This window comes from Taudactylus pleione, unplaced genomic scaffold, assembly GCF_031769625.1.
Source record: "Taudactylus pleione unplaced genomic scaffold, aTauple2 ptg000010l, whole genome shotgun sequence".
Classification (NCBI taxonomy): domain Eukaryota; kingdom Metazoa; phylum Chordata; class Amphibia; order Anura; family Myobatrachidae; genus Taudactylus; species Taudactylus pleione.
In genome coordinates, this window is record NW_028284413.1 from 1,657,105 (window position 1) to 1,801,283 (window position 144,179).

Genomic DNA, 144,179 nt, shown 5'->3' on the forward strand with positions numbered 1-144,179 from the left:
ATATTACATTTTCTTTGGGGTTGCTTGCCCTTTGAATCCTCTGGTTTTGACCCCCTGCAGGAGGGAGTCCTTTTGGTCATTGAAACTTTGGGGCGACGGGTGATGTCCCTAAAGGGACTGATTGATGTTCTTGTGAATCCTCTGAGTCCGGCTGAGCGAATTCGCTGTCACTATTAGAAGATATTGCTGTTCCTTTGTTCTCTTCCCGATGTTTTTTCCAGTTTGACCTAAATTTGTAAATCCTAGGACCTTGAGGACCAGATGTGCCCCCCATTAACCACTTATAGACCTTGTTTTCCTCACAGTCAACTTTAACAATTGACTGTTTGTTCCTCTTAAACTTCACAAGTTCTTTGCGATAATTGTTGATTTGAATTTGTAATTTCAGCATCCAGTCCTGAGTCTGATCCTCACGTAAAGTGGGTATATGTTCCAATTCAAATGTATCGATTTTCTCTCTGGTTGTTTTGAGCTCTTGTCCCACTTATTCTACCACCAATAAAATCAAGTAATACTACACTTGTTAAGGATGCCTATTCATTTTTGACAAAATTCTGGGTTATAACGACCCAGTGTAGGGATATTCCTAATTCTGAAACCCCGGGGTATCATTTTATCCCGGTGATAATTGGAAAGAGAAATCCCATGCATCAGGAAATCTATTTCCTTCTTTTTTAATTTTAATAGAGACTGATATATAATTACATTTCTATATCTATTCAGTCTAAACATATAACAAATTTTTTTGCACATGAGTAGTGAAATACATACAGTTTCTGGTGGTTACTCGGTTCTGTCTGATTACTTTTTTCACTCACATTTGTTATTTCAGAGCCGGTTCCATAAGCGCTCTGCAACATCACTTGGTTGTCATGGACACGGGGTTGCCCGGACAACATGACGCCGGGAGGATCACACGTCATCTCCTGCTGCACAGGAAGTACCTGGTGCGGGGCTGGATGCAACGGAACCGGTGCCTCTTTCCACACGAGCGGTTTCTTCACTCCTTCCCACATCCTTTAAAAGGTAAGACACTTTATTCACTTGTTTTCACTCACCTTGACAAAGGGGCAACGGGCTCCGAAATGTTGGATTCATGCTGTGACATCTGTTAAATACACTTGTTTGATTTTTGCAAAACCCTGAGTGCCGCTGTTCTTTTCGTTGATTTTATATATATATATATATATATATTTATATGTGTATTTATATATAGTTATAGTGTGTATATGGCAGGGTAATTAATAAATGTCCCTATCTGCCTGGTCTTGAGTGCAGCACGGCTGCTGTTTGCTGCTGATGGATGGAGGAGGGCTTGGGAGGCTAGCAGAGTTTCTGCTGGGGCATGCCGCGGTAGGAATGATGGATCACCTGGGAGGGCAAGGGTGGCGGGTCCCCGGTGAGTTACTCTGTCTGTAGACAGTGTGCACACACACCCTCTCATACCGCGTGCAGGGCCGGCTGGCTGCCGCATACAACACAGCACCAACAGCCACGCAGTGCTCCTCTGGGAGTGCTGAACGGGTGATTACTTCAGGCAAAGGGGCCCGTCCACGGGCCCCTTGGGTCCCGCTGGGCCCTAGGCGAGTGCCTGGAATGCCTAGCAGGAAATCCGGCCCTGGTTAGGAGAGCCCAGGACTATAGTGAGGGTGGTATTTTTGCTGCCCCAGCCTCCTGTGGATGTTGTGTCATGCGTGTGTATGCTTCCCAGAACTGCAATGGATGATGCAACTGACTGTCTTTCCAGCTACTAGAGACTGTCCACTGTCTCTCTTAGGTGAACATAAGGATATGTATTAGTGGAGAAATGTTTATTTGGCAGTGCTTGTTACTAGGAGTGTAGGGGAGAGAGGGGACATCTCAAAAACGGGGTATTTAAATTAGAGATGTGTGTTGACCCCTGTGTTTTGGTTTTGGTTCTAGTTCATCTTTGTTTGGTTTTGCCAAAACCACTCTCAAGTGTTTTGGCTTTGGATCTGGAATTTTTTTAATTTATTTATAAAAAACAGCTGTATTTTGGGCCTATTTTTGTACCTACAGTATTATTAACATCAATAGCATTAAATTCCAATCATATTCTGTCAATTTTGACCACCTCACAGCTCACAATATTGTTTTCACCAATATTGGCCAAAGGCTGCAGCAAGCTGACTGGCTAAACTAAATGACAAAGCAACGACACAAACACATAACAGTTTAAAAGAATATAGCACATCAAGTAAACATAGTGGCACTCCAGTGGCAGAAAGGATGTCAGTTTAATATAAAACTATACAATGTTATAGAATGTTTTCATTAATCAAAAACTAGATCAGAGACCCAAGGCCAGTATAGGGAAATGGTGGTAGAGAATTTGATAGTATTTATGGTACATTAATATAACTGTGCAGACCGAGACATTGGTATTTATATTATGTTGAGACTTCTACTAGTTTACATGTTGTATTTTATTCATTAAGGTTCTTATGAATCACATTTTTAAAGTGCATGTTGATTTCTGAATAATTTTATGCTCACTTCCGGGAGATTTATTATTAGTTTGAAATTGGTACAGTATATGTGTAATATTATATTTTTATGGTATTGATGAGTAATTTTTGTGCAATTAGGCACCACCTGTGCTTCTATAATCCTTATGTTTATCTTTAGAGGATAGGCAGTCCTCTTTCAGGCTAGGCTGCTCCTTTGCACTCTTAGGGGTATATTTACTAAAGGGATAGTTTTTATAAATGGAGATGTTGCCCATAGCAACCAATCAGATTTGAGCTATTATCTTCTAGAAGGTGCTAGATAAATATTAAGTAGAATCTGATTGGTTTCTATGTGCAGCGTCTCCACTTTTAAAAGTGATTAGAACCAGGAATTTCTTTTTTTGTTGAATGCCAAAAATGCCCAGAAATTTTACTGGTCATAGACAGCATGTCCAGCACGCACCTATAATTTTTTTTTTAATTCTGAGCCACCAAGTTTACAAGTTTATTGTGTGCTCAAAACATGGTACGTGTTCAAATTCACCAAGATGTAATGGTTGTCTAATGTTATTTGCCTTATCGGAAATGACTTGTCCTGAGGAGAGTCTTAGGCTATACTATTTTGCTATTACATCCCTGAATTTTTCCAACAGATTCACACTGGTATGCCTCTTAGTGAAGTCAGTGATACAGAGAGTAGCCTTCATGTAAATGAGCTGGCATTTTGTGTTAGATTCTGCTGCTGCTAAAGGCGATACACCCACCCAGTGGGCTGTCACAGTCATGTATTCTTTAGTTTGACCAGTACCGCTTGCCCACATATCTTTAGTAAAGTGGCTACTTGATACAACTGCATTTTTCTAGGCCAAGAATAAGGGTTTTTTTTAACTTCCCAGTACAGGCAAGGAATTGCTGTTGTAGTGGAATTGGTATGAGATCCCGACGGCCGCATGGCCGGGAGTTTGAATCCCGGCAGCAGCAGCCTGACAAAACAGCAGAGCCCGGCAGCGGAAGCCCGACAGTGCTGGAAATCCCGATCGTCTTAAGGTAATTATCTACTAACCTAACCTAACCCCCCTAACCCTAACCCTCCTTAGGGGTGCCTAACCTCCCCCCCTGTGCCTAACCCTAATCCCCCTCTAAGTGCCTAACCCTAACCCACCCCTTCCCCACTGCCTAAACCTAAGTCCCCCGGGGGGTGCCTAATCCTAACCCTCCCTCCTCCTAGCCTAACCCTAACCCTCCCGGGGGGGTGCCTAACCCTAAGTCCACCCCGGGAGCCCTAAACCTAATCCTTCCCCACGCGTCTGTCCGCTGGCAGCGCCCAGCATCCCTTCGATCGGGATACCGAGCGCCGGTCTCCCGGCATCGGAAAAATGACAGGTGTCTAGATTTAGATACCTGTCATTTAACCCTCGCTGGGACAATGCAGTCGGGAAGTTGGCTGTCGGGCTTACGTCAGCGTGCTACCCAATTGCATCCCGTTGTAGTAAAATGGAATTGAGATGGAATTTGGTAGCGGGGACACAGGACCTTAACTAACTGTAAAACCAGATGTACTGATAGTGCATATTGGTTGCTGACTTAATTCTACCATAGCTGTAATGACTTCAGTGATTGGCTGTGCTCAGTATAAATCCAGCCTGATGGCTGGTTTCATACTTGCTTCCTCTTGGAAATAATTGTTTCAAATCAATTGTTGCTTGAAACTACAAGTCTTCTTGGTCCCTTTCTGGGAAGAAGATTTACCCCCAGCAGCAGCAGCCCTAGCATGCAAAGATTCTTCTTGGGAATATTGTATAGGGGATGTGTCAGATAGCTTTTGTAAATTGGATAAAAGGACTACTCTGATTATTAAGTTTTTAGAGATTGGTGATGAAGGTGTTGGCAATGGAAATTGCATGTGCTGGGATCTATCCACGTTGCTGCTGGCTGAAGCTGGTCTGCATGTTATTATTTTACAGGATTTTTAAGATTTTCCCAAATAATTTGCATGAACTTGCTGCAAATGATGTAACAGAGAGGAGGTTTTTAGATGCTTAATGTTCCTACCTCTATTGTCAGGATTTGGGAAAAATTAATTCCTCACAAAATTGGTGGCTTTTTTGGTCTTATGACCAGGTATGAAATATGGCTGCCTTCTTATCACTGGCAAGAACTGCTGCTCTTGATGGCTGATTTACTTTGACACAAACAACATCCTCCTCCTGAATTTTATCAGCTTCTTCTTGTCCAACATATTCATCATTAACATCCACATTAGCATCAGATACACAAATATCCCCTTCAGTCTGTTGCACTTCCACAGTAACAGCCTCAATCTCTATGTCACCATCATTGCTTTTACTGCTACTCATCCTCATATTTGCCAAGGGTGCAGAAATTGTGGAAACAGGTTTCTCTAGGATTACAGTGTTAGAATTGTGAGACTCACATATAGAACTCATGGACACCCTTAGGCTTTCCTGATGGATTTGTGAAGTTTGTGAACACATTGGCCCTCATTCAGAGCCGTACGCTCTGAGCAGAGCGCACGCTCTGAATGAGGGCCGGGCTCCATTTTCATGGAGCATCCTCCTGGACGCTCGTATAGCTGTGGGTCACCACCCACAGGCTATACGAGCGTGCTTTTTGATGGCCGCGATGGTCGAGACCATCGCGACCATCGAAATTGCGAGCCGGAGCCTGCGGTTGAGGTTTTCAACCGCAAGCTCCGGAGTGATTTTGGCTCTATCAGAGCCAAAATCACTCCCACTGACATCACTAGTGATGTCAGTGGGCCGGCTTCTGACGGGAGGCGTTCCCGTGGGAACGCCCCTGTCAGGGAGGCATGCCCCCGGCACGCCCACCAAAGGGGGCGTGCTGTCAATCAACATTGACAGCACGCCCCCTTTGATCGGACACAACGAGCGAAGGACTTTCCTTCGCTCGTCGCGTCAGGCACATGCGCACGACGGAGCTCCCTCCATCGTGCGCATGCTCAGTGCATAGCATCGACCCACTTGCGAGCGGACAGCCGCTCGCGAGTGGGTCTGAATCAGGCCCATAGTTTGTTCTTCATCTTTAGTATTCTTTTTGTGCCCTGATTTGCCACTTTTAAAATGATACCTCCTAGATGCGAGAAGGTGTTGCATGTGAGTTTACAGAAGATCCCATGACTGTGTTTGGCCCCAGCTTCTGCAATTGGCATTCTGGGCCATGAAAGAGCAATCGCAGGATCACCACTCTGAAAAGGAAGAAAATGGTCTGAGCCTTTACTTTGCACTGCATGTGGTTTATGGTGTGTAGCCAATTTTACATTTTTTGGCAGTAAATTATTCCTTTAATGGTTAATGGTGTTTTTTCTTCAACATTGTTAAAAATAGTTTAGCTTTCAGGTGTCCTTTCTTAAACCTTATTTCCCCTTGACCACCTTTAGTAGATGTTGCAGTACTATGACTGATAGCAGTCACAGCACTAGTATTGAGTTGCTGCTCTCTCTTCTATCAACTGATCCATTATTGGTTTTTAAAAGCCTAGAAATGATTGAGAATAGTTTTGGGAGCAGATGATGAGGGAGACCTCTGCACACACTGTTGCTTACACTGAAAGGAAAACACACAATGCAATTCTTTTTGCAATCATTTATTTTTTACACAAACACTGGCAATTGTTTTCATGCACATGAACAGGTCTCCTTTGTGACAATTGTTTTGGGGTGCAGATGATAGGGGAGTTCACCACACACACCATAGCTTACACTAGAAGGAAAATACACTGTGCATATTTTTGCTATATATTTTTTTACATAGACACTGGCAATTGTTTTCACACACTAGGAGGAACAGGTATGCTTTGTGAGATTTGTTTTGGGGTACAGATTATGGGTGGATATCATCACACACAATAATAATATACACTTTGTCACTTGTCTAAAGACAAACTTCTTGAATGTGAAATATACAATATTATTTTTAAATTCAATTAGAAAAGACTACAGTATTTTGTTTTAGACAACAGGAAATTTTCTTTATGCAATTTTTAACAGGAAAATAAACTCAAAACAAATAGATCTTCTTAGGGTGCAGCACCTTCAGACACAGTAGAGTATTTTTGGACAGATAAACAGTATAGTATACTGCAGTGATAGATGTTTTTGTGCAATCCAAAACACCTGAGATCTGATGCTGGTAAGATGATATTTTGCCTAGTTTTGGGGTCCAAGCTTATCGGGAAGATCCGAGCCAGGACTTTGAGCAACTTGTAACCCCTATGTTTAGGTGTGTTCAGTTTCTAGGGAACTGAGACACACATCTTGAAGAGCCAAAAAGTGCAATATATCACTGATCTAGTGGATATATGTGCCTCATAATACTTATGCTCAGCAGATATCTAAAGAAGCAACAATGGAGTCAGAAGCCAGGAGTTACAGACATAGCCAAAATTACCTGTGCAATGAAATAACAGATAAAAATATTAGTAAAATCACATATTGTTCTGTAGCTTTAAAGTATAATAAAGAACTACAGGTAACTTACAAAGCAGCCATCCCTCTTTGTTCTGTCTATAATTTAGCATAGAGGGATGACTTTCTGACTATAAAACATTGTGACATGAATCAGTATAGCCAGCTACAACACTCTTTTTTGCTTTGATTCAAACACTACCTACACATTAATTGAACAGGTATGGTGCCTATTGGTGTATATGTTGTCTCTATTCTTAGGTGGTCTCAGCCCAATAAGTGTGCAGTTTATAGCTTCTTGGATATTAGGCATGCTTGCAAGACCAGAAAGCTACCCATAGTTCATGACACTGTGACTCCTGGCTGGGGAAGCAGATAGAGGAACAACAGCAACTCAGCCATGAAGCGGAAGACCATATAAAATCACAGCACAATGTCAACGACTGCTAGGGCACATGGTGCATAAAAGTCACCAATGCTCTGCTGATGCCATAGCTGAAGAGGTCAAAACTTCCACTGACATTAATGTAACCACAAAAACTGTGCAGCGGGAGCTTAATGGAATGGGTTTCCATGGCCGAGCAGCTGCATGCAAGTCTCACATCATCACCAAGTCCAATGCCAAGTGTTGGGTGGAGTGGTGTAAAGCACACCGACACTGGACTGTGGAGCAGTGTAAACATGTTCTGTGTGTGTAATTATGAATCATGCTTCTCTGTTTGGGAGTCAGATGGGTGAATCTGAATTTTGTGTATGCCTGGAAAATGTTAGCTGTCAGACTGCATTGTGCCAATTGTGAAGTTTGGTGGAGGAGGGATAATGGTATGGGGCTGGTTTTCAGGGATTGGCATAGGCCCCTTATCTCCAGTGAAGGGCAATCTTAATGATTCAGGATACCAAGACATTTTGGACAATGCTATGCTTCCAACTTTGTGGCAACAGTTTGGGGAATGCCCATTTTTATTCCAACATGACTGTGCCGCACTGCACAATGCAAGGACTGTAAAGGCATGGTTTGAGGAGTTTTTTGTGAAGTAACTTGACTGGCCCACACAAAGCCCTGCCCTCAACCCCTTCGAGCACCTTTGGGATGAATGGGAATGGAGATTGCGAGCCATGCCTTCTCGTCCAACGTCAGTGCCTGACCTAAAAAATGCTCTACAGAATGAATGGGTACAAATTCCCACAGAAACACTACAAAATCTTGTGGAAAGCCTTCCAAGAAGAATGGAGCTGTAATAGCTGCAAAAGGTGGACCAACTCTATATTAAAGTATACGTATTTGAATACAATGTCATTAAAGTCCCTGTTGGTGTAATGAATTAATATATATATATATATATATATATATATATAATGTGGAGACCCCCTTATAATCCTGCATTTGCCCCTGTGCTTGAAGCAATGAATGTTGAGGGACAGTTTAATAGAATGAGGGTGAGCATTCCATAGTCATGGAGCAGCATGGTAGAAGTTTTGGAGGTGGTTATCAGTAGAGATGTGAGGCAATGATCACTGCCCAACTGAAGACATCACAACTTACTATATTTGGGCAATTATTTTATAAGTCACTTTTTATACAGTTATTATTATAGTAGTTTATACATATATTAATACTGTTTATGCATTGTAATTGAATTACATTCTGTAACATACATATGCTTTATTCTTTATCTTTAAACAACATTGTATAACATTTACAGTACAGTACAGTATGACAATTTGCATTGTCAACCAATGATATAAATAACAGCATTAGGAGTCACATAGAGGAAGCAGATGCATGAGAATTAAGCATGAATATACTGTATTGTACATACCATTCAAGGTATAAATAGGAGCTGGAGTAATGTAGAAAAAGAGCATTCTAAAGTATGTATATTTTTATGTATAGTTGCTAATAAATAGAGATGGCCAAATAATTTAGAATCAGTCAATGCTCTCCCAAGATCTGTCTTGTCCATAAGAATCTGTCCAATCACATAAACATGAAACACAAAGAAGCCAGTGTCACATGCTGGACCCAAGGCACCACTGATATCTGAAATCCACTCCCATCCTCTCAAATTACACTAACTTTCTCACCACCTTTAGGAGAATCTTTGACAAACTCAAGTGAACAATTTCCTCTGCATCTGAAATTCTTTGACTCTGACAAAGTTCACATACTGTGGCCCAATATGTAGTTCAATTTTGGCTTCTGGAATCTGAGTTCTAAGGTAACAACAAAGCATTTGTCTTTTGGCATTGTCTTTCTGACAAAATAAAAAATGAATTAGCTGCCTCTGAACTTTCTACTAACCTGGTCAGGCTCATCTCCTTGTGTAAATGGGTAAATCTGCGCTTCAGAAAAAGGGATCTGGAAAGGAATAGAGTAAAAAGTCACAAGGTCCATCTAACTTCAAGTTTCCAACCTCCATCAACCAGCACTGGAGAACCCATGCCACTTGAAGACAGTGATCAGGGCTTCTGGGACAAGTTGTGCCTTTACTGTACCAGCTATGATCACCTGTTCATTTTTTGCTCTAAGAGGTTGGGAAACCCACACTCCTTGCACTTCCTCTAAACATAATTGTGTTATTCCAATTACCCCTAAATATACTAAGGGGTCTGTAGATCTGCCTAGTCTGATCAACTCTGGAGCAGCAACCAATTTAATTGCAGCCACTTTGGCTAGCAAGCTAGCACTACACCTAACAGCCATTCATACTCCAGTGTACATCATTGCGGTGGATGGAAGTTGAATACCTGGGGGCATTATTCTACAATAAACTTTGCCAGTGAACCTCTCGTTTGGTGCACTTCACTCCAAGAGCATTTATTTTCTTGTTATTCCAATGGCCACCAGTCAACTCTTCCTTGGTTTACCATTGGTCCATTTGCATAATCCATGTGGACTCTCTTTGTTTTGGACATTATCTTAAACCAGATCTTCAACTTTGATCCGCTACTACATTCAAGAAACCATTAATCAATTGATGTATTTACTAAACAAGTTTCTGGACTGTTACCTCCTCATCTGTTTGGGATTTCCCAATTGAATCAATCCCATGTAAAACACATCCCAGAGGCAGAGTTTACCCTCTCTCTCTTCTGGAATATCAGTCAATGGCTGAATATATCAAAGATAAACTTAATTTAGATACAGTAATTTAGGGCTGGATTCTTCTTCATGAAAAAGAAAGAGGGGTCTCATCATTGTATAGACTACCATGGACTGAACAACACAACAAGTAAGAATTGGTACACTCTACCTTTAGTTTCTGAACTGTTCAACCATGTTGAAGGGGCAAGCATGCTTGACAAGCTATTTCTCAATCCTAATCCATCTGGGGGATGAGTGGAAAACAGACTTCAACACACAGGCACTAAGAATATCTCATAATGCCCTTTGGTCTTTATAATGCCCCAGCCATTTTCAAAATCTTTGTCAATGAGATCTTTTGGGATTTGCTATACAAGTCTATACTGATTTACCTTACCAACATCCTCATATTGTCTAAAGACCTGTACTCCCATCGCAAACATGTCAAGAAAGTGTTCATCTGGTTAAGATGAAACAAATTATTTTGTAAACTGGAGAAAGCCTCTTCAAGGTCAACACTATACTCTTCCAAAGTTACATCATCTTAGGGACTGGACTTCAAATGGACTCAGAAAAGCTTCAAGCCTTTATCACCAACCCACCACTCTCAAAGCTCTACATTTATTGGGGTTCGTAAATTATCATTGCAAGTTTATTCAAGGATATTCCACTGTGGTCTCTCCCATCACAAGCCTTACCAAGAAGGGTGCTAGTCCTGAGAATTGGTCAGTAAGTGTCAAAATTGCTTTTCAACCATTAAATAAAACATTCATCTCTGATCCCATCCTAAAACAACCCAACATTTCTTTGCTACCATTCTACCTGGAGTTAGACACATCAGCTGCAGGACTGTGATCTGTTTTTTTCCCAAAGAGCTTTGATAGCAAGCTTCTTCTCTAAGAAATTCCATCCCACTAAAATAAATTATTCCATTGGTGACAAAGAATTATAAATAAAATTGGCCTTGGATTAGTGGAGGTACTGAAAAATGGGATCTGATCTCTACTGACCACTAGAATTTCCTATATCTGAAATGAGTACAACATATGTACTCCTGCCTAGCTCATTTGTCACTCATATTTTCCAGCTTCAACCTTTACATTTCCATTCACCTGGGTCACAAGAACAGTAAGATGGATGCCCTTTCTTATTCCATGGAATAATATAAGGAAGTTAATACTTGAGAAATGACCCATTATTTATCCTGAATGCACAGCTACCATCACCCGAATCTCCACTCCACCACAGAGAATACTTAACAAATTCCATAAAAGTTTGAAAAACTGGATATCTGAAATTATTGTTGGCCTACTGTCAGGTTGCAGCCTAGAATTGGCCATTACTCACCACAGTGCCAGCTTCCCCTGATCCCTCAGGTGGACAGACATCAGGTGCAGTGGTGAGTGACAAGCTGAGCATTATACTTAGAGCCATGTGGACACTCATGAGCTGCTCTGTGCCTTGGTTGCGGCGGTTGCCGTCATGAATGCAGTCATGATAGTTCACATCAATTGACTACCCTTTACCCGATGGTAACATGGTGGTAGTCAGCTGATGCTGTCCACCAATGATCTGCTACCTTAGGGTATAAAGCCAGTCTCCGGACAGAAGGCAGTTGTTGCTACATTGTGTATACTTGCTGTTACCTCGTTCCAGGTTCCTTGAATCTCAAGTACCAACTCCTTGTGCAACAGTGCATCCGATCCTTTTGCCTGTGTGCGTGACAAGTGCCAACTCCTTGTGCAACAGTGCGTCCGAACATCCTGCCTGTGTACGATACAAGTGCCAACTCTTTGTGCAACAGTGCTTCCAAACATCTTGCCTGTGTGTGATACAAGTACCACCTCCTGGCAGAACATTGCGTCATGCACCCCTTTCCAGTGTACAGTTATAAGTGCCACTCCTTGGCACAACAGTGTGTCAAAGCACTTGCCTACATACTGTCAAAGCCGGATAATCAGCTGAGACAGAATCTACTTACAATCGGAATCTGCGCGAAGCCATCTCACGAATGGCGACAAGACTCCATCTTAGAAATAGATCACACAACGCCATTTTGTCAAAACCACAGAGTAACAATCTTCCCCAAACACATACCTACAGTGTTTAACATACATAAAAAATGACTTATTAGCATTAGAACACTTTTTAGTAATCCTTCCAGAAATCATGCCCTGATGTACACAAAGCCCATTCTGGGGACAACCTTGATACCATAACAAACACAGTATACTAGGAAAACAACTAACAATACACCAGAAACTGTGGGTGTTTTTGCATGTAAATGGAGAGACTCCACATGTGGACAGGTGTAGCTGTGGCAATTGCAATATGGCCCAGACACTTGAATTAAATCTGCTCTTTTTCAGACAGGCTGGCACCAACACGGATGGGGGTCTCCACCCTGTTTGAGAGTAAAGCTCACTGCCCATAACACATTTGCATTGCAGTTTGAAAATGTTAGTAAGAAATGAGATATTATATATATATATATATATATATATATATATATATATATATGTATATTAAATCCATCATAAATAGAATCTAATGCATAAACACCGCACATTATGCACAGTTGCGTTGCTAACATGACGCACATTAGCGAATGCACAATATCCTAGATGCGAATGCTGTTTATTGGCTGCATGCGTGCACATCTGCCCCAAATCACATAAACCTAACTAGCGTCTTTTCCCAAACCCCTAATACTTACATAATGCACACTCACATAAAAGGTTCCATAGCTTTAAAGTATAAGATCCAAGTTTTATTCATTTATTACAAATGCTGTGAAATAAAAACTATTTTGGTATCTAAGGTTTAATACATGATAAGTAAGCCGTGTTTGGTATTATACTGATCTGCACATTCTCAACAGCTTCCCGGTATCATCGGTGTGAAGATCGCAACATGCATTCTCAACTTATGGACTGTAGAGATATAAAGCACCAAAATGTATTTTGTGAAACCAACAGCCTAGATTTGCATGCACGGGGAATAGAGTAGGCAACAAGCTGTTAGAGGCTGTTCTGTGTCCATTTGAACTAACCTGTTAAATGCCCTGCACCCGCACTGGGAACCAATGGGATTAGCAACAAACCCCTCTTTTGTGTTGTCTGTTTCTGTGAGGGTATAAATGTGTGTGTTGTGACCCCAATCTGGAGTCTTCTTGCTGATTGTTGATTGACGGAGGTTTCTTGCTGATGCCGGTATCTGGTCCAGAGTGCGTGCGTATGTATAACTGTATCTTGGGTCTGTATAATTCTTTGCACTAAATTGTACTTAGATCACAGCATGTAACTGACTGTACATTACCTGAATAATACTTTGTGCTTTGGAATCCCATGTTCAAGGTCTAAAGTCTTTACTTAACTCTATGACTGTGTATGCAAATAGCATCAATTTTAGAGGTTTATAGGCAAGGTTTAGAAGGTATAGGTAGGTGCGTATAGAGGTTGAAATCCAGTATCCTTAATACCAGTACAAGTACCAGTTTCCTGTGCAAAGGTACTTCTTTTAGAAGTATATTTCTTGGGCCATTGTTATATAGTCTGTATTCCCAAGGTATCAGACACCTGTACAAAGGGCCGTGACTTACCTGCTCGGTGCACATTAAACACATATCCTGCTTGGAGGGCTCACTGGTGAACACCTTCCAGCTGGTTAGCCTCCACGCCTTTGGACAGGTCTTGCCAACATTTGATATTCGTGGATGAGGAGATCATATATACAGGCCCCACACCTCCAACTTCTCTCTACTCCTGGGACCTCAGCTTCCATCCCCTCAGTAGGAGATTTCCCTAAACCAAACATGACAGTTTGCACAGGCCCAATGGAAGCTAAGGAGTCCCAGGCAGCAGGGGCATTACAAGATCTTGCCATTCGCATGGACAATCAGGAGGCAGCGCAACACCAGGTAGGTCAATACCTACACAAGCTTTCTGGACAGCTGCTGTCAATTCAGGCAACACTAGCCATGCTCCCTCCACCTCCCACGGTGTTGGCACCACCTATTCCACCAACCCAGTCTTCGGTTTCTGGTGGCACTAAGCCCTGTCTTCAGATCACAGGAAAGTTTTGATGGGAATCCTCAATGGTGTCAAGGATTTATCAACCAGTATGAGATCCAATTTGAATGTCTACCACAGAAATTCCCCATGCCTAGATCGAAGGTGGTATTTATTATTTCTTTGTTGTCTGGAACAGCTTTGGACTGGGTTTCTCCACTATGGGAATGAGCAGAATTACTATTTTCCAACTACGAGACTTTTATTTCCTCTTTCAAGATAATTTTTTATGAGCCTGGTCACACGGCTTCTGCTTCTTCTGACCTGCAACGAGTTTTTCAAGGAACCCATACTGTTGGGCAATATGTGGCAATATCTTTTGTGAGTTAAAGTGGAACAAGAAAGCTATAAATGCAGCTTTTCTCCATGGGCTCTGTGAGAAGATGAAGGATGAACTTGCCTCTCGCGACCTTCCGGAGTCATTTGCTGAAGTATTCTCTCTTTGTATTAAAATTGACTTACATCACCGGGAGCATATGGCTAGTAGAAGTTGATGGGATCACTTCCAAAATCAACCATCTCAAGCTGTTTGTTCTTCTTCTTCCACCTTCAGTCGCGAAGAGCCAATGCAGATCAACAGATCTCGATTATCTTCTGCTGAACGAATGCACCAGTTCTAGAAAAAACTTTGCCTTTATTGTGCCACTCCAGATAATGTTCTAAGGAATTGTCCTCTCCTTCTGGGAAATGCAAGACCCCAACTGGTTCTGGGAGCATCCAGTTGGGGGTATTGATTAAGCCGTCCCATGTCATGGATAGTTATTTAACAGTGATACTTTCCTACAAGGAGAAGACAAGATAATTAAAGGCCTTAGTAGATTCCGGAGCAGAGGGAAAATTTATTTCTGAAGCTTTGGCTTTCTCCTTGGATATACCTATTACTCCCCTTTCAACTAAGTTGGATCTCTCTGGTGTGGTAGTCAGCATTATTCTGGGTGATACAATTTAATTTGTTACCCAGTCAGTGTCTCTTCAGGTGGGCTGCCTTCACCAGGAAGTATTGGAACTCCTGGTCCTTCCCAGGACTTCCCATGAATTAGTTCTGGGATTACCCTGGCTCAGGAAATGCAATCCTACATTGGACTGGTCTACGATGCAAGTTCTTGGAGTCAAAAATGTTTTCACCAGTGTCTGTCTTGATTTGTACCTGTATGTGCCCACCCACTTTCCACGAGTTCTTCTCCAGTTTCTAAGCAAAAGAAAGTCCTTCCTGACCCTCATTTTCCAGATGCATACCGGGATTTTGCTGATGTGTTTAATGAGCAGTCTGCAGATAGATTACCTCCTCACCACCCCTGGCATTGTAACATCGATCTTGTGCCAGGGAAAATGCCTCCTAGATGTCAAGTTTATCCTCTTTCTGTGCCTGAGACTGCAGGCCTGAGACTGCAGCTATGGCTGAATACATTAAGGATAATATTTCCAAGGGATTCATTAGACCTTCATCCTCTCCTGCAGGAGAGTGTTTTTTCTTTGTTGAAAAGAAGGACGGAGGACTCAGACGTTGCATAGATTATAGGGGGCTCAATGCAATCACCGTTAAAAACTGGTACCCTTTGCCCCTCATCTCGGAACTCTTCAATAAAAGGCGTGGAGCCCATATATTTACTAAACTGGATCTCAGCGGGGCCTACAATTTGATTCGCATTAAATCCGGTGATGAGTGGAAGACCACGTTCAACATGCGTGATGGGCATTTTGAATACTTGGTGATGCCGTTCGGGTTAAGTAATGCTCCAGCAATCTTCCAGGGATATATCAATGAGATTTTCAGAGATGTTCTTTATAAACTTGTGGTAGTATATCTGGACAATATATTTATTTTTTCTGAAAAATTACAGTCTCATCGACTTCATGTCAAAAACGTTCTGTCCCACCTTCGAGATCACAGTCTGTATGGGAAAATATTGAAGTGTATTTTAGTGAAGTCCTCTGTGCCATTTCTGGGACACATCATTTCTGGATCCGCAGAAGTTAAAAGCAATTCAAGAGTGGCCCCAGACTACTTCTTTGAAGGCCATTCAGCTATTCCTAGGCTTCTCTAATTACTATAGAAGGTTTATTTTGGATTTCTCCATGGTAGTAGTGCCTATCACGGCTATTATGAAAAAAGGTTCCAATCCTCCCCATTGGGCTCCCACAGTTATAGCAGCTTTACAGAAACTTAAGACTTCCTTTACTTATGTTTTTTTCTCTCATAAATTCTCTCCGGTAGAGAAAAATTATGCTATTGGAGATCAGGAACTGTTGGCTATGTGCCTAGCCTTGGAGGAATGGAGACATCTGTTGTAAGGTGCAAAGTTTCCAATCACTATCATCACCGACCACAAAAATCTTGTCTACCTTCAGATGGCTCATTGCCTTAAGGCCAGACAAGCTTGCTGGTTCCTTTTCTTTGCCCGGTTTACCTTCAAACTACAATTCCGCCATGGGATCTTGAACAAAAAGGCGGATGCCCTATCTCGATCCTTTATGTCCCCTCTGGAGAAGAGATTCAACCGCAGGCCCAGACAATACTGGATCCTCTTGTTTTGGCTCCCACTCAAGTTATATCCTCTCTTCCTGGCAAGATTTTCGTAGCTCCTCAATTACAAGAAAAGTTGTTGACTTGGGCCCATGCCTCTCTTTTTACCAGTCACTTGGGGATCATCAAAACATTCAAATTCTTGCAATGACTTGTGGCCCACTATGCAGGAAGATGGCCGTAACTTCATTGTATCTTGTGCCAAATGTGCCCAGCATAAGTCCAATCATAAAATAGTCCTCTATGTCCGCTGCCTGTGCCAAATGCTCCTTGGACCTATCTCTCAATGGACTTAATTTCCAAATTGTCATCTTCTAAGGGATACAATACTATTTTTGTAGTGGTTGACCGGTTTTCAAAAATGTCCCAATTCATTCCTTTAACTGGACTTCCTTCCGCTCCTCAGTTGGCAAAAGTGTTTATCCAGGAGAACTTCAGACTTCATGGTTTACCTAAATAAATCATATCTGACCATGGGGTACAATTTGTGGCACAATTCTGGAGAGCTCTCTGTGCTTCTAGTGGGATTAAATTAAAGTTTTCGGCAGCCTACCAACCTCCAACCAATGGCCAGACTGAGAGGGTGAACTAGGAACTGGAGACTTTTGTTAGACTCTTCGTCTCTTCCTCTCAAGATGACTGGGTCCATTTATTGCCTTGGTCCGAGATTGACCACAATTTCAGGTACCACTCCTCATCAAATTCCACTCCATTCTTCACTGTGTATGTTAGACACCCTCAAGTGCGCGATTTTCAAGACTTGCCTCCCATGGAAGTTCCTGCCATTACCAACTTGGTTGATTCTTTTTCAGATTTATGGAAGGATGTTCATTGTTCTTTAAAAAGACCTCCTACAACTACAAGAAGTTTGCAGACAGGAAACGTCTTGCCATTCCCCTCCTGAGAGTTGGGGGCAAGGTATTGCTATTTTCCAAGAATATTCGCCTTAAAGTACCAAGTATGAAGTTATCACCATGCTTCATTGTACCTTATCGTTTTCTTAAGGTAATCAATCCTGTAGTTTACAAGTTGGAACTTCCTCCACAATTAAGAATTTCTAATACTTTGAATGTTTCTTTGCTATGTCTTTTGGTATTTAAAAATGTCAACAGTCTCCTCCTAAGACTCCTCAAGTTCTGACTCATCGGGGAGTTGAGTTTGAGGTAGAGAAAATCATGGATTCTTGACATCGGTTTAATGACCTGCAATACTTTATTGATTGGAAGGGATATGGACCAGACGGATGGGTGTGGATCAAGGTGTCTGATGTCCATGCTCCTCAACTTGTACGAGCCTTTCACTGATGATTTCTTGAGAAGCCTTGTGGGTGTCTGGAGTCCACCCTGAAAGAGGGGATTACTGTCAGGTTGTTGCTTTGGATTGGCCATTACTCACCACAGTGCTGGCTTTTTCCCTGATCCCCCGGGTGGTCAGATGTCAGGTGCGGTATGAGTGACGCACTGAGCATTATACTTAGAGCCATGTGACACCCATGAGCTGCGCTGTGCCTTGGTTGCTGCAGTTGCCATCATGGACGCAGCCATGACAGTTCACATCACTTTTACTACCCTTTACCCAATGGTAGCATGGTGGTGGTCAGCTGCACTGTCCACCAATGATCTGCTACCTTAGGGTATTAAACCAGTCTCTGGACAGAAGGAAGTTGCCTGTGCAACATTGTCACTACCTTGTGTATACTTGCTGTTAGCTTGTTCCAGGTTCCCTACGTGATTTCCTCAAGTCTCAAGTGCCAACTCCTTGTGTAACAGTGTGTCTGATCATCTTGTCTATGGGCGATACAAGTGCCAACTCCTTGTGCAACAGTTCCTCGGAATATCTTGCCTGTGTGCTATACAAGTGTCAACTCCTTATGCAACAGTGCGTCCGAACATCTTGCCTGTGTGCAATACAAGTACCACCTCCTGGCACAACATTGCGTCAAGTACCCCTTTCCAGTGTACAGTTACAAGTGCCACTCCTTGGCACAACAATGCGTCAAAGTACTTGCCTACCTACTAGTAAAAGTACCAGTTTCCTGTGCAAAGGTACTTCTTTTAGAAGTACTGTATATCTCTTGGGCCATTGTTATATTGTTTCTATTCCCACGGTATCAGACACCTGTCTAAAGGGCCACAACCTACCTGCTGGGTGCAGTTTAAACCTATATCCTGCTTGGAGGGGTTACTGGTAAACACCTCCCATCTGGTTAGACTCTGTGCCTTTGGACAGGTCTAGCCAATGTTTGATATTCGTGGATGAGGAGATCATATGTACAGGCCCCACACCTCCAACTTCTCTCTCCTCCTAGGACCTCAGCTTCCATCCCCTCAGTAGGGGATTTCAATAAGCCAAACATGACTCCTATACTCCATTAAGATGTTATAAAACATCATTGCCACTTGTTCTAAGTGTGCCCAATGCAAGGTACCCAGGTAATCCCCTACAGGGCAACATCTACCATTGCCTATTCCAGATACCCCATGGAAGCACATTACCATGGACTTAGTGACTGACCTACCATGTTCCAATAAGTATAACACCACTTGAGTATTTGTGGATAACTTCACCAGTCCTGGCTCAACAAATATCATATAACTTTTCCATTTGGTTGCAAAATCAAAGTACAGTAGCTTCAGACAGTGGCTATAAAAATTGTGGTCAAGTTTTGAAGAGCTTTGTGTAGGTCTTTATAGGTCCGACTTATACATTGCCTATCACCTCAATTCAACAGCCAGACGGTGCAGATCATCCAAGACCATGAAACATTCCTCCATTTGTATGTTTCTTTATCCCAGGATAATTGATCCATGCTCTTCCCTTGGGCAGAAATGACCAATAATAATCATTAATATTAATCCTTCTCATCTACCCCTTTTTATCTGGTATATAGTATACACCCATAAGTTCTTTTTTCATCTTCACTGCTTTCCCTTTCAGTTCCTGCAGTTGACTCTTTGCTTCAGGACTTGCAACTGGCAACAGGTCAAATATTCTCTGGTCAAGGCTTCCAAGTATTACAAGTTCTATGCTGATAATAAGAGGAAGGCAATCCCAAAATTCTAACCTGGGTATAAAGTCTGATTATCCACACAAAACCTTCTATGAAGTTTACACCATGTTAAAATGGACCTTTTAGCATTTCTTACAAATGTTATATGCCTCCATATCTCTGGAGTTTGGATCAACTTATACAATGTGCAGTCGCTTTCCAATTTCCAACCAAACCAAGACTAAAGTTTCATGTAGCCAATCCTTGTAGTGGTTACTGTAACATGCCAGCTCTGATACATGGTCTGACTGCATCTGATGCAGCCCTCAAAACTCTCACACTTATCTGCTATCTGCCTGGTAGGTACTGGGTCTGTGTCCTCCAGCACAATGCCACACTCCAGTTCAAGGGTGCTGCCATCTTGGAATGAGCCAGCTAATCCCTTGTGGATCCTATATTAGGATCCAGGTGCATGTGTGCTCTGAGGATCCATGCACTGTGATTTCCCTGTCTCAAGTGTGTACCAGCTCCCTGCAATTTCCAAGTCTCCAGAGTGTTCAAGCTCACTGTGATTCCAAGTTTCCAGAGTTGCTCCAGCTCATTGTTATTTCCAAGTCTCCATTGTTTCTCCAGCTCACTGCGATTTCCAAGTCTCCAGTGTGATCCGGCTCCCAGACTTTCCCGTGCATCTTTTAGTTAACATCATCTGCATTGTTTTTCATTGCTTTGCTACCATCTCTTCCCTCCAGGTCACTTGCACTCATTTGCTATTTGTCCCAGTTCTATTCAGCTAAAGACCTGAAATACTTGGCCTTCAGCCTCACCTACATGCCAGTGTCCACTAGTATTATCCCAGTGTTGTGACAGCCAGTCAGAAAACATCAACAAATGTCACATGCCAGTAAAATTTTAAAAGTAGTAAAGTCCTGTTTTTGTATGATTTCCATTGTTTGGTCTAGGGGAAAATTGCTTTGAATACTTTTTTTTCTTATGACATGAGCTGTCACTATCAAGTCTGTGCACACTCAATTGATCATTGGCTCATGTGCAGTGCAAGAATTAAACAAACATTATTTGATTGTTTTTTTTATCTTGAGATATGCAGATATATAATATTTAGACTTCCATTTGCATGACTTACGTATTACACTTTATCCTTTATTGTGTCTCCTCCTGGATCTAAGAAGTATTGGTAGACACCAAGACAGTTGTCTGGTACCCACATATGTAATAGTTGTTTGAAAACACACTCTTTGTGATTTTCACATTTAATGTTCTAAGGGCTTGATTCAGAGTTCTACGCTGTTAGCAATGCTGCTGTGTCCTTGGATGTAGCAGCAATGTTAACATATGCTAATGCTGTAGGAGACGTTTGGTGTAAATAAATGCCTCCTGCATGCTTTTGTGATCCGCAGCTGCATCTGAGGTTACAGCCATCAGATCACTTGCAAGACCATCAACCATCTGAGTAACCCTTAGGTTTCTCAGATCGCCATCTCAGAATCATAGCCGAGGTCAGGAAATCTGCATTGGAAGACACTTCCCATTTTCAGGAATGCTGGCCAGCCCCACCCACTCTCCAACCCCTTTTGGTTGCAGCCTGCCAATCAGCAAGCTTGCAGAACTCATTCTACACATGTGAAGATCGGATCCTGCGCAAGTGCAGTCTCCCCACCTTTAGGACTTATATGCATACAAGCAGGGCTTAAAGTGGTCCTGGAGAGGTGGTGGAACTCATCTCTCCTGCTGCCTACTCCCCACCCACCCGCCACACTAGTCTGACAGGCCTAACAAGTGTGAAAACTGTTCTTTAAACACACACACACACTGTTGTGTATAGGAAATGATAAAGTGAATGGCTGGGGGCCGCCTAGGCCCCCAGGAGCTTTGGGGGCTATGACAGTGTGAAATACATTTTAGATGCTTTTTTAGCACTACTGCCATCAGCTGAGACTACAATGTTAGATCACTTAAAAATAAAAAAATAATTTTCTATATCATTAGTGTTATTTGTGTGCCGTGCATCTTGAGTTTTTTTATGGGGTCCCCACAAACTAGTCTTTGTCACTTGGATGCCCAATGTTTTTCTTGCAACCCCTATGTATTGCCTTCTCTTGATTCATTCCTTACCTATATGCTGGTTTCTCTGAAGAAATTGAGCCTCCCTAGGCAGACAGTGAGTGGCTCTCTGTCTGTAGGACTTCTGTGCAGGGACTTGGTGGAGATGGAACTAGTTCCACCTACCATTAAAGGTGCTGGAACTCAGTTCCACCCTGTTCCTGCCCACTTTAACCCCTGCATACAAGTCTGAATGAAACCATAGGTCTGGTATTTTTTTTCTCTATGAGATTTTTTTTTAGAGTAATTCACCATGAGCAGGTGTACTGACAAAGGAGGCTAACAATTTCTACACATATATGACCATTTATATAGTATATGTCTTTTATATTTTAAACTATTATATTTAGCTCTTAGCACTGAGAGCTAGGTAGCCTTACTGTATACATGTTTTCTAGTTCATTGTGTATTATCCAGTTAAACTTTTGTCAGTTTATCATATACCTGTATCAATCATTGTTTTTTTTTATTTGTTTTCTATCTAATTTGTATGTTAGTGTTGTGTGAGTGTTAGGTCTTCTATCTTCTATATTTTCCAGGATTACTAGTGGGAGAAGAGGGTGAGAGGATAGGGATGGAAATAAAATAATCCTGCACCAAACCATAAAATGCCGATCCACATGAAGATTTCAAACTCTATTATATTGCTATAAAGCAGGGATGGGGAACCTCAGGCCCAGGGGCTGTATAAGGCCCGCAGAATCATTTGGTCTGGTCCTCTGAGCTTTTTTCTGCTAGTCTCATCTGGCTGGCAGGGTGCCTAGAATGGCACACTGCAGCCAGAATCTATGCAGCAGTGCCACCTGGAGCGTCCTTAGGTCACTTCAGATGGTCACACCGCTGCCTTACAGCTCCCTAGAGCATCCTCAGGATGCTACGGGCATTGCTGTAATCACCGGCGATTGTGACCCCGCCCCATGTGATGTCACATGGAGGGGGCGAGGCCTGTGAATAATGTTATATTTATCAAAATGGCCCTCGGCAGAAAAAAGGTTCCCCACCCCTGCTATAAAGGATACATTTTTCAGTTAACAATTTTTTTGCGAATTATTAAGCAATATGTCACTAAAATAGCAAGAGCCAAGTGAGTTAAAAAATACAGGGCACATGGGAAATGAAACATATTAAAACTTAATAATCTTTATTAATTATTAAAATATTTTTATTACACATTCAAGGGACCCACTAACTGGAGGCAAAATATTTAAAACAAAATAGTAAAAATGTGCGGAGAAATAGAAAATGTTTAAAAATAATTTTCTGCACAATAACCACAGTGTTTCTAATATGTTATTTTATAAAATAATTAGTGGATATTACATTGTATCACTTACAGGATGATTAATTTAAGTACACAGTAACAAAGTGGGACAATTAACATGTCTTGTTACTATAAATAATGTGTCAATTGTAATATTTCAATTTGGGCAAAGGATATTCCCCTAGTTGTGACAAAGACAAAACAAACATCTCTATATTGTATCACTACAATTAATGATGTCTGCTATAGTGGCAGAAATGCCGGAAGCAATGGAGTCATTGGCTCCCAGGTGCCAGCTGTCAAGTTGAGACCAGGGAGCAGGCCAGGGAGAAAACAGTACATGGGGCACACAGATAAATCCATCTACAACTCCTAACAATATACAAACACAATGGGCAATGTTATCTACTGGTGCTTGGTTAATAAGAATGAAAATAAATTATAGACACTTTCCTTAAAATCAGATGTATAGTGAATGCTTCTCTCCTGTAGCTGCTCCCTCCAGGATTATTGTGGACTGTCTCAAAAATATGTATGGGATTGCTGGGCTTTTTTCTATCTTCTCCTTTAAATTCCCAAATACTATACTCTCATGTATCTATAGATCACAAAATTGGTGTATATCTCAAAGAAAATTGTAGAATGGCAAACATAGCATAATCTCCTTTAATGATAAAAAAACTTAACCGATCCAATCATACATACAGTACAATGTATACACAACAAAATGTGAGGTATCCCTTTATGCGGCAGAAAAACACAATTACCGCCAGTGCTTTCAGAACTGACAAAGCATGATGTGAGATTTCCTCAGAGTCCCAGGATACTCCCCGGATTCACTGAACATCCCCGCAGTGTAATGTCCAAATCGCCACTTAGGATGTTCCCCACTAGAGCCAATGCATTTCAACCGACACTTAGGGCATACATGCCTACCCTCCCGGTTATTGCGGGAAGCTCCCGATTATTTGGGTAACCCCCGCACACCCATAAGGGCAGGCATTTCTTCCGCATTCTGCCCACTTCCTAGTGAAGTGGGCAGAATGAGGAGAATTCCCATGACGAAGGCGGGTCTCCGTGTAGGGGGCGGGGCTTAAGATGTGATTCTAGATGAATCATGTCATTTGGCCCCATCCCTATGTAAATTCTAGCCAATCGCAGCAATTTTACAGCGAGAGGCGGGGCTTAATGACGTGAATTGTCCGGCCCCGCCCCCGTTGCCACCTTCCTGCTTCTCTTACCAGGGCTTCTTCCGGGAAGAGATATTAAAAGGTAGGCAACTATGAATTAGGGACTTTATCAAGGATGGGAAGACAAGTAATTGAGAACCCCTCAAGCTGCCCTTAAATACCACGGTCCTCCAATCAGCAATGAAAATCAATTTGACCTGACTATACACAGATCAACTATCTACTGTAGACAGTTCTACATCATAGCGCCTGGTATGTGCGTGTGGGTGCAGACACACATTTAATCCTTTTATTTTATGTATGTCTAGGTCCATTACACTTTATCTAGACATAAAGCCCTTCCTTTGCCAATTAGTGCTACAACACAATCCATCAGCTTAAAGCATACTGCTCAGCTGGCCAATTGCAGCCTCCACGGTCCTGCTCACCTGACCGGCCACATCATGTATTCTGAAAGTGCCGGGGACACACAGATCTAGAAGATACACACTGCAAATCCGGATTGCATAGTCCATTATATATTGCAAAAAGTCCAGTGAGAATAACACACAGGTACACTTGTTCCTTTTGCTCCAATATACCACAGCTCAATTGTTCCGATCACATGGCCATATTCTTTGTACTAAACATTCCGGTTGCCATGAAATTTCTCCAATTACATGCACAGTCATGTGAGTAGTTTGGTAACCAAAGACACCCATATATGGATAACTCTTTGACCTGCTGATGTATCAAGTTTAAAGCCATGTGGAATTGTCTTGCTGTCCCCAGATCGGGTGTGATATGTATCACCGGTGGGCGCATGGCTGGCGGTTCAATTCCCGACAGCAGCTACCCGACAGCGCTGGAAATCCCAATCGTCCTAAAGGTAAGCTTCAACTAACCTAACCTAACCCCCCTAACCCTCCTTAGGGGTGCCTAACCCTAACCTCCACCCCTGTGCCTAACCCTAACCCCCCCTCTAAGTGCCTAAACCTAAACCCCCCTTCCCTGCTGCCTAACCCTAAGTCCCCCGTGGGGTGCTTAACCCTAACCTCCCCCCCGGGGGTGCCTAACCCTAACCCTCCTTCCCCCTAGCCTAACCCTAACCTCCCAGGGGGGTGCCTAACCCTAAGTCCCCCCCGGGAGCCCTAAACCTAACCCACCCCCCCGTGGCTGTCCGCTGCGGCGCCTGGCATCCACTCGATCGGAATGCCAGGCGCCGGTCTCCAGATGTCGGGCAAATTACTGGCGTCTACATTTAGACGCCTGTCATTTGTCCCTAGTCAGGATGAAGCAGTCTGGAAGCCGGCGGTCGGCATTTAGACCGTCGTGTTCCAGACTACATCCCCCCAGATCAGGGCTGATACAAAAGCCATTTCAATCAAGGAATATCATTATTGCACAGTACACAGATCATAATAGAAAAGAAGTTAAAAAAAACATAAGTTAGTAAAATGCATTTGTAAAAAACAAGGAGACAAATTAAAAATAATAAAAAACAATTTAAAACAAAAGAGACACATTTCTTGCCATTAATATTAATTTCTTCCATTTTTGCATTCCCACTAGTATTATTAACACCTGTGCAGCCCACACATGTACTACGTCGATAAATGCCTTTTTCTGTGATATTGCCTGTGTGGCCACTGCAGTGCAAAGCACTCCTTACTAGTTTGTTGGCTAAATTTGGTGCTTTTTTATGGATACACTTAGGTTTGTTGGGAATAATACCCTCTAAAATGGGATCTTTTTGTAAAATGACATTATGTTGAGTACAAAAACTGTCTCCGATGCAAGCAGTTGTGCTTGATTTGTGACTTTATATGTGAGTAAAACCAATTTCTTTGCAGTTAAGGTCGCAGTCTAAGGGCTAATTCAGACTAAACGGTTTTATCCGGATGGCCAAAAAAGGAAGTTTTTTTGCCGTACAGTATTTTTAGTCAAGCATGTAATTACATGGATGATTTCAGACGGCATGAACATGGTGCAGTCGCCGTGTTACAGCCGTGAATAACCACTGACAAGGACGGCTGCCATCAGCAGTTTCAGTGTTAAAGATTTAAAAGAAACTCAAACACACAGCAAAAAAAATCACAGATGGCACAAAACCGTTGTGTGTGAAAGGGACAGATCTACAGGAAAAAAGTCCGTTTTTGTGCTTTCCAGATAAAACTGTTTAGTCTTAAACTGGCCTATTACCTATTGTACACTGTGAGTGGATTTTTGCTTGCTATGCAATTAAGATACAAAATTTTAAGAAAAATATGCTATTCTAAAATACGATACTCACATGTTCTGTAAATATAATTTTTCTGGAATGTTTCTGAAAGTTTTCTAGTATATTAACATAATATTTTAATTTGTTTGATAGACATATCTTCAATAATGTTATTATTAACAGTAGTATTCATTACCACAAGCCATCCAAATTAATTGCAACTTGAGGTTTGTCTTGTGTAACTGGTGTGCCCAAGATGGCTGTTTCATCTTGTTTTATGTGGGCTCTGTGTGGTATATTATCTATAATATAGTTATGTGCTTATCTTGTTTTTCATATGTTGTATTTCTCTGGGGTTATCATATCTATATGTATTATTTTGAACCAGTGAGTGATTAGAATATACTATGGGCCAGCTGTCATTATGTTATATAATTGTAAAATAGTGGTAGACATGCGCTCTTGGTGATGCTAGACACACTCAATAGGCGATGACATTCCCCTCCAGTGGTGCACACCTTAAAAAATGTGCTGTGCATGCCTATATTCTCAATCTATTTTTCTACTACCATCCCCAGGACCAGGCCATCCCCTCTTTCCCCATATCCTTTCTCTATACTTTCTGTACTCTGGAGCAGCTCCACATGCAGATACCAGAGCAGAGATACTGAAAGATTTTCCTTCTAGGCAAGTGTTTTCGGAGCGGCTGTTCTAATGTAACCAGTAAGATGAGGAAGGAAAATAGTGCTGTAAAGTAGTGTGGAACATTAGTGCAGTAACATAGTGTAGTGAAGTAGAGTAGTGATGTAGTGTGGGGAGTAATATTATGTGGGAAAATACCACAGTGATGTAGTGCAGGTAGTGTAGCTATGTAGTTCATAAATGTAGTGTGTGGAGGTAGTGCAGTAATGTAATGTGGGGAGGTAACATAGTGAAATACAGTAGGTCAAAGAGGTAGTGTGGGGAGGTAGTGCAGTGTATTGTTTAGGGATGTAGGGTGGGGAGGCAACAGTAATGTAGTTTGGGGAGGTAGTAAAGCGATATACAGTAGTGCACTACTGCATTTCCTTGCTCACCCAGGAAAACTTTTCTGTGGTGCTTATCACACCACCCTGCAGCAGCACACAAAAGGCCATTCATAAATTTTAGCTCCAGTAGCATAATAGTAGCTGCAGTTGATGGGTTGATCCAGCAAATTATTAAATATAATAGAACAGTGGCGTAAGTTCATGTCAGTTGCCTTGAGGCAAAATAGATGGTGGTGCACCCCCGGTGGCTCCAGATTTCCCAAGCTACCCAATGTCTCTCCAGTCCCCCAGTGTTTCTCCAGCTCCAGCTAGCTTCCTTCTGTCTTTCCAGCCCCCCTCTATCCAGCCCACTTCTGTCTCTCCAGCCAGTCCCGTACTGTCTCTCCAGCCCCCCATGTCTCTCCAGCCAGCCCCCTTCTGTCTCCCCAACCCCCCAGTGTCTCTCCTGCCAGCCCCTTCTGTCTCTCCAGCTAGACCCTTTCTGTCTTTCCAGCCCCCAGTGTCTTTCCAGCTAGCCCCCCTTGTCTCTCCAGCAAGTCATCTTCTGTCCCTCCAACCCTCCAGTGTCTCTCCAGCCAGCCCCTTTCTGTTTCTCCTGCCAGCCCTACAATGTCTATCCAGTTACAACCCCTGTATTCATCTGGCACCATCCCAAATAAACTTTAATTATCCTGGGTCTTCAAGCTGTACCTGCTTCTCTTTGTGCTTTGAATTCTTTGACTTTCAGTGGTGCATCACAGACTTCATGATATCATGCGTGCAATGTCACAAATCTTCAGGCATCACCAACATTAGGGGCAATAAAGTTTTTTTGTTTATTGCTACTCACAATAAACAAAAAACCTTTATTTCACCAGCTGCGGATGCCGGCAGTGCCTGAAGACAAGGCTCCCTGGACCCCACATATAGAGCCATCAATAACTGCCGCCAGTGAGACTGCAGTGATCTGCAGGGTGCAGGCAGAAGTTATAGTCACTAATAAGTCACACTTAAAAGATAAAAGAGACATCTTAAATCGGCTATCAGTGGATAGTTGGGAGAATAACTTTTGGTTAGTAACAGCATACATGAAATTGCTGTATACTATTGAACATCAGGCAGGTGTCACAGCAGTTGAAAAATACCTATCCACTAGTTTTTGGAAAAAAATTGCAGGAGATTTTAATCTCTGGAGTGGAATTTATTTTATGTAACAACTACTTTAAATGTAAAGATGATTTTTATTCACAAAAAGTTGGGACCATGATAGGCACCAGGTTTGCACCAAGTTATGTGAAGATTTTAATGGGGCAATGGGAAACAGACTATGTCTGGAATAACAACCTCTTTGGAGCAAACCTGGTGTGCTGGTGATGCTATATTGATGGTGTTTTATTCATCTGGAAAGGTGCCTGGACCCTTCTTGATGAAGTTTGTGTTTTTAAACAACAATTCCTTCAAAATAGAATTTAGTTTTATTATTAGTAATTCTACAGTTGATATTTTACATATCACTATCTATTGTGAAGGAGCAAAATTGATGACCAAAGCTTTCTGTAAGCCCACTGACTCCAGGACTTACATTTAGACAGATAGCTGTCACCACCAGGATTGGCTCAGGTCAATACCTAGTGGGCATCTTAAAAGACCTAAGTGCAACTACACCGATAATAAAGTTTATGAGGAACAAGCAATAGAAAGGATGGAGAACTACATATCTTGCAGGTATGGCTATGAATCAGTTACTTGGCCAGGAATCTGCATCCATTGATGCAGGTCCTGGCCTTGCCACTCCCAGAAAATGGGGGTGATCACTCAGTTCAAATAACTTTACATTATTATGTATTTGTTACCCAAAAATCTCACCCCCATATAATGCAGCAATCGCTGATCTGCCTGTCTCTGTGTGCACTGCTGCTCCTCCCCATGTATATGTGACCTCATGAAGTCAGGTAAAGGCTTACATAGAGCCTGCAGAGCAGAGTGGTAAGAACAGTGATGCAGCCTAGCTCTGAGTGTGGGTAGTGTCTGACATTAGAGTGTGACTGTACACAGTTGGCACCTCTGTGCGCTCACCTATGCTTGGAGATGGGCGGGCAGGGGAAAGCAACAGGGTCAGTGAAAGATGCACTGACTGACACTAAACAGTTTTTTCATGGGAGCCTGCAACTCCACCTACCACTAAGCATGCAAAAATTGAATGTTGTGCCAATGTTATTAATAGGGCAGAATTAAATAAGAAATAGAAAGGTCTGTATTGCTTTTTTTATGAAAGCAACTCTATTAAACGGCAGGTCCATCAACTACTTATAAATCTTCTAAATCTGAAATGGGGTTATAAATACCAACCAAATGTTCTATGCACCTTCCAGGAACCTGAACCTGAATCTGTTCATCTGATTTTAGTGGTATTTTCGATTGCATTGGTTATTCAGAGTTATATTATTGCTTACAATAGTCTAATGCAGACACCAGTGAAGTTTTAAGCAGAGGTTACCTTGCAACAACAACAACAAAAACATTGGATGTCACATAGAAATCTATCCACTATGCTCTTTGTATTTAAGCTTATACCAATCATGCTTGAACATCATGATAATACTGTTATGTGATATCAAATATTATTGTACTGCACATTAGCACATTTCTTGCTATTAAAATCTAAAATAGAAACTGGAATTTCCTCAACTGAAAAACATTTTGATTATATTGATCACACAAATACAGCAAGTATCTAAAAATGTGCATACTGTATATATCAACTTTATAAATTGATACAAGAGCTATAGTAGATTCCATACTCTGGTCAAGTGTTCAAACCCTTATTGTATTCATTTGTGGTACGGTTTTACTGATTTTTTTCCTTTTCTGGAACTAGTTATAAGAATTAACATTTTTTTTTAAAAAGTGATGGTACCATTTGAGTACCATCAGAAAAAAGCACTGGCTATCCTTATAAATATTTTAAATTCCATAAAAAAATACTATATTTTAAGAATTTGACCAATTGTGTGAATTTAACTAAATATGGAAAGTGCGTTGGATGTTTTTCTTTACACATTGCCCAAAATTTAAAAACATATTTACTTAACTATAGTAACAAAAATTATCTCTATCCTGCACTGGAAAAAAATAACATAAAAATCTAGTCACTTAAATAAATAAAGGCTATGAGGAAGAGAGACATACAGTTACTTTTTGGATACACACTTTAACAATTAAATTAAATCTAAGGAAATAATGTTTATTCTAAGGTAGAAATAAACTTAAGCTGCCTTGTGTAGTATGTTTTCCCCTACGCACATTCTACAAACCACAACAATAACCATGTACTTAAAATAAGGATCAGGAGATATAATTGGTGAAAAGTTCACAGCTTTAGCTCTGAATATATTAGAAGAGGTGATTCAGAAAGCAATTGCTCACTATCTGCTCCAGACAGTAATCAAATACACACTGCAGGCAACTGCAGTGCTGCACACCCTTGATGCAACCTGAGTCATAGAGAATCACCCGCTTTTCTCTGGTACAGAAAATGCCCTCCTGCATTGGACATGCCCATTTAAAGGGTGTGGTAAAAACCAGCACTTTCAAAGTAGAGTGCTCCACAACCACCTTTTGCACGGTTGCACCACTTTTGACTGCTGAGTGTAATGCTTTTCCCACCTGTGTGCTCTCTGTCTATGGAATAAAACTTTGATAGGTTATAACACAATAACAATTTATACAACAATAACAACAACAGGATGTTGTGGCTTAACACACACAAATGTTGTGCCTATATATAACAAACAATTGAGAGCCAATGGCGCTAAAATAGAACAAAATAAGTATATTATATATAGCTGGTAAAATAAGTATTGAACACATAAACATTTTTCTCAGTAAATATATTTGTAATGAGGCTATTGTAATGAAATTTTCACCAAATGTCAGCAACAACCCATGCAATCCACACATGCAAAGAAATCAAACCATAGATGTCTATAAATTAAGTTATGTGTAATAATGTGAAATGGTACAGGGAAAAAGTATTGAACATTCTTATTGAAATTTATTGAATACTTCATACAAAAAACCTTTGTTGGTAATGACAGCTTCAAGATGCCTGCTGTATGGAGAAACTAGTCGCATGCATTGCTCAGGTGTGATTTTGGCCCATTCTTCCACACAAACACTCTTCAAATCTTGACGGTTCCGTGGGCCTCTTCTATGAACTCTGATCTTTAGTTCTTTCCATATATTTTCAATTGGATTCAAGTCAGGTGATTGGCTGGGCCATTCTAGCAGCTGTATTTTCTTTCTTTGAAACCAATTGAGAGTGTCCTTGGCTGTGTGTTTGGGATCATAGTCTTGCTGAAATGTCCACCCTTGTTTCATCTTCAGCATCCTGGTAGATGGCAGCAGATTTTTATCAAGAATGTCCCGGTACATTTTTCAATTAATCCTTCCTTCAATTACATGAAGTATGCCAGTACCGTATGCTGAAAAACAGCCCCACACCATGATGTTTCCACCTCCAAACTTCATTGTTGGTATGGTGTTTTTGGGGTGATGTGCAGTGCCATCTCTCCTCCAAACATGATGTGTATTATGGCATCCAAAGAGTTCAATTTTGGTCTCATCAGACCAGATTATATTCTCCCATTATTTCACAGGCTTGTTCAAATGTTGTGCAGCAAACTTTAAACAAGCTTCAACATGCTTTTTCTTCAGCAATGGAGTCTTGCGTGGTGAGCGTGCATACAGACCTTGGTGGTTGAGTGCATTACTTATTGTTTTTTTTTAAACAATTATACCTGATAATTCCAGGTTTTTCTGAAGCTCTCCACAAGTGGTCCTTGGCTCTTGGGCAACTCTTCTGATAATTCTTTTCACTCCTCTGTCATAAATCTTGTGAGGAGTACCTGGTCGTGGCCGGTTTATGGTGAAATTGTGTTCTTTCCACTTCTGGATTATGGCCCCAACAATGCTCACTGGAACATTCAGAAGTTTAGAAATCCTTCTGTTACCAGTGCCATCAGTATGTTTTGCAACAATAAGGTTGTGAAGGTCTTGAGAGAGCTCTTTGCTTTTACCCATCATGAGCTGTTCCTTGTGTGACCCCTTGGTAATGAGACACCTTTTTATAGGTCATCAGTTGGGACTAAACTAGCTTATATTAACTTGCACTGACAAGGGGCAGGATTGCTTTCTAATTACTTGCTTTCCATGCTTTTTTGCACCTCCCTTTCTTCATGTGTTCAATACATTTTCCCTGTGTAATTTCACATTATTACACATAACTTAATTTATGGACATCTATGGTTTGCATTACAAATATATTTACTGAGAAAAATGTTGATTGTTGATGTGTTCAATACTTATTTTACCAGCTGCGTATATATATAGAACAGAGGCACTATTGAATTGATATAAAGAGACTGCACTATATAAAATCTGTATTAAATATATATCTAGGAGTCATGTAATAATGTTGAATAATTTAAAAAGTAGTCACATAATATATTTACCATATAAATATACATACATACACAAAGTATAAAATAAAATACTAAACCAGCAGCAAATTGCTACAATATAGCTATCAATAATAGCAGAAGCATAAATATACTGATTGGCTCAAATAAACCAGGTGGATTGCCACTTTTATGGCGATACCCAAAGTCAATATAAGCAACTCATACTGTATAGCTTTAAAATCAGACCAGCTTGTAGATTATAACTCATGTTGCCAGCGGAGTTCAGAGTATAGTATCCAGCACTAGTACATTGTACAGAGAAGCTCAGCATTAATAGTAATATTACCCATAATGATTGTAGTTCAAGTGTCACCTTGCCACATGTCAGGGGGATTATACAGTATCCGGTGTGTACTCTATATAATAGGATCTACGGCTGTTGTAGTTTTAAAAATGCCACTCCAGTGCTCATTATATGCTGATGGCTGATATAGCCACTATAATATGGCCACTGTGGTTGCGGTGCTGCAAAAGAAAATACAGCCGAATGCCGAATCACGCCCAAAACACTCCCATAACACTCCCATAAGATGCCCTCTTTTTGTGTCAACTTCAGCGCACCTTCCAGTCTCACCCTGAAACACCCATGCACTGCAGATGCTCTCTCTAGTCATTGCAGTGTTATACGTATTTGCATATGACATTGTACACCTTAACTAGCACATGTGCAGTTAGGATTTTTTATACTTTTTGTGCATGCACATTATAAAGAATTTGCCAACTGCATAAATATTTACTTCAGCATAATTAGGGGTGTGTGGGTGGTGCTGCCACACAGAGCCCAGTGGGTAGCACCGTTGCTCACCCACAGTCCCATTTATTAAGTATAGGTTTTGTATGTAGTGGCAAATTATGTGTTTTACATACAGTGTCATATCCATATCAGTAATTTAACCATTATGAATTTTCTCTTATACCAGAGCCATATACATCTCTTATTGCTACATAACAAACAAATCCTCTTGCTGAATGTCTACTCCAACAACAACACAAACAAGCACACTTGGATTTCATCACACTTCTCTATGAACAGCTATGGCAAGAAGATCATGAATGGACGGTAGCTCATTTCAACAGACTTACAGAGATGATAGACCAGCAATAGTAAACACCACGACAGCAAGCAATTGCTTTGGTAAGTATGGTGCATTACCAGGGACATATTAACACCCAAAGGGGTCCCATCCCTTCCCTCGTAGGCTCTGTTATCTGCGAGTGGCAAGACCAGGGGCTGCGTACATGGATGCAGTTTCCTGGCCTCGCAAGCCAGCCAGCCTGAGTAAGACTCAGCTTACCAATGGTCACAATGGTGATGGTCAAGATTGTGATCCCAGCCTGCAACCTCGGTCGCATTGCTTGGATCACAAATGCAGCAGAGGTGTGATAAAACTCCTGCTGCATTTGCATATTAGCAAGGACGGAATTGCAAAGCTGCTTGCGTGCAACTTTGCAATTCCATCCTAAAATGAATCACACCTTTAGATCGTTAGAACTAGTTCAGATTTGGGATTGATCCAAGAATCAGTGCATTATATTAATGCCTGTGTACCTGTTAGATAATGGAAATTAAGTGTAAACATTATGTAATGTATTGCCTTTACAAAATGTATCAGTATCCAAAAATCTCCTTCCTTGCAATACCATTAATAAAAGTACAACATGACTATTAGTAGAAATTATGCTTATTAATGTAATAACCATTTTCTTTTTTTTTTATATTAAGTACTGTGAGATACATTAATTCACTTGTGTTATTGGAAAAATTGTACACTTACACCAGACAACACGTCATGTAGCCTTGATTACAGTACACTGAATGGAATCTTCTACATAGTTCAAAGGGTGTACTGCGTGGCAGATCATCAACACTGTTAAATATTTGAAGAATGCTGATTATCCACAAAAGGCTCACTTAGCATATCACAGATAGACACAGACAGAGAAACATACAAGAACTTCAATCATGCATCTAAAACATACTACAGAAATGCTTTTCACTGTATCTTTTATGTCTAGTTTATGTTGTTTTTTGCACATGTCTAGCAATATGAGGCTTATTCAGAGCACAGTTATAACTTTTTTGTTAATAAAATGTAATTAAACTTACTTAAGTCTTGAAGCACAGTATTCCACATTTGAGAATTAATGGAAGGTGCTGTTTTCTTTTTGTCTATTTTAGGGTTTTATTCCCACTGTCATCATATTTTATAGTCCATTTTAACCAAAAACAAAAATGTGTCTTAAAAAATATATGCTGAAAGTGTACTTTCAAAAACTAAACTGGTAACTATAGATACATTTTGGTTGTAAACAAAGGAAAATACCCGACATGTCATGTGTACATTTGCATAGCCGACCTAGTACATAGGTGTCTTCAAAACATTTCACCACTGATGCAGCATTTGGTGGTAGGTACAGATCTGCCCAGCTATTTTGTTGCTCATGGCGTGGCGTGAGTTGCGCCATGGACTTGTGGCGTGGTGTGCAGGCCTCTGAGTCATGCCATGGACTTGTGGAATACCGTGGTATTCTTCAACGAAGGATATGCTACGGCATGTAATACAGTGCTTAACCGCTGGGTGGCAAGTGCTCCACTTTTGTAATTGCATGTAATATAGTGCTTAACCGCTGGGTGGCAAGTGCTCCACTCTACTGAATGTCTATCATATTCACAGCATTTGCATGAATGCACAACCCATACTGTATTTTTAATGTCGCATAATATACATATACAGTATATAGTACTGTACCGTACTGTACGTAACATCTTATAACAGGATACAAATCACTGCACATACTGTATTGTACATACGGTACGGTGCAGTAACTGAATAGTAGAGAAGTTGCCGCAGTTGTTGTCACGGTATAACCGATACTGTAGAATAATTAGATGCACGCACAGCTTTCACTGATATGGGATGCATTACAGTATGACCATTTTTTTTTTTTTAATTAAAAAACAGCAGCGGGAGGAGTACACAAAGATGAGGCCACTCTCTGTGGTTCACTGTAGCTGTCGTGTGGGCTAGTGGTTAGGTGATAACTTTGGTAGAATTATGGTCCGGGGTTCGATCCCTGGAAAACAATATACTGTACCGTACTGTATATTTTTTTTTTGTCACTGCCTGCTCTGGACACTATAGTGCCCAGAGAGGGCTCTGTACTGAACTGTATTTCACTGAATAGTGATTTCATACTGTGGCTATGGTGGCTGACAGGGCTCTGCATCTGCAAACTGACGGTGCCGTACAATTTAGCACACCAGAATAGTGATTTCATACAGTAACTGCAGAAACTGTTAGTGAATCTACTGCCTCTGCATCACAAACTGTGCGCCCAGAAACCGCAAAACGCAAACATGCGACAACGCATATGCTGTATCAGCCTCGTGCACTATGGCTACGTCCCTTGGACTGTGTCTGAGAGTGGTTTCCGTCTGTGAGAGAGCGCTCTGTGTTCAAAACTGTCTGTGCGTTTGATGCGCAAAATAGCGTTGCATCCCAAACTGATGACATTGGTGATGCTGCTCCAACCTTGCACACTAAGTACGGTAGAAGTGGGATCTGTATGAGAGAGACCTCTCTGTATTACACGGTTGGCGCTATGGTGGCTGACAGCCATCTGCGATGGATTAGAAATGGAGGGAGGTACAATGGGATCTGTGGCGCCAAGCCATAGGCCATGTAGCGCTATGCTATCACTGAGCATGCACAGTTGGCTGTATTACTGCAGTCGGTACAGTATTGTATTCTGTTGCATTTCCATCTCTGGCGGGCGCATGCCCAGTAGGAGTGTTGCGATGGGATTTCTGGCGCATGCCCAGTGGGCCAAGAGTCATACACAGTGCATCAGATCCCTTCTCCCAAAGCAAGCCAAGAGACTCACATTACCATAATAAAGGAAGCTTTGTTAATCCATTTACTGTAAGCAGTCAGCTCTGCCCTAGTGTCCTGAAAAATGCTACGAATTGTCACCATTGCCAAAGACACCATCCCCCGTCTGCAAGGACAACTTGTGTGCCCCTATGAATGTGCCTGTACTGAATATTCAAAACTGACGGTGCCGTACAATTTAGCACCACAGAATAGTGATTTCATAACTGCAGGAACTGTTAGTGAAACTACTGTCTAGAATGTGAGACAGGCCTCTGCATCACAAACTGTGCACCCAGAAACCACAAAATGCAAACATGCAACAACGCATATGCTGTCTCAGCCTCGTGCACTATGGCTACGTCCCTTGGACTGTGTCTGAGAGTGGTTTCCGTCTGTGAGAGAGCGCTCTGTGTTCAAAGCTGTCTGTGCGTTTGATGCGCAAAATAGCGTTGCATCCCAAACTGATGACATTGGTGATGCTGCTCCAACCTTGCAAACCAAGTACGGTAGTAGTGGGATCTGTATGAGAGAGAGCTCTCTGTATTACACGGTTGGCGCTATGGTGGCTGACAGCCATCTGCGATGGATTAGAAATGGAGGGGGGTACAATGGGATCTGTGGCGCCAAGCCATACGCCATGTAGCGCTATGCTATCACTGAGCATGCACAGTTGGCTGTATTACTGCAGTCGGTACAGTATTGTATTCTGTTGCATTTCCATCTCTGGCGGGCGCATGCCCAGTTGGAGGGTTGCGATGGGATTTCTGGTGCATGCCCAGTGGGCCAAGAGTCATACACAGTGCATCAGATCCCTTCCCCCAAAGCAAGCCAAGAGACTCACATTACCATAATAAAGGAAGCTTTGTTAATCCATTTACTGTAAGCAGTCAGCTCTGCCCTAGTGTCCTGAAAAATGCTACCAATTGTCACCATTGCCAAAGACACCATCCCCCGTCTGCTAGGACAACTAGTGTGCCGCTATGAATGTGCCTGTACTGAATATTCAAAACTGACTGTGCCGTACAATTTAGCACCACAGAATAGTGATTTCATAAATGCAGGAACTGTTAGTGAAACATATGTCTAGAATGTGAGACAGGCCTCTGCATCACAAATTGTGCGCCCAGAAACCGCAAAACGCAAACATTCGACAACGCATATGCGGTCTCAGCCTCGTGCACTATGGCTACGTCCCTTGGACTGTGTCTGAGAGTGGTTTCCGTCTGTGAGAGAGCGCTCTGTGTTCAAAGCTGACTGTGTGTTTGATGTGCAAAATAGCGTTGCATCCCAAACTGATGACATTGGTGATGCTGCTCCAACATTGCACACTAAGTACGGTAGTAGTGGGATCTGTATGAGAGAGAGCTCTCTGTATTACACGGTTGGCGCTATGGTGGCTGTCAGCCATCTGCGATGGATTAGAAATGGAGGGGGGTACAATGGGATCTGTGGCGCCAAGCCATACGCCATGTAGCGCTATGCTATCACTGAGCATGCGCAGTTGGCTGTATTACTGCAGACGGTACAGTATTGTATTCTGTTGCATTTCCATCTCTGGCGGGCGCATGCCCAGTAGGAGGGTTGCGATGGGATTTCTGGCGCATGCCCAGTGGGCCGAGAGTCATACACAGTGCATCAGGTCCCTTCCCCAAAGCAAGCCAAGAGCCTCACATTACCATAATAAAGGAAGCTTTGTTAATCCATTTACTGAAAGCAGTCAGCTCTGCCCTAGTGTCCTGAGAAATGCTTCGAATTGTCACCATTGCCAAAGACACCATCCCCCGTCTGCTAGGACAACTAGTGTGCCGCTATGAATGTGCCTGTACTGAATATTCAAAACTGACGGTGCCGTACAATTTAGCACCACAGAATAGTGATTTCATAACTGCAGGAACTGTTAGTGAAACTACTGTCTAGAATGTGAGGCAGGCCTCTGCATCACAAACTGTGCACCCAGAAACCACAAAACGCAAACATGCGACAACGCATATGCTGTCTCAGCCTCGTGCACTATGGCTACGTCCCTTGGACTGTGTCTGAGAGTGGTTTCTGTCTGTGAGAGAGCGCTCTGTGTTCAAAGCTGACTGTGTGTTTGATGTGCAAAATAGCGTTGCATCCCAAACTGATGACATTGGTGATGCTGCTCCAACTTTGCACACTAAGTACGGTAGTAGTGGGATCTGTATGAGAGAGAGCTCTCTGTATTACACGGTTGGCGCTATGGTGGCTGTCAGCCATCTGCGATGGATTAGAAATGGAGGGGGGTACAATGGGATCTGTGGCACCAAGCCATAGGCCATGTAGCGCTATGCTATCACTGAGCATGCGCAGTTGGCTGTATTACTGCAGTCGGTACAGTATTGTATTCTGTTACATTTCCATCTCTGGCGGGCGCATGCCCAGTAGGAGGGTTGCGATGGGATTTCTGGCGCATGCCCAGTGGGCCGAGAGTCATACACAGTGCATCAGGTCCCTTCCCCAAAGCAAGCCAAGAGCCTCACATTACCATAATAAAGGAAGCTTTGTTAATCCATTTACTGAAAGCAGTCAGCTCTGCCCTAGTGTCCTGAGAAATGCTACCAATTGTCACCATTGCCAAAGACACCATCCCCCGTCTGCTAGGACAACTAGTGTGCCGCTATGAATGTGCCTGTACTGAATATTCAAAACTGACGGTGCCGTACAATTTAGCACCACAGAATAGTGATTTCATAACTGCAGGAACTGTTAGTGAAACTACTGTCTAGAATGTGAGGCAGGCCTCTGCATCACAAACTGTGCACCCAGAAACCACAAAACGCAAACATGCGACAACGCATATGCTGTCTCAGCCTCGTGCACTATGGCTACGTCCCTTGGACTGTGTCTGAGAGTGGTTTCTGTCTGTGAGAGAGCGCTCTGTGTTCAAAGCTGACTGTGTGTTTGATGTGCAAAATAGCGTTGCATCCCAAACTGATGACATTGGTGATGCTGCTCCAACTTTGCACACTAAGTACGGTAGTAGTGGGATCTGTATGAGAGAGAGCTCTCTGTATTACACGGTTGGCGCTATGGTGGCTGTCAGCCATCTGCGATGGATTAGAAATGGAGGGGGGTACAATGGGATCTGTGGCACCAAGCCATAGGCCATGTAGCGCTATGCTATCACTGAGCATGCGCAGTTGGCTGTATTACTGCAGTCGGTACAGTATTGTATTCTGTTACATTTCCATCTCTGGCGGGCGCATGCCCAGTAGGAGGGTTGCGATGGGATTTCTGGCGCATGCCCAGTGGGCCGAGAGTCATACACAGTGCATCAGGTCCCTTCCCCAAAGCAAGCCAAGAGCCTCACATTACCATAATAAAGGAAGCTTTGTTAATCCATTTACTGAAAGCAGTCAGCTCTGCCCTAGTGTCCTGAGAAATGCTACCAATTGTCACCATTGCCAAAGACACCATCCCCCGTCTGCTAGGACAACTAGTGTGCCGCTATGAATGTGCCTGTACTGAATATTCAAAACTGACCGTGCCGTACAATTTAGCACCACAGAATAGTGATTTCATAACTGCAGGAACTGTTAGTGAAACTACTGTCTAGAATGTGAGACAGGCCTCTGCATCACAAACTGTGTGCCCAGAGACCGCAAAACACAAACATGCGACAACGCATATGCGGTCTCAGCCTCGTGCACTATGGCTACGTCCCTTGGACTGTGTCTGAGAGTGGTTTCCGTCTGTGAGAGAGCGCTGTGTGTTCAAAGCTGACTGTGCGTTTGATGCGCAAAATAGCGTTGCATCCCAAACTGATGACATTGGTGATGCTGCTCCAACTTTGCACACTAAGTACGGTAGTAGTGGGATCTGTATGAGAGAGAGCTCTCTGTATTACACGGTTGGCGCTATGGTGGCTGTCAGCCATCTGCGATGGATTAGAATTGGAGGGGGGTACAATGGGATCTGTGGCGCCAAGCCATAGGCCATGTAGCGCTATGCTATCACTGAGCATGCGCAGTTGGCTGTATTACTGCAGTCAGTACAGTATTGTATTCTGTTGCATTTCCATCTCTGGTGGGCGCATGCCCAGTAGGAGGGTTGCGATGGGATTTCTGGCGTAGAGGTTAGAAATCGAACTTCTACATTGCAGACGTCTGTACAACCCGGGTTCGAAACCAGGAAGCTTAATAATTAAGCTTTTCATTGTTATTAGACAGTCAAGGTTACACTTTTTATTTTTAATATTATTATTACACAGTCAGTGTAATAACACACTTTCACTGTGTGTTAATCATGACCTGGTACTGTACAGTATGATATTCCATACTGTATGCCATGGCGTACAGTACATAGCCATAGCGCTACAAGGGTATGGCTATGGCGCAGCACCACTGGCAATGCATTGCAACCCCACCACTGGGCACAAGCCAGAGATCCTATTTGTACCGTAACCCATCAGAACTGGCTATAAGTTACCACAACGCAAACTGTGCTGACATTGATGCAATTTTGCGGTTTTAAACGCTGAGTCAGTTTGTACTATAGAGACCCCTCTCTTGTACACAGTCAATTATCAGTTACTAAACATATTAAATTACTAATGTCACCAAGTCTAAGACACTATTTTCATTGACGCAAGTTTGCTCTCTGCATCTGCCCTACAAACTGTTGTTAGTCCAGACTGTAGCACCTTATGTACTGTAGTAATGAATTTACTATTGTGTATACTGTGCGGTACTGTAAGTCTCAGACAGTGCAGAATGGCACTAGTGTGAAAATTCAACAGTACTGTTAGCAATACAGACAACTGGGCATGCGCCATAAAATAGCGCTACTTAATGTATGGCTTGGCTCCACTGGACATGGGGCACACATTCCATTGTGATTAAAATCCGACCACTGGGCACGCGCAGACATTGACGCATTTTTGCGGTTTAAATGCGCAGTCAGTTTGATATACAGAAACCAGTCTCTTTAACAGGGCCCATTGCCACTTGATGGTCATAATAAATCACTATAATGTCCGTGTTCATGTCAGCGCCGGCATTGACGCAAGTTTGCGTTCTAAGGTACAGCACTGTATGTACAATAATAAAAATCCTAGTTTCGCTGTTTGACTCCCGAAGCACTGGGCAGACATGCGCTCCACATGTACTGTATTGAATACTGAATATTTTAAGTGAAGATTTTAAAAATAAATTAAAAAAACATACTGTATTTTCAAGGTCTCGAACCCACGGAACAAGAAGAGAGGAGAAGCAGTGAGACTAGGCATTAGACCGCTAGGCCACACGCTTCACCCATTAATAGAGTTCTGTAGTTTGTAAAGTCTAATGTCTAAGCTTCTGTCAAACAATCATCGGCCGATGATACAGAACATACCGTACGGTACATTGGAAAGTGACACCTGGTGGGCAAAATGTTGTATTACACGTAATGAAATCACACGCATGCGCTATGTAGTTTAGGAACAGTGACACCTGGTGGGCAAAATGTTGTATTACACTTAATGAAATCAGACGCATGCGCTATGTAGTTTAGGAAAAGTGACATCTGGTGGGCAAAATGTTGTATTACACGTAATGACTTTTTTCACTAATAAACTTTCTTTGTGGCGCGACTCATGGCGTGGTGTGTGGCGCACCATGCGTGGCGTGAGAGATAGCGCTGTGATGCCACGTTAGAGCTGGGCACATCAGTAATTGTGCTTCTAGTTGTTCAAAAGCTGTAGGGACACCTGCTGCAGGCATATGGGTGTGTGCGTGCTTGTGTGTGTGTGTGGGGGGGGGTACTCAGCTACTATGCTCTGTACTAAATACTAAATGTACTAAATAATATAAATAATATTATTCTAATATTATGTAGACTGCTGTTTCTGCCAAAAAATCACATGCCATTAATTTCAGACATTTCCTGTGGTAGTAGGATTTCTTCCAGTGAGGATGGCTATGGAGGACAGTCTTCTTTATTTGCCCTTTTCACCAGTTAAGGGCATTTCAAATGTCAGATGATGGATGTTTTGTGCTGGTGACTCTATGGTATACTGATATACTAGGCACAATCTCTAATCGATAACTTTGCAATGCCGACTTCTGTTTTTTCAGTATTGGGAATGTGATTATGAGTTCCATGAGAGCATGAACAGAATTAGAGCTGTTCTCCAAAGGTCATTGTCTTGGCAAAGCACAGATGATTCCCAGTGTTCTTTTTCATGCATTGCCAGTCATCACCAATAACACACTGCTCTGTGCTGCTTTATTTTGAACACAGGAAACCATTCACATTAGGTAGCGTGATCCCTCTCTGGGAAGTTACAAACTTCCAATATTCCCTAGCCATTGATGAAAAAGAACTAGACTAATTACGACAGAAAACTTTCTCCTAAATAAATGTTTTGCACATGATCATTCTACACAGCTTTTTATAGACTTTTTAAATGGGAGGAGTTAGTGGGTCGCCTTTTTAAAACATGTGACCTATTATCCTAGTTGCAGTTGACATATATGTAGCAAATCCAATCCAGGGATCTCAAATCCCATGGTGCCATGGTAAAATAAACCCTAAAACAATGGCCACAAAGGCATCTGATTCCACAACCCCAGCAGTTGCAATCATAGTGGCTAACAGCTTCTTGTCCTTCCACTGTGAACATAACAGGCTACTGCCTTGCCCAAACCATGTAAAGCTATACTGATACAAATGCTCTTAGTTGGATCCACCAGGCTGTATAAGTATATAAAAAGAAAGCCATAGATAACATTAAACACCCTTCCAAGTTGTTATCCCTAATAAATATGCACTGCTGAAATTAACTACCTAAATTCTCCAGTATCGTAACCTTACTAGCACCACTGAACAAAGTCAATTTATCCCTTGTTCTTGCACCTTGCCAAAAGTCAACCTTCAGCAACCATCTTAATGCAAAATTTGTCGACCAGGTACTGTAGTTAGACACTGAGCTGTGAACTGACATACTGTACATCCCCCCTAGGAATTTGTGTAGACAGATAAGCTTCCATGCCTAGTTTCCACTTAGCCTGGCTTCAGCCATGCCCTTCTTTGCCACCATGCCCTTCTTTGCCACCAGTAACCATGTCCACATACCTCCCCTGCTGGATCCTATACCTGACCTTACTCCAGTTATTTCTCAAAACCATTGTGTTTGCTAAATATAGCATCTTAGCTCATCTCCTATCTGCACTGTGCACTGGAGGCTTAAAGATTACCTTTCTACATCAAAGGGCCTGATTCATATTGTCGCTATTGTGATCGTGGCTGCGATTATGCACACAGATGAACAACGAAAATATGCTAATCCATTGCAATGCAGTCTCAGTACAACATAAAGACGCCCACTTTCTTTACTCAGATCCGTAATACTCAGCAGAATAGCAAAACCATTGGAAACATCGAGTACCATCGGAGCCTCACACACAATCGCATAAAGTCAGACCTTACTCAGAAATTGCTAACTTCATTGCATGTTATGGGAGCTGAAGCTGCATCGCAGTGGGTTATTTATGCAGCAGCGTCCAAACGCACATCGCATTTTGATGAACACCCCCCGTCAGCACCTCCAATTGGCACTTCCCGTCAATCTCTCTCCGATGGGTCTGCATAGTCACAGCGATCGCAGTCCCAATCACAGTGGACAGCTTGCGCACGTGCACTGCGTTGCATACGCATGCACAGAACGCAACAATTGGCTGATTGCGTGCATATTAGCAACTGCAATCCAAGCTGAATCAGGTTCAATGTCCTATTCTTTTCTTTGCAAATGCTCAGGGAGCAGCTTTATGAGCTTATTTAGACATTGCCAAAAACTAAAACCCATAGGTAGTGCTAGAATATTCATAACTCTCCCCAGACCCTACTTTGCCTTCAACCTTATATTCAACAGTGCTGACATGACCTTGATATCCCAACAGACATTTCCTGTATTATACTGTAAAATAACAAATATATACTATATGTATATAGTGTTATATGGACACATAATCTCAGAATACAGAGAGAAGACTCAGTATCACAGGCAGGGCCGCCATCAGGGGGGGACTGCTGGGACTGGAGTCCCGGGCCCGGCCTCTGGCTGAATGGGGGGCTGAATGGGGGGGGCTTCCACTGCAGAGCCTGCAGCTTGAACTATCCCCTTGAAGAGACGGGGCCCGGCTGCTGCTGCTACCGCCCGCCGGCCTGGATGGATCATCATCATAGGAGGGAGCTGGAGGAGGCAGCGAGTCCGAGCAGTCCCGCTCCTCCACCAGCTTACAGTGACAGTCAGACGCCAAAACAGTGCACGTGCGTGACGTCACGCGAGCGCACTGTTTTGGAGTCTGACTGTCACTGTAACCTGGAGGGTGGGGTCGACGTCGGAGCCGTGGATGAAGAGGAGCAGCCGCGTCTGCAGTGCTGGGGAACCATGTAGGAAGCAGGATCCTTCTCAATGTAAATAAGGTAAGTGAGGTGATGTAAAAAAATAAGTCTTGGTGCACACACTGTATTTAATAAAGGGGGGGCCCGAAGTGATGAAAAAAAAAGGCTGGGCGTTACCTTCATTTTTTAAAAATCATATTTTATTACAAAGCTATGCACATGATGATATTTGCAGTGTATTTCTTTTATTGAAATTGAAAACACATACAGTATAAACCACGCTATGGCAGATATTGAGTTGGCCGCGATTGCACCCAAAATGCAGATGTAAAATGTGATTTTAAACAATGTCTACAAGTTGGCACTGGTAGCATATGCACCAGGTTTATGTTTAAGCATATGTTACATATATTTACATCCATGTTTAATAATGGGGGGGCGAGGTGATAAAATAAAAAAGCTGGGTGCACAGACTGTAATAATAGCAGGGGGAGGGGCCCTGCCTATTTTTGTCAGTCCCGGGCCCCACAATTTCTGATGGCGATCCTGATCACAGGTACCCCAAATAAAGATGAAGTCAAATTTTATGTCAATTTTAGTTGACTCAAAATCGACTACATTGAGCACTGCCAAAAATTATAATTTACTAATATCTGATTTTGATTATAAAACTCTAAATCGACGTTAGATGGATTTGAAGTATGCATAGATCACTATAATCTTTGCATGCTTCTTATGGTTAAAAGCAGCTAAATAATTAAAAATAATTAAAATAATGGTGTGGGGTCCCCACCTAAAAAACCCATAACCAGTCCTGGACATTTAAACCTGGCCTGGTCATGGAAAATCAGGATAAAAACGGTGTGGGGTTCCCCTTATTTTCCATTAACCAGTCCTCCTGCCAAAGCATTAACCAGCTCCAAACTGGTCAGCCCAGGACAGGCTATCCTCAGAAATTGGGGACCCCCAAAAAATGGCATCCCCCCTCCCTCCAGAGCATTATCCAACCCTTGGTTGAAGCCCATTGTTCTTCCCTGCACCTCTGGCCAGGGATTACAGGGGTTATGGGTTAAATTAAGTAGTTATATTGTTCTTCACAGTGGAACTATAAGTACCAGCAAGCAATCCTGGCAGCACTTGTAAAACTACAGGTGCCAGCAGACCAGGAGCATGTGTACCCCCACTGTGAAAAAAATTAAACAAAACACAGTACACACAAACCGAATATTGTAATCCTTTATTACACATTCACTCACTCATCTACCCACACTCACACTACATACTTACATACATACTGTACTTAGGTAAGCCCTATTCTCCAGGTAGTAGTTTAAAGGTCTTGGTAAAATAAAAGAAACAGACCAGAGACCCCATGGACATGCAGCGGGCAGGAGGCTATCCTTAGGGCTACTCGACCCTCTGAGACTTCAAAGTTGGCTTTGGGAGATCTCCCAACATTAGTCAAGAGGAGATCTTTTCAGTAAGTCACCACAGCTTTGTGGAAGACAAATATCCTGTACAGATAGGGTTATTCAAACTAGATTGATTGATAAAGTCCTTAAATCAGGCTGGATGCAGGGGGAGATGGGTAGTACAGGAATAGGGATGCTGGGAGAAGGCACAACATAATTTCTCCTCCCAGCAGGCTAAAAGAACAGTGGGCCTGATTCAGAGCTGGACGCCATTTGCGCTCGCTCGTTCAGAAAAAGGGGCCGGCTATTTAAATTGAGCGCTCGCTCTTTACGGTCTGTTGACGCCTCTATGTCTGAGCGAGTGAACGAAACATGCGCTCGCTATTTTGTAAAGACGCCCCCTGGCTGCTCGCATCCTACGTCATCTCCGCTATTTATTAGATTAATCGAGTACATCGAAAGGCGTCTGAACTGCTCGCAGTGTTTGTGGTTGGATTTTCCTAATGCAATCATGCGAATAGTTCAGGCTAAGAGACAACCAAGTGACGTGGTCGATGACGCTGCTTTGTTAATTATGCACACCCTTAAAACGCACGTTTTGACCGTTTGGCACGCCTGCGTTCGGATCACCACTCCCCGTTTTCAAGCACCTTCCCCTGTTACCACCCACAAACGCCTCATCCTGGCACTCAAATTAGCAGGCACTCGCTATTTTGCAAGCGCTCGATTTCCGACTGCACTGACTGGTTGGCGCATGCGCATTACGACCCATATGCATGCGCAGTTGTGCGAACATCGCTCGAAGCGAACGAGCTGCCACTTATGAGCAGCTCTGAATCAGGCCCAGTGTTTGGGTGGAACTGGATGCAGGGAGAGACGGCCTGGCATGGGGCTACTGGCAGGTGTGACTTGACTGTCCCTCCTAGCAGGCAGAAAATAATTCTCTGTGATGCATGTGATCCTTATGAGGAGAGAGCTTAGGGGAGTTGGAGTCGGGGACACTGCTGTCCCTGCAGCAACCGCAGCCCCAGCAACTATGATTGCCATGTCCTTGCACCTGCCATTTGTACATCATACAGTGCAAGATGCCTGGCATGACTGTGCCATTCCGAGAGGTGTAATGTAATTTTTTACTTTCAATTTTGCATCTTATTCGCATTGCAGATGCAATGAAACACCACTCAAAATGTAATAGAAATGCTGGGCTGTGACTTTAACCACCCTGGAATTAGATTTAGATAATAAATTGGTGTGATCCGTACGCAGCAGAGGACTAACCCAGTGTCAGGAGCTGCTGTTAGAGATGTCCAGTCTCTAAATAATGTCTTTGCAATTTAAGTAAGATACAGTACAGAAGGCGCTCACCTACAGTATAAGGTGTGTGGGGTAAATTTACTAAGATACGTGTTTGTCCCGATTTGCATTCTCGGATGATAATTTAACTTTTTAGCAAATCGGGAATTTACTATCATTAAAGTCGGGTGATTTCTTCATTTTTTCAGGTTGATATCGGGTTGTTTAATGCTGCAAATTCGGCCATTTTGAACAACAGAAATGATATCACTATTGGCTCAAATCGGAAGTACTTTTCACTTTTTTAATAAAAATCGGGAATTGACATAATTCATTTTGCTAAAGTTGCCCGTTTTACACTCAAATCGGAGACTCAATATAAGTTTTAAATGCACCACCTCCTGAGCTGCAAGTTGCCATCGAATATACACAAATCTGTGTGATTTGTGTATGTTTCTGAATGGCAAGTGTGTTCTAAGGGTTAATTTAAAAAAAAAATTATGTGAGGCCTCCCCCCAAAAGGCTAACCAGCCCTGGACTTCGTAGGGGTCCCCCTATAGTTAAAACCAGCACTGGATCCTTTCTAGCAGGGGGCTGATGCCACAGCTAGGGTAGCCCTTTCACCGAGCCCCCCAGTTGCAGCATCAGTCCTGACCATTAGTCAGCCCAGGCCAGGGATCCCTGGTGACTTGGGGACCCCCCAACAAAGGTTTCCCCCTGTCGAGGGCACTCCTGGCCTAGGCTGATAGCCCGGGGCTATCCCCGCCACCCTAGGGCAGTGGGTGGCGGGTTGATAGTGTATGTAGTGTGTAAAAAATAGAAATATCAATATTGTCTTTACTGTGGAACTACAGGTCCCAGCAAGCCTCCACCACATGCTGGTACTTGGAGAACCACAAGTACCAGCATGTGGGGCATTAAGGGCCCTCTGGTAACTGTAGCTCACCTGTAAATAAATGTGTAAAAATATAAAAAACACACAAACCGCGAAAGTACAGTTTTATAACATACATACATACAAACACACACATACTTACCTACATTACCAGGAGTGGTCCCCTTGTCCAAAGTAGGCATCCAAGGTCTTCTTAAACCAAAACAACAAAATCGTGATCCACGCAACAGATACTAACCAGGATGGTTGATATCTCCTGAATGAAATGCTCAGACGTGGTTGCTGCCTTTATAGAGCTGTATCTGTGTGTTCATTGGCTGAGAGAGGTGAGCCCCCGCCTCTCTCAGCCAATGAACAGCTCCTCCATTGAAGTCAATGGAGAGCCGCAGGTTACTAAAGTTCATACTGCGGTTCCCACCATTGAACTGGATCTGCGTATCCAATTCTTCCATATGCTGAGATGGCATATTTACCCCTACAGTCTACAGTCATGGCATCCCATGTTGTGACTTACCCTGAGTCCTGTCGGGGGAGAGACAGACAACTCCTTAACCCGACTGATCCTCCTGTGCTTCTGGCCACTGATGGAGGAAAGGGAGCTCTATATAATGAGAAAAGGCTGCTTTCTAAATGTTATAAGAGAGAATTTTAGAGAGCAACAGTCCAGAGAGATTTTACGAGCTGTTGTGTGACCAATATTTGAGTGCAGCAATAATAAAAGCATCGGAACAGTTACTTTTTTAAAACTATTTAGGCCACAAGTAAGTCAAATATTAAGCTTGTCAATAATGGATTATTTGCTCATTTGAATTACTTAGAGCTATGAGGGTGGTTCAATAAATAAGACTTCTCATTGAGTAAATGTATTCAACTCATACATATACTGTACATATAATCAATCGCTTTGGTACAGATTCTTTTTCACACAGTCCCCATACTTGCTTAAGCAAGGCATCTATACCAGCATAAAAGAAATCAGTGTCAAACGCCTGAAGCTAGGTCCTGATGGATTACTGAACTTCACCATTGGTTTCGAAATGCTTCCACTCAGGTGCTTCTTCAATGCTCCACAGAGAAGGAAATCACTCGTTGCCAGGTCAAGATTGTAGGGAGGATGACCAGTTCCTCCAAATGGTAGATGGCCAGTTCGCCGCTTATCTTGAATGTCTGTCTCCTGCCTTTATCAAAGGCAGTGCACCAAACCCAAACCTGTTTCCATGAAATATCTCTATCATCATACACCTCTACAAGTTGGCTATGAATTTCAGCTGCTGATGTGCCCTTTAGATGCAGAAATCTGATCACACTACGCACATAAATGTTTGACCATTTTTCCGCCAGCCACGCCATTTTACAACTGATTTTGGCACAATATGACTAATATGAGGCACAGTCTAATGGCCTTGAGGCGAAGTAGTGATCTACATGCTTTGGCCTGGTGGGAAATTAGAATTAAATAGAGAACATTACACAAGTAAGAGGTCTTGTTACCTTACTTATTGAACCAACTTCATTGATAGCTTTAGCAGTCCTGCCAAATGAAGTATAATCTCTGAACATAGTGAATGCTTGCAGTGCTCTATTCACAGTTAAGCATCAGCTTTGAAAAATATGTGAAACACACTTATAACACTCCAACAAAGTGGCATCACAACAATGTTCCTACTTTTATTCAAATGTTGAACTGCATATTGTTTTACATACGATCAATATGAATCTTGGCAAGATTATTGCACATAGCTACAGGAAGCTTTAACATGAAAAAATAATATGCAAAACAAATGACTTATCGTTGGCAGGAGCCCAACACGGTTTTATGTTTGAATACTGTGGTTTTATCTTAGGAATGTAATTTTTGTGATTTAAATAATTGCATCAACCAATGAAATGGCTTTAACCAGAGAATATTATTCAAAACATAAAGGTTTGATTAGAATTATTAATATGACTGAAGGTATATAACAAATAGCTTTGAAGCCTAAAGATTGCTAATAATAACACATGGCCATGACGACATAATTAATTAAGAAGCAGCTGAGATTGTACTTGAGCATTTATACTGTATACTGTAGTGGACACAAACAGTATAGAATCATTAAAGTAAAAAAATATTTAGTCTAAAAGATGTATACTGTATAATTGTTGAGCATCTTTTGTATGGAAATAGTACTAGTTGAACTGATGCAAGTTAATCAGCATTAATTAGTTAGTAGCTAAATTCAATTTGATAAACTGATATGTTGCAGACAATTGACATATAATAGCTTGAATATTTCACAAAAACAAAATGAGAAAAAGTAAATGGCAAAGCTTTATGTTAGCAGTAATGTCATTAAACATGTTCTACTGCAAACCACAGGATTTAATGCATTTCTAATGTAGCAATATGATTAGAAATAAAATATCTAAAACATATTTAGTATTTTATCGTTCAGACCACATGATCTACTAAAATGATATTTATTGTACTGTTTTATATACTGCTGGGGAATGTAAGGTTCCCAAAAAAAATAAATATGTTATATTGGAAAATATAATTATGTTGGATAGGAAAAAATAAATATGTTGGACAGGAAAATAAAAGTAAAAAAAAATAAAGCAAACTATGTTTTGTTGTCAGTTGTAAAGTTAAAAAATGATTAAAATGTATATGTTATTCAGGATTAGTTTTGCTTTGTTATTAACATGTATTTACCCCCAAGTAGAGAATCAAGATCAAATCTGATTCCAGATGAAATACTGCCTTAATGAGTAATGTAAAACTGTTGTGTCTCAGTTTAGGCCCTTTGTGTATGAGTAAGCAGTTGTGAAAGGAGTATACTGTAATTATTTCAGACCACAAATCATTTTTGTATTCGGAGACTAGGCTATACATTGTGTTAAACCTTTGGCACTTATAACCCTTTCCCTTTAAAGAAGACCCAAGACTTTTACCTGGATGTGTGCAGGCACTCCGAGAATGGATACAACAAAGCAAGATAGAGTTTCATTCAAGGGTAGGATTTCTGAATCTGAGTCTTGGTGGAGTCAAACACATTTTGATCTTCAGTCTACTACTTAACTAGATTCCTGTCAGTGCTCTGATATGCCTTAGTGCGAATATTCCACGGGTCCAATTCCTAAAAACCACAAGATCATAAACATTTAGGTAAGTGATAAAGATGTATTATTTTTCACTGTATATTTCAAAATGTGTGGCAGTTATACCCATTTAAAATGAATGACTTTGTAACACTGATCAAGTGTTAAAGTAGTTCTTCTTTTCCTAGACAGATATCAGAAGTATTTTATAATTTATTTGGTAACTAAACTAATGGTTTTGGAAGCTATATGTGTAACAAATAGAGAATTTTAATGCAAGACATTAATGTTACAACATGTTAGCCAATGTTAAGAGTTACGTTATGTATCTAAAATTATTTTTTTATTTGTTTGCCTATTTGCGTAGGCAAGGAGCAGACAATATATTAATCATTATAACATTGTGTTAAAACAGGATTTAGCTTGTTTAATTAGAAACGCAATATAAAAATGCATGCAGAGCAAATTATAACATTTCAGAGAGCTAATTTGTCTTTCTGTGTCTTCTAGATCAGGATATGTACTATTCCCTATAGGATTGTAAATGCAGAATGTTACTGTAAAATTATTTTAGTCAACTGTAATATCAATAGTATTTCCTTTTCCGGCTGTTATATGTTTGAAGAACAACAATTAAACTTGTCAGCTAGCCTGAAGCATAGTGTTGTCCTGAACTCTTAGTAGAAACAAAGCAGTAACCTGCTGTTACTTACACCTGCCAAGACATGCTGTAGTGGGAAGTGGGTAGGAAGGGAAGTGTGTGTATATACAGTATATATTATATTTTATTCTTTTTATTATTAGTCATGAATTTAATAAAGCCTGAAACTAGCTGACAAAGCTGCAAACATATATGCAAATGGTTTCACAAATGATAGATAAGTTATTGGTGTCATATAATACTTGCATCACAAAGCACTGATAATACCAGCTGTAATATAGTTTTAAAACACTATCGATTATATGGGAGTACATATGCGGGTACATACATTGTAATGCATTCGTTTTAAAGATGCTTAGTAAGTTTTATTTTAGTAGACAATGAAACATACATTATGTAAACCCAGTTTTATTTGGTTGATTAAATTCAAGAAAATATTATATAGTTAATATAGCTGCTAGGTTTCAATAAAACCATATATTGCTAGATTTGAATATTCTGGAGAAAAAAAAGAAATGATATGACATAAAGAATTACACAGTATATACTGTAGCAGCTATTACACCTCTGACCAGAACTACACTAGTTTCTGCCTTAAGGTATATGCAGTGTGTATTTTATGTTTCTATATGCATAAGATGTCAGAATATCATTGCTTGTCCTAGATGAGGATCAGGAAATAAAATGCAGGAGAAAGTAGCAAATATGGTACAAAAGATAAAAAAAAAATTTCATCATTGTTATCCACTATGATTTGCGTACAGGTTTTTTTTCTGTGTTAATGTTATAAGTGTAACCATTTTCACCTACATGAAGTTACTCACAATAGACCTTCAGTTAAGTTCGGAATCAATGAATTATGCTTCATTCCAATTTAACTTATGAGATATAGGGGGTCATTCAGACCCGCTCGCGAGCAGCAGGACGCTCGCAAGCGGGTCGATGTTCCCCACTGCGCATGCGCATGACAGAGGGAGCTCCGTCGTGCGCATGCGTGAGACCCGGCGAGCGACGGGCTCACCATCGCTCCGGGTCTCGCACCAAAGGGGGCGTGCTGTCGATGTTGATTGACAGCATGCCCCCTTTGGTGGGCGTGCCGGGGGCGTGCCTGCCAGATGGAGGCGTTCCCATGGGAACGCCTACTGTCTCAAGCCGGCCCCACTGACATCACTAGTGATGTCAGTGGGAGTGATTATGGCTCTGATAGAGCCAAAATCACTCCAGGGCTTGCGGCAGCGAGACCCTACTGCAGGGTCTCCGTCGCAAGCCCGATGGTCGCGATGGTCAAGATCATTGCGACCATCATCATGGACGCTCGCTATAGCTGTGGGTGGTAATCCACAGCTATGCGAGCGTCCATGAGGACGCTCCAAAAAAAGGTAGGAGGGCCCTGATTCAGAGCGAGCGCTCTGGTCAGAGGGTTCAGCTCTGAATCAGGCCCATAGTCAGCTTGATAGATTTTATCAGCTTTTTATCTACTTTCTGTCATGTTAGTATCATAGAAATATAAAAGCATACAGTATATTAAAACTTTGTCACCTTTACAGGTACCTACTAAAATTTTATACAGACACCTAATTCAGGAACATGTCACAACCAACCATTTTATGCTGACACAAGGCAACAGTCATTGTTCTTCAACTGGAGTCATCCTTGTCTGATTGGCTAGTACCATCTGATTTAAAGAAATCTGCAAATGCTAAAATTCCCCAAATCAAACTTTTTTCCATGTCCCATGAAGACCTTTTAAGAAACTGATCCCCTAAAGAAATATAGCAAATATTAAACCCAAACTTAGTGGTCTACACTCATAATGTTGACACATTAAAACTAATCTATATTTCATATTGCCAAATGCCAACCACACACTGCTGTAACTGTATTAAGAATAAACAGTTGTCCCAATATTGTAATATTTGGTTCTAAAGTTACCCCAATGCTAAATAATAATCAAGCTGAAATTGATGCATGTTGGTAAAGAATGTGACGATCCGTGTAGATGATCTCAATCAAAATGAATTTTATATGTTGCCAAATTAGACTTATGTTATTCAGGATGAGTGCACATAGATTTTAAATAACTAACTTCAGAGCAAAGCTTGCACACCTGCCATGTCACTCTATGGTTAAACTTCAGTACTGAACATTTGTAATGCTATACAGAAATGTTTTTTATGCTGCAACTCATAAACATAGGGCCTGATTCAGAGCCGCTCTTAAGCGGCCGCTCGTTCGTTCCGAGCGATGTTTGCCCAACTGTGCATGCGTTCGGATCGTAATACGCATGCGCGAACCAGTCAGTGCGGCCGAAAATCGTTTGTTCGCTAAATAGCGAATGCCTGCTAATATGAGTGACAGGAGGAGGCGTATGTGGGTGGCAACAGGGGAAGGTGCTTGAAAACGGGGAGTGGAGATCAGAACGCAGGCGTGCTTAAAGGTCAAAACGGGCGTTTTATGGGTGTGCATAATTAATACAGCAGCGTCACTGACCACGTCACTGGGTTATTTTATAGTCAGAACTGCTCGCAAATTTGTGGTAGGAAAAACCAACCACAAGAATAGCGAGCAGTTCATACGCTGGTCGATGTACTCGATTAATCTAATAAATAGCGGACATGACGTAGGATGCGAGCTGCCAGGGGGCGTAGTTATCCAAAAAACGACCGCAAGTTTTGTTCGCTCGTTCAGACATAGAGGCGTGAACAGACCGCAAAGAGCGAACGGTTCATTTGAATAGCCAGACCCTTTTTTCTGAACGAACGACCGCAAATAGCGTCCGGCTCTGAATCAGGCCCATTGTCCCCTTGTGCGGTGCAAGTAAAATCAGGGTGTCCATGCACGGCCATAAATGAAGGCTCCAAGATATTCATGGAAGATATTCATGGAACTATACATGCATTGGCCAAAAGCTCATAATTCCCAGTGATAAAATATATTACATTGTAACTATGTATTTGTAAACTGATAAACCTGCGCATAGCCAGCAATCACTTTACTTGAATACGGTACTGCACATGAGCAAGATTAAAAATAGTGTGCAGTACATTTTTAAGAAAACATAACTCCATCCTATGACTTTTTTTTTCCCATCAATTTGCAATACGATTAGTGTATCACAGTTTAAGAAATGTATTCCACATTGCAGTCCCCTTAGTAGGCTATGGGTCTGCAATGCAATGTGCAAATATAGGGAGCACTTAGCATTGCCTGGACATTAAGGGCCTCCTGTAAAAAATATAAAAAAACACACACCCCGAATATTGTATACATTTATTTTTTTTAAAAAACACTGCATGCACCCTCTTTCACCATTTCTTACTTACAAAAGGCAGGGATCAAGTCCTCTTTGTTCTATGTAGTATCCCGACACCTGGCAAACTAAAAATATAGTTGGACTGGTCTGCTGCATAGTATCCAGCAGACCTGAGGTACAGTAGTGTAACAACATTACTGCCAGGCACTCCAAAGAAATGAATGGGGAAGCGCTCATTGGCTGAGAGCATGGGATGGTCAGGGCCATCGCTACCTATAGGCTAAATGGGCAGTTGCCCAAGGGCCCCAGGATTCCAAGGGCCTGTGGCCGATAGCACCCCTACCCCCATCACATAGCTGCCACCTTCGATAGTCCTGCATGGGGATGAGGCAGAGGCGTGTAATGGCTCAGGGAGGAAGAACTGGTGCATTGCACTGGGGCCTGCTGTGGTGCAGGGGCCCATAGCCGCCGCCGTACCCCCGCTAGTGTCCCCCGGGCCCCAAGTGTAGGGCAGACCACAGTGAGAGCGGTCTGCCCTACACAGTTTACAAACACACAGCGGCGGCTGTGTGTTTGTTATAGCAGCCAATGAGAGTCAGACAGACTCTCATTGGCTGCTGCGTCGTCCATGGAGGGAGCCGGCTGGAGCTCACTCATGAGCTCTGCCTTCCGGCTCCCCCACAGCGGGTGATGGGACAGATTTCATGACAGGAGCAATAGCGGGCCTGGAGGAGTGGACAGTGGCGGTCGTTGGCAGGAGTGGGGATCAGGTAAGTTACTTTTTTGTGGTTGTGTGTACAAGGGGGCACAGGGACTCACAGAGCATAGTGAGGGGTGATTCTGGGGGCACTATATAGGGGGGGCCACTACTGGGGCACTGAATGGGGATTACTACTGGGAGCAATGCATAGGGGATTACTACTGGGGGCACTGCATATGGGGACTACTACTGGGGGCGATGCATTGGGTGACTACTACTGGGGGCAATGCATTGGGTGACTACTACTGGGGGCAATGCATAGGGAGAATACTACTGGGGGCAATGCATAGGGGGGACTACTACAGGTGGCACAGCATAGGGGGAACACTTCTGGGGGACACTGTATAAGGGGCACTACTGGGGGCACTGCATAGGAAATTTGTTGTACTGTACATGTTCAGAATGTAACCTGGTGTTTTTTTCCTGTAAATGACTTCTGTTTTTCTGCCGATAGCCAACGCACCCTGAGGCACAGCCTCCACCAATAGCATCCCGTCCCCGGCAGAGGATTGCTTAATAGAGGCCCCAGTGCACTGCTTTGCCCAGGGGCCTGCATTGCTGTTAAGACAGCCCTGGGGATGGTTGCTATCACAGTGTCCAATCTCAGACAATAAGCGCTTCCCCATTAATTTCTATGGAGTGACCAGGAGTAACCTAGTCACAATGTGCCACGTGCATGATGCACACTGTGATTTTTTTATTTAGACAAGTTTCGGAATGCTACATGGAACAAAGACTTGTAGGCAGCCTATAAAGAACAATATTATTAACTATTTAATCACTATTACTCCTGCACCCACTGCCACCATGGGTGCGGAGAAAAGTCCTGGGGTTTAAGCCCAGAGCTAGTTGTCCCTTGGGAAGGGGATTTAAATTTTTTTGGGAGTTCCAACTTACCAAGGGTTTCCAGGCCTGGGCTGACCAGTTTGGGCTGGTTTACAGTATGGCTGGGAGACCCCACAATTTGTTTCTCACTGTAAGGAAACCCCTGGTAATTTTTCCCTCTTTTTTCCAATACCAGACAAGGCTTAAAGTTCTAGGGCTATTGATTTGGGGAGGGGGGAATAAATCTTTAGGTTTGTTACTCATCTCTGTCGGTGACAGAGGGTAAAGGTTTAAAAGGTGTGTCAGAAGATAGGAGTTAGGCTGGGTACACACCTAAAGGACCGGCAATCGTGCTGATGTTCAGGGCGATTTGCCTTCACCCTGGACATCGCATGATTGCCAGTACACACTGCACAATTTAATGTACGATGGAACAATTACTTGCTCCGTCCTTCATTAATATGTTTTGCACCGCATGCAATATTGTGTGATTGACCGTGCAGCACAGCCAATCAAACAATAATGCATGTGACCAGCAGGAGAATATAATTGTGCATACACACTAGGCGATATACACAATTTGTCGTGCCGATATGCCAAATCGTGCCAATATTTGTCCTGTTGTGTATGCACCCTTAGTTCTGACATGCCTGAGGCTCATTATGAAAATAAATGTAACTTTTTTGCTGCTACTAGCAACATCTAATCTACTTTGTGTTTTGTACTTTGTTTCTACTTTCTACAAATATCAATTTCTATTTGTCTGAGGCCTGTGATTTGATGATTTGAGAAGTGTGTTGGTAATATATTATATTTTCTACTAGGCTTTTACCTTTAGGTTATTAGTTCTTGATTAATGAACATATTCTATCGGATTGTAGAGTTTATTAAACTGACATCCTGACTGCCACTACTGTGCCACTATGTTTCATAGCTATGCTATATTCTTTTAAACTGCCATGTGTTTGTGATGATGATCTTTTGCTTAGTTTAGCCAGACTGCACACTGCAGCCTTTGGCCAGTATTGGTGAAAACAATATTGTGCACTATTAAGTGGTCAAAATTGACTGGAAATGTTATTGCTGTTAATAATACTGAACAAACAAAAACAGGTGTAAATTATATGAGTTTAGCAGTTTAACTACTTGAAACTGTTTTTTTCCAAAACCATAACCAAAACACGACAATCATTTAATTCAAAACCAAACCACAGGGGTCATGCACATCCCAACTCCTAAATAATCCCAACAGTGAATAAAAAAAATGGTATGAAATAATTAAGTTCAGAATCTGCAACTACCAGTCATGATTCTTCACCTTATGGTAATTTCTTCAGAAGTATATTATTATTATTATTATTATTATTATTATTATTATTATTATTATTATTATTATTATCATGACTTATATAGTGCCAGGGTGTTCCATTCACTTTACAATTAGGAAGAAAACAGTAATAAAATAAGACTGAGTAATAACAAACAGACAATGGTCGAGATGCACTATCAACAGTTATGCTATCAAAACCCCGAAAATGCTGTACCGCAGCTTGGAACCGGTGGGCAACGCCATCTTCGGACGGCACTGCTCAATAGAAGCCTAATGGCTTCTTTTACAAAGTTCTCTGAAAGGGATCCCTCCCAGCTCCTCCTGCAGCATGCACAACATACGACGCATTCACAGAGGCACTTCTGGTTCATAAACCCGGAAGCCCTTCCATTGCAAAGTACAGCTCTTATCTGATTTTACTCACAAATCTTCATGCATACCGGCATTATTACACCGGCATGCATGCATGCGATGAGTGGCAGGATGCATCGCTTGATGAGTCCCCGCCCAGTAAGAGATAAGAGGGCCCTGATCACAAGCTTACAATCTATGAGGAAGTATGAATTTGAAAATGAGTATACGTGTATATGTTGCGAATGTTCCAGCCAGATTGGAAATATACTATATGATCTAGTCATACAGAAATGGGGGCAGGTGGTTGTGTGAGTGTAGAAAGAAAACATATGAAAGTTATGTGTGTAGAGGTGAAGCCATTGGGTTGAATATTTATGGACACTATGTGATTGGTTGTGGAATTTCATAATGTTGTCTGAAGATGTGAGTATTCAGGCAACACTTGTAGGTTTTGAGACTAAAATAAAGTCTCGTTGAGCTTGGGAAGGCATTCCTCACAGTGGGTTCAGCCTGAAAACAGCCCTGTAATGATGAATGGAAGCAGGTAATGAGTGTGGATGAGAGATGCAAATCTTGCACAATGTAGGGAGATATTTCAAAATAAATTAGGAGGTTTATGTTGGTGTACTGTTATCTATGGCTTTATAGGTTAGTAGGATCATTTTACATTGGATTTAATAAGATACAGGCAGCTAATGTAGAGACTGACAGAGTGGCAGAACATTTTGCAAGGTAAATCAGTCTGTAGTCACAGCATTTAAAATAGATTGTAGAGGTGAAAGTCTGTTTAGGTAAAGATCAGTAAGTAGGCTACTGCAATAGTCATTGTGGGATTTTCTTAGGTGTTTATAATGAGATTTGAAAACAGATTTAGGGGTCTATTTACTAAGCAGTTTTAGGAGAAGTGAAAAGTGAAGAGTGAAAAGTGATAAGGTGCCAGCCAATCAGCTCCCGACTGTCATTTTGTAAACACAGCCTGTCAGATGGCAGTTAGGAGCTGATTGGCTGGCACCTTATTACTTTTCACTCTTCACTTTCCACTTCTCCTAACACTGCTAAGTAAATAGATCTCTAAATGTGGGGAATAAAGGATAGCTCCAAGTTAGGGGTTAGGCAGTGTGCTTATGGAGTAGAGTTGATTTTTGTGCTTTCAACAGAGACAGAGATGTCAGGGAGGTTGTTTCTGTTGACTGGTGGTAATATTATTAGCTCTGTGTTTAAGAGCTTGTTTGATGTAGCGAGAGGACACACAAGATGGTATGGCAGAAAGACAGTGAGTGACAATTCATTACAGAGTGTGAGAGATCCATAGAGGATAAGTACAGTAAATTTGGGTATTATCGAAAAATAAATGGCAGTGTAATCCAGAAGAGTTTATTAATTTTCAAAGTATATTATAATATTTCATACATAATATGGTTATAGCTAGCAGCACACTTCCCCATGACTAGAATGCATTGAATGGCAATGACTACTTTGGAAAGGTCGTGTTAATGAAATATAAGCCGATGTTATGAATCCTTGCATTTTGGTTGGCTTTTGTTGTTTTTTACAAAATAAGGACATTTCCCTTATATGTAAATGATAGAGTAGTGAGTCTACACCTCATAATTCAGTGTTCCTGTTATCTGATTTCTCATATAACAGTTTTTTTATTGTTGTATGAATTCTCCTGATTTCTACTATTACTTCCTCTTTACTGCAATTTTTGGGTATCCATGTTGTCTTATATTTACATCAGTAAACCCAACTATCTCTGTTTATATAATAAACATTTCTGGCCTACAATTCTCATCACTGCTCAGCTGAAAAAAAATGTTGCCTGTACCAGTTTTTTCTGGTTCTGTGCAATCGGGGCCTGATTCAGACCTGCTCACAGGCGCATAGCGCTCGCAAGCGGGTTGATGGTGGGGTACTGCGCATGCACAGGGCACACATGCGCAAGCCCTGGAGCGTGAGAGAATTTCTCTCGCTCCGGGGCTCACTACAAAAGGGGCGGCTGTCGATGTTGATCGACAGCTTGCCCCATTTTGTAGGCGGGGAGGGGGGGTGGCTACACAAACGGAGGCGTTCCCGAAGGAATGCCTGCCATTTGTGGGAGGTACCACTGACATCACCAGTGATGTCAGTGGAGAGCTTCCTGCTCTGTTAGAGCAGGAAGCTCTCTGTGGCTTGCGACGGACGAGACCCTACTACAAGGGTCTCATCGCAAGCCCCAATGGTCGCGATAGTCGCGACCATCGTGACCATCACCTGGCTGCTCGCAAAAGGTGTGGTGATCACCCACAGCTTAGAGAGCTGCCAGGAGGCCGCAAAAAAAAAAACGCCCTGATTCAGAGCGAGCGCTCTTCAAGAGCGTTCGGCTCTGAATCAGGCCTTCTGTACATGACAAAAAGAACTCTGCGCTGCTGCTGTGTAAATGGATGTCTAAATTTGTGTAAGTTCAAGCTTCAGTGAGTTTCGACGATACTTTTTCGCTGATGATGTCATTTTTGCTGGTTTAAACTTATCCACGTATTCAATTGTAGTATGTTTTCGCCGGTGCGAAAATGCAATGCAATGTAATAGGAGAAAAAGTTTTGCCTATGAATAGCCGGCGGAAAAAGTGCAAAATTGGGGTTTGGAGGTACAAGTAAAAAAAAAACACCCAACACCCATGGGACAGCCTCCTTAAGGATAACTAAAAAAAAAAGAAAAGACTTCTGGACACCCCAAAAAAGTACTTTCGTTTTGGAGGCAATAAATCCATAGTTGGGGTACAAAGTAAAAAATTAGCGAAATAGACTGCAGGGTAGTCCCCAAGTATGCCCCAGTTGTTTTTTTTTTTATTGCAGGTGGTTGCGGCAGGTGGATTTCTCATGTTTTTTAAAACTGCACATTTGCAATTTCAAAATATGTTAGTATCCATTTTCATGTACCCCAAATTTGCTGGGACTAGTTATTTTCACAAAAAAACCCTCCAAAATGTTATTCTTCACCACTTTTTTAAAGATGCAAAAGAGCACTTATTGATACCATTTAAAGTGGCCAAATACCTTCAGCAGGGCTATTTGGGGGTACCCAGAGTAATCCCCCATGTCAGCGCATCTTTTGGGGGGTGTCAGGCTGATTTCCCCAAAACTGACAGAACATTCCGCCAATTTCAGTTTCGAAGGGTCCTGTATTTTTCACTAATTTGGAATTGAATACGGGGATAAGCATGGACAAGCACAATACTTTTTCACACCCAAAACCAGCGATGATGGCGAAAAGTCCGGCAACGGACTTTTCCCTTGTAGTTGAATACGGTCCTACTGTACCTACTTTTTCTTTCTATGCTCCAGAAGATCTGTGAGGCCCAAGTGTGAAGGGCATGGGCATGCTGCTATAAATTGCATAATTAAATTGCATCATTATGGCCCTGCTCACTTCACTGGAGATATTAGCAGGATGCAGTAGTGTTGTTTACTCTCATGGGAGCCCTGGAGAACTCCCTCAGATTTAGAATATTCTGGGAGAGTTGGCAAATGTGTAACAGACATTGCAGTCATGAATCCCCTTACATTCTAGGTGGACACAAAGAGGGAAAGTGGAGCAAAGAATAGGGTCAGGCTAGGAGAGTCAGGGAATGCCACAGGATTTACATTTAAGGTTAGTAGCTGCTATTGAGAAGATTGGAGATTACCAGCTATATATAAATATGTCATACAAAATGAAACTACTATGTATTATTATTATTATTATTATTATCATTATCCTTTATTTATATGGCACAACAAGGGGTCCACAGCGCCTTGCACAGTACATTAACTGAAACAGTTTGGACAAAAAAAGGGACTTATAGTATAGAATATTGCAGAACGTGGACATGGCTTATAAACATTGCTGCATCAGCAAACATAATACTCAAGTAAGCCAGAACCCAGGGTTAGGAGCCATTGAAGGCAGTGGGGAGGAGATGATGGTATAAGTGAGTGAAGTAAAAGCATATAAGTGGAGAGGGCTCTGCTGTTGAGAGCTTATAGCCTAAAGGGAGAGGAAAACAGTCAGGGGAGACACAGATTGGGTAGATAATGGGCAAGAAGTAAGGAGCATGGAGCTGTGACTTAGCATGAGAGCTGGGAGAGTTTGAAATAGAAATTGATCTTGAAATCCTGTTTGAAGTTTTGTAGAGAGGTGGGGGGCCTAATACGGAGAGGGAGAATGTTTGAGAGGTAGAGAGCAGCACTGGAAAAATCTTAAGGATGGGAGTGAGAGGAAGTATTCAGTTGGCAAAAGAAGCGACATTCATTTGCTGAGGCAGGAGTGTGCTTGCGAGATAAGGTCAAAGATGTATATTATATTTAAAAGAACATTCACAGTTTGACCAATCAAGAACTTCAGCAACAAGGACTGCCATTTTTGTGGCTGGAGTGCTTGGTTTGTTTGGGCCCCCCAAAAGAAAACATCTTGGTGGTTTGGTTAAACCAAGCTACCAATGGGCTTAAGGTCTCTAATGGTGTTGTTAATCATCCTCATAGTTGGAAGATGTCATCCTTATCACTGTTGTTAATATCATCAAAACACAATATTAACTCATCTCCACTGCAATCCACTGTTACAGAAGTATCTGTACTTTGTTGTTATTGGCAGCAAAGGTCTTCTTCATAGAATTTGTAGTTAATTTTGATGAACATTAATTTTTCCACATTTTTTGGAGGTAGCCTCTTACACTGATTGCTTACAAGGTTCTCAGCTGTGCTAAATACTCTTTCTGACTACACTCTGGAGGGTAGGAAGATTAAGTATAGCATAGCTAGTTTTTAAAAATTGTCTTTTTTCCCTCCCAGTTTTCAAAGGGTCTGTGTGACATGCTAATTTGTACATTATCATTAATGTCATCCTCTACCATTCTTTTGAAGCTTACTGCATTAGATTGAGTCATGATAGAGGTGTCAATATATGTGGCCAATTCTTTTAAGCCTGACCAGAAGTCATAATGTTTCACTTTGGTGCACTGAGTTGACTCATCATCACCAGTCCGGCCTCTTGAAAAAGGTAATTTTTTTCCTGGCAATGGAATTTGCAAGCAAAACTGAAGCAGGAGAATTTGCATGTCATGTGCCACTTGAGGTGACAATTTGCTCGCAAGGAGCTCTTTGCATCTCTTAAGATTTGTCTCAGATGGAAAGAAATTACATAGGACTTACACCTAGGATCAAGCATGGTTGCCAAAATATAATGAACCAGTTGCAAGATATATTGCAAATGCCTTGATTTCTGGCAAAGATAATAAAGAACTTGGGGCATGATTCAGAGATGGACGCTAATGCGATTGCAGCTGCATTTTTGCATGCAATGCAGCTGCAAATATATGCTAATGTTTGCAAAGACCACCTGAGCATAAAGACGCCCACTGCTGCCTTCTCACCTGCATGGGATGATGCTTACCTGCATAAATATTGGTAACATTGATGTACAATGAGCAGCCATCTTGTCCTTGCAGCAGGTCTGACCAGTCGCAGACCCGCCAGCTCTCGTCTTACGCAAAGGGCTCTCATGCTGCATAGGCAATCGCAGTGGCTAATTTATGCACACCCATGAAACGGCATTTAAAACATACAGGCATGCTGATAACCTGTCTAACACTGTGTGATGTATTTCTATGTGCATCCATAATCTCATTGCAATCGCAGTGCACCTACATAATCGCCATTCCGTTCATCTCTGAATCAGGTCCTTGATCTACAATTTCAACATACTTAGCAGAATCAGCTATTCTATATGCTTTTTCAGTAGCCTGACTGAGGCTGCAGTGTCTGAATTCACTTTATTAGTTACAATTTGAAATGTTTTCAGTAGCTTGCATAAAACCAAGCGTATTCTTCAGTATCCTACAGTTAGGTGTTAACTTGCTCCCCCCCTCCCCCAAGTCATGGTTTGATGCATACATTTGGATGGCTTGTTGCAGTTCCTTTAGTCGCTGAAGCATATGAAGGGTGGAATTCCACCTGGTTACTACCTCTTGTTTTTGTTTTTATCATGGCAAATGGACTTATTCATGCCCTGCTGTAAAATTCTACTTGCTGTTGCTGAATGCTCAGAAAATGTCCTGAAACTTTGCAGGCCACAGTCAGAATGTCCTGCACTGACCTGTAATTTTTTAAGAAATTCTGAACCAAGTTATTGTGGTGCGCAAAACATGGTACATTTTTAAATTGACCCAGTTGTAATGCTCATACAATGTTACTTGCACTCACACTACTGACTTTTGATAAAACCCCTGTGAGAGGGGAGAAACATGTTAAGGGAGTCTAATATAGACTGATTATTGCAGTCTTCAACTTTTATTGCAGCCTCAAATTTGAAATACTTTATTCTGCACTTTATCCAGCTGTGGACAGGGCCTGATTCACACCCAGATGCTATTTGCGGCCCCTCGCTGGCTAAAAGGGGCCGGGTATTTAAATCATATGCTTGCACTGTGTCGTGTAAAGCTGCCCACTAAGTAATAGCGGGGACTGCTACTGGGGGCACAGCTGGGTTGGGCTCGTCTCTGTGTGACTTGAAGGGGCCCCCCGCAACTTAGTTGCCCTGGGGCCCCCACAAGCCTTAATCTGGCGCTGACTGTGGGAGAAAATAAGCAGAGTGGGACCTAGCAGCTGTGTCATCAAGCGGACCTGTGATCAACAAACACAGATTCCCCTTACCCAGGAGATGGATCTGAATGCAGCCAGGAAAAAACACTACTCCTTAAAGGCACTGTCTAGAGCGACTGAACAGAAAGTGTATTTGGGGTGAGACCTGGCTGGCAACCACTGGATAATAACTGGCAATAACTGTGTTATACAAATGAGCAGCACGCTGATATATATGGTAACAACGCTGAACAACAGCACGCGATTACATGGTAACAATAGCTATATGCTTTATATCCCACACAGTGGACTGGTGATTATTAATTCTTTGCCATATAAATATATTTTTCAATAAGGGCTTCATCTCTGATACAATTCTGACTATTGGCCGTTTTTTTACTACTATATTTGTATGTGCATATAAGGCTGCTATTATAGATTGAATATATCTGTTACATTTTTACTGAATGTTATTAAGTGTGTTCTAAACATTCTCTTTTTATTGAATTTGCAGATGAATTGATACTGTGATAAATAAATTGTATACTTTTAACAGCTTTTGGGGAATCCTTAGTGTGTTTACACCTGCACAGACACATTTTTTTTTCTATAATGTTACTTGCATATAAGAAATTACAAGTCCTGAGGAGAGTCATGTAAGCCATTTTGCTATCACATCCCTGAGGTTTTTCAACAGATTATGGGCCTGATTCAGAGCCGCTCGCTATTTGTGGTCGTTCATTCAAAAACAAGGGGTGGCTATTCAAATGAACCGTTCGCTCATTGCGGTCTGTTCATGCCTCTAAGTCTGAACGAGCGAGCAAAACTTGCGGTTATTTTGTAAAATATGCCCCCTTGCCGCTCGCACCATACGCCATGTCCGCTATTTAATAGATTAATCGAGTACATCGAACAGCGTATAAAATGCTGCTATTCTTGTGGTTGGTTTTTTCAACTGCTATTTTGCGAGCAGTTCTGAGTATAAAAAAACCAAGTGACATGGTCAATGACGCTGCTGGATTAATTATGCTCTCCCTTAAAATGTCCGTTTTGACCTTTAAGCACGCCTGCGTTCTGAATTCCACTCCCCGTTTTCAAGCACCTTCCCGTTACCACCCACATACGCCACCTCCTGTCACTCAAAGTACTAGGCATTCGCTATATAGCGAACAAACGATTTTCGGCCGCACTGACTGGTTCGCGCATGCGTATTACAATCCGTACGCATGCGCAGTTGTGCGAACATCGCTCAGTGCGAACGAGCGGCCGCTTACGAGCGGCTCTGAATAAGGCCCTATGCCTTTTAGTAAAGCCAGTGATACAGATATTAGCCTGCCTGTGAATAAACTGGTGTATTAGATACTGCTGCTGTCAAAAGAAATACACCCACCCAGTGTATTGTCACAGTCATGTAATCTTTAGTTTATCCAGTACCGCTTGTCCACATATCTGTAGTTAAGTGGATTGTCGGTACAATGGCATTATCAAGGCAAATAGTAACTTTTTTAGCGTCCCAGTACAGATGAGGAATTGCTGTTCTGGTAAAATAGAATTGAGATGGAATTTGATAGCGTGGACAAATGACCTCAACTAATTTCTAAAACCAGATGAATTGATGGTAGATATTGGATACAGATTTAATGCTATAATAGCCATCATGGCTTCAGTTATCCACTGTATAACAGGTTAGCGGCTTTCATACTTGGTTCCACTTGCAAATGATTGATGAAGTATCATTCCCAGTAGCAGCCCTAGAACTCAAGGATTCTTCTTGGAACTCCTGGATAGGAGGAAGTCTGTTTGTCTTTGCAAATTGGATGCTTGACTACCTCTAATCACTGAGGAGGGTGATGATGAAAGTATTGTTAATTGCATGTGCTGTGATTGATCCATGCTGTTGGTAGCTGATGCTTAACTGCTTGATATTGTTGTATATGATTTTCCAGATTTTGATAAACCACTTGGCTACTGCAAATAACATACTGCAAATTACATAACAGGGAGGAGGTACAGCACCTAGATGGTTAATGTCTCTACTTACTTAGGTTTTACATATTATACAGATGCCTTGACAAATGGTAGGATTTGATTAAAAAAATCCACCTGGAGGAGGTGTTTTTTTTCTAGTATTTTGCCCAAATATGACAATGCGCTTCTTATCGCTGACAAGAACTGCTGCAACTGGCAGATACACACATATCTCCCTTATCCTGATGCACTTCCATAGTAGAATCCTCAATTTCTATGTCTAAACCATCATTGTCATTAAATCTTTTAATGTAAACTAATTAAACATTGAACTTTAGTAGTAGGCTGAGTGCCCCAAACAGTGAGAGTCTCTTTTCTTTTTTTTTTGTTGGTTCAGAAATCTTGGGAGACTTTTCTAGTATTACAGTGTTAGAAATGTCAGACTCACACATAGCTTTCATGGACACCATTAGACTATCTCCTAAGGACTCTGTAAAGTTTGTAAAAACACAGACCCTGATTCAGAGCCGGACGCTCTGACAGATTGCTCGCTCTGAATCAGGGCCGTCGCTGCTCCTTTTTGGAGCGGCCTCCTGGCCGCTCGCATAGCTGTGGGTTACCACCCACAGCTATAGGGAGTGGCCAAAATGATGGTCATGATGGTCAAGACCATCGCGACTATCGGGCTTGTGACAAGACCCTTGCGGTATGGTCTCGCTTCCGCAAGCCCTGGAGTGCTTTTGGCTCTATCAGAGCCAAAAGCACTCCCACTGACATCATTAGTGATGTCAGTGGGGCCGGCCCCAAATGGTAGGCATTCCCATTTGGAACTCCTCCGTCTGGGCAGCCACGCCCCCGGCACGCCCACCAAAGGGGGTGTGCTGTCAATCACCATAGATAGCACGCCCCCTTTAGTGAGAGACGCATAACGACGGCTTGGCCGTCGTTATTCGGGTCTCGCGCATGTGCACGACAGAGCCGGCACCCACTTGGGCAACATCGACCCGCTTGCGAGCGCTCTGCGCTCGCGAGCGGGTCTGAATCAGGCCCACAGTTTGTTCTTTAGCTTTAGGGCCTAATGTAATAGGGTGAGAGTTTAGAAAATGTGAGAGTTTAGCAGTAAACTCTCACACTTTTTAAACTTGCCCAATGTAATAGAGTCTGACAACATGCAAACTTGCATGTTTTTAGACTAAAAAGCTCTCACGATTTAAACTCTCATCCAGACATTATTCCCATTTTGAAGATAAAACTCGACCAATGTGAGAATTTACTGATAAACTCTCACATTTTCTAAACTCTCACCCTATTACATTTGGCCCTTAGTGTTCATTTTGTGCACTGATTTTCCTGACTCAGAGCAAGAAGTTGGTGCATGCAAGGTTACAGAATATACTTGACTGTGGTCCTGATTCAAAGGTGCTCGCTATTTGCGAGCACTAGCTCTGAATCAGGGCGGATTTTTTAAAAAAAATCCGCCTCAAGGCCGCTCGCATAGCTGTGGGTGACCACCCACAGATTCTGCGGCCGGCCTGGTGATGGTCGCAATTATCACAACCATCGGGCTTGTGACGAGACCCTTGTGGTACGGTTTTGTCCCCCGCAAGTCCACCTCTAATAGAGCAGGAAATTCACTACTGACATCATGTGTGATGTCAGTAGGGCTGCCCACAAACGGGAGGCATTCCTTCATGAACGCCTCTGTTTGTGCAGCCACCCCCTCCGACCCACCTACAAAATGGGGCGAGCTGTCGATCAACATTGACAGCTGCCTTGTTTTGCTGTGAGCCGCGAGCGAGTGAAGTTCTCACTCACTCTGGAGCTCGCGCATGCGCAGCGGCATGCGCACTGCCCAACCATTGACCCTCTTGTGAGTGCTATGCGCTCACGTGTGGGTCTGAATCAGGCTCAGTGTTTGGCTCTGGCCTTTCCAATAGACATTCTAGTGCATGAAAGAACAGTAGCAGGACTACCATGCACAAAGACAGGCTATGGTCTTAGCCTTCTTTGTCACTGTGTGTGGTGTATGGCATTTTGGAAATTTTAAGGGTTTTTTTGCCTGTAACTTTTCCATTCATATTTAAAGGTGATGTTGTCTTTAATATTGTACCTTTTAGATTTAAGGGGCTCTTCTTTACAACTTCTTTCTGCATGACCTCCTTTAAAAGTAGATGTTGAAGTACTATGACTTGTTCTTCCTCTATCGACTGATTCATGATTGAATTTATTTTTTACACCAGGTCAGGAGTAAAGCTACTGTAGTTGAACTTAACTGCCACCACACCAGGTGAACTTACAATGAGATAGGAGAATGAGGGACTATGGACCTCATTCAGAGTCCATCGCTTGCTGCAAGCGATCGCTCTGAATGAGGGCGGCCACTTTTTTAAGTGCTGCCTTCTGGTCGATCGCTAGGCTATAGGTTACCACCCACAGCTCTAGCGACCGACCAGGGTGATGGTCGCCATGGTCATCACTATCACGACCATCAGGACTTACGACCAGACCCTAAGGCTGGGTCTGGGCTCTCGTAAGCCCCAGGGAACTTCCTGCTCTGTTTGAGCAGGAAGTTCCCCACTGACATCATCAATGATGTCAGTGGGGCCGCCCCCAAACGGCAAGCGTTCTGACTGGAATGCCTCCGTTTGGCCGGGCACGCCCCTGGCCCGCCTAGCAAACGGGATGAGCTGTCACTCAACATCGACAGCTCGCCCCGTCTGCTAGGAGACCCCTAGCGATGGAGTGCCTGTTTCTAGCCAGGTCTCGTGCATGCGCACGACGGAGCCGGCTCCATCATGCGCATGCTCTGTGGGGACCATCGACCCGGTTGCGAGTGCATCGGCGCTTGCGACCGGGTCTGAATGAGACCCTACTACCTTTACCATGCAGCTTTGTTAAATCACAGGGGAGAAATGTGACATATTTAATATCCCAATATTCAATAAATTTAAAATATAAATTAACAATTCACATGCACATGTGTAAGCAGCAAATATAATACATACAAATACTAATATTAAGAAGACAGAGGGCAAGTAATTACTGTCACCCATCTGTATAAGACCCATTCTTCAGAGCAAATGGATATCCAATACAAATATATAAAAAAATTGCCTCTATTTAAGATATATAAATAGTTTTTGGAGGCTGACTAGCTTAGTGTGTTAATTCAGGCAATTATAGGGCCTGATTCAGCTTGGATCGCAGTTGCGAATATGCTTGCTTTCAGCCGATTGTTGCGTTCTGCGCATGTGTATGCATCACAGTGCACATGCGCGAACTAGCCACTGCGATCGGGACTGCGATCACAGAGGCTATCCAGACCCACCGCAGATTAATTGACAGAAAGTGTCATTTGTGGGTGGTGATGTGAGGGTGGTCGGCAGGGCCGGCACTAGGCTGTGCTGCGCCCTGCGCCATATTGAGTTGCCACCCCTTCCCTCCCCCACTCCCTACCCCTTACATTTTTCCTCTGCCGCCGGGAGGGAGGGTGGGAGTTTCCTGCACCCTCCGGATACAGTGGCGCTCCGGGCGACGGACCGGCTTGCCCGTGCCTGGAGCCGCTCCTGGTGGTCGGCCAAACGAAGGCGTGCATTTGCACGCTGTTTCAGGGTATGCATAAATCATTCACTGTAAAGCCATTCGCAATTTGATGTCTCATAGCGTGCGTGGCTGTTAGCAATTTCTGAGTAAGGTCAGGGCTTGTGCAAGTGTGGATGTGGTTCGATGTTACCGATCATTTAGCTACATTGCTAAAGTATACGTATGTAAGGGAAAGTGGGCGTCATTGTGTTAGGCTGCGATCGCAATGCGAATGGAATCATTTGAATATCAATGATAATATTAGCATCTGTATTGCATGTGTATTAGTAGAATAGCGATCCTTGCTGAATTAAGGTATCCATACATCTGCAACGATCAGATGGGAAACACTGATCTGCCTGTAGGAAATGCTGAACGGGGACCATCGATGTTCAGCGTTCCGTCGCAGGATCGCTGAAATTTCACATGTTAAATTTCACCGATTTGACAATCACGATCATTTTTTGATCGTGATTGTAATACTGGTGAAATCCAACATATTGGATTGTTGCAGGATCGCGGTAATCCGTTCGCAAATGTATGAGGCCCTTCAGGCCCACAGTCTCAATAATAAAAAACAGTCTTCATTCAAAGATGTTCTTACAAGCTGTTTTCCTTTGTATCCATTTGTATTGAAACACAGCTTATACTGTCAGATGGCCGTTAATTAAACCAGTAAAAGTGTGTTCAATTTTAAAAGTAGGCTCTCATACTGTAGTCTGGATACTCACAGTACTGTGGTTTTAGGGGCTGCCCTTTAGAAATCCAATGTCTTTCCTATGTTAGTTTACCAGCAGGTCTGATACAAATCCTTTTGGGGAGTATTTCGGGTAAGAAGGCCCTCAGCAGTGAAATGCACAGGTGAGTTAATTTATTTTGCTGCTTCAGTAATTATCCCACCTGCTTCCACAGACAGGCTTCCTAAATGACCTGTGGGAGAGCGGGGAAAGGAAAAATAGGAAAAAGTTCCTCGAGCACTTCAAACTAAAGATGAGTGGTTTGTTTTAATTGGTTATGTTTGGATCTCAGAAATTGCATCTTATTGACTATCTGGCACGCAGGTTTTCTGAGTAGCCAATAAGATAAATCTGAATTTGCTCTAATTTAAACACATATGCAGCTTGTTAAAAAACTGGTAAGATGTTTCCACACTTCAATAAACTACCATATGAAATTTAAATTACCATATGGCACTCAGCTTTCAGCACAAACATGTCCACAGAAACATACAAGTACTACCTCATCGTTACGGCCCCCTGCTGGAGGCGCTGGTTACGCTACTTATGTATCTTCACTAGTCAGTGAAGATACATAAGTAACGTAAAGATCAGCCAGTGTCCAACATCATTCCCTACCATCCAAGTGGGCATGGAGGGGGAACATCGTGAGCCACTGTGTCCGCAGCGTGGTGAGTGAACCGAGCCCGCAAGGGACCGAATGGTATTTCCTCATGTTTATGCTACTTATGTATCTTCACTGACTAGTGAAGATACTTAATAGCATAACCAGTGCCTCCAGCAGGGGGCCACAAAGATGAGGAAGTACCAACATGCAGTTTTGATAATTATAAGTGTCAAGTAAATATGTAAAAATTTAATAGCAGGTGTATATATCCAATAATAAGAATTGTCTATGTATCTAAATAAAGAATCTTAAAATCACTCCTTTGTCGAACTCACTTGACACAAGTTGTGAGAAGGCAACTTATATAGATCTATCTATGAACTCAAAAGAAGAGTACATTCTCAACTCTCTTGGATTATTTGCCTAGGTGAGAAAGAAAGAAGAGGAAAAAGAGAAAACAAACCAAAACCTTTTTTAAAGAACAAAAAAGGAGGTTTTATTGTAATTTGTGATGTTCAAAGATACAGTGGTGCTTGAAAGTTTGTGAACCCTTCCGAATTTTCTATATTTCTGCAGAAATTTGGCCTAAATCTACCTTAGAAGTCCTAAAAGTAGATAAAGACAACAAATGAGACAAAAAAATTAGACGTGCTAATTTTTTTATTGAGGAAAATGATCCAATATCACATACGGGAAACAGTTGGGAAGCCGGCGAACACAATGCCGATCGCCGGCTTCCCGACTGCTGAATCTCAGCAAGGGTTAAATGACAGGCATGTCATTTTACCTCCTGATCGAATGGATCCCGGGCACCGGGAGTGGACAGCTGCCGGGGGGGGAGGGTTAGGTTTAGGGCTCCTGGGGGGGACTCAGGGTTAGGTACCCCCCCAGGAGGTTAGGGTCAGGCTAGGGGAAGGGGGGGTTAGGGTTAGGCACCCCCGGGGGGAGGTCAGGGTTAGGTACCCTCCCAGGGGACTTAGGTTTAGGTGGCGGGGAAGGGGGGGTTAGGTTTAGGCACTTAGAGGGGGGATTAGCATTAGGTACTTGCGGGGAGGTTAGGGTTAGGCACCCCTAAGGGAGGGTTAGGAGGTAGAATAGGTTAGTTTATACTTACCTTCCGACGTTCGGGATTTCCACCTGTGTCGGGCTGCCGCTGGCGGGATTTGAACCGCCGGCCATAAATCATATACCTGTGAATGTTGAACTTTAGGTGTCTGGTGTCGACACTCTGAATCATATCAACATTTTGTACCACATCCCTCACTGTGATTAATTTGTGTAATAGGATCATTAACCACTGTGCAAAAAAATTATGTTCATCTGCTGTACATTTTGAAATGTCAGTGCTATCCCTACTGCAGGGGCCGTAACTAGTGATGTGCGATTGGTACAGCCACACGAAATTCAGAGCTCTGTGGGCGGCACTGCCACTCACCCACAGCTCCCGCATCTGGCTATGTAATGTAATGGCACCCTGCTGCCAGAATCTCTGCAGCAGATGGTCACAACACTGCCCTTACAGCACCCCGGAGCAGCGCTGTAGCTAGACGGCAGTGCGCCCTGTACAGCACTGCCACCCCTCCCACTCCCTCTTCGCCCCCCTCCTCCCCCCCTGAGCGCTTACCCTTACTTCTGAGGGGAGAAGGGAGGGCGGGATCCTGCACCGACATTCACTGTGCGGCACGCACCACTGCCGGAGGTCTCTTCCTGCTGACCTCCGGCGCAGAGAAGTGTGTGGCCGGTGCTGCTGGAGGAAGGCACCGGCCGCACCACCCTCCCTACGGCCCTGCCCCGGAGCATCCTGAGAGCGTTTCGGACTTTGCTGTAATCACCCACTCCAGGGGCTGGCTGGCAACTTTTAGCCTGGAGGGCAAGTCCAGGGCACTGGCCCATAAACAACGGTTTATCCTTAAATAGAGATTGCGAGGTCTTGTGTGCAGACCGACCGCAAAAGCGTGTACTAATCATTGGCTCAAATAGAGATGTTAGTTTCAATACATACTGTTAATAAAACATTATAAGAGGAAAATAGAATGGTGGATATTTCTCAGAAACGGAGACAATATAGGGCCCCATTTAACAATGAAACAGAATACCTTTAGCACTTACTTAAAGAGGTTATGGTCCTCTTTCAGTATCTAACAAACAGCCATAAGACACATTCCCTAGCCCCAGTATGTCTCTGCCTCATTCCCCCAGTCCCAGTGTGTGTCTCTCTTATTCCCCCAGACCCAGTGTGCGTCTCCCAGCTCCACACCCCCAGACCCAGTGTGCATCTCTCAGCCCCACTCCCCCAGACCCAGTGCCCTAGTAGTGCCCAGTATGCAGTGCCCCAGTAATGCCCCTTATGTTGTGCCCCCAGTAATGTCTTAGTAGTGCCCCTTATGCAGAGCCCCCAGTAATGCCCCTTATGCAGAGCCACCAGAAATGCCCATTTATGCAGAGCCCCCAGTAATGCCCCTTATGCAGAGCCCCCAGTAATGCCCCTTTATGCAGAACCCCCAGTAATGCCCCTTATGCAGAGCCCCCAGTAATGTCCTTTGTAGTGCCCCTTATGCAGAGCCCACAGTAATGCCACTTATGCAGAGCCCCCAGTAATGTCCTTAGTAGTGCCTCTTATACAGATCCCACAGTAATGCCCCTTATGTTGTTCCCCCAGTAATGTCCTTAGTAGTGTCCCTTATGCAGAGCCCCCAGTAATGCCCCATTATGCAGAACCCCAGTAATGCCCTTAGTAGTGCCCCCAGTAATGCCCCTTATGCAGAGCCTCCAGTAATTCCCCTTTATGCAGAGCCCCCACTAATGCCCCTAAAATGAGGGTAATGAATTGTGCTACCCATAGTACTTATGATGATGCAAAAATACTTGTTATAAAGAGAGATGTGTGTGGACCCCCAAATTTTGGTTTTGGCAAAACCTCACTCAAATGTTATGGTTTTGGCAAAACCACCCTCAAGTGTTTTTGTTCGGTTGTGGTTTTCGATTTCTTTACAAAATTGAGAAAAATAGCTAAAATCATGTAATTTGGACTGTAAGTTTTGTTCCTGTAGTATTATTATCATCAATAACATTAATTTCCATTCAATTTTGGCACCTACAAGGAAGGGACTATGGGCCTGATTCAGACCTGAACGCTATCCGTCCACTATATATACTTGCACCCTTTTACATTTTGGCATGGTAATCCTCACATCCAATTGGATATGCCGCTATATCTATCATTTACTAGAATGCAGCAGGGAAATATTAATTTTTAGAAGCTTTCAATATGAAAAACTTGTGCCTGCAGTAGAAACTTAACCTGCAATTGAATACGCCCCATAATCTTAATGGTTGCTTTGAGGAACATACCCACTTGTCTGTTTTAGAAGCTTTAGTAAATCTACCCCATAGAGATGAGGTCTATTTCCAAAACACTTCTGATAAAAATTTAAATAACTAATACAAATGATCACAAACTCTGAATAAACAGTATATATAAGGTTAAAATAGTAACCACATAACCACAATTGTTTTTATAGCCTATTTTGGGCTTATTGGTGCAGGGATGGGAGGTCCGGTTTTAGTGTTCTGAATAGAGGACTTTTCAAAATGGTTGGGCTGGGGATATCTCTAACTGTCCCTACCTGAGATCGATGTTCCTCTTCTTCCCGTGGTTCCATCCCTTCCAGGCTGAACTCACAATGAATTAATGAATTAATTAATCACGCCATAAAACACAGTGAATTAACTATTGTTACAGCTCTATGCATCACACAAAACATTAATGAACAAATAAAGAGCAAAATGACAACCTGCAGAATGGCAAAGCAAACATAGAACTCAAAGATTGTATCACTGGAACTTAATTCTTCTAAAAGACCAGCATCATTGAGAAAGTCGATTCACATTAATTGATGATGTAATTTTGCTCATTCTTCACATTGTGCTGTCCTGATCTGCTGTACTTTGATAGCTTGTTACCTGAACTCAGATCTCACCTCCCCCTACTCTCTTTACTTGCACCCATTTATTGTTTGAGAAGCTATGTCTGCCTTAATGCTGAGAGTGGGGTTAATCATTGGTTAACAGACCTGCCAGCTATGTTACATGTGTTTTCATTTTTTTGTTTGTTCATTTTTTGTTATGCCCCTTTCACACTGAGCCTCTGAACAGGGATATTGCCGAGGTAACCTGGGTCCTGTCTCAGTGTGAAAAGGTCAAAGCGGGCTGTGTGTCACAGATCCTCAACCCTGTTTGCAACCAGGGTTATTCCCGTGAATGACCTGGGTTGACTGCATTGTGAAAGTTGCAACCTACAGTAGGTTAGAGTAAAAGGATCTCATTGGTGGTTCAGGATCACTGACACACAGTTTTCATGACTCATCTATGTGAGCCTATAACAAAATGTTCACTTTTAATGACTCACTCATTTGGCAGGGCAAACACGGGTCCAATGTGAAAGGGGTCAACATGGGAATAATACAGGTGCAAGATGCAGTGTTTAAGGGGTATAAAGAGCTGCCATATGGGTGGGAATCTTGTTCAGTAACACTGGTTTCAGTGTGAAAGGGATATGAGTGATAGACCTGTTATTTATAGCAGCGAAGGCTTTGTCCTTCACTCCTGGCTATTATTATATATGTAATTTATTCAAGTCTGACTAAAAAATGTATAAAATTGTTACAAATAGAAAACAATAAAATTGTTACGGAAAGAAAACAATATAATGTAATAAGTAGTTTCATTATAAAACGTAACAAAGTTAGAAGCAGTGTATGTCCTAAAAAACTCTTATTCATATCAAGAACATTAAAAAACACAAATATATATTATGAAATATATTAAAGCATGATTTAATTGAAATAAATGTCTAACCATATAAAGTACAGCACAGAGGAAAAACTAAAAACTTCCATTAAACATTTAAATAGTGAAAGAGTAGAAGTGAAGAATCATTAAGAGAATCATTAGTCTTGTACGGTGCCAACATTTTTTTTACATTGTATTGTTCATTGCACCTGCCTTGTCTCCTTAGAAAGTATGTGATGTCTACCAGATGGTGTCAGTTCAATTGTAATATATTACTCACTGCTAGTATAACATTTAGATCATGTACAGTGTATCTAAATTTGATTAGCAAAAGTAATAAACAAGTGATTAAAAACTGAATACTTTGTATTAATCTCTTTGCATACATGTTACAGTATCTTAGAAAAGTAAAAATGTAAAGAATAGATCAAATGAATGATTTCATGGTATTGTATGCAAATAAGCATAACTTTTTAAAAAGGTAATATATATACTTGCACCCTGACAAAAATACCACAATAGAGTATTGAAACGTTGGTCTACCTCTGTGACTGAGTCTAATTTTTTTTGAGTGTTGCCATCCGGAATCTGCATTCACTGTAGGTTACCTATGTCCTTAGTATAACTTTTTGGAGGGCACCGATTCAATGTTTATCACATCTGTTTGCATGTTGAGGAGTGCCGCTTCCCAGGACTGCTATATATATATATATATATATTAGGGGTGAGCGGGTTCGGATTTCTGAAATCCGAACCCCCCGGAGCCCCCCCGATCCGAGGCCGATCTGAGTCAGGCTCGACTTTTCCCGCCTTACTCGGATCTGAAATCGAGGCAAAACGTCATCATCCCGCCTTCCGGGTCTCGTGGGTTTTGGATCCTATATAAGGTACCTGCGTCGGCGCCATTTTCTCACTCGGCTGTGGACAGTGAAGAGGGAGGGTGGGAGTTAGGGCTGGCTGGGCTGTGTAGTGTAGTGTAGTGCAGAGCAGTGTTGTGCTGTGCTGTGCTGTGCTGCTGTTGTCCATAGGGGCTGTGTCCACTACTTCAAAGTCCATAGGGGCTGGCTGTGTTGTGCTGTGCTGCTGTTGTCCATAGGGGCTGTGTCCACTACTTCAAAGTCCATAGGGGCTGGCTGGACTGTGTTGTGCAGTTTGTTGTCCATAGGGGCTGTGTCCACTCCAAAGTCCTGTGCAGTATCCCAGTCCTAAAGGGGTGCTGTAGTGTTGTCCAGGGGGTGCTCTGTCCATCAGGGGTGCTCCCCCCAAGTGCTAAAAAAAAATATGTTTTTCTGTGTTTGTGAATTGTGTGCACTGTGGCTGCAAGTGCATCAACAAAGGAGCAGCGCCAAGCGTGCGCCTGTGTCCCATTAGTAAAGGGCCGGCTGGCTTGACCGTTAAAGGGTGCTGTAACCCCCAAAGTACACTCCAAACCAAATAAAAAAATATTTTCTGTGTTTGTGAATTGTGTGCGCAGTAGCCGCATGTGCATCAACAAAGTAGTGCCATGCGTGCGCCTGTGTCATAAGTAAAGGGCCGGCTGGCTTGACCGTTAAAGGGTGCTGTAACCCCCAAAGTACACTCCAAACAAAATAAAAAAATATTTTCTGTGTTTGTGAATTGTGTGCGCAGTAGCCGCACGTGCATCAACAAAGTAGTGCCAAACGTGCGCCTGTGTCATAAGTAAAGGGCCGGCTGGCTTGACCGTTAAAGGGTACTGTAACCCCCAAAGTACACTCCAAACCAAATAAAAAAATATTTTCTGTGTTTGTGAATTGTGTGCGCAGTAGCCGCACGTGCATCAACAAAGTAGTGCCAAACGTGCACCTGTGTCATAAGTAAAGGGCCGGCTGGCTTGACCGTTAAAGGGTGCTGTAACCCCCAAAGTACACTCCAAACAAAATAAAAAAATATTTTCTGTGTTTGTGAATTGTGTGCGCAGTAGCCGCACGTGCATCAACAAAGTAGTGCCAAGCGTGCGCCTGTGTCATAAGTACAGGGCTGGCTGGCTTGACCGTTAAAGGGTGCTGTAACCCCAAAAGTACACTCCAAACCAAATAAAAAAATATTTTCTGTGTTTATGAATTGTGTGCGCAGTAGTCGCACGTACATAAACAAAGTAGTGCCAAGCGTGCGCCTGTGTCATAAGTAAAGGGTCAGCTGGCTTGACCGTTAAAGGGTGCTGTAACCCCCAAAGTACACTCCAAACAAAATAAAAAAAATATTTTCTGTGTTTGTGAATTGTGTGCGCAGTAGCCGCATGTGCATCAACAAAGTAGTGCCAAGCGTGCACCTGTGTCATAAGTAAAGGGCCGGCTGGCTTGACCGTTAAAGTGTGCTGTAACCCCCAAAGTACACTCCAAACAAAATAAAAAAATATTTTCTGTGTTTGTGAATTGTGTGCGCAGTAGCCGCACATGCATCAACAAAGGAGCAGCGCCAAGCGTGCGCCTATGTCATAAGTAAAGGGCCGGCTGGCTTGACCGTTAAAGTGTGCTGTAACCCCCAAAGTACACTCCAAACAATATAAAAAAATATTTTCTGTGTTTGTGAATTGTGTGCACTGTGGCTGCACGTGCATCAACAAAGGAGCAGCGTCAAGCTTGCGCCTGTGTCCCATAAGTAAAGAGCCGGCTGGCTCATTTCTTAAAGGGTGGTGTAACCCACAAAGTGCACTACTCTCCAGCAAAAATAAAAAAATATTTTCAGTGTTTGTGTGCGCCTTAGCCGCACGTATATATCAATATAACATAAATGGAGGACCAAACTTTCTCCTATAAAAATAAAATAGGGAAAGATCAAGAACCACTTCCTCCTAGTGCTGTTGCTGCTGCTGGGAGTTGTTCATCATCCCAGAGAGGAAATAGGAACACCACTACTTTTACTAAACAATTGACCCTCCAACAGTCCCTAACGATGAGGATGAAGTACGACAGCAGTCATCCTGAAGCAAAACGTATAACTGAGGCCTTGACTGCTATGTTGGTGTTAGACGTGCATCCGGTTTCCGCCATTAGTGCAGTGGGATTTAGACAATTGATGGAGGTAGTGTGTCCCCGGTTCCAAATCCCGTCTAGATTCCACCTGCATCCTCAAAGCAGCAGCAACAAGCGTGCGTCTGTCTGGAAAAGGGTGGTGTAACCCTCAAAGTGCGCTCCACAAACAATAATAAAATTCTTCTTTTTTTTCTCTTTGTAAAATGTGTGGGCTGTAGCCGCACCTGCATCCTTAAAGCAGCAGTGACAAGCGTGCGTCTGTCTGTTAAAGGGTGGTGTAACCCTCAAAGTGCTCCAAAAAATAAAAAACTATTTTTTTTATGTGTTTGTGACTTGTGTGCAATGTAGCCGCACGTGCATCAACACAGTAGCAGCGCCAAGCGTGCGCCTGTGTCATAAGTCAAGGGCCGGTTTGGACTTCTGGTCCGGACTGAAGGACTTGCCAACATTTTCTGACAAGTCTACTGTCACTGCATATGATACTGTCCTCAAAGCAGCAGCGACAAGAGTGCGCCTGTCTGTTAAAGGTTGGTGTAACCCTCAAAGTGCGCTCCACAAACAATAAAAAATTCTTCTTCTTTTTTCTGTCTTTGTGAAATGTGTGGGCTGTTGCCGCACCTGCACCCTTAAAGCAGCAGCGACAAGTGTGCGTCTGTCTGTTAAAGTGTGGTGACACCCTCAAAGTGTGCTCCACAAACAATAAAAATATTCTTTTTTTTTCTGTCTTTGTGAAATGTGTGGGCTGTAGCCGCACCTGCATCCTCAAAGCAGCAGCGACAAGCGTGCGTCTGTCTGTTAAAGGATTACATCGGTGACAGCATCCAAGTAGGCATGTCAGACAGTCCGTACATGTACTGGCAGGAAAAAGAGGCCCCTGTACAAACTGGCTCTACTTTACCTGAGTTGCCCCCCCTCCAGTGTGCACTCCGAAAGAGTGTTTAGTGCAGCCGGGAACCTTGTCAGCAAAAGGCGTAGGAGGTTGCTTCCACAAAATGTGTAGAAGATGATGTTCATAAAAATGAATTATCAACTTTTCCAGGGAGACCAGCCTCCAGAACGTACAGAGGGACCTGTGGTGGTGGATTCCAGCGGGGACGAATTAATACTCTGTGAGGATGAGGATGTACACAAAACTGAAGAGGGTGAGGAATCGGTGAATGAGGAGGATGAGGACGACATCTTGCCTCCGTAGAGCCAGTTTGTGCAGGGCCAGATTAATTGCCAGCTTGTTTTGTGGTGGCCCAAATGAACCAATCATTTCAGCCACAGTCGTGTGGCAGACCCTGGCGCTGAAATGATTGGTTTGTTAAAGTGTGCATGTCCTGTTTATACAACATAAGGGTGGGTGGGAGGGCCCTAGGACAATTCCATCTTGCACCTCTTTTTTTTCTTTGCATTATGTACTGTTTGGGGCCTAGTTTTTCAAACTGCCATCCTGTATGCCACTGCAGTGTCACTCCTAGATGGGCCACGTGTTTGTGCCGCCCACTCGTGTCGCTTAGCATAGTCATCCATCTACCTCGGTGCAACCTTGTGGACATAAAAACACTATTGTGAGGTGTGAGGTGTTCAGAATAAACTGTAAATGAGTGGAAATTAAAGTTTTTGAGGTTAATAATAGCATAGGAGCAGAAAAATCAACACATTCTGTGATTTTAGCTGTTTTTATGCTTTTTTTTTAAAAAATACAGATCCAAAACACAAAACCCAGAACCCAAAACACCAAAGGGTGGTTTTGGCAAAACCAATCCAGATCCAAAACATGAAGAAAGATCCAGATCCAAAACCAAAACACAAAACACGAAAAGTGGCCGGTGCACACCCCTAATATATATATATATATATATATATATATATATATATATGTTAGAAAAATAACGATGACACTCTCCAATTTGTTCAAGCACAGAAGGCAGCATATGCCTGATGCTACATAAGCCACTTCTTATGGGGGTTAGAGATTTCAATGGGTGTTTTTAGTCTCCCTGCCTTTTGTGATTGACAGGTCAAGGCTGTTTTTTCTGTAGTCTATCACAGGTCTTGGTAGGGGAGGGTCTTAGCTCTCATATTTAAGAGGAGGAAGCAGGTTTCACTTCATCTTTTGTTACAAAAAAATTCCCACCAATCCCTAACCAATTGTTTTCTACACTGTTTCTAGTTTTATTAACTTTGCTTTCAGTGTTTACTTTGTAAGGCGGAAGAGAATTGCTTCTCAGTGGCCCAACACTGCGCAAGTGGTAGTTGCGGGGTTCCTTCCTTTCGCAGGGCATGTTGTCTCTGCTCTTAAGGGGGGACCTGGGCTTTTTCCTAGAGGTTGGGCCTAGTAGTACTAAGCCAAATCAAGGTGGGTGTTGCCTATCATAACTAAGGTTGCGTCTGAGGCCTTCAGGTGGCCTCATTTACTATTTTATCGTGGGCTAAAGCTTTGGAAGCAATACTTTTTTCTTTGCCACCTAAAACGATTGTCTTTCATTGTAAGAAATTTTTTGACCTTTTGATTCCACTTCAATTGTCAGTGTCTTCATTCAGGGTAATTAAAGCAATAAACATCTTTGTGAGGAGCTAACTCCTCATGGGATAGGGGGCTTAAGAATATATTGCACAGTCACTTCACCATGAAAAAATGTTTCAGCAACTCAGATCATTAACATTGGCTTCCAATGTTAGCTACTTATCATGTCGGTCTACATCGGCCACCTCTGGGCTGTTCCAGACTACCACCCTGTTCAAGTTGCCTGCGACATGGACATGCTGCAAAATAGTTGTGACCAAATTGATCACTTACCTGACACCCATTATGAACCCAGTAAATGAGCACAAGCTGCTGCATTAAGCTCACCGGTCCGCGTTCCACCCAGCTGAGCATGCCTGTCAGCGTACACTCCACCCGGCCTAACATCCCTTTCAGCATACACTGGAATCAGTGGCTCCCGCCTGTCTCGCTAAACATCTTACCCGGGGACACTGATCAACACAGAAGTATTCCAGAGCAGGTTGAGATCAAACCAGCTATAAGATAATTACACATAAAATCCACTAGGTGGCAGCAGATAATATAAATACATATGTATGCATAACTATGCTATTCCACATAATGGGTTCTATATGTGAGAAATTGGTCACTGTATAATGTTATTCCAAACACAATAAAATATTGTCACAATACAAAACAAACTAATAATATAAAAAAACATATAATGAAACGATTTTTAAATCCTATTGAAAAGAGTAATGCTAATGACTACAACACATCATCTAAAACTTCAATTATAAAAAACAGTTATAATTAATATTTTTCGTTAAGTCCCCTGGCTGCGATCGTATCGAGCCTGAAAATTCATCTCACTTCTTGTTCTAAGGTGTTTCTCTTCCTGTCACCACCCCTTATTGGCTTTGGTTCCTGGTCAATAACCATACATTTGAGTGTTGCTACCGTATATCCATGTTGCACAAAGTGTCAGATTCTGGTTTGCCGCTCGTTCCTTGTTCGACAGCCTATCTGATGGAACGTCTATGATTCGCCATGTGATCTCTAAATCTCCTAGACGTCTTACCGATGTAGTAGAGATCACACGGACACATCAGAATATAAACCACAAAAGAAAACAAGCATGAGAGCCAATGCCTTATCTGAATTTTGGTACCAGTATGAGGATGAGCAAACTCTATTCCAGAAATCATACCATTGCAGGTCGTGCATCCAGTACAACAAAAACAGCAATTTTTCTTCCCAGGCAACCATGTGCCACTAGTTTTTTTTTCTGAAATTGCTCATAGGTTGCATGAGAAGCTGTCTCAGATTAGGTCCTCTTTTAAAGGATAATAATTGGTGTGATGCTACATGAGAAATAGTTGGATCTGTCCCAATTATAGGCCAATTTCTCTAAAGTGATTTTGCAAATTGAGTTGCTCTAATATTGAACTGGGTGGTTATAGCCATTCTGGTATCAGTCATAGGTGCAGACAGTCTCATTTCCCAACTCTGTAGCTCTCATGCTCTCCCAAACTCTTTTGTTTGTTTACTAATTTCTTAATTAGACAATACATATCCCATAGCTCCAGCATCAGAGAGGTGTAATCTTAATGACAAATAATATTACAAAGTATACAAAAAAAATTAAAAATTGTATATATAGTTCTGCACAATAATTATTTTATTTTCATATCCATATTATTGGTATCTCCTAATAAGTAAATGCAACACACTTAACCCAGCAGATACTCAAGTTCATCATCCAACTGGATCCTATTAAGTCACTTGTTATTTAATTCACATATGCACCTCTTGAGTTGATCTAAACATCTACTAGCCAGCACATTTGATAGATAAAACAGTTGTCCCTTGTAAAGATCTTATGGGATTTTTAAAATGACACATTTAAATTGTGTAATAACAACTTGTGCTGATCAAATAGATTAGTTAATCTCCCTGTGAATCAAATACCACATATCACCTTATTCACTTCTTGTGGGTGCATACATATCATTGTGTGTGTATATCCTAATGTTCACCAGTTTGGAGATCATTTACGTTACTCAGTGCAATTGTTTCAAATAAGCATTAGGTTGTACCATACATATTTACTTTTTTCTTATTCACTGTGTATGCAACAATAGAGTAAGTGAAAATTCAAAACACCAATAGCCCCATACTGCATCTGCTGTTATGCAACTTGAGAATCAGTGGTTGCATAATGAGAGCACAGCACAGTGCTCTAGTATTGTGGAAGAAAGTACAGAATGCTTCTGCTGCCGACCGGGGAAGTCAGGGCACGCTGTTGTTCATAACATTGCAGCATGGCACGGCAGGCTAGGGTACCGTGAGAGATCATAGAAAGGGGAGAAATGTACCTGGCCACTGATGAGATGTCAGCAGGGGATGTGTGCTGCAGTGAGAGCTTTCTGACGCCGGTGGGAGATCAGCCACGCACAGCCGATCCTACCTCCTTCCTGTATTGGATGCGTATTTCGCCTGTCAGGTCCTGCTGAGAAAGCCGGCAGTGAGAAAACACTATTGTCCACAGTATTTGTTGAATTTTGCCTTCTAAATGTCTCAAGGGTGGTCTTCCTCTGCCTGTGGTCTTTCCCAGTCAGAAGCTAGCCCGCACCTCCAGCTCATCCACTGGGATTTTCCCTCCAGCTGCAGTTGGTAGTCCTAGCTCAAGAGGATCTTCCAGCCTCCTGTTGGATTGTGGCATTGACCTGGACTCTAATGCTCCTCTGACAGCCTTTAAGATATATCTTACTCAAAATCAAACTGCAGCCATTTGGGAGGAGAAATCTGAGGTTTCTGCCATCGGTACCTGTACAAACCACTTGGAGCGTAAGCTGGAGGAACTGGTCATTTCACATAAAGATCTTTATGCTCACGATCAACAATTATTAGAGCTGGAAGCTTTCAAAGATAAAATGGCGGATATGGAGTATGACTCTCTGAGAAATAATATCAAAATTCAGGGAATTCTTGACTCTGACTAACTCTGAGTTGTTGGACTACATCATGACACTTTTCTGTAAGTTGCTTTCTGATATAGATGATAAGGACCTTCTCATCGACCATGTCCACCACCTTCCCAGACCTTGGTCAGTCTCAGGCTGCCTTTCTAGAGATACACTTCTCTGTGTTTACTTTTCACAATCAAGGAATGTATTCTACAAACTGCTAAAAATGCTGGTGAGTCTGATGTCCTAGGGGCTTGCAAATCTTTCTGAACTTTTCTGCGTTGACTATATCCAAACGTAGAGCACTGGCTCCTATCACCTCAGATTTTCATGCTCAGGAAAGCCTGTGCCGCTGGTGATTTCCAGTTAAATTGAATATACACCATGATGGCTCGTCATATGTTGTTTCCTCATTGGATGCCAGAGTAAAGTTATTATTGGGCTGGGACATTCCTGTGAAACTCACGGGAGCTCCTTGGTTGCAACCATTCCCTCAACAAGAATGGTCTGCAACCTGATCGTCTTTTCAATCTACGATATAGCCTTTTTCAATTTAGGACTATGTTGGACTTTGCCCATTTCTCTTCGCATGTCTAGATGTTACTGAATTTCCGGAGGTTACGTGAGTTACTGTGTTGGTTGAACTTGTTATATCTGCTTTTGTAGAATTCTTATCATGTTCTCTGTAATTTCCATAGGTTATATTATATCTGTGTTAGATATATTTCTATACTAGTTTGTTTCACTTACTTAGTTTTTGAACTTGGGTGGTGGTGTTAGTGCTACTGTACTTCCCCATGTTACTCCTACTGCACATTTTTTTTCCTTGAAGTAGTTATGCGGACCAAATTTACCGGGTCATTTTGGTGTTCTCCCCTTTTTTTCTTTTTTTATTCTCTTTCCTTTTTTCAAACCCCATTTCCCTCCCTAAACATCTGGCATGCTTCGTAATAGCTTATCTTGCGCTGTGTTCTATCAGTATAATGTATTTGCTGCCTTATTTTGTGCTTCTTTTTCGTCCTTTTTTTGCATACAGATCCTTTCATTAAATGTTAAAGGATTTAATTCTCCTAACAAAAGTAGATTGGCATTATTATCTTTTTCTAAACAGAGAGATGATGTGGTAGTTTTGCAGGAAACCCACTTTTCCTCTAGGAGTCCATCCATCTTTGGAGACCATCGATATGCTCTAGGTTATTTTGCAAATGGCCCCTTTAAACATAATGGGGTAGCCAGTTTATCTCATAGTTCTGTGACTTTTGATTTACAATTTCAGGTGGTAAATAAGGACATTTGCTTTCTCATTTCGACAGGTCTCTTGTAGGATTAGTGGGTCACTCTAGTGTCAATTTATGCCAATTCAAACCAAGTTCCATTTCTTAGGAAAGTTTGTCTAGATATCCAAAAGGTTAGGTGGGGTTCCCTTGTTTTAGCTGACTTTAATTTGGTTCTAGACCCTAAACATGATAAACCCTGTAAGCCCGATAATGCCTCCTCCATTTTTGGCTTTTCTTAGCATTCTGTAACCTTCTGGCAGAATTCAATCTTTATGAAGCCTGGTGGATACAGAATCCAACAGGGCCAGAATATACTTATTTGTCTGCTGTTTACAATTCATATTCTTGAATAGTCTTTCTATTACTGGATAAATGGACATTACAACTAGGGGTGAGCGGGTTCGGATTTCTGAAATCCGAACCCCCCCGAGCTCCCCCAATCCGAGTCATATCCGAGTCAGGCTCGACTTTTCCCAACTGACTCAGATCTGAAATCAAGGCAAAACATCATCATCCCGCCATCCGGATCTCACGGATTTTGGATTCTATAAAAGCTACCCGCGTCGGTGCCATTTTCTCACTCGGCTGTGGACAGTGAAGAGGGAGGGTGGGAGTTAGGGCTGGCTGGGCTGTGTAGTGTAGTGTAGTGTTGTGCTGTGCTGCGCTGTGCTGCTGTTGTCCATAGGGGCTGTATCCACTCCTCCAAAGTCCATAGGGGCTGGCAGTGTTGTGCTGTGCTGCTGTTGTCCATAGGGGCTGTGTCCACTTCCCAAAGTCCATAAGGGCTGGCTGGGCTGTGTTGTGCAGTTTGTTGTCCATAGGGGCTGGCTGGGCTGTGTTGTGCAGTCAGTAGTCCATAGGGGCTGTGTCCACTCCAAAGTCTATAGGGGCTGGCTGGGCTGTGTTGTGTCCCAGTCCTAAAGGGGTGCTTTAGTGTTGTCCAGGGGGTGCTCTGTCCATCAGGGGTGCTCCCCCCAAGTGCAAAAAATATATATTTTTTCTGTGTTTGTGAATTGTGTGCGCAGTAGCCGCATGTGCATCAACAAAGTTGCGCCAAGCGTGCGCCTGTGTCATAAGTAAAGGGCCAGCTGGCTCATCCATTAAAGCGTGCTGTAACCCCCAAAGTGCACTCCAAAAAATATTTTATTTTTTCTGTGTTTGTGCATCAACAAAGTGCATGTGCATGTGCATCAACAAAGTGCCGCCAAGTGTGCACCTGTGTCATAAGTAAAGGGCCAGCTGGCTCATCAATTAAAGGGTGCTGTAACCCCCAAGTGCACTCAAAAAATATTTTTTTGTTTCTGTTTCCAACAAACATAAAAAATTATTTTCTGTGTTTGTGTGCGCCTTAGCCACACGTATATATCAATATAACTTAAATTGAGGACAACACTTTCTCCGATAAAAATAAAATAAGGAAAGATCAAGAACCACTTCCTCCTAGTGCTGAAGCTGCTGCCACTAGTCATGACATAGACGATAACATGCCATCAACGTTGTCTGCCAAGGCTGATGCCCAATGTCATAGTAGAGGGCACATACAATTCCAAATGACAAAGTTCAGGAAAATGACCTTAAAAAAAACATTTAAATCATCTGAGGAGAAACATAAACTTGCCAATATGCCATTTATGACATGGAGTGGCAAGGAACAGCTAAGATCTTTCCCTATGTTCATTACTAGTGGTTCAGCTTCACATGAAGATGGAAGCCCTCCTCCTGCTACAAAAATCAAATGAGTTAAGCTGGCAAAAGCACAGCGAAGAACTGTGCCTTCTAAGAAGATATCACAAATCCCATGTGAGGTGGCGGTTGCGATGCCTGACCTTCCCAGCACTGGACGGGAAGAGGTGGCTCTTTCCACCATTTGCACGCCCTCTGCAAGTGCTGAAAGGAGCACCCACAGTCCACTTGCTGATATGCAAATTGAAGATGTCACTGTTGAAGTACAACAGGATTAGGATACTGGTGTAGCTGGCGCTGTGGAGGAAGTTGGCAAGGAGGATTCTGATGGTGATGTGGTTTGTTTAAATCAGGCTCCGGGGGAGACAGTTGTTGTCCATGGGATGAAAAAGCCCATCACGGTAATGCCTGGGCAGAAGACCAAACATTCCACCTTTTTGGTCTGGCAATATTTCTATCCAAATCTGGACAACAACTGTCTTACCATATGTAAAGGTGAAATAAGTAGTGGTAGGGACATTAACCACCTAGGAACTTCCTCCCTTATACGTCACCTGCAGCGCATTCATAAAAAGTTACTGTCAAGTTCAGAAACTTTGGTTAAGACCGTAAGCAGTCCAGGGACACCTAAATCCCTTTGTCCTGTTGTATCCAAGCACCTGCAAATCACACCATCAATTCCCTCCTCGTCAATTTCCTCCTTAGTCAGGATCGGAAGTAGTCCTGCAGGCCATGTCACTGGCATGACTGACTCTCCTATCCGGGATTCCTCTGGAGAATCCTGCATTGCTACACCTACTGCTGCCACTGCTGCTGGGAGTCATTCATCATCCCAGAGAACACCACTACTTTTACTAACCTATTGACCCTCCAATAGTCCTTAGCAAGGAGGATGAAGTACGACAGCAGTCATCCTGAAGAAAAACATATAACTGAGGCCTTGACTGCTATGTTGGTGTTAGACATGCGACCGGTATCTGCCATTAGTGCAGTGGGATTTAGACAATTGATGGAGGTAGTGTGTCCCCGATTCCAAATCCCGTCTAGATTCCACTTCACTAGGCATACGATACCGAGACTGTACAGAAACTTCAGAAAAAGTGTCCTCAGTGTCCTGAAAAATGCGGTTGTACCCAATGTCCACTTAACCACGGACGTGTGGACAAATGGAACAGGGCAGACTAAAGACTATATGACTGTGACAGCCCACTGGGTAGATGTATCACCTTACGCAGCAACAACAGCAGCGTCACCAGTAGCAGCATCTCAGAAATGCCAGCTTGTTCCAAGGCAGGCTATGCTGTGTATCACCGGTTACAGTAAGAGGCACACCGCCGACAACCTGAGGGAAATCATCGCCCAGTGGCTTACCCCACTTAGACTCTCCTGGGGATTTGTGATATCTGACAATGCCACCAATATTGTGCGGGCATTACATCTGGGCAAATTCCAGCGCATCCCATGTTTTGCTCACACTATAAATTTGGTGCTGCAAAATTTTCTGAAAAGCGACAGGGGCATACATGAAACGCTTTGGGTGGCCCGAAAAATTTCTGGCCACTTTCGCCATTCAGCAACTTCGTGCCAAAGACTGGAGTGCCAGCAAACACTCTTGAACTTGCCCCGCCATTACCTGAAGCAAGAGGTCATGATGCGGTGGAACTCAACCCTCTATATGCTTCAGAGGATGGAGGAGCAGCAAAAAGCCATTCAAGCCTATACATCCACCTATGACATAGGCATAGGAGGTGGTATTCACCTGACTCAAGCACAGTGGAGAATGATTTCCGTGTTGCGCAAGGTTCTCCAGCCCTTCGAACTTGTCACACATGAAGTCAGTTCAGACACTGCCAGCTTGAGTCAGGTCATTCCCCTCATCAGGCTTTTGCTGAAGCAGCTAGAGAAAGTGAAGGAGGAGCTAAGACAGAGCGATTCTACTTGGCATGTGGGACTTGTGGATGAAACCCTTCATTCGCTTTGCCAGGATTCCAGGGTGGTCAATCTGTTGAAATCAAACCACTACATTTTGACCACTGTGCTCGATCCTAGGTTTAAAGCCTATGTGGTGTCTCTCTTTCTGGCCGACACAAGCCTGCAGAGGTGCAAAGACATGCTGGTGAAAACACTGGGCCTGATTCAGAGCCGGACGCTATTTGCGCTCGCTCGTTCAGAAAAAGGGGCCGGCTATTTAAATTGAGCGCTCGCTCTTTGCAGTCTGTTGACGCCTCTATGTCTGAGCGAGTGAACGAAACATGCGCTCGCTGTTTTGTAAAGACGCCCCCTGGCCACTCGCATCCTACGTCATCTCTGCTATTTATTTGATTAATCGGGAACATCGAAAGGCGTTTGAACTGCTTGCAGTGCTTGTGGTAGGATTTTCCTACCACAATCATGCGAACAGTTCAGGCTAAGAAATAACCAAGTGACGTGGTCAATGACACTGCTTTGTTAATTATGCACACCCTTAAAAGCCCGTTTTGACCATTTGGCATGCCTGCGTTCGGATCTCCACTCCCCGTTTTCAAGCACCTTCCCCTGTTACCACCCACAAACGCCTCTTCCCGTCACTCAAATTAGCAGGCACTCGCTATTTTGCGAGCGCTCGATTTCTGACCGCACTGACTGGTTGGCGCATGCGCATTATGACCCATATGCATGCGAAGATGAGCGAACATCGCTCGGAGCGAACGAGTGGCCGCTTACGAGCGGCTCTGAATCAGGCCTACTGTCAGCTGAAGCGGAACGTGACACGTCAACAGCTCCTTCTTCATTTTCTCCCGCAACTGGGGCTGCCAGGAAACAACTTAGGTATCCTAAGCAACCCGCAGGGCAGGCAGGACCAAGTTTGGACATCTGGTCCGGACTGAAGGATCTGGCAACAATTTCTGACATGTCTACTGTCACTGCATATGATACTGTCACCATTGACAGAATTGTGGAGGATTACATCGGCGACAGCATCCAAGTAGACATATCAGACAGTCCGTACCTGTACTCGCAGGAAAAAGAGGCAATTGGAGGCCCCTGTACAAACTGGCTCTATTTTACCTGAGTTGCCCCCCCCCCTCCAGTGTGTACTCCGAAAGAGTGTTTAGTGCAGCCGGGAACCTTGTCAGCGAAAGGTGTAGGAGGTTGCTTCCACAAAATGTGGAGAAGATGATGTCCATAAAAATTAATTATCAACTCTTCCAGGGAGACCAGCCTCCAGAATGTACAGAGGGACCTGTGTTTGTGGATTCCAGCGAGGACGATTTAATACTCTGTGATGATGAGGATGTACACAACACTGAAGAGAGTGAGGAATCGGTGGATGAGGAGGATGAGGATGACATCTTGCCTCCGTAGAGCCAGTTTGTGAAGGGCCAGATTAATTGCCAGCTTGTTTTGTGGGGGCCCAAATGAACCAATCATTTCAGCCACAGTCATGTGGCAGACCCTGGTACTGAAATTATTGGTTTGTTAAATTGTGCATGTCCTGTTTATACAACATAATACCAAGGACAATTCCATCTTGCACCTCTTTTTTTATTTGCATTATGTACTGTTTGGGGCCTAGTTTTTCAAACTGCCATCCTGTCTGCCACTGCAGTGTCACTCCTAGATGGGTCACGTGTTTGTGCTGCCCACTCGTGTTGCTTAGCATAGTCATCCAGCTACCTCGGTGCAACGTTTTGGACATAAAAACACTATTGTAAGGTGTTCAGAATAGACTGGAAATGAGTGGAAATAAAGGTTATTGAGGTTAATAGCATAGGAATAGAAAAACCCACAAATTTTGTGATTTTAGCTGTTTTTATGCTTTTTTTCAAAAAAATACAGATCCAAAACGCAAAACCCAGAACCCAAAACACGGAAGGGTGGTTTTGGCAAAGCCAATCCAGATCCAAAACACAAAGAAAGATCCAGATCCAAAACCAAAACACAAAATACGAAAAGTTGCCGGTGCACACCGCTAATTACAACCTTCTGGTTTGCTGGAAATATTGCCTATATCTTGGTCTGACCATGTTCTATTACTGTGGTCATGGAATATTTCTAAATATTGTAAGCTTCCCCACCCGTGGAGATTATCTGCTCACCTATCGACAGATCCTCTCATGAAACAATCCATTATTAATAGTTTATTTTTGGAATTGAGCACTAAATCCCCCTCTGAAACATCTACTTTGACTTTTTGTTGTGCCTTGAAGTTGGTGATCCACGGGTCTGCTATTCAGGCTGGTGCTAGATTATATAAGCAAAATAGGTAAGTACAGGCAGATCTGGAGGCTAAACTTAAAGTTCTAGAGGACTGTAACAAAATCCAGCCCTCTACTGCCCTCCGTAAGAGCTCTCTTCCATTTGGAGCCAATTACAAAAGCTTCTCATGGCCTGCACTCAAGCTGCCTTTAATAGGGTGAGACAATAGTTTTATTTAGCAAGAAATTGGGCTGGGAAACTGTTAGCTCATAAATTGCATGTTCAGCAGGCTAAAATTAAATTTAAATATATCCTTTCCCCACTCTAATATAGTTCACCAGTTATTACTCTCATCTTAATAATCTGTCCCTTAACTCCGCAACATTCAGCATCCTCTCTAGAAGCTTTTATATCTGGTATTGGCCTGCCTTCTTTGACTTCGGACCACCTTTTCGACTAAAGTGCTCCTTTTACTTTGCAAGTGGTTAAGAAAGCAATAATGTCCCTTAGGCAAGGGAGAGTGCCAGGACCTGATGGTTTTATAAACAACTTTGATTTGACATGTCAGGAGCATATAGTCCCTACGTTGACATCTATGTTTAATGAGGTAATGGAATTAGGGACATTTCCAGCTGAAATGCTTGAGGCTCATGTGGTGACTCTTCCTAAACCTGTCACTACTATCGCTCTATGTAACTCCTTAATGGATATGTTAAACTTTATGCTAAGCTTATCACAACTTGTCTTACTCCTCTCCTTCCTTCTTTGTTGCACCCTGACCAGGTGGGATTCTTGTCTGGTAGACAGGCCTCTGATAACTCTTGTAGGGTATTTCATTCACTGGATTCTATACCTGTATCTGCTTCTGGTCTTCTTCTGCTCTGCCTTGATGCAAAAAAATTATTTGATAGGCTGAATTGGCTCTATATGCGCACGATTGTCATATGGTTCTGTTTTGGTGGCCAAATAGTGTCATCTATACTTGCTCTTTATAGCTCCCCATCTGCGAGGGTGTTCAGTAATGACTTTCTCTCTGTCATGTTCCCCATCACTAATGGTACTAGACAAGGGTGTCTGCTTTCTCTGCTAATCTTTGTTTTAGCTATCGAGCCTTTAGCAGCTAAGCTTCAGGCAGACAGGTCCTTCCCTGGAATCACAGTTGGGTCAGTGACTCATAAGCTTTGCCTTTTTGCAGGTGATGTTCTCCTTTGTGTATCCAACCCCCTGGTTTCATTACCTCGCTTACATGATGTTTTAGATGAGTATATTATAAACTTAACATGACCAAAACAGAAACTTTGCCTGTTAATCTTCCAGCTTTTGTGGTTTCATCTCTTTGTTCTCAATTTTCTTATAACTGGCGAACTGCTTCTATTCATTATCTAGGAATTCATATCCCCCTGACTTTTCCTCTGTGTTTGATGTCAATTTTCCATCATTGTTTGAACATTTGATGGACTACCCTAAATCTTGGTTATCCTATAAGATCTTCTGGTTAGGTTGTCTAGCTGCATTCAAGTTGGCCCTCCTCCCTAAACTAATGTACCTCTTTTGTACAATCCCATTAACTTTCCCCACCAAATATTTGGATAAATGTAATTGTATACTGTCCTGTTATCTTTGGAAGAATTGCCCACTGAAAATGTCCTGGTCTCATATGACTTTCCCAAGGACTCAAGGTGGTCTGGCCCTACCAGATCTGCCTAAATATCTAGAACAATGCTATCTAGTTCAGTTGCAGGACTAGTTTGACCAAACTATGCTCAATTGTTGGGTTCCCCTTGAGCAATCGTGTTTTCCAGGATTTCCTTTAACTGATTTGCTGTGGTCACCCAAACATCTATGCCCTTCCACTGACATACTGTTTCCATCTATTAATGTCTCGCTTCATGTTTAAAATAAATTGGTTTCCTCAGTAGAGGAAATGTCCCTCCCATCCTCACATAACATTGTTACAAACTGTACTTTATTTCTCTTGTGCACAGAATTGTTTACCGCTTTTTACAATATTTGTTCTATGGTTTGCATCCATGATTTGTTCTTTCCCCTTTTCTATCCATTTTTTTATTCTGTATCCTTCCCCTTTTATTTTGGAAAATTTTAATAAACATTATTGATGATAAAAAAATTATTAAATAAAGATTTGAAAAAGCTAAATGACCAATTCTTCTCAAGAACCTCCACTCACTGAATCACTACACTTAGAAAATGCTTTAATTAAAGAACTGCATATTTCTGTAAGACCCCTGGTTTTTATAAAACTATTGATGATCCAGCATTGCATAAATATGTAAACACTGTATAAAAAGCTGTTAATTATGTAGATAAGTTTAGGTTTACACATATTAAAAGACTCCTCTTTTCAGCCTATCCTTGAGGGATGTAGTTAACATACCTACAGCCGGCAACCCGGCTGACAAAATCCCACTGCCGGAATGCCACTATGCAGCCAGACAACCAGCACCAGAATACCAACAGTAGTGGACATCCCAACGCTGGAATCCCGACAGCCAGGATGCCGATCGTAAGTATAGCAGGGCTTGTTAGGTTTTAGCTGTGGGGGGGTTAGGTTTACAAGTCACAGGGGGGGGGGCTAGGCTAGGGGAGGGGAAAGTTAGGGTTAGGTACCCATGGAGGTGGGTTAGGGTTAGGCACCACTTGGGGGGAGGGTTAAGGTTAGTCACTAAGCAGGAGGGTTAGGTTTAGGGACCAAGGGGGGAGGGTTAGGTTTAGGCACTAACGGGGAGGGTTAGGGTGAGGGAGCTAGTGTTAGGATATAGAAATGGAGGGTTAGGGGGAGAAGGGGGATGGTTAACATACATACTGGACCTTTGTTGGTATCCTGAGTATCAGGATGCGGCTGTTGGTTTATTGACAGCAGGCATCTTGAGTGCAGGGATTTCATACCGATTCCGTCCTTGATTATGTCATCGATTTGTATTTTAAAAACCCAGTTAATCAGAAAAATCTATTTTATTAAAATTTCTGATTTACATTTTTTTGAATATTAGAAACATAATCACTCTATGGTAGGTGAATACATACCATATACAAGTAAATTAATGAGCTATATCCAGTGACTGTAGAAGTAAAATGAATTTGAACTTCAAACATCAGTAACTTCAGCTGTAGTTTACATCTTCCCATTCTTCTATTGCATTTGTTGAACAAAAACTCCTGGTATATGTAAATGGTTTTTTGTAAAGCTAAGTATTTTAAAAAAAATTTAAGAGCTAAGCCTTTCTCATAGTCACACCAGGTATATATAATATGTTTAATATACATAGATGGATAAAATTTGCCTTCTATTAATCATGCAGAATTGTTTTTTCTATTATGTTTAGATTTCATTCAGTTCAATTACTGTATGCTAATATCATATACAGTACACTATGTATTGAATAATAGTTATTAAATTATATCCCCCTATTCTTCATTTTAGGTGATGGAAAACATTATTTCTCAAGGTAGTTGCTAAATATCATATATACAAAGACTAAATAATATGAGGTACAGTATATTATGCCCTCTATATACTGTACAAAAATGTAAGTTAAGAAATATTGTGTATGTTTTGGTTACTTATTGATTTATGTTATGTACTGAAGCACTTGTTTGTACACCTACAGTTCTGAATAAAGCAATGATATAATATGCAGAATGTATATCAGCACATTTGCAATACTTTACAAAAACAGTAAAGAGTAAAACCAGTTGTTAAAACAAGTATATTTGCATCATCATAAGTACTATGGGTAGCACAATTCATTACCCTCACTGAGGGGTAGATTTACTATAGCTTCTTAAATTGCATATTTCTCTGTTGCATTCTAATAAATGATAGATATAATTGGTTGCTTTGGGCAACACCTAAACTCATCTGTTTTAGCAGCTTTAGTAAATCTACCCCTTAGAAATGAGGTATATTTCCAAAACTGTTCTGATATATATTTGCATCATTCTATATTGGGCTGCAACATTTTGCATTTCACAGGTGGAATTTAACTCTGGTATTTCTAGCATAAGTAATTAATTAATCACATCATACAGCACAATTAATTAACTATTGTCCGAACGCTATTCATCACACAAAACATTCATGTACAAATACAGAGCACAATGACAACCTGCAGATTGGCAAATCAAAAACAGAACTCAAATATTGCATCACTGGAATTTTGTAATTCTTTTAGAGACCTGTATCTTTGCAAATGTCGATTCACATGAGTCAATTATATCATTTTGCTCACCCCTTCTTTCGTTGTGCACAGTACATAGTATAAACTGTATTTTTGCTAATTTATTTCAGTTTTACTAATCACTGTTTAATCCCTTGTGTGCTGTCCTGATCTTCTGTACCTTGATAGTTTGTTACTTAAACCCAGATCTTATGAAATGTTAATTCTTCTTGGGACTTTTCTATACTCATCCTGTAATCCCGAATTTTCTATGAATTTAACTCAAAGATTAAGTGCACACAAATGTAGTTCTTGTTCAAATTAATATTTAAAAAAAAATCACCATTATTTCTGATTTAGAAGTTTAATTTTGTGCTTGTATCCATTGTCTACTTATTGATCTTATCTAACTTGAAGTGCAGATGCACCAAATTATCTCTTTCAGGATTAATTTTTAACTTTGTCTTGGTAGGCCTTGTTGACAGATCATCATAAGAAATACTTTGAGTAGAATAGACATGTCCAACATGTAAATTCCAAATCTGAGAGGTCTCACTGCATAATAAACAGTTTGGTAATAAAATTCAAAAACTGCTTTCAAAATCATGAACCACATATAGTTAATTTCAGTCTTATAGTAGGTGAGAAGGTAGATCTCTTAGCGCAAAAAACCTCAGCAGCTTAGACACTTTAAAATGGGTAATCCCTTTCCCCAGGAATAGAAAACACAATATAAAATTCTTTAAAGTGACACTAGCGCTTAAGGTTAAAAAATATATTTAATGAATATAGAATAAATAAGACAAAAATTTCACACATTGCGTAAGGGAAAACAAATAAAAAACAAATAGCAGCAGAGTATACAGTGAATGTACAGTACATGTAGATAAAGCAGCAGAATATGCAATGAATGTTAGGAACAAAGTAGTCCATAAACTTAAGTCCCATATGTGATACAATGCATACTGTGTGACGTAGGTGAGTGTCTATTTAGGTGGGGAAACAGGGGATCCGGATAGCACCCTGGTCCAGACACTTACAGGCTTAAAGGATATGATCCTGCAGACTAGCGCCAACGCGTTTCGAGCTGGAAGCTCTTTATCAAGGCTGTGTGCAGGTCAGCATGAGTTCTCCTTTTATAGTGTGTCTTAATTTTGCCGCTGGAAGTGGTTCCCGCGTCACTTCCGGTTCAGCGATTTCAATTCCGGTTCCGCGATTTCAGTGGAAAGCGTGTGAGAAGCCTCCCACACCTCTTTGTTGGTGTCCATATACTTCCCACTACTGGTAGAACTTGAAACTCTCTCTTATTGGCTCTATTCAATTGTCTGCGAAAACAGGAAGTGCGCGGCCGATCACTTCCGGTTTTGGTGTATAGATACAGAAAGTGTCTTGGCGGCCATTTTCTTGGAGGATTTTTTCAGGGACATTTTAGGATGAATTGCCATATAATAAAGGAAAGAAGAAAATCATCATTAATTGTTAAAAAATAGGCTAAAAGGTTAAAATATGAAACAGATAATATGCAGACTTCTTCTTTTTTAAAAAGAGACATAAATAGGGAAATAATAACTATAAAAACCATTTGAGTTCGAAATCTTTGTTAAGACCATGAGGGATTAAAGTTTTAAGTTTGTAAATCCACTCCATTTCTCTTTGTGCTAATCTTGTTTCCTTATCTCTGTTTTTCCAGTTATTTTTCACATTTTCTATTCCCATAAAATTAACAATGTCATTTGTAGAACATGCATGTTTATTTTTAAAATGACATGATAATACATGTGTATCAAGGCCTTTTTTAATATTACGTGTGTGTTCAGCCATTCTTGTCTTAAAGGCTCTGGAGGTGCGGCCTATGTAAAATAATCCGCATTTACATTCAATGCAGTAAACAACATTGGTTGTATGACAAGTAATAAAGTCATTAATTGAATGATTCTTTCCTTTTACAGTAAAACTAGTAAACTTGTTTTCTTTTCTTGGTACTGTTTTGCACATGATGCATGATCCACAACAGTGGAACCCCTTTGTTCTTATGGGGGTAATGCTATTTTGGTCAAGAGCTCTTCTAACCAGTTTGCTTTTTAGGTTATCAGCTTTCTTATATATAAAAACAGGGTTGGAAGGTAAAACCTTAGATAAAACTGAATGTTTTTGTAAAATGTGCAAATGTTTTTTAAAAATACCCTCTAAAAATGAATGGTGTGATCCATATTGGGTGATAAAAGCCCACTCTTTAACATTTTGATTTTTCTTTTTTTCTTTTGATTTAAAGAGGGTTTCTCTATCTAGGTTATACACTTCTTTCTTTATCTTTGATATTTCTTCTCTTTTATAACCTCTTGACGAAAACTTTTCCTCCATCTTTTTCATTTGTTCTTCACAAATTTCGCCATCCGTGCAGTTTCTTTTTACTCGTAAAAATTTACTTTTCGGAACACCGTCTAACCATCTGTGGTGATGCTCACTGTTCTTATGTATAAAGCTGTTCGTATCTGTCGGTTTATGGAAACATTTGGTCTTTAATGTACCATTTTCTTGATAGATGGTCAAATCAAGAAAGTTAATGCTTTCTTTGCTAATATTAAATGTTAATTTAATGTTTAGAGAGTAGGTATTCAAATAATTGCAAAACTCTTCTAGATCTTCAACAGTTCCTCTCCAGAAAAACAAAATATCATCAATATATCGATTCCAGGATACCAGGTTTGCCCTCCATGCTGAGTTTTTAAACACAGCATCCTCCTCCCATTTGGCTAAGAAGAGGTTAGCGTAGCTCGGGGCAAACCAGGTACCCATAGGTGTGCCTACTTGCTGTATAAAATAATCACCATTGAAGTAAAAATAATTGTTAAAAAGTATAAAATGGATACTATCCATAATGAAACTCTTCTTTTTTTCCTCCATATTAGTTTTATTCAAATACCAGGAGATGGCTTCGATACCTTTAGTGTGCTCTATAATGGTGTATAGAGAAGTGATATCAGCAGATATCATAATAAGGTTATTGTCCCATTGTATTTTCTGTAAGGTATCTGTTGTGTCCTTTAAATATGAGGGATTTTCTTTCACTATGGGTTGAAGATGATAGTCAACAAAAGCTGAGGATGTAAGGCTATTGCATCCTGCAATAATTGGTCTTCCAGGTGGATCTGTAACACTTTTATGAATTTTAGGCAGGATATAGATTGTGGGTGTTAATGCATTGTCAATCTCCTAAAATTCTTTTTCCTCCTTTGTTATTGAACCTTTCATTAAGTGATCTTCTAGAAGTTTTTCAAAACTTTTCTTTATTTTTCCTGTTGGATCACTTTTGAGTTTTTTATATGTTTCACTAGTCAACTGATGATTAATTTCTTGTTCGTATTTGGCACGGGTCATTAGCACTATCCCTCCTCCATTATCGGATGGTTTGATAATGGTATTTTTATCATCTCTTAAATCTTTAATCGCCATCCTTTCTTTCCTGCCCACATTAAAGGACATTTTATTGAATGTTTTACCAAATTGGTGTTAGATGATATGGAAAAACTTTCAGAGAAAAAAATGTATAAAAGGATGGAATATGATACAGAAAGAAAGGATGGCAATTAAAGATTTAAGAGATGATAAAAATACCATTATCAAACCATCCAATAAAGGAGGAGGGATAGTGCTAATGACCCGTGCCAAATACGAACAAGAAATTAATCATCAGTTGACTAGTGAAACATATAAAAAACTCAAATGTGATCCAACAGGAAAAATAAAGAAAAGTTTTGAAAAACTCCTAGAAGATCACCTAATGAAAGGTTCAATAACAAAGGAGGAAAAATAATTTTTGGAGATTGACAATGCATTAACACCCACAATCTATATCCTGCCTAAAATTCATAAAAGTGTTACAGATCCACCTGGAAGACCAATTATTGCAGGATGCAATAGCCTAACAAGTAATCTCTCAGCTTTTGTTGACTATCATCTTCAACCCATAGTGAAAGAAAATCCCTCATATTTAAAGGACACAACAGATACCTTACAGAAAATAAAGAAAATACAATGGGACAATAACCTTATTATGATATCTGCTGATATCACTTCTCTATACACCATTATAGAGCACACTAAAGGTATCGAAGCCATCTCCTGGTATTTGAATAAAACTAATATGGAGGAAAAAAGGAAGAGTTTCATTATGGATAGTATCCATTTTATACTTTTTAACAATTATTTTTACTTCAATGGTGATTATTTTATACAGCAAATAGGCACAGCTATGGGTACCAGGTTTGCCCCGAGCTACGCTAACCTCTTCTTAGCCAAATGGGAGGAGGATGCTGTGTTTAAAAACTCAGCATGGAGGGCAAACCTGGTATCCTGGAATCGATATATTGATGATATTTTGTTTTTCTGGAGAGGAACTGTTGAAGATCTAGAAGAGTTTTGCAATTATTTGAATACCAACTCTCTAAACATTAAATTAACATTTAATATTAGCAAAGAAAGCATTAACTTTCTTGATTTGACCATCTATCAAGAAAATGGTACATTAAAGACCAAATGTTTCCATAAACTGACAGATACGAACAGCTTTATACATAAGAACAGTGAGCATCACCACAGATGGTTAGACGGTGTTCCGAAAAGTCAATTTTTACGAGTAAAAAGAAACTGCACGGATGGCAAAATTTGTGAAGAACAAATGAAAAAGATGGAGGAAAAGTTTTTGTCAAGAGGTTATAAAAGAGAAGAAATATCAAAGATAAAGAAAGAAGTGTATAACCTAGATAGAGAAACCCTCTTTAACTCAAAAGAAAAAAAGAAAAATCAGAATGTTAAAGAGTGGGCTTTTATCACCCAATATGGATCACACCATTCATTTTTAGAGGGTATTTTTAAAAAACATTTGCACATTTTACAAAAACATTCAGTTTTATCTAAGGTTTTACCTTCCAACCCTGTTTTTATATATAAGAAAGCTGATAACCTAAAAAGCAAACTGGTTAGAAGTGCTCTTGACCAAAATAGCATTAACCCCATAAGAACGAAGGGGTTCCACCTTTGTGGATCATGCATCATGTGCAAAACAGTACCAAGAAAAGAAAACAAGTTTACTAGTTTTACTGTAAAAGGAAAGAATTATTCAATTAATGACTTTATTACATGTCATACAACCAATGTTGTTTATTGCATTGAATGTAAATGCGGATTATTTTACATAGGCGGCACCTCCAGAGCCCTTAAGACAAGAATGGCTGAACACACACGTAATATTAAAAAAGGCCTTGATACACATGCATTATCATGTCATTTTAAAAATAAACATGCATGTTCTACAAATGACTGTTAATTTTATGGGAATAGAAAATGTGAAAAATAACTGGAAAAACAGAGATAAGGAAACAAGATTAGCACAAAGAGAAATGGAGTGGATTTACAAATTTAAAACTTTAATCCCTCATGGTCTTAACAAAGATTTCGAACTCAAATGGTTTTTATAGTTATTATTTCCATATTTATGTCTCTTTTTAAAAAAGAAGAAGTCTGCATATTATCTGTTTCATATTTTAACCTTTTAGCCTATTTTTTAGCTATTAATGATAATTTTCTTCTTTCCTTTATTATATGGCAATTCATCCTAAAATGTCCCATAAAAAATCCTCCAAGAAAATGGCCGCCAAGACACTTTCTGTATCTATACACCAAAACCGGAAGTGATCGGCCGCGCACTTCCGATTTTTGCAGACAATTGAATAGAGCCAATAAGAGAGAGTTTCAAGTTCTACCAGTAGTGGGAAGTATATGGACACCAACAAAGAGGTGTGGGAGGCTTCTCACATGCTTTCCACTGAAATCGCAGAACCGGAAGTGAAATCGCGGAACCGGAAGTGATGCGGGAACCACTTCCAGCGGCAAAATTAAGACACACTATAAAAGGAGAACTCATGCTGACCTGCACACAGCCTTGATAAAGAGCTTACAGCTCAAAACACATTGGTGCTAGTCTGCAGGATCATATCCTTTAAGCCTGTGAGTGTCTGGACCAGGGTGCTATCCGGATCCCCTGTTTCCCCACCTAAATAGACACTCACCTACATCACACAGTATGCATTGTATCACATATGGGACTTAAGTTTATGGACTACTTTGTTCCTAACATTCATTGCATATTCTGCTGCTTTATCTACATGTACTGTACATTCACTGTATACTCTGCTGCTATTTGTTTTTTATTTGTTTTACCCTTAAGCAATGTGGGAAATTTTTGTCTTATTTATTCTATATTCATTAAATATATTTTTTAACCTTAAGCGCTAGTGTCACTTTAAAGAATTTTATATTGAGTTAATTTCAGTGCTCGGAGGCAAGTTAGAGTTTGTAACCCCACTAAGAAAAAAAAGGGAAAATATGATACATATTTATCTATCTATATACAAATGCATACACCTAAATATAATAGTATATGTGACTTTGTTTCTATTGGGTTTATGTACTAAAGCAAATTTGTGGCATATCCTCAAATTTAAAGTATCCCGTGAATTTACCTAGGAGGGACCATAGCATATATAGCCGATAATTGCTGCAGTCCCCTGTTTTCACTTGCAAAAGCATCCCTCTAGGTTTCTATGGGAGCTGCTTTTTTGCTGAATTTTCCAAGCTTAGGCGAGGAATGCATTCTGGAGCTTGGCCCCAATAGCTAACACCAAAAAACACACACATTGGCCCCCACAGGAAAAAAAATCAAACACATTGGCACAACAGAAAAAAAAAATGAAAACACATTGGCCCCAACAGAAAAAAGTAAAACACATTGTATCCACAGAAAAAAAGAAAACATTGTACCCACAGAAAAAAAAATTACACATAGCCTCCCCCAGGAAAAAATCAAAAACATTGACTCCCACAGAAAAAAAAAATATAAAACACACAATAATTTCTGCCCCAGACCCCACGGACCTGTCTGTGGCAGAAAATAGAGAGAGAGAGAAACTCCCAATGCCACAGCCTCGGGTGGCACCTGCAGTAAGCAATGGTTGCAGCCTCAGCTAGTGCAGAGAGAGTGACAGAGCACTTTATAGGTGGGACTGCGACATGGCATGCGGCTGTGTGATCTATGATGTTGCACCACTGCATCTCCATAGGTCATGGCCAGGGCCACATATGAGTTGTCCAGAAGAGCCCAGTGCTACTTGGGTCCAAAGTTAGAACTGGACGGACACTGAAGCAATGGAGGCGGTGCTCCTTCACCAAAGCTTATATCTAAAGTGAGCAGTTGGGAAAAGGTTAATACTGTAATTAGTTTTAAATAGGATAGATTCTTATTTTGTGCTATATGCAGCAGACAAAACAATTTGCTGATTCGCATAGACATTTGAAAACATATTTCATTGTAACATTCAAAATAGTGTTTTTATTTTGTTTTTATAGAATGGATGATGATGATAAAGATGCAGCATATTTTTGTTCTCTTCAGAAACCTCCTCATTGATAAAGACAGACAAGTAAGTAGAAATATAATGATAGATCAAATCAATAGCATATGGAGAATCACCATATAAACATAGTTCACCATATAGGCAAATTGATTATGCAAATGGAGATCTCCAATAATGCCATAAAATATGTGAAATGTACCTCAATATATTTCAGATATCAAAAATGGAAAGCAATTATAAAGAGTACATTTATTTTTAAATATGAAAATACAATTTAGTTTGCAGTTGTTTTGTATTATATTGTTTTATATTGTATCATACATTTCCTGTTTTGTATATTCTGTAACCTTAAACATGTACTGTACATTTTAGAATTTAATGTATATATGTTTTGGCAAAAAACAAATATATATTGTTAGTTTAAAAATAACAACATTTATTTGGTTCAAATGTGATAATTACATTCTGTAAAAGTAATGATTGAAGTGGGCCGGTATTCTATGATAAGCCATACCTCCACTTCTCCATCATGTTTGAGGTTACTATTATCAAATTATAGTCTCTTAAATTATCTGAGCCTTAGATTTCCACTTTGACCACTAGAGAGAATAATAATAATTTGTTTGTAATTTAATACTACCTTTTTCAGAATTCAATGCTTCCAAGTCCACTTACATAATACTTATTTGTTTCTAATGACAAAACATTATGTTTTATTTACTATATAGTCACTAATTTTAGAAAACAAGATGCACTGCAAATCGATAAAAAATTCTTTTAATCTGTTTACTAAATAATCTATCACTGAAGCATCCTTTCCAGTATGTCATTTACCTGTTTTCCATAAAATGCACTGTAAGTCTCACCAAATTAAATCACATTTATTTTGAATAGAAGTGAAACAATTGGCATTATTTTGGGTGGATTTTACCCTCTGTAGGAGGACAGATCCCTGTATTATTTTAAATACAGGTTGAGTCTCCCATATCCAAATATTCCGAAATACGGAATATTCCGGACTGAGATAATGAAACCTTTGATTTTTGATGGTTCAATGTACACAAACTTTGTCTAAGGCACAAATTATTAAAAATATTGTATAAAATTACCTTCAGGCTGTGTGTATAAGGTGTATATGAAACATAAATGAATTTAATTTCTGTACACAAACTTTGTTTGAACCACCAAATTAATGAATATATTGTATAAAATTACCTGCAGGCTGTGTGTATAAGGAGTATATAACACATAAATGCATTCTGTGTGTATATTTGGGTCCTATTCCCAAGATATTTATGATATGCAAATATTCCAAAATACGGAATATTCCGTTATCCAAAATACTCCTGGTCCCAAGCATTTTGGATATGGGAGACTCAACCTGTATAATAAAGGCTATTTTCTCATAATAAGTTTTAACTTTTTATGGAAAATAATTAACATCTTTCTTACAGTAGGTTTTAATTTGCTTGTTCTATGTCTTTTTTATAATCTAAGGTTCTACAGTATTGTTTTTATGAAGATACAATATCCACACAAAAGTGAACCACTTTAGATATGATGAAGAACAAGTAAAAAACTACCAAAAAATCAATAAGAAAGAAAAGCTTAAATGAGACAATCAATGTGCATTATGGCTTAATCTTCCTAATATGATGGTGAGATGTAAAATATTACAGAATAGCTCATATTTCTCTATCCCCTAGGATGTGGTGGACACTTGGGCAGTACAATAGCATCAGGTTCACAACTGAAAGTGAGAAGTCACTAGTGGATTCTTTTTTTCTCATTTTACTATTTGGATTTCATCCATTACTGTAGGTGGAGCTTCAGTGTTTTGGAGGATTTAGTGAGGGCAATTAAACACAGAAAAAGAGTGAATCCTAAATGTAATTATTCTTCATACAAGTTAATGAATGCCGAGCCTACCTCTATAAATGATGGTTAAAAATGGTGACAGTTTAGATCCTGTTGCCTCAGGTTCCTTTGTGATGCTGGGAACCATTTAATTCAGTGGGCATTCATATTGAACATAACTAAATGCAAAAGCAAGTGTGCCACATAGTTGACTCCAAGAGAGAGTAACCGATAAAAAATAAATGTGTTTTGAATTTAGGCAATACAATAAAAATGTAAAATGAAAGAGTCAGCAATAAAAATATCATATTTAAAATGTAATTTTAAAAATACATTAAATCACCCATTTATCATTGTAGCTAGTGGGCAGTGGTAACAAATATTATGTGTTGCTGCATATTGCAGCAAAATATAATGTACATATTATCACCTCTATGCACAGTGCTATTTGTGTTTTAATTGCTGAATCCAAAGGGATTCTCTTTACTCTTCCTCTTTAGAGGGGTATATTTATTAAGAGGCAGCTTTTGTTAGCTGCAGTTTCTCACTGTGTTTAACTTCAAAATTGAAAATGCCAATGATCTTAAAAGCAAAACATAGAATGTAGTAAATTTACATGTAAATCTGCTTTTGTGACCTGTGGTAATCCACTGGTTTAAAAATACTGAACCTTTGTTTAAAAAAAAGAATGTGCTCCTTGTAGATCTGCAATGTACATGACATACATTGGACCAGCTTGTAAATAACCAATCCAGTATGACTTGGCTTGTTTGTTTATGAGAACCGCCTCTAATTGGCTCTTTAGTGTTTAATAAAATTAATTGTATCAAAGAGGTTCACCCATAAAATGTTTCAATACAATTAATTGTATCAATAGTAAAATTAAATTGCTAATCATACAAATATCTGATTTTTGATGGCTTCCCAGACCTGTGCATCGTCAGTAAGAACTATTCTAGCGAAATACCTGTAGGATTCCACACATTAGTAAGTCATACAATAAACAACTTGATGTCTTGTTCAGCACCAACTAAAATTTTGACTTATTTGAAATATTAATAAATATTTATTGTAGCATTCATATTATGGTTCCTGAATTTCTGCATTAAAATATGTTGTACACTGTACTGTTTGAAAATTACATCTCCTGGCACTCTGAACATCACTAATTCAAATTATCAGTAACAGCCTGGGGGGTGGGGGGGGAGGTGCTCAGCCTTGAATAGAGATAAAGTGGAGAGAGATAAGGTACCAACCAATCAGCTCCTAACTGTTATTTTAAAGGCTGTGTTTGAAAAATGATAGTTAGGAGCTGATTGGTTGGTAGTTTATATCTTTCCACTTTATCTCTCTCCAGGGCTTAATACATCTACATCTGGGTATCTAGAGAAAGGACACACAAATCACAGTATCTTTCAATGTGAATTCTATTTGAGAGGTGAAAAGTTAAAGCAATACAACCTTGAGTTCCGACTTTGTTTCAGATTTTTTCTGCATACCATTCGACACTATGGGCCCGATTCAGACCCACTTGCTAGATGTGTACGCTTGCACCCAGCATATGCAAATTCAGCAGACGCAGGTGATCGCACGGCAAGGCATTAGCACACCCTCTATGTCTTGGCGTACGATCGCGGTGTGTATGCACATACCCACAAGCATGTCTTAATACGCCCACTAATGCACGTCATGTCCAGAAAGTGTATGCATCCTTTGGTACCATCGGATGCGATCGCAGTGCTTGTGGTTGACCATACCAAGCCAAAAGCACTGCGAGTGATTCAGAGTGAAAACCAGCCAAGTGATGTGTACTATGACGCTCAATGTTAATTATGCACGCCTATTAAACGGCGTAGAGATGCTCAGACATGCCTGCGTTCGCACCCACACACCTCCTTTTCCATCGTCCAACCCGTTACCACCCACAAATGGCATGTTCTGTCACTCAGTCTAGCGAGCTGTCTATGCGCATTGAGCGAATGCTTCCCGATCACCTGGACTGGTTCGCACACACGCAGGGTGATACTTACGCATTTGCACATTGTGAACCATCGGCAGCTATGAGCGAACGCAGTCTAGCGAGTGGGCCTGAATCGGGCCCTATATTAGTATAGTCACATTTCATGGAATTTTAAGTCTGTGAAAACAGCTAGAATAAGAATGCTAAATTCCTTCTGATACTGGGAACACTTAAACCTAAATTCCACTAACAAACAATGTGAAATTTTGTGGCCAAATGCAGAGTACATAAAAATTTTGGGTAATGGTTTAAAATTATCATTCATCCCTGTGCTTGTTTGGACAGGAGATTCCTGCCAGGAATAGACAGTCCTGCGATTACTGTTGGATTAATTTTTCTATTTTTGTTAATAGTTGTGGCTGTGTTGGATGCAAATTACTCTAGAACCTTTAGTTTGGCAAAAGGCAAAACCATTATAACTTTATATCTGGCCAAGTTAATTTTGGAAGATGAAAAATACAGTGCACATGGTATATTTATATCCCTAGGATGCTTTGGAAGTACATACTTTCATATAAGGGGTCTATGTACTAAACATTGGAGAGAGATATAGTGGATGGAGATAAAGTATACCAACCAATCAGCTTCCTACTGTCATGTTTGAAAAATGGCAGGAGCTGCTTAGTTGGTACTTTATTTCTGCCCACTTTATCTCTCTCCAAGGCTAAGTATATAAATCCCTGATAGCATAAGCATAAGCTATTTTTGGCTGTGTATGATATGGTTAAATATTTATATTTGTGATTACATTTTAGAATGGCTATCATCTTTTTATCTCATCACTGTCAGTGGTGTTTGTGTGTGTGTTTATGGGTCCATGCATATGTGCATAGTTAAAATATGTTTATTCAGTATTGTATGACTAATAATATACCATCTGTTAGTTGAAGTGTTTCTGTTTTCCATTCAGTCACTTCACCTGCTGTCATAAGCTAATTTTATCAATGACAAATATAAAGGATGTTTCCTTTATAACATGTATGTAAAGGAAAACTGATAGAGGGAAAAGATGACTGTCATGAACTGTCATAGATAAATGTCACGGTATGTGTTTTGTTTCATGCTTTTGGAATGAAAGCCAAAAACATACTTGGATTGTCTCCTTTATAATAATGCTGTAGACTGTTTCACAGTACTAAGAATATTTGTATGATTTAATATATGAGGAAGCAGAGGTTTTGTTGGCAATAATAACATAACATTGTTTCTATATTTTTATTATATTTTCTGAAATGATTATTATGATTTCCATTACAGAAAATGGAAGTTGTCAAGCCTTTCAAAGGATGACCTTCATCTGACATTTTGTTCCAAGCTTACAACATGGACCCCCTTCACAAGGTTCTGCCAAATTCTGAGGAGACTCATACTGATGTTATTACAGATTCAACATGTACCAAAACTGTGGAGAATGAAAGTCCAAGGCTTGCAAATCAAAACTCCAACTTTAAGCTGCTTATTAATGAAACTATTAATGAAGCAGACATTTCCAGATTTTCTAAAGAATGTCATGAAAATCTAGTGACTGAACAACTTAGAATGGAAGAAGGGAACCAAAGGGTCTTCATCAATATAGCAGGTCTCAGATATGAGACCCAACTTAAAACGCTTAGTGAGTTTCCCGACACACTCCTTGGAGATCCTCATAAAAGAATTCATTATTTTGATTCCATGAGGAATGAATATTTTTTTGATAGAAACCGTCCAAGCTTTGATGGAATTTTGTATTATTACCAGTCTGGTGGGAAAGTTCGACGTCCAGCAAATGTCCCAATAGATGTGTTTGCAGATGAAATTGTTTTCTATGAGCTTGGAAATGAAGCTTTAGAACAGTTTCGAGATGATGAAGGTTTTCTTAAGGATCCAGAAATACCATTACCAAATAATGAGTACCATAAACAATTCTGGTTGCTCTTTGAGTATCCTGAAAGCTCCAGTGCAGCAAGAGGAATGGCACTGGTTTCAGTTTTGGTCATAGTCATCTCCATACTTATATTCTGTTTAGAGACTTTGCCAGAATTTAGAGAAGAAAGAGACTTTAGCTTATTTAGGAACTCAGGCAATTATAGTGAAGGCATGGCATACTTTACCACATTTACAGATCCATTCTTTCTGATAGAGACAACTTGCATTATTTGGTTTTCATTTGAACTCGTGGTTAGGTTTGTCGTCTGCCCAAGTTCCTCTGAATTCTTTCAGAATATTATGAATATAATTGACATTGTATCTATCATTCCATATTTTGTAACACTTTTCACAGAATTTGCAAAACAAACTGAACCCAATGGACAACAAAACATGTCGTTAGCCATTTTAAGAATTGTTCGTCTTGTCAGGGTGTTCCGAATTTTTAAGCTGTCAAGACATTCAAAGGGACTTCAGATATTAGGACAAACCCTAAAAGCCAGCATGAGAGAATTGGGGTTGCTAATATTTTTTCTTTTCATAGGTGTCATATTGTTTTCTAGTGCAGTGTATTTCGCAGAAGTTGATGAGCCTCTGTCTCAATTCATCAGCATCCCAGATGGCTTCTGGTGGGCTGTGGTAACCATGACAACTGTTGGCTATGGAGATATGTGCCCTATCACATTGGGTGGTAAACTGGTAGGCACACTGTGTGCTATTGCAGGTGTCTTGACTATTGCCCTTCCAGTTCCAGTAATTGTATCAAATTTTAATTATTTCTATCACAGGGAAACAGAGAATGAAGATCGACAAGCATTGCCCGTGGATGTAGACAAAATTAGTTTAAATAATTTAACGAGATCAGGAAGTACTTCTTCTCTAAAGAAAAATAATGGATCCTGCATTAGTGACAAAAATGGCAAAACTTAAACCTGGTTGTTAACTTTTTCTATAGATACATACTGTTTTTCAAAATGTTTGTGGCTCATAATTAAAAAAAGTTTACTGTTAAATTCCACCATCTTGTACAATAAAGCTAAATACTTTATGCAACACAGAGAAATTCATATTTATGGCTGTATGTTATAGTACATTGATTAATATCAAATATGATAAGATGTAATTTATTATGCATTTCATTGTCAAATATTAAATATATGTGTTTTATAGGAAAATTGTAATAAAGTGTTGCAAAAATCATGTTTTCCAATTCTATCACAATAATATAAATGTAGTTCCATCATTACTGACCTTGTCCTCACCTATCCATACCTTTCAACATTGGCTGAGACTAATTTGGGACAGTGAATCTGGATAATGCATTCCAAGGGCATATCTGCATCCCAGTGGGTGTACCCATGTCCACTCCCTCCAACTGCTCATGCAAACACACTACCATGGCATGCATTTTACAGAGATATATCTGCTTAGGTATTGGAGGTAACACCCCTACAGATGGTAATCACATGTGGGGAAGGGAAGTTGCACCTTTAGCTATCACATCTCTGTCATCTGCTGTATACTCTTTGTTAATAAAGTTCAAAGATGCGTATGTAAATACCCATCTTTAAACTAAGAGAACAAAATAGGGAGGGAGTATGTGTATGATAAAATTAAGTCAATCATGTTGTCAGATAGATTTAATTTAAGGTACACACCTAACAGATATATCTGCAGATGGACTGATCTGCAGATATAACTGTAGATGATGGTTGTTCATACACACTGAACAACCATCATCTGCGGTCCCGCTCCCAGGCGGCCTCGGCACGAATGTACGGGCAGTCCGTAGATACTGTGCAATGAGCAGATATATCTGTACACACTGGCTGACAGTAACAAAATATATTTCCCATTCAATTGAACTGTCGGTATGTCGGCCAGTGTGTACCCAGCATTAGTGTTTCATTACACAATCTCAACAATACAAACTACTGTTATTAATAACCATCCACAGTAAGTGTTCCACTGATACACACACACACAATTACATTGCAATTTCCATTTACTGATTTTATTGTACTTTGATTTAATACAGCTGTAACAAAACAAAACTATTCTCTGTAGCAAACAGATACCATAACTTGATCATGCTCAAAAATATTTTGATATTGTGATTCTCTATTAAGTTCATTGGGGGGAATTCAATTGGTTTTTTTTGGGCATGCTATTTCACTGCCCTGTTTCTTCGCCGACATTTCGGCTAGCCAGCCTACTGGTTAGTTCACAATTCAATTATTTCCCTTTCATCTGGGTGTGTAAAACAGCTGGGCGGCGATGAGCTTTTCTGCACACCCAGACCCAGCATACCCCAGTTGCCTCTAGCTGCATAGCAGACTGGGCTGCTCTATTGAACCCATTTAAGATCTTACTTAGGGGGAACTAAGCTTAATTAGGGGGGAATAGGGCAGCGGGGGTAATTAGGGTTCCTTAAGGAAGGAATAGGGTGCGTGAGGGGGGAGCACGCCGGCCAGTTGGTCTGCCTGCCTGTGTACTGCAGACCTCTATAGTGCCCCCAGTAGTGCCCATAGTGCCCCCAGTAGCATGCCCCCATATGTATTACCTCTTAGAGTGCCCCCAGAAGTGGTCCCCCATGCCCCTTACAAATACACAGACAAACACATTTACATACTTACCTTTATACTCGCTCCTGCACCCGCCGCTGCCGTGTGCACCTCTGTTCTCCCACGTCTCTTCACCCACGGTGGAAACCAGAAAGCTGAGCTCGGAAGTGGGCTACAGCCCGACTCTGGCCGCGGGTGCTTGGCAGCTAAAATAGTTTGTTGTTTTAGCAGCCAAACACCCATGGCCAGAGCTGGGCTGGATCTCACTCCCGAGCTCAGCCTCCTGGCATGGGAGGACAGAGGTGCGCACTGCTGCAGCAGGAGCAGGAGCGAGGACTAAGGTAAGTATATGTTTTTGTCTGTGTATTTGTAAGCGGCACAGGGTACCACTTCTGGGAGATTCTAAGGGGCAATACAAAATGGGGGACATTACTGGGAACACTCTATGGGAGAATACATAAGGGGGGACACTCTGGACACTACTAGAGGGACTCTAAGGGGCAATACATAAGGGGGGACACTCTGGACACTACTGGGGGCACTTATAGGGTGGACCTAAACTGGGGACACTCTATAAGGGTCCCCAGAATAGGGGGGAACACTACTGGGAGCACTTTATAAGGGCACTAATGGGGACACTGCATAGGGAGAACCTCTAATATGGGCACTTTGAGGGAGGACCTAAACTGGGGACACTCTATAAGGGGTATAGAATAGGGGGGACACTACTGGGAGCACTTTATAAGGGGCACTGCATAGGGAGGACCTCTAATATGGGCACTCTATAAGGTGCATTGCATGGGGGGACCACTACAGGGGGCATAAGGGGCACTGCGTAGGATGGACCACTACCTGAGGAAATGCATAAGGGGGCACTGCATAGGGTGGACACTACTGGGGGCACTCTATAAGGGGAACTACCTAGGTAGGACCACTACTGGGGACACTGTATAAGGTGGCATTGCATAATGGGCAATGTATAAGAAGCACTACTGGGGGCACTGCATAGGCTTGAACACTACTAGGGGCACTATATAAGGAACACTACTGGGGCACTGAATAGGGGTGAACACTACTAGAGGTACTATATAAGGAGCACTACTGGGGGCACTGCATAAGGGGAACTGCATAGGGTTTAAAACTACTGGGGGCACTGCATAAGGGACACTACCGGGGGCACTGTATATATTTATGAGTGACTGAAAACATTCATAATAAATATTTATTTATTTAACTACTTCCTCTGGTTTATTACCTATGTGGGATCAATTTAATTGTTTATATCCGCTGCTGCAGGAGTTGGACGCCAGACAGAGCAACTCAATTGTTGCTTTGTACGGGTGCATACAGCTGCGGGAGCATAATTGTAGTAGAAATGCACGATACGTTAGCACTTAGACACATTGGGGGCGATTCAAATGTTTTTTTGGGCATGATAATTAATGAGCACCCAGTTTGATATTCAATTGTTCTGGGCGCTCATTAATTATCACCCTCTTCACCGTCTAAAAAACAAGGTTTAGACATCTAAAACGGCTAAACCCGTCTTAATTTCTGGTTAGTGCGTGCTATCTGCGGTTAGGGTTCCCTAACCAGGGTGTTTCGGACACATTTCTGCTCGCACCCTCCTGAGTGCATGCCGAATTGCCAGCGCCAGCAGAACAATTGAATTCCCCCCTTTACGCGGCCCATGCTCCCTCCTCACAGCTGCCGTTTCTTGTAACAAGATTAAGGAGGAGTTTCTTGAACCAACTCAAAAGAGGGGGATAAAGGAGCCCAAACAAAGTAATTTTATTTAAATATTTGATTAACTCAATGATATTCACCCTTAAAAATAGCATACCAGTTAATTATTAATAAAATTCTAATATTAAAATACCTTTTATTAAAAACTCATATCCCCTAGAGCTGGTGAGAAATTACAGGTGATAAAGTGAAAAATAGGTCGACCAGTATTTTTTATCACGCCTAATTTACAACAATTGAATAGCCCTGGCCATGTTACAGATAGGCTGGAATTTAGGAGTGATAAATCACAATTATCATGACCAAAATTTGTACAATTGAATAGCGACTAAATTTTATCACATGTTTATTATGGGAAAAAACACAGTGATAAAACAATTGAATTCCCCCCATTGACTCTTAGGGAGTGATTCAATTGTTTGTTTGGGCATGCTAATTAATGAGTGCCCAGTTTGCAATGTTCTGGGCGCTCATTAATTATCGCCCTCTTCGCAGACTAAAAGACGAGGTTTAGCCGTCTAAAATGACTACACCCATCTTAATGTCTGGTTAGGGCGCGCTATCTGTGATTAGTGTGCCCTAACCAGGGTGTTTCAGTCACATTTCTGCTTGCGCACTCCTAAGTGTGTGTAAAAATGCCTGGGCCGGCGGCTATCACTCCCCGACAGAGATACAATTGAATTGCTCTGTCGGGCATCTAAAAAAAAAAGCCACCGGCTAAAACATTTGAATTCCCTTCTTAGAATGGGATGGAAACAATGGGCATGATTCCGACCTGGTCACTCTGACAGAGCGCTCGCTCTGAGTCAGGGCCGGGCTTTTTAATTTAACGGCCTCTTGGCTGCTTGCATAGCTGTGGGTGACCACCCACAGCTACAGCGAGTGGCCATGATGATGGTCGCAATGGTCAAGACCATCGCGACCATCAGGCTTGCGACTAGACCCTTGTGGTAGGGTCTCGTGGCCGCAAGCCCCAGAGAGATTTTGGCTGTAACAGAGCCGGAATCTCTCCACTGACATCACTCGTGAGCCATAAATATAAAATATAAATATTATGCATGTCATGTAATAGTATCCTGTAATAATATACAGTATAAAATTATGTGTAAACCAAAATTACCAAGTTACAAAGTCATATTATATAATACTAGTCCCCATCTGCATTGATTATGGTATGTAATACACAGTGCTATACGATGCTTATATTTTGAACTATTCAATGAAAACTGTGTCTACAGTATTCATAGTTACAATATAAATATATGGTAGAGTTCATATGGTGACATTCCGAATATTAATACAAGAATGTTGACATGGTCTAAATGTTGACATTTACAATGTCAACATGACATAGTCAACTTTGTGAATGTCGACAATAAAATGTCAACAGATGATTCTGGATCATATTGGGGTTAGGGTTAGGTTTAGGGTTGAGCTTAGAATAATGCTTAGGCTAAGATTGGGGATAGGGTAAGGGGAAGCAGGCATGCTCACTTCAAGAAAGGAAATCCACATGGTTGACCTGGTGCCTGCTGACATTCATATTGACATTCTGGTAATGTCAATATTATGTCGATGTCAACATTGTGAATATCAACATTTCAGAAGTTGATTTTCCATCCATGTTGACATTCTGAATGTCGACATTTAGAACATGTAGACATTCTTGTGTTGAAATTCCTAATGTTTGTAAGTAACAAATTCCACAAAGAAATTTGGATCACAATTTCAGAGAATACAATTTTTTTTATGAAGTTTATGCATTGGACCCTTAATGGATTTCTCTGCCTTTAAATGTAATAACCATAGCTGATATTTTCAAAGTGTTTGGTACACATGTATACTGTATGTTTTGATAAATTGAAAGTATATTATTTTGTTGCTTAGGGAACCTTCTTTGATAGTGTATATAAAATAGCCCATCATTTTGATTTTATAGGTAAAATATGACAAAAGTAGGATAATGAATTATTTATGATTCCTCTCATGTTTATTATAATATAATTAAGTAGACCACAGAAATGTACCAACATTTGGTTGTTGCTTACACTCAAATAAATGTGCTTTACTCAAGATCTGACATAATGAAATTCTTCATAAATAAAGGTAAATTTAAGCTTTAGAAGTGTTATTTTTCCTTTATTGTAAATAATATAATATATTGTGACTGCACAGAGGTAAAAAAAAGAAATTATAAATAGAGGGCCTATGTAGCATAAGCATGTCAGTTTCTGTTTCATGACACTTGATTTACTAGTGCTCTGATGATTTAGGAAACATAGTTGAGGTCAACTAAGACCTACAGTATTGTGTCTTCCATTAGCTATTTATTCCCCAGTTATGCTATTGCTTTCATGTAATTCCACATTACTAAACGAGTGAATACTAAGGTGAATTTGTTGCATTACAAGTTGAAACAGGCACTGTAAATGACAAAACAAATTGAAATATGTAAATATAAAGCTAAATCAATATAAGGAGCATATCTCAGGAAATTTTAAAATGTAGAGGTGACATCTTGTTGACACAAATAATATTGGAATCTCAAAAAACCAACTCTTGACCATTTCTCCATCTTTAACTACTGCCTATCTCTCTCTTCTCTTCTACTTCAAAATACTTCAGTGGCTCATCTACAACTAACACAACATGTACCTATCTGATAACTACTTGCTTAAGCCCAATCTGGATTCCATCCTGTCCACTCCATAAAAACCACACATGATCTTTTCTCTACCAAGTCCAAAAAACACTCTACTTATCTAACTGGACATTTTCGTGGCCTACAACAACATGACCCACCCTCTTACTGTGCTGCATTTAGTCCATATGGTATTGTGACAGTGTCCTCTCTTGGTTCATATCCTACCTCTACAACCACTTACATTCTATTTCCAGCTCTACGACCATGCCAATTTCAGAAATGAGTCCCTCGAGAGTCTGTTCTTAATCCTCTGCTCTTTTCTCTGCATATATCATCCCTTGGATAACTCATCAGTTCCTTAGTTATCCAGTATAATTTCTATGCTGATGTCACTGAAATCTATCTTTTCTCTTTTTAATGCTCCCTTCATTCTTGAGTGTACAGTTGCCTCTCTTCTACCTTTTCTTGGAAGGTCCAAACATTTTCTCAAACTCCAAATTTCCAAAACTGAATATACAGTATTGTTTTCCCCCTCAATGGTCTTCATTGCTCAGCATTTTTCCCTTCCAAGATCTCTTTTGTCCCGCACATATGTTGTCTGGGTGTCATCTGTGATATTCTCTCTCTTCTCTCTCCATCACCTTCTCATCCAATGCCTTGTACAGTACCATCATGTCGCTTCCATTTCCACAACATTATTAGGGTCAGACCCTTTCACGTCTCTTCTGTCTGGCCTCTGCTTACTGCCTATTTTGTCTCCAGTCTATTCTTATTTCTGCATCAAGTTTGGTCTTCATATTTCAAACTTCATTTCTGCATCTTGTCTCTGCAAACCCTTACATTTATATGCTTTTCCAATTATAGCATAATCCAATTTATAGTTCTTGCCCTCCCACACTGTTTTCTACATCTCCCATCTCATCTCCCTACATATTCCCTCCCATCCTCTCTTTTAGTCAATGATCTCACTTTCTTCCATTACCACATCCAGCTTCTGTTTCCAAGACTTTTCCCATGCTCTTCCTCTTTCTTTCAGGCTCTCTTCCATTATTCAAAGCTTCAGCCATTCCCTAACAACACTCATGTTTATTAAACCCACTACCTAAATCTACAAACTTCCCTTTCTGTGTCACAACCTAACCATTAGATTGTACAGTAGTTCCAATGAAGCTCTGCATATTTTTTTAGCAACCCCTTCTCCCCTCTTATATATTCATGTCCCATGACCATGATATTAACTGTGTTCCATGTACAGTATTCTGCTTCTTACCATGCATGCTTTCTGTTTATCTTGTTAGCTAGTTTTTTCTTGCTTTACCTTGCTGCAGGTCCCCTCTTGACCACCACCATGTCTGCACTCTATCATGTAACGTGTTATCTGATACACCTGTACTATTGTTTCTAGTACTTGTTATGTTATATTATGTCTTGCCAATACATCAGGATATATTATGACACTCCTGTTTTTTTACCCGTTTAATTTTTCCTACTTTAGGGGTAAACACAAGATTTTCAAAGGGAATTTCATATATGTGATATTTATATACAGTGTGCTATACAAAAGGTTTAGGCAGGTACCTAGTAAGAATTCTTTCAAATATAGAAGTGTTAGTTTATTTTTATCAATTAACAAAATGCAAAGTGAATAAACTGAAGAGAAAACTAAATCAAATCAATATTTGGTGTGACCACCCTTTGCCTACACTAGCACACAGTTTTTGAAGGAACTTGGCAGGGAGATTGTTCCAAACATCTTGGAGAACTAAACACAGATCTTATGTGGATGTAGTCTTGCTCAAATCCTTCTGTCTCTTCATGTAATCCCAGACAGACTCAATGATGTTGAGATCAGGGCTCAGTGGGGGCTATATCATCACTTCCAGGACACCTTGTTCTTCTTTATTCTGAATATAGTTCTTAATGATATTGGCTGTATGTTTGGGGTCGTTGCCCTGCAGAATAAATTTGGAGCCAATCAGACACCTCCATGATGGCATTGCATGATGATTAAGCACCTGCCTGTATTTTTCAACATTGAGGACACCATTATTCCTGACCAAATCCCCAACTCAATTTGCTGAAATGCAGCCCCAAACTTGCAAGGAACCGACATCATGCTTCATTGTTGCCTGCAGACACTCATTATTGTACCATTCTCCAGCCCTTTGGCGAACAAACTGCCTTCTACTACAGCCAAATATTTCAAATTTTGACTCATCAGTTCAGAGCACCTGCTGCCATTGTTTGGCACCCTAGTGCCTATGTTTTCATGCATAGTTGAGTCGCTTGGCCTGTTTCCACATCAAGGTATGGCTTTTTTGGCACAATTCTTCCATGAAGACCACTTCTGGCCACACTTCTCCGAACACTAGATTAGTGTACATGGGCCCAACTGGTTTCTGCCAGTTCTGAGCTAATGGCACTGCCGGACATCTTCCAATTTTGAAGGGACTTAAGCATGATGTGTCTTTCATCTGATGCACAGTTTCCTTGGCTGACCACTGCATCTACGGTCCTCAATGGTTGCCCGTTTCTTTGTGCTTTTTCAAAAGAGTTTGAACAGCACATCTTACAACTCCAGTCTGCTTTGAAATCTTTGTCTGGGAGAGACCTTGCTAATGTGTATTGTTTCTGTGTTCAGTCTTGCCATGGTGTATAACCTGTGACATGTAATGGTCTTCCACAACTTCCCCTTTGAACAGCAGAGTTTGGCTGTCCCTCACCCAGTTTTAAGCCTCCTGTACCGCTGTTTCTGTTAATTACTGTGGGCCTGATTCAGACCTGCCCGCGAGCACATAGCACTCGCAAGTGGGTCGATGTTGGGCCATTGCGCACGTGTGGCGTGCGCACCATGTGTGCGCGAGCCCCGGAGCAAGTAAGAACTTACTCGCTCCAGGGCTCGCTACAAGATGGGGCGGCTGTTGATATTGATCGACAGCTCGCCCCATTTTGTAGGCAGGGAGGGGGGTGGCTGCACAAATGGAGGCTTTACCAAATGAATGCCTGCAATTTGTTGGCGGGCCTAATGACATCACTAGTGATGTCAGTAGTGGACTTCCTGCTCTATTAGAGCAGGAAGTCCACTCGGGCTTGCGAAACCTGAGACCCTACCACAGGGTCTCCTCGCAAGCCCGATGGTCGCGATAATCGTGACCTTCGCCAGGCCGCATGCGCACGCTGTGGGTGCTAACCCACAGCTGTGCAAGCAGCCTGGAGGCCAGTCAAAAAATAAAATAGGGACGTCTTGATTCAAAGCGAGCACATGCAAATAGCGTGCGCCTCTGAATCAGGCCCTGTGTTTCAACCTACATATGGAAATGATGCTCATTATCACCTGTTTGGTATGATTGGTTAATCATACACCTGACTATAATCATACACACCTGTCTAAAACTTTTGCACAGTATTGTATAATATATATAATATTCTAGGAGTAGGGTGCTGATCAGTAAGGAAGGTTTATTTAAATTTTGAAGGACAACATTTTACACCTGATGTATCGCTGTAGCTACAGTAGCTGCAGCAGTACTTCGCGTATAAAATTTGGACCTTCCAGATTCAAATATGCCTTCCGCACTGATCAGCATCCTGCACCTAGAGTGAACACTATATATGTAGACAAAGAAGAGAAGCAGGCAATCACATAGTACTTAATGAGAATTTATCTTTAATATGGTGAAGTTTTAGCAGTAAATTTTGGAGAATCCAACTCCTTTTTCAAGTGATGCTGTTGAGCAGTGGTAGATTTTATCTATGGACTGCAGAGCTGCAGCCCTGCCCCCAGTACAATTCGCCATCTTATTAAGCCAGTTGCAGTCAGTGACTTCACTGGCAAATCTGTGACTGGCAGTGACTTCCCATTGGAAGTACTGCCTGCCAAATACACAAAGGACAGGGAGTCCCAGAAGGAGGTGTTTTCTCTGCGGTCTCTTTTGCCAGTTGAGTGACCATGGGATCACACAAGCCAGCTGCCACAGATGAGTAAAAGAGGCCAGAAAATCTCCATCAGCCAACAGATATCCTGGCTTCCTCCATTCTCCCCCAATGGCGACATGGATCCGTTTTGAGAAAGGGTGGTCGTCACAGATCCCTCCCCACCCAGAAATGGCAGCAGACTGTAATAACTGACAGCCTACTGCTGGACTGTATGTGGGATCGCAGACCTGCACTGCTCATGTGCAGTACAGGTCATATGCATGCGCAGATTCACAATAAATCTGCATGATTCCTGTCACTACATCCACAGCTGAATCACCCACTGAAATCACTCTGCAGACCATGTCTATCAGGGCTGCCATCAGGGGGGAATGCCGGGACTGGAATACCAGGAAGGAGGTCCTCCCACAGTGGCACTGTGTGGCTGCAATCAATCTCCCCTGCTGTTTGTAGCCTCTATATACTAAGCTCTGCCAGGATTAGAGCTTGTGGATTGATTATGCTTTCTGCCACAGTCTGAATGTATTGAGTGCTTAGCTGCTCATGAGCCTACCAGGCATTCTGATAAGACCCCCAGGGTTTCTGCTGTGTAAGATGAAACAGTGAGTTAAATGCTATTAATGCACACTGTTTAATGTCAAAGTTTTTCATGCAAACACAGAAGGTTGACTAACTCCCTATTTCATGTATGTGGCTGTTGGAATAGTGATATAACACAGCACTTTGGAAGAGATGAGAGTCTGAAGGCCCCCATACATGGTGTGATTTTTTACACGATTTGGTCTTTTTCGATTGATTGGTATGACAAATTGTGTAAAAAGTGCAGTGTATGGGGATGATCATGAAGCCGATGCATGCCTCCGCTGTCAGACGTCATCAACCCCGATCAATTGATCCTGCAGAAAGATTTTGACCTATCGTTCATGATTGGACACATATTATTCCGTGTGTGTGCATGATGAAGGATGTGATGTACAATGGTTGATTTGTGGACAATCTCCCTGGCCACTCCCCTCCTCCATTTCAGGAGCAGGGGCAGAAGATGTGAACACAAGTACATTATGGTACTTTGGCCTGCTCCAATTTGTTCATGAATAGGAAACACAGAGAGATTCACAAACTCATGTTGGAGAATGTGCCTGGAGATCAGGAAGAGGACACACAGGAAGCTGATTAACCATCCTCTTTGAATGTGGTAAGTACAGACACAGTACATACACACCATGCCAAATGTTTGCAACAAGTCCGACAGTCCAAAATTGTCCAAGTCTGTTCAGCAGAGTCAGTCCTCCTGCCATGGCACTGCCCCCACTCCATTAACATAGGCCAGGTATTGCTCCCTGACCTCTTTAGCCCATGCAGTCCCCGTTGACTCCAGATTTACTGGTGTTGACACAGTGGGCATTTGGACTGTCTCCTCTGGCTGGTCTGGGTCATCTGGCATTTCTGTGCCTGATGTCCTTTGTTGGATGTTTTGCGCCTTAAAAAGTTGTGCAGGACACAGCATGCTAAGACGATCCAATACATTTTTTCCACATGGAGATTAATGGCAGTATGGAATATGCGGAATCAGTTACTCAGGATACCAAAGGCATTCTCCACAATCCGCCATGCCCTGGATACCCGGTAATTGTATATCGGTTTTTATTTGGTCAGGCCCCTTTATGCATATGTCTTCATCAAGTGTTTGTGTAGTGCAAACGCCTCATAAGCCACAAACACAAAGTTAAGGCCATGCTTCATATCCACTGAATCAGGTATTTTTAAAGGACCCACCATCTGAAGCACGGCCATTTTTTCCAATATTCAGAAAGATGAACTCATAGTTGGCATTCACCACCGCCATTAGTTGTAATAAAAGGATCCACTATTGGCAGGTGGGGTTATACGGATATGCTTCCCATCAAATTGCTGCCCCGCAGTTTGGGAAATTCCACCTACGATCAAATTCTTCACCAAAGGTTTGCCACTCCGCCACTGTTGATGGGAACTAGAATAAAAAAAGAAAAAAATATATATTAAAACATGATATTTACGCTTTTTTATTCTCTCCTCCAACAGTCTGTAACACCTGACCAGGACCTGAGCTATAGCCCCCAAATGTCTGCCAGATGTGAAAGCGAGGCTGAATGTAGTCAGCCTCCTTCCCAAAGAAGATGATATCAATGCAAGACCCAATCACAGCCCTCTGGACTATTGCAACAAGTCAAGCAGGCCCTCCAAAACCCCTGGATATGTTTGATAATCAGGGCACACATATTGTCAGTAGTTTCCAGGCTATGGACCTGGATCAGCAGGTACACGCTGAGTGGATCATATATGACACTGTCATAAGGGGAAAAAACAAAAACTGGCCAGCACCACAAGGCTAACCAACGAGCCTGTGCCCCAGCCAACTGTGCAGTCAGTTCAGAGGATTGTGCCCTCCACATCACAATCAAACCCGCCACCCAGCTACTAGCCCTCAACACTGATGGGTCCAGTCCCATCCCACCCTACACCACGTCCCTCTGAGCCTACTCCCCAAACCACTTACCCCTCCACATCCTCGGCGGCTCTCTACAGAGCTATGCTGGAGGTGGACAAGGAGCCAGCTTAATTTTTTACATGTTTTTTTTATTGGTTATATTTGCTCCTAAAAATATCAATAAGTTTTATCTCTCCCAATAACTACTCTATGGTATATGGTTGCAATGACGCAGATTGGACACAGTCACTAAACACATTGCATAAGGACAGATTGTTGGATGCCAGGACCACAATCTGTACTTTGCCATGTGTTTCTTGGCCGATTCAGTCACATAAAACTTGTTGATAACGCACTGTGATGTTCTTGGTTGTTTGTGGACCCGGGGTGGTAGCAGGAGCGATCACAGAAGCAGATTTGAAAATAAAACTAGGATTTTACATAAGTGCTTGAGTAGACATATAATGGCAGTAAATAAAAGTCCAGGAATATATAAATGTGCACAAGAGTTCTGTGGTGGGAGTAAAAGGGTAAATGTCCAAGTAGAAACAATTAGAGCTGTCCAGGTGTGCAGGTAGTGAAACTGAAAATAATCAAACCAGGTATGCAGGTAGTGAACTGAAAATAAACAAGCCAGGTATACAGGTAGTGAACTGAAGCGCAGGATGTCAGCAGGCTCAGGCACTCAGGTATGGGCAAGGGTGATGGAGGAAGCGGGGTAGTCCAGTGGGAGGTAGGAGCTGACAGGCAGACTGGCAGACAGCGAATTCACAGGAACAGGAAAGCACAGAGAACTTCCTCTCATCTAGGCTGAGATACACGTTGCACTGGCAATGCAAGGGAGCTCTGAACTCCCTTAAATCCCCAGTGCTCAGCCGTGAATGGTCAGAGACGAGCATGTGACACAACAGGATAGGGCACCTAGGTCACCTGACCGGAAATAAGATGGCGGCGCCCATGCCAGAACGGAACGGAAGCACCCCCAGGCCTAACCAGAACAAGATTGACAGTATGCCCCCACAGAACCACGCACAGCCAATGCTCTTCGCCAGGCACCATTGCCACCGCCAGACGCCCCTCGCCATAGCGTACTCACAGGTATTAACCGTCGACTACCATGCCAAGAGACCCTGGTCGTGACATGCACTTTTTATAAATTTTATACCTTGTTTGTTAATAACACATTAAAATGCAGCCATGTTGGTAGCTTTCAATTTCAAATATGCAGCCATAAAGGTTGCCACGTTACATATATACAGCCATGGTGGCTGCTTTTTTTCTACATTTTCTACAAAACATTTTCTTTCACCAGTAAAACATGTGTAGTGTTTTTACTCACCTTAAAGTAGTGGTACTTCAGGACATTCACAATGGCTTTGCAGGTGTCCGGAATGATGGCACCAGGAAATGAGGGTCCCAGACTTCAGGTCTTCAAAGGACCTTCCTGTAGCCAGGTACCTCAGGGTAGCAATGAGCCTCTCCTCAGCAGGGATGACTCTCCTCATATTCGTATCCTGCCTCTGGATATAGTGGGTCACCAGACGTAGCAACTCCTGGAAGGTGGCGTTATCCATGCGCAGGTAGTTGCGGTAATCATCTGAGTTGTTCTACCCGAATCTCCATCAGCAGCAGCATGTGGGAGCGAGTCTCCTACATCATCAGCCACTCCTTCATCCAGCAGGACCACATCCTCCTCCTTTCCTCAGCTCCATCACCTTTCAGCTTCAGATAGCCATAGGCTAGCAAAAGCTTATAGCGATAGGAATCCATCACCACAGAATAGAATGTAGTATAGAACACACTTTGTTAAAGGCAAGCCAAAAACAAAGCAGAGCACAATAGCAATGTACAGCATTCAGCAGGTATAAACCAAGCCTCACTAGTCACAGAATGTCCACAGACCTAAAATGGCGCCTGCCTTTTATACCCCCTAGTTAAGCCCTTCCAATATTAAAATTCTAGCAGATGAATCGTTAGGTTGTTTGCTGCAAACGATATATCATTTACCATCTGCAGTCGTTCATGACCCATCTATATAGTTTGGTCATTTATACAATCATTCCGTGTGTGGGCACAATATCGCTTGACCGGGAGAGTTCAGGAATTCAAGGGAAGTTGCAAACGAGATTGGATTGTTTGCAAATCGCACCATGTATGGAGCCTTGACAGTGTACAGTATGTATGAAATGCAAGCAAAAAGAGTGGTGTTTAATATTTGCGCCAAACTGGCAGCTTGGGTTGGATATCCTAAGGAGAAGGTATCTATCTTCTCCAATATGAACGTATAGACATGTGAGTGGGCACTCACTTGACCTGGTCTTTACGCACCATTGTGATATTTCTGATTACTCCAATTGCCCATTCCCCCTCTCTGACCATCACCTTCTCTCTTTTAACCTATCCGTCTCTCCTTGCCCTCCTCTAACTCCTAAGGCTACCATTACTAAGCGTAATATTGAGGCTATTGACACTGTTGCTTTTTCCTCCCTGCTGGACTCTCTTCTCTCCCCTATCATTTCTCTCTCCTGTCCTGAACAAGCTACTTCCCTGTACAATTCCTCCCTTGCTTCTGCTCTTGATTCTGTTGCTCCAGCAATAACCACTCACCCTCGCAGATCCACACCACAACCCTGGCATTCCAAATGCACCAGATACCTACAAAAGTGTTCAAGAATTGTGGAGCGTCAGTGGAGAAAGTCACGCTCTAAGGCTGACTTCCTCCATTTCAAATTTATTCTCTCCTCCGACAGTGCTTCCCTGTCTCTCTCCAAACAAACATATTTCAAGAACCTCATCTCCTCCCAGTCCTCAAACCCCCGGCGTCTCTTTGCCACTTTCAACTCCCTACTCTGCCCTTCCCCTCCTCGCCTTCCCTCCTCGCTCTCTGCCCTCGACTTTGCCACCTACTTTACATCTAAAATTTACTCCATACGTGAGGACATCATATCCCATCAGACCCTTAGCACTCCTCTCCCTCCTTGCCCTTACCACCCCTCCCCTTCTGTCTCACCAACTCTGACATCCTTCTGCCCTGCTTCTGGAGAGGAAGTCTTGGCCCTCATCCGGTCCTCCCCTCCTTCCACCTCCCCTCTTGACCCTATCCCTTCCCGTCTCCTCTCCCACTTGTCTCCTTCTGCCTGTTCCCATCTGGCTCACCTCCTTAATCTTTCCCTATCATCTGGCACTGTCCCTACTGCATTCAAACATGCTCTTGTCTCCCCCATTCTTAAAAAACCTACCCTTGATCCTAACATACTTTCAAACTATCGACCCATCTCTCTTCTCCCTTTTGCTTCCAAACTCCTTGAGCGTATTGTCTACAACCGCCTTACCACCTTTCTTTCCTCCCACTCCCTCCTTGACTCATTTCAATCTGGCTTCCGATCTCTCCACTCCACGGAAACTGCCCTCACGAAAGTCAGCAACGACCTCCTTGCTGCCAAATCCAAGGGCCACTACTCTCTGCTCATTCTCCTTGACCTCTCTGCTGCATTTGACACTGTAGACCACACTCTCCTCCTGCAAATCCTTTACTCTCTCGGTTTACGTGAAACTGCCCTCTCCTGGCTTTCCTCCTACCTCTCTGATCGTTCCTTCGCTGTGTCCTCTCATGACTCCTCTTCCCCTCCACTTCCACTAAAGGTAGGAGTTCCCCAAGGTTCTGTTCTTGGACCTCTCCTTTTCTCCCTATATACATCCTCTTTAGGTGAACTCATTAACTCCTTTGACCTCCAATATCATCTCTATGCAGATGATACTCAAATTTACCTTTCCACCCCTGAGCTCACCCCTGAGCTCCTAACCCGTATCTCCAACTGTCTCTCTGCTGTCTCTTCGTGGATGTCCCAGCGCTTTCTTAAACTTAACATGTCTAAGACTGAGCTGATCATCTTCCCACCCTCTGCCACTACATCACTTTCAACAATTTCGTTATCTATTGATGGCACAACTATCTCCTCTAGCCCCAAAGTGCACTGTCTTGGAGTTATCCTAGACTCCTCCCTCTCCTTTAAACCACACATTCAGCACATCTCGCAGTCCTGCCGTTTTCACCTAAAAAATATCTCCAGGATTAGACCCTTCCTCACCCAGGATGCCACTAAAACCCTCATCCACTCACTGGTCATATCCAGATTGGACTACTGTAACCTTCTCCTAGCTGGCCTCCCAGTCTCTCACCTCTCTCCACTACAATCTGTTCTCAATGCTGCTGCTCGGCTCATCTTCCTCTCCAGACGTTCTATATCTGCTTCCCCTCTCCTTCAAGCCCTACACTGGCTCCCCTTCCCCTTCAGATGCCAATTCAAGGTTCTTACATTCACCTACAAAGCCCTCACCAAATCCTCTCCCGCATACATTTCTGACCTTCTCTCCCTTCACAATCCCACCCGCCCACTTCGCTCAACTAATGCATGCCGCCTCTCTTGCCAACTGATTACTTCCTCCCACTCCCGCATCCGAGATTTTTCCCGTGCTGCTCCCTACCTTTGGAATGCTCTCCCTTTCCCTATCAGACTCTCCACCTCTCTACAAATCTTCAAACGGGCTCTCAAGACCCACTACTTCATCAAGGCCTTCCAGCACTCCTCCTAACCCACCTCATGCTCTTTCCTTCCTATCTTCCCCTTCTGTGTCACGCCTGTCTGTCTGCCCCTCCCCTTAGAATGTAAGCTCTCATGAGCAGGGACCTCTTCCCTCATGTGCTTCTCTTTACATTTTCTTCTACACTCTACTCCCCATTAGTGCACCTAACATGGGACCGCCAACTCCCGGCAGCTTATTGTGAGTGCTTTAATCACTATTTCAGCAATGTATATAAGTTGTGTCCTTGTCCTGCACTGTAATGTACTGTAAGTTACTTGTTTCTTGTTCACTTATTAGTTCTATGTACTATGTAAGGCGCTGCGGAACACTTGTGGCGCCATATAAATAAAGGATAATAATAATAATAGTAAGGTATCCCACCATAGCGCCTGCTGAAAATATAGAATAGTAAGGTATCCCGCTGTAGCGCCTGCTGTGTGTATGAAGCCAGACCCTCAGAAGCCTCAGAACCTGTGTAATTTAAGAGTGTCCCAGTTTCATTGGCATGTGTGACAGTGTGTGGCCCTAATGAAGTTCAAACCTAAGCAAAAACCTAATCCTGGTCAAACTACACCACCATGCCAAATTTGATGGAGCTACTGTAGGTACAAAACTGTGGCCAAGCACAAAAGACAAACAGACAAACAGACAAACACACACATTCACACTTTCTTGTTTATTTATATATATATATATATATATATATATATATAAAGCATTAGCATCTCTACTGTTTTGTCCACCTTCCTCCTTCACAACCCTCCACCCCATCGATTTATTTAAATCCAAATTATTTGAGAAGTACGTAAAGTCATCTTGAGGTACTCTCTAAGTTGTTTGAGTTGGAACTTAGGAAACAAACATTGAGTAAATTGTAAATGAAATTAACAAGTCACACAATTTTAGATGACAAAAACAAACAAAAGATTGACATGCAGCTGTAAAATTGTATAAATCAAGAAAAATATAAAACTTTATTTTTTAGTACATTGTAATCTAAAACAATGATTTTAATGTAAGTCTTTACAATCATATGCAATTCAATTTATTTACAATTTTATATTTATAAAAAAATGAAAAAACAGGACATATCCAAATGTATATTTTTGTACCTTTAGCATACATTTTTTTCTTAACATTTTAATGAATAAACCTCCTCCATAGTGCAATTTCTAACTATATTATCCCTTCTAATTTTCCTCTCCCTTCCTACCTAACATCTTCTGTTGCTAAAACTGTTATCTCTCCTGTCCCTCTATTGACCGGCATCCTCAACATTAATGTTGCATTCACTTCTGCAATATCTCCAGAATTAGACAATTTCTGACCCTGGATACAATATATCTTAATCATACCTTTATCGTCTCTTGTCTGGACTATTGTAATCTCTTAAACTGGGTAGACAGTGGGTGATATATCGGCAGTTCAGTTAAAGTCATTCACAGGAATGTTGCATCTGCTCTGCAGCACAGCAGATGGGCGATACATCTGTAGATATATCGGCACATCTGGCTGCGTGTATGAGCGGTCAGCTGACCTCATGTACACTTGCTGCAGTAACCGCCGGTGACTGGCAGCTCAACTGGGCAGGTAAATTCAAATGCATACCCAGTTGTGATGTCAGGGGTTGATGGGTAAATCTGTATAGCTTACCTGATCTGCCGCTGTGTCGGCAGATCACCCATCGGCAGATCTGTTACACCTGTCCTCTCTTAAATCTATCCTCAATGCTGCCACTTGTCTAGGCTTCATATCTCATTATGTTGATTCAACCTCTTTTTTCCTTCATCTCCTTTACTGACTCCCCTATCCCTACAGAGTCCTCACCTTCACCTTTAAAGCACTCAAGTCACTCCTTCCCCTCCTACATATCTGACTTCTTGTCAATCCACACTTCCACTCACTCTCACCTGCTCACTGATTAGCTCCTCCCAGTCTTGTATACACAGCTTCTGCCATGATGCGCCACTCTTCTGGAACTCACTGCCCCTTCCTATCAAATGATCAAACAGTCTGCATTCTGAATCTAACCTGCCCTGAAAACAGACCTGCTCCTCAAAGATTTCCAGCTTTCCTCACACTCTTTATACACATTTGCAGTCCTCCCTCTTGACCATTTTCCAGTTTACCACCCAGTTTAGCCCCTAACTGTTTACAATGTAAACTATGAGGAGCAGGGTCCTCCACTCCATTGTTTCTCACTCTGCATTATCCTTGTCTCCAGTGCATTTCCAATTACAGGAAGCAACTGTAAGCCCTTCTGTCTGTCCTGCCCAGACGCAGTGTTACTTTGTGATGCTCATTTTGTTGTATAACTATCTCAGTGTTACTGTCTATTTTTACCCTTTTTATATTGTATTTCTTGTTTATTCTACTGTAATTATCCATATACATATACAACACTATGGACACTTGGTTGATCCATATAAATAAAAGATAACAAGAAGAAGAAAGAGATGATGATGATGGCAGGACCTGGCAGCTCACTCTTGCCAGGCATATCACGGTGCAGGGCCACCATCAGGGAGTGACTGTCGGGACTCCAGTCCCAGGCCCGGAGAGAGAGGGGGCCCGGGTAGAGAGCAGGGAGGAATACACAGGCGGCAGGGAAAAGGAACATTAGCGCAGCATGGCAGCTGCATTTGAAATATGGATTCGGCCGCGAGCCAATCACAGCTTGCAGAACAGCAGCCAATCAGGAGTGGTCGCAAGCTGTGATTGGCTCACAGCCATCTACATTCTGCTCCTGATTGGCTTATTTCAAATGCTGCTGCTGCTGCATTGATGCTCCTCTGTCTTCCTCTTAGTGCCTGCCACCCGTATATTCCTCTCCACTGCCACCCGGGTCCCTTTTCCCTCAGGAAGTGCCACTAGCGCCAGAGCCTGTGATCATTATTAAGAAACCAGGCAATCTGCCCTAGCCCTGTCCAGCCAGTATTTCCTGCTCCCCTCAGTCCAGCCAGCCAGCCTTCCACTGTCCTAACCCCTCCCACCCCAGTTCAGCCAGCCCTCCCTGCTTCCCCCTAGTCCAGCCAGTCTGCATTCCCTGCCCTGCCCCCTAGTCCAGCCAGCCTTTCCTGCATCCCCCTAGTCCAGCCAGCCTTCCCTGTGCCCCCAGTCCAACCAGCCTTCCCTGCATCCCCCTAGTCCAGCCATCCTATTTTCCCTGCCCTGCCACAGTCCAGCCAGCTTTTCTGCAACCCCTCTGGTCCAGCCAGTCTGTCTTCAATGCTCCAGTTCAGCCAGCATTCCATGAGCCCTCCTAGTCCAGCCAGTCTGCATTCCCTGCCCTGCCCCCTAGTCCAGCCAGCCTTCCCTGCATCCCCCTAGTCCAGCCAGTCTGAATGCCCTGCCCTGCCCCCTAGTCCACCCAGGCTTCCCTGTGCCCCCCTAGTCCAACCAGCCTTCCCTGCATCACCCCAGTTCAGCCAGTCTGCCTTCTCTGCCCTTTCCCTCCCCCAGTCCAGCCAGCCTTCCCTGCATCTCCCTAGTCCAGTCTTACCTGCCCTGCCCCAGTCCAGTCAGGCTTCCCTGCATCTCCCTAGCCCAGTCCACCAAGTCTGTCTTCCCTGCCCCAGTCCAGCCAGCCTTTCCAGAGCCCCCTAATCCAGGCAGCCCATCTGCCCTGCCCAGGGCTGCCATCAGATATGGTGGGGCCTGGGACTGACAAAATAGTCAGGCCCCCCTCCCCTTTTTTTTGAGCAGCAGCAATTATGTGTGGGTATTAGTATTTTCAATGGGGTATTAATAATTATACAGTATATGCCCTTGAATTGACATACTCTTTCTGTCTCTCACTGAGCACAGCAAAGTCATTTGGCTTCCTTTACATTTTTAAAAACCTAGCCTCCTTCTGTCTCTCCAGCCCAGGCCTGCTGTCCGACTGTTGTCTCCAGTCCAGCCCCTGCCCCAGACAGACAGCCTCTGCCCAGGCAGACAGCCACAGATAGCCAGCCTGCCCCAGATAGCCAACCCCATACAGCCAGCCTCTGCCCCAGACAGCCAGCCCCAGACAGCCAGCCTCTGTCCCATCCAGCCTGCCCCAGATAGCCAGCCCCATACAGCCAGCCCCAGCCAGCCAGCCCCAGCCTGCCTCAGACAGTCACCTCCAGCCCCAAATAGCCAGACCCACATTTAACTGATACTTGTAGCTCCTCGCTCATTTAATGCTCCTCAGTCAAAAGCCCGGTTCCTTTCTCTATCAGTGGCATGGTGTGACATCATTACGTCATGCACACCATAAGCCAGATCTCTCTCCAAAAGGAAATACAATTTGCAGGCTTTTGCAGCACAGTGGGGGGGCAGGCTCCATTGAGAGGGAGGGTGGGCATTCCTCTGTTTGGGCCCGGAACTCTGAGCGGGAGGGTGGGCCCCCCTCGCTGTTCGACAGTGTTGGCAGTCCCCCCCTGATGGTGGCCCTGGCCCTGCCCCTTGCCCAGTCCAGCCGGCCTTCTTTGGCCTTTTCCCCCCCTAGTCCAACCAGCCTTCCCTAACAACTGCCACCACAGCCCAAACTTTGAGAATATTTAAACTGGTGTACACAACAATTGATGTCCTGCTCCCAAAGTAGCTCCAGCACAGCTCCGCCCACCTCTGGGGCACCCTTCCAATTTTGTCAGTACTTTCTGATGGCAGCCCTGTCATGGTGCATGGTGTATTGAGGTTAGATGAGCAAGGAAACATCTGAATAATCAATAAAATTATAATTTTTAAGTAGCATTGACACACTGTTTCTCCATGCAATTGTCAAACCAATATAGATAACAAAACTGCCAGACAACCATAGCATTTTCTATGGATTATGTTGGCCAAGTAATTTGTCCCTGACAGTAAGTTTTGTCTCATATATGAAATATGAGTTCAGGCGGAGGTCTTCAACAGTCCTCTACTGTTCTTAAACTGACAAAACAAATGTGCTGGAGCTTTGATGACTTGCATCATTTCCTGGAAAATCTGTTAGGGAGACTTAAATTTCACATAGATTTCCAGTGCAGCATGCGACAGGTGTTATATGTCAATGTTCAGTGGCTCTCACAAGGATTCTTTGATGATCATGTGTTCAGTCACATGAATCTGAACTATGTAGGGTTAGCCGTGTGAAGCATTCTGGAATGATATTCTGTCCCTAGTCATTCTAGCACATGTAAGAGAAACGTTCTCAACTTAATTAACCACTTGGCAACAGCAGTTACAATGGACATTTAAAACAGTGTTTTGGAAAATCTTCTGCTATATGCATTTATTTTTTGGGCACAGTATCACTTGAATTCCTTACATTCAATGAAGACGGAACATGAATCACTGAAGTGCGTCACAACCATGCTGGGTCCATAGCCCAGACACTAACAACCTAAGGTTTCTGCATAGCAGGAACCAAATTTAAATCCTGTGTTAGAACAGTAAAAACACATTTTGGAGTGGTTGTTACAAGTTGCAGTAACTTTGCACTTTGTATGTAAAAAACCACAGTCTCTTTGTTAATCAAAAGTTAAGAAATATTTAAAACCTTAAACAAATGCAAAACAACAAAAACAGTTTTTCACCAGCTGCATCTTAACAGATAAACATCATGCATTGAATGAAAGACTTTCATGCTTAATATCTATTTTTAATGCTGCCACTAGACTGATTTTCTGCACCAAATGTTTATCGCCTGTTCTGCTCTGCAAGTCCCTACATATCTTTTCGTCTGCACATTCTAAGCCAATATCAAAACTGCACAAACATACTGTGTTTCTTGTCTTATTCTGCCAATTAAACCCATCTGCTCTTCCTAAGATCTGCACCTATCACCTATTTATTTCTTGCTCTCATTTGCAGTACATTACTTTTTCCAGGCTACACCCAATTTGCTTCCTTTGCCTTGTACAAGACTTACTGCAAACCACAAACACTTCAAGTGTTCCCTGAAAAACTCATATCAGGCCATTTACTGTATGAATTATTACATTCATGGTCCAACTTCCAAAATAATAAAAGAAAAATAATAATAGACCCTGCCCAAGATATGTCTGAAAAACACATATTTAGGATTCTACCCAACTCTGCATAGCTGGCAATCACATTGAAATGCCCTCACTGTACATTGCCTAGGTGAGAAAGTCCAGATAAAAGACCCTGCAGTCGCACAAAATGAAAACAGATAAACTTTGCCAAAAGGCTTGTGTTCAACTCTGCATTAGCCCCTGGGTGTAAATTTGTAAGTATCAGGAAGTTGGAAAAATTTTGGTGTTTGTGGACATTGCATGTTGAATAATTCCACCATTGTGAGACTAATGTGACCAGACTAATTGGGTTCACCCATTAGTGAAGTCCAAGGGGCACTTCATACCTGTCTTGGAATTGAAGATGAACCCCTATCCGAAATATATGAGTTTACCTGGATGGCAAATGCTACTTTTGATGTACTCTTGAGATTGTGCAACTAAACCTCAAGAAACAGAATACTAACATAATGGACACTATACAGTATCTGCAGGGCCGATGTTTCTGGTCATCTTAAAGTAATAATAGACATTAAACATTTATTTATTATTTTTTTATAATTTTTTTTATATTATTCCATTTTATGTGACTGATAAGAAAAGCTAGGCTACCATAAAATACTCATGATTATTTTTATTATTAGTAGTAGTATTAGTAGTATTATTACTACTAATAATCATAATTATAAATGTAACACCTGCTCACCTGTCTCCTGTAGTTGGTCTATGTGACAGGTATGTCTGACCGTTTGAACGCTGTTTCGTGGGTGTGCATAAATTAGCCATTGCACTTGCATTTGCAGCATGAGAGCTCTCAGCATGCAAGGAGAGCTGTGTGTTTGTGGCTGGTCAAACCTCTGTCTGCTTATTCCAATTTCCTTCCCTCCTCAGTGCTTTTGCCTGAGTACTTCCTGGACTGGTCACCTAATTGTCAGAGATGTCCATTAGAGCTCAAGGCAAGCCCCCTCACAGTGAGGCATGCCTCCATTTGCTCTTTTTCTCTGTGTTTTATTGGCTACAGCATGTTCTAGCCCACAGCTCCATGCAATGTCTGAGCTATCATAGGTGAGGCTGAGCTCTTACTGCCTCATCTCTCCCCTCTCCCTGTATTTCCAGGTAGTGCTGCAATTTTGGAGAGTTTTGCCTATAAAAATGATCAAAATAATATAAAGAAGATATTTATGTTATATTTTTATAGTCAAAACTCTGCAGTCAGACAGGGAGTATGACAGGGGAGGCTCTGCCTACCCTGACTGCACGTCCTTGATAGTACTTGTCTCCAGGGACTCAAGGCGCATTACATTTTCAGAAAATACAGAAACTATGTACATAATTCACCGGTTTGGTTGGGAGGAGAAATATACGGTAATGTAGAATATACTTATACTAGGGAGCACAGTGAGGAGGCTCACTTAGACAAGCTAAGGGACTTTTTGCACTGGCAATTTGCTAGTGGGACAGGGGGTCCCTTTATACTGGCTGCTGGATGCTGACTGGCCAGATTCACACGGAGAGCTGCTCCATTGATGGAGATAGCATCACATGTCCTGGACCAAGATGGCTGCTCCCATTTACACTGGAAGTGTGGCTGGAGAACTCGTGGACGCCAGCCCTGCTGAGGGAGATGGAGTGCAGGCGCCGGCAGGGAGTAGAGAGGACAGTGGCCGCACAGGAGCAGGTGCAAGGACAGCAGCAGCAGACTGCCAGGGAGTCGGAACGCCGCAGGACAGCACCTGGACAGGTAAGCAGTGGGGTCTGATTCTAAGATCTCGGTGGTGGCTTGTGACACTCAGTAGTATGCAGGCATACAAGTGTCACATATCAAATTAATTAGCACAATCTGATGGTGTGTCCTAGTTGCATCACAATTTGGATGCATTGTCAGCAACAAAATATGCAAAAAGATGCCTGGCACTTGCAGATTCTCACAGGACCTAGAGTGCTCAAAAAGACGCCTGGCACTTGCAGAGTCTCAAAGGACCTAGAGTACCGAGATGGGCTTTTTGCCATAACTATAGCAAATATGGACATACCTGTATCTGTATGTGGCTGTGTGTGTGGTGTTAGTAGTTGTGTGGGTTGAATTCAGAACAGGAGTATCCTCATGGGATTTGTAGTTACACAGTTTTCTCCTAATGTTACTTTTAGCATGAAACATTTTGCAGATTTCAGTCTCCATGTGCTCTCAATTACACATCCTTCTGTCACTCTCACTGGGCTAGTGTCTCTCTACTTCCCTCTACATCAGGGGAGCCACAATGTTTTTAGGTTAGGGGGGGGGCAAAATATAATTTCATTTTGGCACACCTAAATTGCTGAATGTTGCCCCCTGGCAATGTTTAGTCTGGGGGCAAATACAAGTAACTGGCCCAGTTTTTCTAACAGTGCATTGCAATGGGGAATGGGGAACACATGATAATAATAACCTCTGCAGGCAGGGGCTGGCTGGCAACTTTTAGCATGAAGGGCAAATGGATGCAGGTGGCCCTGGCAGAGGAGTTGCATGTAGCCAGGGTGCCTGGAGCACGTGCGTGCTATGGCGCCCCCCCTCAAGTGTTCCAGGGAGGAGGCGGGTCCATATTTAATTAATGTAAAGTAAAAATAAAGATTAGGGGCATCCCCCTGTAGTGGTACCCATATGCAGTGCCACTTGTGCCCCAGGAGGGGGACCCCCTTATGCAGTCCTCCAGTAGTGCCCCCAGTAGTGATCCTCCTATGCAGTGCCCCTTATACAGTGCCCCCAGTAGTGGTCCCCCCTGTGCAGTGCCCCTTGTGCCCCCAGTAGTAAGCCTGTTATCTAGTGCCCCCAGTAGTGGTCCCCCCAGTGCAGTGCCCCTTGTGCCCCCAGTAGTAAGCCCCTTATATAGTGCCCCCAGTAGTGGTCTCCTCCTATGCAGTGCCCCCAGCAGTAGTCCCCCCAGTAGTGGTATCCCCCTTGTAGTGCTCCCAGAAGTAGTCCCGTCCCTTGTAGTGCCCCCTGTAGTAATCCCCCTTGCAGTTCCCCCAGTAGTAGGCCCCTCTTGTTGTGCCACCAGTAGTGTTCCCCCTTGTAGTGCCCCCAGTAGTAATCCCCCCCTTGTAGAGCCCCCAGTAGTGCTCTCCCCCTTGTAGTGCCCCCAGTAGTAGTCCCCCCCTTGGAGTGCCCCCAGTAGTATTCCCCCCTTGTAGTGCCCAGTAGTGGTCTCCCCCTTGTAGTGCCCCCAGTAGTGCTCTCCCCCTTTTAGTGCCCCCAGTAGTGCTCTCCCCCTTTTTGTGACCCCAGTAGTGTTCTCCCCTTTTAGTGCCCCCAGCTGTAGTCCCCCCTTGTTGTGCCCCAGTAGTAATCCGCCTTATAGTGCCCAGTAGTGGTCTCCCCCTTTTAGTGCCCCAGTAGTGCCCCAGTAGTGCTCTCCCCCTTGTAGTGCCCCCAGTAGTGCTCTCCTCCTTTTAGTGCCCCCAGTAGTGCTCTCCCCATTGTAGTGCAACATGTAATAAAACAAACACACCCACCGCCACCATCCGCTCCTCCGTTCGTCCTCCTGGGCTGGGCCACTCTGCATTATGGGATAGACGTCATGACGTCTCTCCCATTACCCACTGCAGGAGCCAGAAGATGGAGCGGCTCCTGCAGTGGGCGCAGCAGCAGTCAGTGAGAGTCTGACAGACTCTCATTGGCTGTCACTCAAAACAAACACACAGCTGCCGGCGCTGGTGGCTGTGTGTTAGTCACTGTGTAGTGCTGACCGAACTCCGTCCGGTCAGTGCTACACACGTGGTGCAGCCTGTGTCACAGAGACACAGACTGCCATCGGCCAGCGGCCCGCATGGAGCTGTGGCCCGGGGGCACATGGCACCCTGCCCCCCGGCCCAGCCCACCACTGTCTGCAGGTATGGTTTGTCTTATTTGGTTGTGCTTTAAATAGCCAATAAAATATATGAAAAATTGTTATGCTAAAGATTTGTAAACAGTGAAAGTTTGAAATACAAGTTTTTACTCATTCACTGACTTAAAGTAGTTTAGCAAAAACCTGTAAATATAAGCAGCCAACCCAAGGTCCTGGAATTGGGTCTGTCTCTTTAACAGGGCTATGTTGTTTGTCTTGTTATAGTAGCACTGTCATACACATAGCCTTGTATATTTTTAGGGGCGTTTTAAAAAATTGCTATTTAGGGGGCTACCATAAATGCAGAATATTCACACACTGTATCATGGGCATCACAATTGAATTAACTACTATGAGTTTAAAGAGGGGAACAGGAGAGATCCCAATCAAAGATCAGAAGTGCAAAGCACCAAAGGCATGTAGAAAGATGGGGGGTTCCTTGAACAGCAGCTAACAGGGTCTACTCCATGGCATTGTGAGCAGTAGGAGGGAAGAAATAAAATTGTTCCAAGTGGCATTTTTAGCAAAGTGCAGAGCTTGACGAAGGCTGTCAAATGTAGTGGACCTATTCAGAGCAGGGAGCTATGTAAGGTAATCCAGTCTAAGAAATGCAGAAGGACTCACCAGCTGGTTAGAAGGGCGGCCAATCCTTGAGGAGGGATAGCGCACCACAGGGCACTCAGTGTAGGCAGCACTTGTATCTGACGGTCTTGCAGAGATGGCCCTGGTCACCGATGGCCATGAGAGCAGGGACTGTGGCAGCTGCCAGCACTCACATGCCAGGAAAGCAAAGTGGCCAGGGCCCAGGCATAGTGAAGAACCCGGAGATAACTTTGGTTCTGCCAAGGGGAGGAGACAGCAGAAGTCACCCAACTCCAACAGCCAGCAAGCAGTGTAATTAATTTCCAATTCATGGCAGTATCCTTCCTACCATAGCAAGTAGCATTGGAGCAGAGTTTATTCCAATGTCCAAGCAGGGGTGGAGCTAGACCCCCGATTTTAAATAGTGGTAATCATTGGCCAGCTTGAATATATCTTTCAACATTTTAAGGACTTAAATGTTTGTAGAGTTAGGGAAATCTATAGCTTGGTTATATTACATGGGCCAGCATCTGCTGCATTTTTTCTGTTGTTCTGGGGTATCTACACTTTCAATGGAGCATGCAGGTTCAACTGCCACAAAACTCAATAACGAAATATTGCTGCATGTACTACACTACTTCACTCATCGCAGAGAATTGCAGTAACCATCATACTATAAAGAGAGCATCAGTGACCACCACAAAATGCAGAAATCATTGCAGTGACTGCCAAGTAATACAGAGAACATTGCAGTGACAGCCATATAATTCAGACATCATAACAAGAATCATGAAGAAACAAGAAAATGAAGAAAGCATTGCAGTGACCACCATATAATGTGGAAAGCATCACAGTGACAAACATATAATACAGAGAACATAGTAGTCAGCGCAATATAATACAAAGAGCATCACACTGACTGCCATATAATACAGAGAACATCACAGTAACAACCATATAAAGCAGGGAACATTGCAGTGACTAGCATATAATGCAGGGAACATTGCAGTGACCACCATATAAAACAGAGAGCATCACAGTGACCACCATATAATGCAGAGAGAATCACAGTGAATGCAAGATAAAGCGGACACCGTCAATGACCCACGTCTAACAAATAATATGAATAAACCCCTCAGACACACAATAATACCTCATACACACACAAACAGTAATTTTCCCAATAATACTCCCACACACACAAAACATAATAATACCCTCCACACACACATTAATACACCACCACCCCTGCAAGAAAAAAAAACAAATGCACACCTCCCCATTGCATAAGTATACCTCCCCCTAAACAACATTAAAACATTTTCACACCACCACTAGTACTTACCTGTCCAGAGGGAGGATCTGTCTGGTCTCTGCCTGCAGAGCTCAAGGGCACAAGAAAAGCATACAGAAACTGGATAGACTGGCGAATGAGTGGAGACTAATGTAATGGGGCTGGATCTTTGCTAGGGACAGGAGGCAGTTGATTAGAATAATCTGACAGGGAAGAGGAGGGGGTGGGGACAGGTGAGGGATGGGGTCTTGGCCAGAGAAAGGGGGAGTATATTAGGATAGCCAGACAGGGAAGAGGAGGGGATGGGGACTTGGATGAGTGGGTGGGGTCTTGCCCGACAACAGGAGGGAGTAGATTATGATAAACAGGGTAGAGGAGGGGGCAGGGACTCAGGGGTTGGGGTCTGGGTCTTGGCCAGGGACAGGAGTGAGTAGATTCAGTAGTAGAATACAGTCAGGGTAGTGACAGATGGGGTAGACAATAGGAGGGGGCAGAAACTCAGGGAGATGAGGGATTACTTGGGCATCCACAGCGCAGGTTCAGAACTTAAGTGGATTCCGCCTCTGATTGGTGTTTCTCTCAAATTTGGGGGGAGGGCGATCTTCTTCCTTGCTTCCTCCTGTTCTGATGACTCTGACCTACATCCTTTTAGTATTATTACCAGCTCTTTCCTTTGATAACAACTGTACTACTGCTTCTCAGCTGAAACTGTGGTTGCACAGGCTCTCATTATGTGTTCTCTATTTGTCTCTAGGGTCACACAGCTCAGTCCCTTCCCAACCTATGTCTCTCTAAGCGGTCAATTCCTCTCTTAGAGCAAATACTTCAGTCTCAACTCCTCTGGAGCGCTATGTCATGTGAAACCCAAGCTGATGTTTTTGTCTTAAGTCCTAGAACTATGCTGACCAAACACTGGAAAGTCAATTTCCTTTAAAAATTATGGTGCCACATTACTTCTATCTGGGTATGCCTGGAGACTTTTGCTATTTGCCCTGTGTCATTGGAGCTGGCATAGCTCACACACTCTTATGGTATTCTAAATGTCAATAGGACAATGTCAAGGGACATAGAAGAGGGGGACAGTGAACCAAATATGAAAAAAGAAATCTGTTCCCCCAATAAAGAGCTACTATTTCTGCTGGCAAATGGAACAGGAAGCATATCCACAGCAACAGAGGATAATTCAGAACCAAACCAAATACACGTAGGCAGAGAGATGAACATACCTAGGAATAGAAGAAATAAGCAAACAAGTAAAAGTCTAAGAGCAATGTGTGCAAATGCTAGGAGTTTAGGAAATAAAATCCCTGAACTAATTGCAATAATGACAAGGGATGATCTGGATATTGTGGCTATTACGGAGTCATGGTGCATTGAAAATCATGCCTGGGACATATCTATACCGGGATATACTTTATTTAGGAAGGACAGAATGGGATGAATAGGCGGAGGAGTAGCAATGTATATCAAGGAAAGCATAAATACTACATTAATACATAGTATTGAAGACAAAACCGAGTCCCTTTGGGTGACTATAGAAACAGGGGAGAAAGTAATTCTTCATATTGGGGTGATCTACAGACCACCAGGAAAGGAAGAGGAACTGGACAATAAACTACTGCAGGACATCACTAAAATTGCATTAAAAGGAGAGGTTATAGTAATGGGAGATTTTAATCTACCCGATATAAACTGGGAGGTGTCTGTGGCAAGTTCCACTAGAGGTAGGGGCATCCTGAATTCATTGCAGGGAGCCTCCCTCCAGCAATTGGTGAGGGAGCCCACTTGGAAGGACACAATATTAGACTTATTACTTACAAATGGAGACAGAATATCTGATGTAAACGTGGATGAAAACCTGGGATCCAGTGATCATCAAGAAGTATGGTTCAGAATAAAGACAGATACTGACTCACCCCATACAAAAACAAAGGTGTTAGATTTTAGGAATTTTGATTTTGCAGGGATGGGAAGATGTTTAAGCGAGTCTTTGGCAGAGTGGAGGAACTTGAAAGGCGTGCAGGTGAGGTGGGAAAATTAAAAAAATGCATTATTAAAGGCAACAGACCTTTGTATCAAAAGGGTTAGGAAAACCACAAGGAAAAGGAAGCAAGTGTGGTTGGGAAAGAGGTAGCAAGTATTGTGAAAGCAAAAAGGATGGCCTTTAGGAAATACAAGCAGACACAAAATAATGAAGACAAAGAGGAGTAACTTGTAAAGCAGAAGCAGGCTAAGAAAGTAATCAGATGTGCAAAGGCAAAAGCTGAGGAGAAGATGGTACAGTCAGCGGATAAAGGGGGCAAAGCTTTTTTTAAGTATATGTGCGAAAGGAGAAAAACAAAAGGTGGAATAATAAGACTAAAGACAGAAAGAGGGAGTCTTGTTGAGGGAGACAATGTAATAGCTGATCATCTTAATAATTATTTTTGTTCAGTATTCACTACTGAGAGAGAGGGAAAGGGGCCACAGTTAAGTTGCAGGTGTAATCAGAAAAATGAGGTAGGAGCAAACACATTTACCGAGGAGAAGATCCTATCAGAACTCTCAAAACTGAAAGTGGATAAAACAATGGGGCCAGATGGGATACATCCAAGGATACTAAAAGAGCTTAAAGGGGTGCTGGTAACATCATTAACAAAATGTAATTAATCAGTCACTAGCTACTGGAGTAATTCCAGAGGACTGGAAAAGAGCAAATGTTGTCCCACTGCACAAAAGTGGAAGCAAGGAAGAGGCAAGCAACTACCGACCAGTGAGCCTTACATCAGTAGTAGAGAAATTGATGGAAAGAGTCGTAGATTATCTCAAATCCAACAATTTGCAGGATCCCAAACAGCATGGATTTACTGGTGGGAGATCATGTCAAGCAAATCTTATTGACTTTTTTGACTTGGTGACTAAGGAAATAGATAAAAGGGGGCCATAGATATAGCTTATCTAGACTTTAGTAAGGCTTTTGACACTATTCAACATCGCGGACTGTTAAATAAACTGGAAAGCATGGGATTAGATACAAAGATAGTTGAGTGGATAAGATCATGGCTGCAGGATAGGAAACAGAGAGTTGTAGTAAACGGAGTGCAGTCTCAAGAGAGAAATGTTACCAGTGGAGTACCTCAGGGATCTGTACTTGGACCTGTGCTTTTTAATATCTTTATTTGTGACATTGCAAATGGTATTGAAGGGAAACTATGCCTTTTTGCAGATGACACAAAGGTATGCAACAGGGTAGACACACCAGGAGGGCTAAAACAAATGATTGATGATCTAGGTAGACTAGGGGAATGGTCAAAAACAAGGCAACTACAGTTTAATGCCAAAAAATGCAAGGTCATGCACTTGGGTCTCAAAAATCCAAAGGCTAAATATAGTATTAATGGCACTATACTGGAAAGTACTGAAGAGGAAAGGGATCTAGGAGTCACTATTTCAGGTAACTTAAAGGCAAGCAAACATTGTAACAAAGCAATAAGGATGGCAAGTTAGATGCTTGGTTGCATAGGGAGTGGAATCAGTAGCAGAAAGAAAGAAGTGATAATACCACTGTATAGGTCATTGGTACGTCCTCATCTCGAATACTGTGTTCAATTCTGGAGGCCATATCTCCAGAAGGATATTAAGACATTAGAGACTGTACAAAGAAGGGCAACTAAAATGGTGCAAGGTCTACACCACAAAACGTACCAGGAAAGACTAAAAGATCTTAATATGTATAGTTTGGAGCAGAGAAGGGATAGGGGCGACATGATAGAAGCATTCAAATATATAAAGGGTTTTAACAAGGTAAAGGAAGGAGACTATAATCAGTGGGTTAAATAGTTAATTTCTACATAGGCATATAAGTCACAAACACATATACCCCTGGCTAGGCCTCTTGAGGTTTGAAATGAGATTGTCTTAATACAATTGCTGTTTTTCCATAGAATGGTCAAATGACCTTTTGGGGTCAAATAAGCCATAATTTGAGGGGCCTACTCTACCTGTCATTTCTATTGCAACTAATAGTATAATGAGCCATTCATAGCTTCTATGTTTTTATCAGTTAGCTACATTCCAATGGAATGACCATCATAAGCTGTGTAGAGATGCTAAGCATTATGGGTAATTAACAGTGATGTCCAGACTCTACACAAAAGAGCTTTGAAACAGTTCATCTCCAAACATACTAGGATACGTCATTACTGTATGTCTTTGTCTGGTAGTATATATCTTAGTGCTTACGGAGCATGTGCAAGAGAGATAAGTTTGGTCAATGTTATGCTGGACCAATGAGTGCTTGATACCTAGCACTGTATGTAACTGATATGGGCTTAATATCTGGG

At 42.0% G+C, this 144,179-nt stretch overlaps 1 protein-coding gene across 4 annotated transcripts; it reads left to right on the forward strand.

The window, feature by feature from the left end:
* The first annotated feature begins 51,766 nt into the window (after window positions 1-51,766).
* KCNA10 (potassium voltage-gated channel subfamily A member 10) lies at window positions 51,767-111,262 on the forward strand. Of its 4 annotated transcripts, none has more exons than XM_088467418.1 (4): window positions 51,767-51,850; window positions 96,264-96,331; window positions 104,404-104,477; window positions 109,546-111,262. In XM_088467418.1, exon 4 carries the CDS (start codon window positions 109,612-109,614, stop codon window positions 111,121-111,123), a length of 1,512 nt encoding a protein of 503 aa, XP_088323544.1. In that variant the 5' UTR covers window positions 51,767-51,850; window positions 96,264-96,331; window positions 104,404-104,477; window positions 109,546-109,611; the 3' UTR covers window positions 111,124-111,262. The 4 variants fall into 4 exon arrangements, with proteins under 4 accessions (XP_088323544.1, XP_088323546.1, XP_088323542.1 ...); XM_088467420.1 differs by having other exon boundaries at window positions 96,264-96,288; XM_088467416.1 differs by lacking the exon at window positions 51,767-51,850 and adding an exon at window positions 95,201-95,345.
* Window positions 111,263-144,179: the final 32,917 nt, after the last annotated feature.

Coding starts and splice junctions, on each gene's coding strand:
- KCNA10 (XM_088467418.1), top strand. CDS start 109,612: ATGGACCCCCTTCACAAGGTTCTGCCAAATTCTGAGGAGACTCATACT.